This window comes from Bubalus bubalis, chromosome 18 (genome assembly GCF_019923935.1).
Source record: "Bubalus bubalis isolate 160015118507 breed Murrah chromosome 18, NDDB_SH_1, whole genome shotgun sequence".
Taxonomy (NCBI): Eukaryota; Metazoa; Chordata; class Mammalia; order Artiodactyla; family Bovidae; genus Bubalus; species Bubalus bubalis.
The window spans coordinates 53,779,003-53,886,154 of record NC_059174.1 but is presented as its reverse complement, the minus strand read 5'-3'; the positions used below and the strand labels follow the sequence as shown (position 1 = coordinate 53,886,154).

The 107,152-nt window shown below is 50.3% G+C and overlaps 4 protein-coding genes and 1 non-coding gene across 14 annotated transcripts; 1 reads left to right on the top strand and 4 right to left on the bottom strand.

Moving 5' to 3' along the window:
* The first annotated feature begins 9,604 nt into the window (after positions 1-9,604).
* Positions 9,605-21,330, top strand: MEIS3 (Meis homeobox 3). Of its 4 annotated transcripts, none has more exons than XM_044930789.2 (13): positions 9,605-10,421; positions 12,094-12,269; positions 12,476-12,635; positions 12,739-12,789; positions 13,997-14,047; positions 14,183-14,377; positions 17,219-17,330; positions 17,518-17,666; positions 18,601-18,677; positions 18,907-18,965; positions 19,061-19,144; positions 19,714-19,783; positions 20,796-21,330. In XM_044930789.2, the coding sequence occupies exons 1-12, from the start codon at positions 10,410-10,412 to the stop codon at positions 19,761-19,763; spliced, it is 1,176 nt and encodes a 391-aa protein (XP_044786724.1). In that variant the 5' UTR covers positions 9,605-10,409; the 3' UTR covers positions 19,764-19,783; positions 20,796-21,330. The 4 variants fall into 4 exon arrangements, with proteins under 4 accessions (XP_044786724.1, XP_044786723.1, XP_006067509.1 ...); XM_044930788.2 differs by having other exon boundaries at positions 9,610-10,421; positions 20,876-21,330; XM_006067447.4 differs by having other exon boundaries at positions 9,615-10,421; positions 14,279-14,377; positions 20,876-21,330.
* A 14,707-nt stretch (positions 21,331-36,037) lies between these two features.
* Positions 36,038-68,754, bottom strand: DHX34 (DExH-box helicase 34). Of its 3 annotated transcripts, none has more exons than XM_044930787.1 (17): positions 68,659-68,754; positions 60,153-61,145; positions 57,667-57,978; positions 55,781-56,035; positions 53,268-53,370; positions 51,548-51,765; positions 47,704-47,878; positions 46,193-46,386; positions 45,432-45,533; positions 42,760-43,002; positions 42,392-42,565; positions 41,935-42,052; positions 39,698-39,804; positions 38,608-38,892; positions 37,359-37,535; positions 37,007-37,145; positions 36,038-36,309 (listed from the first exon to the last, which is right to left on the bottom strand). In XM_044930787.1, the coding sequence occupies exons 2-17, from the start codon at positions 60,855-60,857 to the stop codon at positions 36,176-36,178; spliced, it is 3,441 nt and encodes a 1,146-aa protein (XP_044786722.1). In that variant the 5' UTR covers positions 60,858-61,145; positions 68,659-68,754; the 3' UTR covers positions 36,038-36,175. The 3 variants fall into 3 exon arrangements, with proteins under 3 accessions (XP_044786722.1, XP_006067511.2, XP_025125179.2); XM_006067449.3 differs by lacking the exon at positions 68,659-68,754 and adding an exon at positions 64,131-64,436; XM_025269394.2 differs by lacking the exons at positions 37,007-37,145; positions 37,359-37,535; positions 68,659-68,754 and adding an exon at positions 64,131-64,459.
* On the bottom strand, positions 66,260-95,104 carry C5AR2 (complement C5a receptor 2). 5 transcript variants are annotated; one of them, XM_006067452.4, is made up of 3 exons: positions 94,979-95,043; positions 72,645-72,842; positions 66,260-68,874 (listed from the first exon to the last, which is right to left on the bottom strand). In XM_006067452.4, exon 3 carries the CDS (start codon positions 68,857-68,859, stop codon positions 67,846-67,848), a length of 1,014 nt encoding a protein of 337 aa, XP_006067514.1. In that variant the 5' UTR covers positions 68,860-68,874; positions 72,645-72,842; positions 94,979-95,043; the 3' UTR covers positions 66,260-67,845. The 5 variants fall into 5 exon arrangements, with proteins under 5 accessions (XP_006067514.1, XP_025125181.1, XP_006067516.1 ...); XM_025269396.3 differs by lacking the exon at positions 72,645-72,842 and having other exon boundaries at positions 94,979-95,104; XM_006067454.4 differs by lacking the exons at positions 72,645-72,842; positions 94,979-95,043 and adding an exon at positions 71,611-72,065.
* Positions 80,201-95,112, bottom strand: C5AR1 (complement C5a receptor 1). Its single transcript, XM_006067450.4, has 2 exons — positions 94,979-95,112; positions 80,201-82,837 (listed from the first exon to the last, which is right to left on the bottom strand). Exons 1-2 carry the CDS (start codon positions 94,979-94,981, stop codon positions 81,782-81,784), a joined length of 1,059 nt encoding a protein of 352 aa, XP_006067512.1. The 5' UTR covers positions 94,982-95,112; the 3' UTR covers positions 80,201-81,781.
* Positions 95,113-101,117: 6,005 nt separating this feature from the next.
* On the bottom strand, positions 101,118-101,190 carry TRNAE-UUC. The gene has a single exon. It is a non-coding gene; the product is annotated as a tRNA-Glu (tRNA).
* Positions 101,191-107,152: the final 5,962 nt, after the last annotated feature.

The window sequence follows — 107,152 nt, the reverse complement described above, 5'->3', positions numbered from 1 at the left end:
GGTTAGGCATTGTAAATCTAGCCATGTGTACATGTCCATCCCAAACTCTCTACCTATCCCTTCCCCTGATCCTTCCCCCCAACTGGCACCCATCGGTTTGTTGTCTAAGTCTGTGCATCACCTGCTCTGAGATTAAGGTCTTCATCTGGATCCAGTCCTGATCCTCTAACGTTCCCAGACTCTGAAATGCGCATTTCCTCTGCTTCATCTGTCTTAACAGTTCCCCGAGTCCTTAATCTATTTCATCCAAATAAATCTTCAGCCTAAAACCTCCCCCTAATCCTTCAATTTCTTCACCCACCTTTCTGTGACACTCCAAGCATCTCATTCTGGGTACGTGTGGTTACCTAACAACCACCCCAAACTTAGCGACTTAAAAATGACAAGTTATTATCTCTTGTGGTTGGCCCCAGTTCACTTAGGCTCTCCGGGTGGACTTGGGGTCTCTCACGATAGTGATCAGCTGTCAGATGAGACTGCAGTTATCTGAAGGCAAGTCACTAACTCCTAAGATAACTTCTTCACGTGGCTGACAGTTGATGCTGACTGTCAGCTGAAAGCTGAGCTGGGGCTGTTGACAGGAGCCCGTGTCTTTCTTGACAATTTCTGTTTCCCTTTCTTCTGTATCTTGCCTGTACACTGCTGTCTCCCTCCCCACCACCCTGTCCGTCTCTTTCCAGAGGTCTCTGTCTCTCTTTGATGCTGTCTCCTCCATTTCCTTCATTTCCCCGCTTTGCTTTCTCAATTGTGTCTTCATGCCTTCCCTCTTTCTCTCTCTCTTTCCAAGTGTCAGCCTCCCGCCGCCCCCCACCTCCCCTGTGTCTGTGTCTCTCTGTGTGTAACAGTTATCTATGACTGAGCAACAAACCACCCTGAAACTTGGTGGCTTAAAGCAACAATCCTCACAATTCTGTGTGTTGCTGGTGGTGGTGGCTGAGGTCACCATGTGGCTGCGTCCATCTTGGAGCTTGGCTGGGGTTGCAAGGTGCCTTCATCTGTGGCTGGCAGTGGGTGCTGTCTGTGGGCTGGGCCACTTCAGCTCTCCCTGGAGCCCCCTTGGCTAAGTGAACTCTTTATGGCATGGTGTCTGGATTCCAAGAGAGCTGCTTTGAAAGCTGTAAGCCCATGTCTACCATATCCCCTGGTCAAAGCAAGTCACAGGATTCAAGGGGCAGGGTAATAGACACCACCTCTCAGTGGGTGGAGAGGGTGCCTGGAAGAAGGGGAGGAGTTGTTGGAGACCATCCATGGTAGGCTGAATGATAGACCCCCAGCCCAGAAGATAGCCACATCCTAATTTCTGGAGACTGTGAATGTGTTCACTCATGTGACAAAACAGGATTTTGCAGGTGTGATTACGTTAAGGATCTTGAGATGGGAAGATGATCCGGGATCAGCCTGGATCAGCGTGGATCCTCAGAAGGGGGGAGGCAAACAGGAGATAATGCCACACGCAGAGGAGGAGGCCGTGTGAAGATGGGGCAGAGATTTGAAGATGCTGGTCTTGAAGACTGGAGCAATGCGGCCACAAGCCAGGGAATGCCGCAGCCCCCAGAAGCCGGAACAGGCAGGGAAATGATTGTCCCCTAGAACCTCCAGAGGGGTTGCAGCCCTGCTTGATTTTGGCCATGGGGACTGATTTTGGACTTTCATCTTCTGGAACTGTGAGAGAATAAAGTTGTGCTGTTCTAAGCCATTGATGCTGGGCTGGTTTGTTACAGCAGCTACTACACGTGTCTGGAGTGAATTCACCACTCGCTTGTCGTGAGTCTCTATAGATCTCTATGTCTTGAACTCTTTTTTAAAGTTATGATAAAATACACCTCACACGCTTATAATTGAGGCTTCCCTGGTGGCTCAGGTGGTAAAGAATCTGCCAGCAATGCAGGAGACCTGGGTTGGGAAGATCCCCTGGAGAAGGAAATGGCAACCCACTCCAGTATTCTTGCCTGGAAAATCCCATCAACAGAGGAGCCTGGTGGGCTCTCGTCCATGGGTTTACAAAGAGTTGGATACAACTCGGTGACTAAATGACAACAAGAACACTTCACATAAAATGTACTGTTTTAGCCGTTTTCCAGGGCACGTTGTGGAGCAGCCATGACTGTCTAGTTCCAGGCCCGTCTCATCACACCCAGCCACTCCCCATTCACCCCTCCACCCCTGCCCCAGGCAGCCACTAATCTTCTTCCTATCTCCATGGATTTGCCTATTCTGGATATTTCATGTAAATGGCATCCTGCTATATGTGGGGTTTTGTTTTAATGTTTGAATTTTATTCATGTATGTATTTTTGCCTGTGCTGGGTCTTCGTTGCTGCAAGCGGTGGCTACCCTCTGGTTGGGGTGCACAGTCTTCTCCTGGCGGTGACTTCTCCTGCTGCAGAGCACAGGCTTCAGTAGTTGTCTTAGCTGCTCCAACGCACATAGGATCTTCCCGCACTGGGGATCGAACCTACGTTCCCTGCATTAGCAGGCAGACTCCCAACCACTGAACCACCAGGGAAGTCCAATACGTGGTCTTTTGTGACTGACTTCTTTCACTCAGCATGAGTAACGTTTTCAAGGTCCATCCACGTGGTAGCATGAGAAACTGAACCAATAGGATGCATGGATAAATAGATAATGAAAGATTTATTTTAAATAATTGGCTTATGTGATTGTAGAGGCTGAAAAGTCCCAAATCAGTGGAACTCAGGGAGGCACCGAGGTTGCAGCTCAAATCTGAAGACAGTCTGGAAGCAGAATTCCCCTTTGCTTGGGGAACCTCAGTCTGTTTTTCTTTAAGGCATTCAGCGGATTGGGTGAGGCCCACCCACATTATGGAGGGTAATCTCCTTAACTCTGGGCACGATAGCTTAGTCGAATGAACATATACAATTAACCATCATAGCCGAGGGGGTAGGATTCCCTTCTCCTTTTACCCCACTTTCTGCTCATCCACCATGTCCCTGGCTGGCCACTGTCCCAGGCTTGTTTGTAAGGTGATTCCAGGAAATACTGGAGGAGAGACAGGGGAAGAAAGCATTAAGGGGTGTGTTGATGAACAGGTCACCCACTTCCTATGGGCAGTGAGGTCCACTGAGGACTCTAGAACCCTCTTTGGGAGCCCAACCTGGAGTGAAGAAGTTGGGGTCTTTATTAACTCCCGGCTGATTAAAGGGGGGGCTGCTTCATTCAGTGTGGAGTTACAGGTGCCAGCGTTGGCGGCTGCTGTTGGGTCAGAGGGGTGTGAATGGGACTTCCCTCTTCCCCAAGGAAAATGCATATTAGTTACTCAGTTGTGTCCAACTCTGCAATCCTATGGACTGTTGCCTGCCAGGTTCCTCTATCCATGGGAATCTCCAGGCAGGAAAACTGGAGTGGGTTGCCATTCCCTTCTCCAGGGGATCTTCCCAACCCAGGGATGGAACCCGTGTTTCCCGCGCTGCAGGCAGATATTTTACCATCTGAGCCACCAGGGAAGTTCCTTAGGCACCAAGGAATGAGGGGGTGCAATTGTGCCCAGGTCTCCCGCCCACCCCCCCCACCCCCGGCCCCACACCCCCAGCTCCCTTCTCAGCACTCAGCTTCCGCAATCCCAGCAACAGGGATGGGCTTGCTCCCAGCATCTCCTCTGTGTCCTCCCATCCCCCTGAGAACTAAAGTCAGACTCTCAGGAGGACTTTCAGACAAGACTGGGGAGGGGGGCGGGGGAGAGAAGGCCTCCAGGGTCTCCCAGGGCGCCTGCCCACTAGCTCCTCCCCCCTTGCCCTCTCCTTGCAATTTTCTCTCCCTAAGGTGGAGGGAAGGAAATGTCAAGGATGATGGATTGAAAGGGGGCAGCTGGGGTCAGAAGAGGAGGGACCACAGGGTGGAGGGGAAGGAGAACACACAAGAGGCAGGGGGGAGGGTGCAGGGGAGGGAGGGGGCCCAGAACAAAACATCATCGGGTGTGGGGAGGGCAACAGAGAAAGACGGGAGGAGACAGAGAAGGAGGAGAGGGAAACCAGAGCCCTAACACGCAGCGCTGAGGAAGGTGGGGGAGAGGCTGAGGGATTCCGGCAGAGACAGCCCCAGGTTGAAAGTAATCCTCCGGCCTCTCACCCAGCGCACAAAGCCAAAGAGAGACCGCCAGTTGGAGATGCACAGGAGAAAACCAGAGACTGAGAGGTGGAGAGACAGGACCTGAGCAGGGCAAGGCGGGGAAAGGGAGAAATGGAGAGATACAGACAGAGGGAGATAGAAACGGAGGCAAAGAGTTACAGAGAGACCCAGGGGCAGAGACAGACAGAGACAAACAGTCCCCGGGGACCCAGGGTTGGGGCATAGAGGTGGAGACACGGAGAGAGAAAAAGAGATGGAGAGACAGAGGTCCCCAGAGACAGAGACGGGGCTGGGGGTGGGGGTGGGGAGACAGAAAAAGAAGAGATGGAAAGTGAGAGTGAGAATGTGTGAGAGAGATGGAGACAGAGACACAGGCACAGAGAAAAAGAGGCAGAGACAGATGGACAGACGGACAGACAGACACACAGCCAAGGACACAGTGAAAGAGGAAGGGGAGAGGAGGGGGGCGAGGCAAAAGGAGTGAAGCGGGAGACTCAGAAAGGAGACAGGAGGCAGATTCAGAGCACAAGGCCAGAGAGACGGGAAGGGGGCTGGGGCGGGGGGAGTCGCGGCCCTGCCCCTCCCCCGCCCGGGTCAGGCCCGGTCCGCCCCGTGGCCTCTGCCGAGCCATGGCTAATGGTATGATTGCTTGGCGGGGCGGCAGGCAGCGGGTGACAAATGAGCCGCCGGAGTCACCAGCTCTGGTGATGGATGGCCTGGCGGCGAGCAGGAGGGAACGGCGTGGGCTGGGGTTGGGGAGGCGCCCACCAAGATAAATGTTTCCTTCTCCTGGAGCCAGGCCAGGCACAGGGGGAGGAACTGGCGAGGAGTTTAGGAGAAGCCTGGGCAGCGAGGTGCAGGAAGGCAGAAACTCGGGAACAGGGGTGGGGGCTCAGAGAGGTGCAGAGACAAAGGCCAGAGACACGGGTCCCCAGAGACGACAGAGTTGGGGTGGCAGCGGGAGAGAAAGAGAAAAGGAGAGATTGGGAGCAGGAGAGAGAGATGGAGACAGAGACACGGAGAGATTGTCCAGAGAAAGAGAGACAGAGATAGAAAGAAAAGTAGAGGGAGAGACATGTGAGGCAGGCAGCTGGAAAGACAGACAGACACCCAAGACAGAAACACAGCCACAGGGGGCCCCTGACTCAGGACCCTATCTTCCCCTACCTCTGAGATACAGACCCTGGGAGAGAGACCAGGAGTTGGGGAGGGGGGCAAGGGGGACATAGCTAATGACAAAGCAGGGAAACTGAGGCAGGGAGCTGGCAGGCTCTAGAGAGAAGATGTGGGAGTGTTGAGTGGCTCCTGGCAGGGTTCCTCCCCACCACCCACTGACAGCTTGGATGCCAAGTGTTGCCCTGGGAGGTCCCCCAGATCCACAGGGGTGCTCTAAGGCCTGGGATGGGGTTAGGGGTTGAGATCCCTCCTAAGGCTGGTGTTCACGTGGGAGTCTGTGCCTCTGCTGAGATGCGCTCACACGCACACACAGACATCCAGACACACATATCCAGAGAGTGTGTTAGTCGCTTAGTCGTGTCCGACTCTTTGCGACCCCATGGACTGTAGCCCGCCAGCCTCCTCTGTCCATGGGGATTCTCCAGGCAAGAATACTAGAGTGGGTTGCCATGCCCTCCTCCAGGGGTTCTTCCCCACCCAGGGATTGAACCCAGGTCTCCCTCACTGCAGGCAGATTCTTTTACCGTTTGAGCCACGAGGGAAGCCCAAATACACATCCAGAAAGGCATGAGAGCAGGTAAGAGGCTTCCAGATACCTGCACACCCCGGGCCCACACAGCACCTCACAGATGCAGACAACCAGCAAACACCGGGACCCTACCCTGCCTGGGACAAAGGGTCCAAGGGTCCCGCCAGGAACCACTAAAGGGAGACAGCTCTGCAGAGAGTTGGGCTGGTGTGTGTGCGCATGTGTGTGCGTGCGTGTGCGTGTGTGTGTGTGTGTGTGTGTGTGTGTCTGGGTGAGACAGACTGGGGCAGAGGGAGTGAGAAAGCCAGCCTCCCCCCTCGTGCCCCCTCCAGCCTCTGGCCTTTCCCATCAGTTTCTCTCCCAGACATTCCTATTTTCTCCTGCTCTTCTCTTTAATTAAAAAGATTTATGCTCAAGAGTCCAAGCCCCTCCTCCTCGTCTGGGGGCTGAGTTCAGAGCGATGAGAGGAATAACTCTGGTCTCTGTCTCTCTTTGTCTCTCTCTCCCTTCCTCTCTCTCCTCAGTCTCTCCCCGCTCCGCTCTCCTCTCTCCGCATCGCTCTGGGACTCGGTCTGACCCCCTTTCCTTCTTTCTCTCTTTCCGCTGCTCTGTTTTCACCTCTCCTCGAGCCATTCAGCCCCCCAAACTGGCCTCACCCAGACCCCCACCCAGTTAAGACACAACTGCTTCCTTCCTTCCATCCACTCCCTCCACCCCCGACCCCCATCACAGTCAGATGGGCCATCCTTCTTGTCTTCAGGACCAGCTTGGGCCTGGGGACCTCAGCACGCCCCTCCAGACCCAAAGCAAAGCTGGGGGCCTAGATCCCAGACTCCTACACCCTAAGCTTCGACTGAGGGCTGTAGGGGGAGGGGAGAGGGGGGCGCACCCAGAAGAGCTTTGCATCTTTAATTAAAAAGTGATTTAAATTAATTTTCTGCTCCAAAACCCCTATCTGGGGGGCGGGGTGCGTGTGGCAGTGATTAAAGGCTCTTCTCTACCCCTCTGCCTTCCTTAAAGGGCCAGTGTCACCCGAGGAACAGTGCCTGGGAGAGTTTCAGGGGGAGCATCCATTGGGATGAGGACCCCAGACTCAGCCAAGGCGGCCAGAGTCTGGGTGTCCTGGCACCTTCCAGTTTAACCATTTCGCCATCACTCACTCCCCGCCCCCTCGGGCTCCTGTCTCATTCAGCTGACAGGGAAATTGAGGCTTAGAAAGGAAAGAGCTGATCTGAGGTGGGTCTGGACCCCACATCCTTGGAGATGGCCAGGGAGGAAAGCTGATGGTGTGCCGAGGGGGGGTGTCAAAGGACAAGAGTCAGGGACACAGAGAAAGACAGGACAGTCCTCCTGGATGAGACAGAGGCAAGGCGGTGGGTCGTGTGGATGTGAAGCTGAGCCTTGGGTGGATGAGAGGGGCCTTCCTGGGAGGCTGGGGGGACCGGGCCATCACCTTCGGCCCCCCCTCTGGGACAGCTGCTGCTGTCCTAACCTCAGTCCTTCTTGCTGTAACTCCAGTGGTCTGACCCCCTTCCCCGGGGCCTGGGTGGTTTTGTTTAATTTCCACAAGACAGGAGGAGGAGGGAGCAGCAGGGTGTGGCAGAGATGGAGCTGTTTATGAGGGTCATAAAAATATCCTTAGAGAGCCCAGCAGGGGTGGGGGTATGGTCTCCGCCAGCCCTCTCAGCCCCCTTCTCTCTCTCTGAGACTCCGTCTGCCCACCTCTGCCCCTCCTTTCCCTGGGTCTTCGTCTCCTCCAACTTCTGCCCCCTTCTCTCTGGATCTCTGCCTCATTTCTTTTTTAGAGTTCTTCCTCTGGGGTGATGGTTTCTAGCTGTTGGGGGTCAAGCATCCTTTTTGGTCATAGGATGAAAAGTATGGGCCATCTCCCTGTAAAATCACGTAGGCACCAGGTCCGTACTTTGCCAGGAAGACTTGAGGGAGTTCACAGGCCTCCTGATACCCACTTACACATCCCCTTGAGAATCTGAGGTCACCAAAGGATAAAGACCCTCCTGCAGGGCTTCCCTAGTGGTCCAGGGGTTAAGAATCCACCTTGCAATGCAGGGGATGCTGGTTCAATTCCTGGTCCGGGAAGATCCCATATGCCAAGGAGCAACTAAGTCCATACACCACAACTTTCAAGCCTGTGCTCTAGAGCCCGTACTCCACAACTAGAGAAGCCACTGCCGTCAGAAGCCCATGCACCGCAACTGGAGACTCAGCCCTGCTCGGCACAACCGGAGAAAGCCTGCGTGCAGCAATGAAGATGCAGCACAGCTGAAAATAAAATGAATAAAAATAATTAAGAAAAAACACATGGAAGGACTTCCCCAGTGGTCTAGAATCTGCCTACCAGTGCAGTTCAATCCCTGGTCCAGGAAGACTCCACATGTTGCGGAGCAACTAAGCCCATGAGCCACAACTACTGAGCCGGCGTACTCTAAGTACTGGGCCCGCATTCCACAAGAGAAGCCCGCACACCGCAGTGAAGACCCAGCACAGGTGAAAATAAATACATTTTAAAAATTAACAAACAAAATACATGCCATCTTCCCCCCCCCCCCAAAAGACCCTACTGTAGAAAACGCCAGTGAGAGAATGAATCCCAGGGGTCTTGCTCTCCCTCCTGCCCTCGCTGGCCTGGAAAACATTCTTGCCCCAGGCCCTTTGCACCTGCCATCCCTCTGCCTGGCATGATAGGCAGACACCTGCAGAGCTCCCTCCATCCCCTTCTTCAGGTTTCTGCTCAGATGACACCTCCCCTGAGAACTTGCCTGTCCAGCTTTTGTCATCTCCCTGTCTTTATTCTGCTTCATCTCAGAGCACTTATCACCTCCAGATGTGACTTTATACTTACACATTTATTTACCTGACTCTTCTCTCTCCCCCACACCATCCCCAGGAGCATGTGAGGGCCAGGAGGCCAGGAAAGGTTGTCTTTTGCTCCCTGTGATGTCTCCAGAACATCACCCAGCACACAGTAGGTGCTCAATAAACTTCTGTTGCAGATACCTTCTTTATTTCACTAGAACACCAGTTTCAAAGGCTGCCTGGGCCCCAGGCTCCTCTGGGGAATCCTTTGATCTCCAGCAGATGTGTAACCAGCCACATCTTAACCTTCAGTTTCAGAGATTCCATCACAAACTCCTGAGAACCACTGAGGGGGATACAGGCTAAGAAACTTGCCAAAGGCAGAGGTCAAAAGTGGGCAGAGGGACAGAGTGAGGTTTCTAGGCACACACACTTAAACACCCCAAACTCACCATATTCATACACAGAAACAACACCCATAACAGGCATGAACCAACAATCAGACACAGCCAAGACAGACAGACACAGCCAAGGACACACACACACACACACACACACACACACACACACACACACACGGATGGCTTCAGGGAAGCACATAAGTGTCCCTGTCTCCCAGAGGTGGGAAGTTGGGGGGTGGGGAGGGGTAGTCTAGAGCAAGAAGAGAAAGTAGAAAAAGGGGTTTGGTGACTTCCAGCCTCTGGTTCTCCTCTGATCTGTCTCACAGTCAGACAGACAGACAGGGAGAAAGAGAGAGCAAGGAAAGGGTGAGGCGGGAAGGGGGCCTCTGGGAGTCTGGGGGGTCGGGAGAGAGGCATAGATGTATGGCCAGGGGGCAGAGATGGGAGAGAGAAAAGGAGAGACACAGCGAGAGACAGAGACACAAAGAGAAAGACAGGAAGCAGAGAGACTTGAAGATCTAGAGGAAAAGAGTGAAGCAGGGAGATGGGGAGAGACGGGGAAGGGTGGAAAAGGGGATAGAGAGAGACAGACAGACAAGGACCCGGGGCGGCCGGGAGGGGGAGAAGGCGGAGAAGACCGGAGCGCGGTCGGGGGCGAGGGGGCGCCGCGGAGAGAGGGAGGCCGGAGGGGTGGGGACCCGGGCGGACCAGACGCACGGAGGCTCCCATACAAAAAGCCGCCCCCGAAAGCGGCCGCAGCCCCGGGGAGCGCGGAGGGGGAGGGAAGGGGAGGGGAGAGGGCCCCGGACGCCCCCGCCCCACCCCGCCCGGCCCGCGGCCGAGCCGCCGGCGGACAGCGGGTTAAGCATCTCCGCTGTGGAACTTCCGGATGTGACCACAGAGAGAGGGAGAGACCGGGAGAGGGGGAGAGAGCGAGACGGAGCCGCCAGCATCCCTCCGGCCCGCCAACGCCGGGACCCCGCACCGCGCTGGGAGCCGCCGCAAGCCCCTCGCCGCCCCCCGCCGCCCGGGCCCGGCCCCCCGGCGCCCCTCTGTCCCCCGCCTCGCGGTCCCCGGGTCTCGGGCTGGTTCCCTCCTCCCAGGACCCGGGGGAGGGGCTGGGGGCCCCGGGGAGGGGGCCTCGGGCGGCCCTCCCTCGCCTGCTCGCCCCTTCCCTGGCCGTGACCCCCGCGGGGGCAGGAGGCTGGGGGTCCATGCTCGGAGCCTCCGCACTGCCGGGCGCCTGCCGCTGACAGCGGTGGGGGTGGGGGGGCCGGGCACCCAGCCTCCTGCCCCACCCCCTGGCGTCGGCACCGCGGGCCATCTGGGGCCGCTGCCCCCGGCTGCGCCCTCCCCGCCGGCCAGGCCCTGGAGGGACCCGGGAGCTGCCGCCGGCATCAGCCCATGGCCCGGAGGGTAGGTGTGAGGGCGGGCGATCTTGCGCCCGGGTCGGTCGTCGCACCCCCACCCCCCTTCCCATCCTTCCATCGCCTCCCTGGGGAGCTGTGGCCCCCTTCAGCCCAGAGCGCTCCCTCCGCCGTCTCGTCCCCTCTCCCTGCCCCTCAGTCTCCCCTTCTCTGCCCCGGTCTCCCCCTCCATCCCAGGCCCTTTATCCCACCCCCTTTCTCTTTCTGCCCTCCCCCATCCTTCTCCCACGTCTACTTTTGTTCCAAGTCCTCCCGGAGGGTTAGGGGTGGGGACAGGGCTGGGGAGGTGGGTCTGGCCAGGCAGGGCCAAGGGATTCTCTCTCTCCTGGTCTTGGGGGATGAGAGGTCAGCGAAGAGGTGAGCATGCACCTTTGAAAGTGGAGGTGGGGAGGGGGGGCGGGGCAGGAACACCACAGGATTCCCAGACGTCCTAAGATGTGCCGCGATGAGCGGTGGGGGGCAGTTGTATTCAACTTCAGGACTCAGGAGAAGTTAGGAGAAGAGGGCAGAGACACACACTCAGAGCCCTCCGTGCCGGCAGGACCGCTGGAACTCCCCTCTCTTCAGTCTCTCTGCCTCTTCGAACCTCAGTTTCTCCCTCAAAGGAAAGGGTGGGACCTGGGTGCCTTCAGGTTTCCCTGGCTTCCCCTGGTGCGCTTGCTTCTGTGATGATAGGAGAGAGAAATCTCAAGCTTGGCTTCTCTTTGGGGCGGTCGGCACAAGTGGGTTTGTGTGGTTGTGCTGGGTTATACTTGGTTTCAACAAGTGTGTATTGAATGTGTACCAGGCACGGTGCTAAATGTCTGATGCCTTCATTCATTCATTCATTCATTCGTTCCTGAGCCTGGCTTTTGGCTCTGTGTGTGTGTGTGTGTGTGTGTGTGTGTGGTGGGCTCACATGGGGAGTGGAGTGTGACAAGTTGTTAAGATGCACTCAGACATGCATACTGGTCTGTGAAATGAAATGGAAGTCGGGGAGACTGCGTACATTTGTGTACAAACGATGCACCGCTTTGATAGGCAGTGTCCATGAGCAAAAATCAATCTCTCCCTCCTGCTCCTCTCTCTCCCCTCCCCTCTCTCCCCTCCTCTGCCTCTCGGTCCCCATCTCCCTTTGCCTGTTTATCCTGTATCTTCTCTCTGTATCTCTCTCCCTCTCTACTCTTTCCTCTGTCTCTGCATCTCTCCTTATCTCTTGTCTCTTTCTCTCTTTGCCTTTTTTGTTACCCTCTCCCAACATTTCTCTCTCTGTCTCTCTCCCTCCCTCTAAGCTTTCTCTCTCTCTCTCTCATTTCCCTCCCAGTCTCTCTCTTCTCTCCCCTTCTCTCTGAATCTCTCTCCCCTCCTCACTCTGGGAGAAGCTGACAGTTACCAACCAGCCAATCCCTGACGCCCTGACCCTCAGATCTGAGACCTGGGTCAGTCTCTCTCCCTTGGACCCTCCTGCCCATACATCGGGAATCTCTGATGGGACATTTCTCACAGTCCATGGGTCCAAGTGAAAACTTGAGGATGGGGCCTTCGGTCCCACCCAGACAGCTCTATGCAGACAGGAGGGCAGGTGGCTGGGCAGGGCGGGGGCATCTCCTGGGTGAGAAGGTAGGGAGGTTTCTTGTTGTGTCGACACCTCCCTGGGGCTTCCCCTCTCACCTCCCCCCCAGTACGATGAGCTGCCCCACTACCCCGGCATCGTGGACAGCACCGCAGCCCTGGCTGGCTTCTCGGAGGCAGTGTCCTCGGCACCGAGAGCCCCCGGGCCCTATGGCCCCCACCGGCCTCCCCAGCCCCCGGGCTTGGACAGTGACGGCCTGAGAAGGGAGAAAGATGAGATCTATGGGTGAGTGGGACAAGGCTGAGGGCTCTCGGGATGCGCCCCCCAACCCTGTTTCTTTGTCTCTCTGGATATGTTTCTCTCCTTCTGCGTCTGTCTCTCCACCTCTTTCCTCTGGGTTTCCTGTCCACCTCCTGGTTGCACCATACCTCCCAGCCCCACCCCACCCCCGCCCACCCCTCATGAACCGTCTCTCCTCCTGCTTCCCCCAGCCACCCGCTCTTCCCGCTGCTAGCCCTGGTCTTTGAGAAATGTGAATTGGCCACATGTTCTCCCCGTGATGGGGCTGGGACTGGGCTGGGCACACCCCCGGGCGGTGACGTCTGCTCCTCCGATTCCTTCAACGAAGACATTGCAGCCTTTGCCAAGCAGGTGGGCACCCACCATCCGCGGTGTCCCAGGAGAGCCAGTGAAGTGGCGGGGGGCATGGGCAGGAGATGGGATGTGCCCTCCTCTGCCTCTCTCTTTCTCTCAGGTCCGCTCCGAGAGGCCCCTCTTCTCCTCCAACCCAGAGCTGGACAATCTGGTGAGACCTGGGCCCTCCCCAACACCCCCTCCTCCAAGGGGGTCTCCTGTTCCACCCTCCATAGCCCTGGGGTTGATTGTGGGAGCAGAGAGGAGACCACCTGACCCACATCCTCAAATAGTGATAATTTTTGCCATTTGCAGTGCAGTGTAGTGTAGCTTAGAGTTTGTGAACAGGGATTCGATGGCCTGAGTTCAAATCCCAACTACACTTACTAGTTCTTAGATCCAGGGCAAGCAGGTCTACCTCCTTGGGCCCTTTTTCCTCATCTGCAAAGTGTAGCTAGTAATACTTTCTATCATGTAAGGCTATTGTGAGTATGTGCCTGCTAAGTCGCTTAAGTTGTGTCTAACTCTTTGCGACCCTATGGACTGGAGTCTGCCAGGCTCCTCTCTGTCCATGGGACTCTCCAGGCAAGAATACTGGAGTGGGTAGGATTTCCTCCTCCAGGGGATCTTCCTGACCCAGAGATCAAACCCACGTCTCTTACATCTCCTGCATTGGCAGGAGGGTTCTTTACCACTAGCACCACCTGGGAAGCCCCATTGTGGGTATATACTGAGTCAATGCTTGGCACAGACTGAGGACTCATTAAGTTAGCTAGTTCTATCAGTCAGCAGAACAGAGTCCACACCTAAATAAATGAAACCACTTGGCTGCAAGGGAGAGAGGAGAGGAGAGAGAAGGGAGAGAAAGAGAAGAGAGGAGAGGAGAGGCAGAGAGAGGCATAAGTACCCCAGCTTGTCCCTTCCTTTCCTGGTCCAGCTCCCAGCAGGGCTTCCTATTGGCTGAACCCTTTGGCAAAGGGCTCTGGGAAATGTAGTTTTCAGGTGAAGGGTGAGACCTAGAGCAGAGGCCACGCAGGCAAAGGATACGGTGTTTTTATTAGAGCTGACCTTAGCTCACCCCTCTTGCGATGAGTCCTCTTCTGTCTCTTGCGCCTCTTGCTTCTCTTTTTTTATGTCTGATCTCAATCTCACACTGCCTTTTCCTTAATCCTGGGTCTCCGTCTCTGTTGCCAATTTCTCTCTGCCTCTGTCGACTGGTTTTTGCTCTCTTTGTCATCCCATGCACTTTTTCTGTTTCTCTGCCTCTGTTCTTCCTCCTCCTCCTCCTTGCCTTCTTTTTTTCACCTCCTCCTCTTCCTCCTTCTCTCTGTCTCCCTCCCTTCTTCCCTCCCTCTCCCCCCTCCTCTGTCTGTTTCCAGATGATACAGGCCATTCAAGTGCTCCGCTTCCACCTATTGGAGCTGGAGAAGGTAAGTGCTTCTTACTTCCCCGCACGGCCTCCCTTGCCCCCCATCCCTCCCCTTCTTGCCCCCTCCACCCCTCCTTCAGGCTCTCTCCCTACCAGAGTTGGAGCAGAAGGCCACCCCCACCCCTGTGCACCCCAGGCCTGGCCCCCGGGTGGCCCCCCCAGTACCCCGGTGCCCCCTCAGGTCCACGACCTGTGCGACAACTTCTGTCACCGCTACATCACCTGCCTCAAGGGGAAGATGCCCATCGACCTGGTCATCGAGGATCGGGACAGCAGCTGCAGAGAAGACCTCGACGACTACCCGGCCTCCTGCCCCAGCCTCCCAGACCAGGTGGGCTCGGCATGGGGCAGCAGGCACCGCCCTGCCACCAAAGGCATGCCCAGAGAGCTGGGGGTGGGTCATACACACTATGACAGAGCCTCAGGCAGGCACAGCCAGTCACAGCCTGACCATGGAACACGCACCGACTATGCCACAGCTGTACAGACTGCGGTACAGCTGGACGGAAGCACGCACATACACCCCAACAGCTGCAGATACCTGCTGTGAACTGGGCTACACCCACACAGGTTCACACACAGCCACACAAACCAGTACACTCACAGCCAGGTGATAACATGCACTGCACTCTTAAACACACACAGCCCAGCGGCATAACAGGGTCATAGATCTCACAGCCTGACCGAGACACTGCCGTTCTAGAGTATGTGTGTGTGCGTGCGCATGGTGCACAGACCCCAGGCACAAAATAGCCACCCAAATGGCCTCAGCTCCTGTCATACAAACTCAGCTGCAGTCACACTTAGACCCAGAGCAACGACAGTGCCTGCGCACATGCACACACGTGTTACCCCAATCCCCTAACAATCAGACTTCAGCTGGCGTGGACACACACCTTGCCAGTCAATGACCACGTGGCTCCAGATCCATTCAGTCTCAGATGCTATCAGATGACAGTTTCATAGACTTGAGCACCCAGGTAATAATCATACAACAGCCATGCAGATCCCGAGGAGGCCCACACCCACAAGGCAGTCACGCTATCGACACACTCAACAATTATACAACACGACACCCGCCCCCAGATACAGGCGCACAGCCGCACCACAATTGCATAGACTTGAGCATGTGCAGACAGAAGTCACAGGTGAGCCTCTGCCCATGAGTGTGTGTTCTAAGTCGCTTCAGTTGTGTCTGACTCTTTGTGATCCTGTGGACTGTAGCCCACCAGGCTCCTCTGTCCATGGGATTCTCCAGGCAAGAGTACAGGAGTGTGTAGCCTTTCCCTTCTCCAGGGGCTCTTCTCAACCCAGGGATCAAGCCCACGTCTCTTACGTCTCCTGCATTGCAGGTAGATTCTTTACCAGCTGAGCCACAAGGGAAGCTCAACAACCCATAATACACATCTTCTCAGTGGCACACCCTGTGCGTATGCTGATCCGTTGCCACTCCCTCGGAGGCACAGTCATATTCCATATCATCACTCAGCCACCAACACACTCCCATGGCCATGACACCTCCCTCCACACACAGAGAATCATGGAGTCGCCTGGCAGCTCATGCAGGAATCAGGATAACCACACACACTACTGGCCCTTCGAACTAAAGCCACAAGCTTAGAAAACTAAACGTAGCCTTGCCCTTGTCAGATACAGCCACTTGGCCAGTTCCGAGAGTGACACAACCATGCTCAAACACCTCTACATGTCTCAGCTCCACCCAGGTGACAACCACATCACAGACCCCCTCCTCTCCAGGGACGCCCTTGCCATGATGGGCAGGGACATAATCACGTTCACACTTACATGCCGCACGGCAGACTCAGGACAGCATCAGGTCCACTACCCGCCTGCCCATGCAGGAGATATAAGAGACACGGGTTCGATTCCTAGGTCGGGCATGGCAACCCACACCAGTGTTCTTGCCTGGAGAATCCCATAGACAAGGTGAGCCTAGTGGACTGCAGTCCATAAGGGTCACAAGTAGTCGGACATGACTGAAGCGACTTAACACGCATGTACCCACAGCATCTGAATGGATCCAGCACCAGAAGGGGAGGGTGACAGTTTCAACAATGTTCAAAAGCCTTCAGACCTGATGATCCTACAGCCTGCACACAACCCATCCCCAAGGCCCACACACTCTCAATTCTGCACAGATGTTCTGAGCCCAGAGGAAACTTCTCTACGCTACCAAGTGTTTCAGACTGAGCCCTGGCAGAACACAGATGATACATCCACTCTGGGTTATTTGCAGGGCTGGGGGACTGATTACAAAGCAGTGAGCAGGGTCTAGGACATTCAGCAGGGGAAGGGATCACCCTGGGGCTCAACAACCGCCTGTGGCTGTTTCCACCCCCATTTTCACCCAAGCTGCCTCCCAACAATTGAACGACAAAGTCTCAGTGCTTCTTGATGTATCTATATGGGTTGGTAGGCCTCCTGGGACACAAAGCTGGGACAGAGGTGAATTCAATGCATCGTCAAATTCCTCAGAACGTGTAGGAGTTTGGATAAAGAAAATATGGCCCTGGACTCTCTGATTTGTAATTTGGAGCCCCCCAAATCTCTGAAAACTGAATGTTGGTGGGTTGTTTTTTCCCCATTTAAGTTTGGTGCAAACTCATTTGGCAGCAAAATCTGACCTGAACTAATGAGAGGCTATTTATAGCCTTTATTTATTCCACTTAGTTAAATATTCATCCATTTTGCTGCAGAAATGTTAATGAGTTTGATGACGAGGTTACGCCCCATACCCTGCTGTGGGTGTTAGGAAATACACAGCAATGTGCACTGGTTTTACTGCTGAAAGATGTGAAAAGTTTTGAATTTTGCAACAGTGCTAGTTTCCAAGGATTTCAGATAAGGTTTGGGAGATCTGTACAGGCTCATCTTTACTGAACGGTTGCTATGTGCCTTTACGTAAATTAACTCATTGAATCCTTACCATACTCTGGGAGGGGGTGGGCTGGACGGTTATTGCTTTCCGTTTTTCCAGTTGAGGCACAGAGAGGTGAAGTGACTTGCCCAAGGTCAGCAAAGAGACAGCAAAGAGACAGTCAGAGAGAGAGGCTTCACACTCAGGAGTCCTAGCTCCAGAGCCCATGGTCTTCGTCGCTGTTGCATATTGCATCCCAAGGTTTGACACTGACTTCCAACTCCTATTTTCCAGAATACTGCATGGATTAGAGACCATGAAGACAGCGGGTCTGTACATTTGGGGACCCCAGGTCCATCCAGCGGGGGCCTGGCCTCCCAGAGTGGGGACAACTCCAGTGACCAAGGTGAGAAACTTGAGAAGCAGAAGGGAAAGGTGGGAGTCAGGCTGAGGATTGAAGTTAGACAGCAGGCAGGACTTCCAGAGGGGCAAGGATCACTGGGGTATGGTGTGGTGCCTCAGAGGAGGGTTCTGGGTCCCTCTGGCGCCCCAACTTCCCTGTCCACAAGTACAGCATCCCTCTCCCCACTCAGGAGATGGACTGGACACTAGCGTGGCCTCTCCCAGCTCTGGGGGAGAGGACGAGGAGCTGGACCAGGAGCGGCGGCGGAATAAGAAGAGAGGGATCTTCCCCAAGGTGGCCACCAACATCATGAGAGCCTGGTTGTTCCAGCACCTCTCGGTGAGAGTGCTGGGGCCCTGGGCATGGGGTGGGCAGAGAGAGAGATGGTGCAGGATGGTACTGCATAGAGACTGAGACCTGGAGATGGGAGGCTGAGGCAGGGGGGAAATTGAGAGAGACTCTCAAGCAGATGGGAATTGACAAGAGCAAACATCTGTGGATGCCACCTGTGTGCCGGGTGCCACTAAGGACTCCTGACTCTTTCAGTCCTCCCCTCCAACCCACCCTCCCATTCACCCACCTGTCAATCATCCACCATCCAGCCAAACATATCCTTCTGAGGGCAGGGATGTTATTAGCTCCATTTTGCAGATGAGGAGATCGAGGTCTCACAGCCCAAAGTGGGTTTAAATGCCGGCAGTTCAGCCTTAATCGCTGCACCCCTCTGCCTCTCGGAGAGGGATGGTAAAATACAGACAGGAAGATAGGCAAGGGGAGGCTGAAATGAGGATAGGGATGGGAAGATTTAGGGAGCACTGAATCAGCAAGAGAGACACAAGGAGAGATTGAGTCACAGAGAGGGAGAGCCAGTCAGCCAGCCAGACATAGGGAAGGATAGAGACTGGGACAGGGAGAGACATACACAAGGACCTAATGGACCCAGCAAGGGCTGGTGCTGGGCTTTGCCTCCTTTCCCCGGAGTGGTGGAGTCTCACCCCCACCCCAGCTCCACCTCCCTAATGAGAGTTGGCCGATTAGCCTCTAATTGCTGGAAGAGGTTGGTGGGGAGGAGGTGATGCAAGGGTAATTGCCCAAAGCTTGGCTCTGCCTCCCTCCTTTGGGCTCCGGGGAGCATAGAAGCTTAGACATGATGGCTCTCCCAGCCCTGCCCCCCCCCTGGGCTCGCCAATCCCCATGGGGAACCTGGGCAGGCCAGGCCTTGGGGATCAAAGGGCAGCCAGGCAAGCCGGGTAACTCTCGCTGGTGGCTACAGCACCCGTACCCCTCAGAGGAGCAGAAGAAACAGCTGGCGCAGGACACGGGGCTCACCATCCTGCAAGTCAATAACTGGTGAGTGACACAGGAGGCTTGGGCGGTCCGTGGGCCTGCCCGGGGTGGGAGGCCGGGCGCTGTCCGCGGTGCTGAAGGAGGCCCCGCAGCCCCTCAGAGCCTCTCTTCTTCCGGCGGCCCCTGTTATCTGTCCTCTCCAGCCCACTCGCTCTCTGTCTCTCTGTGTTCATTTCGGCCTCTCTTCTACTCATTCTTTGCACCCTCCTCCGTTTCCATGACCCCCTCCCAGGTTCATTAACGCCCGGCGTCGCATCGTGCAACCAATGATCGATCAATCCAACCGCACAGGTACAGAGAGAAGGTGGGGACAGAGGGCCTCATGTTTCTAGGGGAGTGCCGAAGCCTGGCAGGCATCCTGGGGCTCAGCCTGCATCCCTCAACAGGGCAGGGTGCAGCCTTCAGCCCAGAGGGCCAGTCCATGGCTGGCTACACCGAAACCCAGTCACACGTGACCGTCAGGCCTCCAGGTAAGGCCCCGCCCCCTTAACTAAGCCACACCCAGGGCACCAGGCCCCGCCCCTAAACAAGATGATGCCCCTCCTTCTTGGATTACGGTGCTGAAATGCTTCATTTGCATAAGAGGGGAGTTGGAGATGCAAACACAGGTTTCCTGCTCCGTGTTTTCCTCCCAGAGTTTGCTTCTTCCAGACTTCACCCATCCAATGGAAAGTTCCATTTTTGCTTAAAGGACCAGCACCCTCTTAAACAGGTTTCCCTGGTCGCTCAGCAGTAAAGAATCCACCTGCCAAAGCAGAAGACACGGGTTGGATCCCTGTGTCGGGAAAATCCCCTGGAGAAGGAAATGGCAACCACTCCAGTATTCTTGCCTGGGAAATCCCACAGACAGAGAAGCTTGGCAGGCTACAGTCCACGGGGTCACAAGAGTCAGATGCGCCTTAGCAACTAAACCACCACCACCCTCTTAAATGATGACTCAGTTTGTCCTGATAGAGGATTCCCTTCAGGAAAGAAGGGGGAGGGGAGCATATGGAGGTGTCTGGGGAACACCCACTAATACCCCACTTTTGTCTTCCAGGATCAATGGGGATGAGTTTGAACTTAGAAGGAGAGTGGCATTATCTATAGAGGCTGAAGTCAGAAGAAATGTGAGTGTCCTAGGTCTAGGGACATTGGGTTGGGGGTTATGCTACTCCCAACCCTTTGTAAGACCTTCAGACTCCCATAGTGAGCCCACCCAGAGCAGGGTGCCCAGCCCTGTGCTGGGTGGTGCTGGGGACACAGCAGTGACTATGCCACCTCAGCCCTGCCCATGTGCAATGCACAGTCCAGACAGGCCTGTCCCTAGATGGTAATGACCTACAGTAAGCAGGGCTGGAAGGAGGGAACCCAGGAACTGGAAGAGCCCAGAGGAGGCATTGGACCCAGGCTGGGAGGTTCAGGGAGGACTTACTGAAGGAGGGGACTTTGGAGCTGAGACCAGGAGAGTAAGAGGAGTGATACAGGAAAGGAAGGAACAGTATATGCAAAGGCTATGAGACAGTCCTTTGGGCCACACCCCTCTTCCCCGACAACCCCACATAACAAAGGACTGGGCTGGCCTGAGGTTGGTAAGTCAATGGGTAAGTAATGAACTCAGGACCCGTAGAAAGGCTGGGAGATGAGAGTGGAGACCCGCTAGGGCTGACATATGGAGGACTCTGGAAGCTTGAGCCTGAGAGGAGAAATGGACAGGTCTGTTCAGGGCCTGGCGGGTCCATGGGCATCACAGCTCTGCCCTGACCAACCATGGACAGGCGGGCCCTGGTCCCAGGGGACTTCTGGGACAGCAGTGATGGAGGGAGCATCTCCCCCTGCTGCCCCAGGAAGCTGCCTTTTCTCCTCCGACTTCTCTCTCCACTCTTCTCTCTCCCCCCAACCCTTGCCTTTTCCTTTCTCTTTCTGTTTCTCTCACTCTTTCTCTTTCCACATCTCCATCTCTGATTATCTTTATGTCTCTTCTCTGTCCTGCTCTGTCCGTCCCTCTCGCCTGTCTCTATCACTTTCTTTATCTTGACTGCCTCCCTGTCTTTTTATTTCTTCCTCTCTGTCTCTCTCCCTCTTCCATGTCTGACCCGATTCTCTGCCTCTGTCTCTCTCTCTGTGTCCCTCTCCCTCTAGGGTTGATGGCACAGAAGGCCTGATCGAGGTCCAGACCCCTCCCTGCCTCCTGACTTGGCTTCTCCTTCTCCTCCTCACAGACCCCACCCTCTGGACTGTGACCGCTTCAGGCTCTTACCTGCTTCCGGTTACCACCTGGCCCACCTCCTACGCCCCCCCCCCCCCCAACTCAACGCCTACCTCCCTGGGACCCTGCTGTGACATGAGGGGCCTGAGCGCCCACTCGAGGGTCTCTCACGGACAAAGACAAGGCCTCCCGGCCCTGCACCCCACTGTGCCGTCACCTCTGCCCAAAACCCAAGCTGAGATCTCAGGCCTGGGTCTGCAGAAGATACTGGCTGGGGACCCCCAGGACAGAGAAGGGATTGGGGGTGGGCTGGGGCCATCAGGGAAGGAAGGTCACCTGGATTTGACATTTGGGGAGGTTCCCTTCATCCTCCCAGCCCACCACCCTCTTTCCCCTCTCCCCCTACCTCCCTCTTCTGTTGTCTTCTCTCTCTTTTTTTTTAATGATAAAGTCTTAAAAAGCCACCAATCTGAGTTCGTGGGTCTCTTCCAGGATTCAAATTCTCATAGTGTGAAGCTCATGAGCTACTAATTATAACAATAATTGATAGTCTGTCCCCTGCTCTCTCCCCAGGCCCTCCGCGTGTATCAGTCAGCTCTCACCATATAACAGACCCCACCAAAGCTTCATGATTCAAAAGGCCAATTAATTCTTAGCTCATTTTTCTATGGGTTAGTGTACTAGGCTCCGCTGGGCAGTTCTGGTGGCTTCAACAGGGCTCTCTTGTGTATCTGTGCCCAGTCACGGGTCAGCAAGGAGGCTCTGCTGGTGGGCAGTGGGGACAACAGGGGTGACTGGGCTGCGTGGTGACATAGACCAGCAGGCTCTTTGGTTTGTTCAGTTAGAATACAGGCTTGGTTGGACCCTAAGAGAGAACAGAGGGGCCCGTGGTCTCTTGAGGCCCTGGCTCAGATCTGGTCCATCTTTATCTCACTATCTTCTCTTGACCCCCAGAAATATGAAGAGCCAGCCCAGATTCAAAGGAAGAAAAATACAGTCCACCCCTTACAGGGGGTGTGTGGGGAGCTGCAAACTCAAATAGAAAGAGATGTGGATCGAGGGAGGGATGAAGGACTCTTGCATCCACCTGGTGGCTCACAGGTGACTTTGTCCATCTGCCCCTTGGGAGATGAACAGCCTGGGAGGTGAAGAGCCTTGCCCATTGAGAGCAGTGCTGACCAATGTGGGTTCAGATCCTGCCTTTGCAACACAGTGGCTGTGGTGCATAGAGCAAGCGGCATCACCTTGCTGGGCCTCAGTGTCCATACCCGGAGGGGGAGTGCAGTTATCTGCCTGACGGGATGGCTGTGCTGGTTCATGGAGGTTTCCCGAGGGACGTGCTCAGAAGGGCACCTGGCAGGTCGTCCGTGCTCACCAAAGGCAGAGGCTGTTATTTGTCACTGAAGAGACTCAGTCTGCTGACCGGCAGACTGAGCCAGCTGGTGCTCTCGGCTTACTAGAGCTGCCTCCCCAGAGAAGACAGACGAGGCGGGCGCCACGCTAGCTCTGTTCCTCCCACTCTGTTTTGCTCTCTCTCCATCTTTTTCAGTTTCTGTCTCCCCACCCCAAGCCCCTGCTCTGAGCCCTCTGCCTCCTTTCTGTGTTTCGATGACCTGTCTCCCTAGGAGGAGGGGCATCTGCCTGCTCACCCACCCCCTTGGGGGTCGAGTACATTCAGAAACATGCAGAGAGATGTGGAAACACACACACATGTGTGCTGGGGGAACTCAAGGAACAGCCACAGATCAGCCACCTACATGTGGGTTTTTACACACACACTCACACCACAAAGCTCCCACTCACACACACACAAGTTCGTTCACATTTGTGCTCACACACACCAGTGTTCGCACTCTCCCAGACTCCCAGCATGTCACACCCGTGTGCAGGGTGCCCACAGGACTGCGACAGAGGCTGACACATACACAGTCAAGCAGGGGGCTTCACTGGTGACCCAAAGTTCCAGAAACAGATTTGCCCAGAACTCTCCTCGGAAACAGCCAGACAGCAGGGAGGTCATGAATCCAGACTCCAGCCCACCATTTCTGGGTTCAAATCCCCACTCTGATACTTACCAGCCATGCAACACACACTCGGACATCTCAGACAGGCTTGGAGACACGTCGAGACCCTCACAGCCTCCTTCAAGCGCCACCCCCCCCACCACCCACCCACACATCTCCTAAGAAGCTGCCCTGTGCAAACAAGGAAACTGAGGCTTGGGGCCCTGGGTCTTCTCTGTCCAAGGCTGCGTTAGGCCTGAGATGACTGGTGTGAAGGGGCCTGGCAGAGTTCCTGGGCCTGGTTTCATGACCCAGGAGACCCAAATCCTAAGACTGTAAAAGGAGACTTTGTTCATTCATTCATTCATTCGCTCAGCAGATGTCTTCTGCCCACTCGCTGCCCAGCTCCAGGGAGAGCCACTCGGCCCCAGATGAGGTGGTCATGGGTCAAACGTGCCTCATCCAAACGTGCTTCAGTCGTGTCCAACTCTTTTGCAATGCTATAGACTGTAGCCCTCCAGGCTCCCTGTCCGTGGAATTCTCCAGGCAAGAATACTGGAGTGGGTTGCCATGCGCTGCTCCAGGGGATCTTCCTGACCCAGGGATCAAACCTGCATCTCTTATACCTCCTGCATTGGCAGGCGGGTTCTTCCACTAGCGCCACCTGGGAGCCCACTTCATCTGAACATCAGTTGCTATTGACTCTGGGGTCAGATGGTCCTGCATTTGTTCCCAAGACACCAGTGTGGGTTCTAAGATGCTTAGGTCTGGACCTTGTTTGTGGTGAATGACCAACTCTGTCCCCCTTTGGGACATCTGTCCTGGCTCTTCCCTGTGCCTGGGACACCCTCCTGGCTCACAGGTCACCTCTGTGAAGACACAGGAACAGCCAAAGCAAAGGATCCCCTTCCATTCACCACTCTCTCTCACCACCTCCTTCCCTGACCACTGTCAGCCCCTCCCTGGAACTTTCTCCATCACCTATTTGCCCATCTCCTTGGGGGCTTCCCTGGTGGCTCAGATGGTAAAGAATCTGCTTGCAATGCAGGAGACCTGGGTTCAATCCCTGGGTCAGGAAGACCCCCTGGAGAAGGGAATGGCAACCCACCCCAGTATTCTTGCCTGGAGAATCCCATGGACAGAAGAACCTGGCCAGCTACAGCCTATGGGGTCGTAAAGAGTCATTGACGACTGCGTGACTAACACTTATTGGCTGGAATCTCAGCCCTTCCAGAAGGCAGGAACTTGTTTTTCTCCGTCACTGCAGTGACCTGGAGCATCAGATAGCACCTTACACCCAGCAGGTGCCTGGGGAAACAGGTGGAGAGCAGAGAAAGCAATTCTGTAGTTCTGAGACTCAGCTGCTTTTCCTCATCATTCATTCCTCCTGGCCACAGGCATATCCTGGGCACTCACCCTCTGCTCATCAGTGAACAAAGCAGAGACCCTGCCCTGGGGCGGAGGTCGACATCCTAGTGAGGAAGACCCATGATGAACACATCATTTAGTCTGTTAGAAGCTGAGGGTATCTTAAGAAGCAGAGCAGGGTAGGGATGTGGAGTGCCAACACTTCTTTCATTCATTTATTTACCTGAAATTGCTTGCAATGTAGGAGACGCAGATTTGATCCCTGGGTTGGAAAGATCCCTTGGAGAAGGAAATGGCAACTCACTCCAGTATTCTTGCCTGGGAAATCCCATGGACAGAGGAGCGTGGAGGGCTACAGTCCATGTGGTCACAAAGAATTGGACATGTCAGTTCAGTTCAGTTCAGTCGCTCAGTCGTGTCCGACTCTTTGCGACCCCATGAATCGCAGCACGCCAGGACTCCCTGTCCATCACCAACTCCCGGAGTTCACTCAGACTCATGTCCATCGAGTCAGTGATGCCATCCAGCCATCTCATCCTCTGTCGTCCCCTTCTCCTCTTGCCCCCAATCCCTCCCAGCATCAGGCCAAAGTACTGGAGTTTCAGCTTTAGCATCATTCCTTCCAAAGAACATGACTGAGCTACTAAAACAACCAAAGACTGTTCTAGGAGCTTTTTATCTACCAACTCAGTAAACTCTTACACTAAACCCCAGGAGGAGGTGTGATCACTGACCCCATTTCCCAGATGAAGAAACTGAGGCCCAGAGAGGTGAAATCGTTCACCCGGAGTCACAGAGCTGGAGAGTGGAGGTTGCCATTCTAACCAGCATAGTCTGGCAGCTCAGAAGCCTGTGCATTAACCACTTGCTTCACTGCCTCTCATTAAAAAAAATAATACTAATTCTAAGAATCCATGATTTTTAAAGGGCCTACCACAAACTGCTTTCTGAGTCAGATATTGTTCCAGTGACTGTGATTAGAGTTTGTCTCTCCCCAAACTTTCAGGGACTGAAATGGGATGGATGCGAGCTAGACAGCAAGAAGGACTTCCAGTGGCTTCCCTGGTGGCTCAGATGGTAAAGACTCTGCCTGCAATGCAGGAGACTTGGGTTTGATCCCTGTGTTGGGAAGACCCCCTGGAGAAGGAAATGGCTACACACTCCAGTAGTATTGGCTGAAGAATCCCATGGACAGAGGAGCCTGGCCCATAGGATCGCCAAGAGTCTGAGAAGTCCTGTCTGAACACACACGCACACACACACACACACACACACACATACACAGGAGGATTAGAGGGAGGGGACAGGGCTGGGCCAAGCTGAGAGCAACCCCGAGGGGAAGCTCTCACACTGGTGTGACCTGGCCTGGCTGGCGAGGGGGCAGCTTGGGGGGTTGGCAAGTGGGGGAAGGGACGCTCCTCTCTCCCCCTCCCCCACCTTCTCCAGCACCGACTGGAAATACCTTTCATTTAATCCTCTCTAATTAAACCAATTGAATGTGCCATGAGGAAGAAGAGAAATTGGACGGAAGGTTAATTGTAACTAAAAATACCTCCCCCACTGCCTGGGGAGAGGAACCAGCTGAACTGCTTTCTGGGGCAGGCTGTGCAGTGGGTGGGTGTTGCTGAGTGGGCGGGCCCAGGGAGGTGGGGACTCTAACGGGTCTACGGCGTGGCCTGCATGCCGGGTGGTAGTAGGTCGGGTGGTGGTGTGTGTGTGTGTGTGTGTGTGTGCGCGGCTGCTGGTGTAATGGCTCTGCCACCAGGACTGCGTCCGCCGCCGAGCCTGTTCCTGAAAGGGATGTATGTCATTGACGAAGGGCTGCGTGATGGCTGTGGCTGTCACGCTGTCCCTCGATATAGGTTGTATGCCTCCGTGTGAGCGTGTGTCCATGACTACGAGCCTCTGGGTGGACTGTGGGGCACGGTGGGTCTTTGTAACTGGGGACCACCTTGCGTGTGTCCATAGCCTTGGCTGTGTCCCCACCGCAGCTCTTCTCTGCAGACCAGACCTCATGGTGGCCGCCTCTGAACTGGGCAACTTAAATGCAGTGGGGAATCATCGGATCCGGGAGGCTGGGACCAAGACCTGGCACCGAGCAGCCGAAGGCCGGGTGGGCGTGACCACCGCGTGTGGGCGTGGCCACCACGAGGGACAGCCCCGCAAACAGCGATCAGAAGAGGCCCTGGTAGTTGATTTTGACACTCTTAAGGGGAAAATAGATACCCTGTCCACTAAGTTCTTACTTGGTCTGTATGCGTGGAAGAGTTCTGGGTCTAGTGAAACAAAGTCAAACCTGAATCCTAAAACCGGATAATCACAGCTCCTCCATCAATCCCCAGGTCACAGATACAGGACTCCTTGAATGAGGAGAGACCAGGACCCCTCAAGGAAGGACCCCAGTACTCTGACCCAAATTCATACTGGTAATCTTTTTACCAGTTTTCCCAAAAGGGACTTACAGCCTTTGACCAGGGTCACTGTGCATTGGGGGAAAAGAAATAATCAGACCTTCAGGGACTTTCAGACACTGGTATCTGAGCTAACGCTGATTTCTGAAGACCTCAAATGTCACCAGGGCCATCAGTTAGAGGGGCCTCGTGGATTTCAGGTGATCAGTTTTTATTCTGCTCAGATGTGTCTCACCATGGCCCAGGGCATCCCCGAACCCATCGTGTGAAAACTTGCCTGATTCTGGAATGCACAATTGAGATACACATTCTCAACAGCTGGCAGAATGCCCACCTTGGTGTCTGACTGGGATGGTGGACGAGGTCACGGGGCTACCTGGTATGGTCCATAGCTGTGTCGGGGATGTGTCTGGGTGGGATCCTGTGGCCAAGCGAGTCTTTATAACTGGGGACCTCCTTGTACACAGCAATCTCTCTCTGTGCGTGGCTTTGTAGCCTCTTGTGAGTTTCGTGTCCACAGCAGTGTGGGGTCGTCCTGCGCGAACGCACTAGAATGTAGGACCAGGCAATGAGCCCGGGCTTCCTCCAGAGGGCGCTGGGGAGCCAGAAAGATAGCCGACTTGTGCCTGCTAAGTCGCTTCAATCGTGTCCGACTCTTTGCGACCCTACGAACTGTAGCCCACCAGGCTCCTCTGTCCATAGGATTCTCCAGGCAAGAATACCAGAGTGGATTGCCATGCCCTTTTCCAGGGGATCTTTCCGACCCAGGGCTCGAACCCACGTTTGTTATGTCTCCTGCATTGGCAGGCGGGTTCTTTACCACTAGCGCCACCTGGGTGGCTTTATTGAGATATAATTCACATGCTATAAAATTCACCGATTGAAAGTGTATAGTTCAGTGCCTTTGGTGTCTTCACAGAGTTGTGCTTCCCTCACCACAGTCGATTCTAGAACATTTTCATCACTCCCTAAATGAACTCTCAACCACTTAGCACTCACTTTCGATTCCCCATCCCAACGCCCAGTCCCAGTCAACCAACGATCCCTTCTCTGACTCGATGGATTTGCCTGTTCTGGACATTTCTTACTAAGCAAAACATAATAAATGTGAATCTTTTGATTATACATGAAATTATACTACATGAAGGCTTTTGAGTCTCCCTTCTTTCACTCAGCATAGTATTTTCAAGGTTCCTCCGGCTCGTGGCTGATAAGACGCCATTGTCTTGGAAGAATGTAGAGCAGACGAAGGACAGAATTGGGTTTGCGCTTTGCCCCTCAGGCGGCCACGTGGCAAGTGGACTGGGGGGTGTTATGAGTGGAATTCTGTCCCCCAAAGAGATACACTGAAATCCTCACCTGTGAACGTGACCTCATTTAGAAAGAGAGTCTTAGCAGATGGTCAAGTTCAGATGAGGTCATGGGGGGTGGGCCTTAATCCAACATGACTGCTATTATGATCCTTATAAAAATGTTGCTTATTAAAAGGGAACATTTGGACACGGACAGACACTCCAGAAGGAAAAGACAGTCACGTGAAGACGGAGGACCGCAGTGGTGTAGATACAAGCCAAGGAATGCCAAAGATTGCCAGCAAATCAGCAGAAGCTGGGTGAGACAAGGAATGCTTCTCCTGTGGGTTTTGGGGGTGATAGGCCAGGGCAGGGACGTGGGGAAAGGATCTGGGGAAATAGGGCCAATCTTTTTTTGTGATGCACAGCCTTCTCTAATTGCAGCATGTGCGATCTAGCTCCCCAATCAGGGATTGAGCCCAGGTCCCCTGTGTTGGGAGTGTGGAGTGTTCAGTACTGTACCACCAGGGAAGTCCCAGGGCCAGACTTTTTAGAAGTGAGAGCACCACCCAATTTCTACATGGCATCGGAAGATAAAGTGCTGAACCCTTGACTTGTGGCAGGTGGGGAAATGGCAGAACTCACTTGCTCCTAGAGAAGGTGGTTGCTTTGGCATTGGGGGTGGGAAAAAGAGGTTGCTGCTACTGCTGCTGCCAAGTCGCTTCAGTTGTGTCCGACTCTGTGTGACCCCATAGACGGCAGCCCACCAGGCTCCCCCATCCCTGGGATTCTCCAGGCAAGAACACTGGAGTGGGTTGCCATTTCCTTCTCCAATGCATGAAAGTGAAAAGTGAAAATGAAGTCACTCAGTCGTGTCCAACTCTTAGCGACCCCATGGACTGCAGCCTACCAGGCTCCTCCTCCATGGATTTTCCAGGCAAGAGTACTGGAGTGGGGTGCCATTGCCTTCTCCGAAAAGGAGGTTAGTCCTGGGAAAAAAGGAGTGAGCCATTGGCTGCTGATTATTATTAAGATGAGGACGACCTAGATGAAGACCAAAGACTAACCACTGAGGTCACCACTGACCTTGACCAAAGCAGTTGTGAGAGTGTGTGTGTGTGTGTGTGTGTAGGGGGGACCCTGGGAGAAGAGGACATGTTGTGAGTCTTCTATGTGAGCCCAAAGGTTTTACTGGGTGTCATCGTGTGTCCTCTTCATTTAATTCTTCTCTGTAGCTAATCATGAGTATTTCTCCAGGTCATTCTAAATTCTTTCTAAATTAAATTTGCTGGAAGCTGTGAAATATCACTTTGTTTGGTGTGCCATTCTAATGATTGTTAAAAAGCCTATTTCCTATTCCACTTCTGGGCTGTTTCTGGTCTTTTTTTCTTCCAATAGCATAATAGCAAACATCTTTGCATATTCTTTTTTTGCGGAAATTCTTTTTTTTAAGTTTTCTCCATTATATAAAATTTAGAAAAGCTGGAAAAAGTGATAAGAAGGGGAAAAAAGTCCTCTGGAATGCCACACCCAAGAGGCTTTGAGCATGAGGTTAGTTCGATGAGTCCCATCGTGAATGGAGGCAGAGCCTATATGCTTTCTGCACAAAGCATCCAAACACAGACACTCTCCAGTTACTACAGGTGCGTCTGACCCCTGGGTTAGTGGACACAGAGGCCTCCCTCCCCCACGACCATGACCATGATTCCCTCTGTCCTATACAGTTCTCTGATGGACCTGCCTTGCACTTGCCTCTTCCTTATGCTTTTCCCCAAACTCCTGGCCATTTCCTTAGGGTACATTCCCAAGAGTACAAGCACTGGGTCAAAAGTTAAGAGCATTTGTCAGAAGTCTTGAGCACCGATTGCAGAATGTCCTCTCCTTTGAACCATCTGTGCCCAAGCATGCATGCTAAGTCGTTTCAGTCATGTCCAAATCTTTGTGACCCCATGGACTGTAGCCCACCAGGCTCCTCTGTCCATTGATTCTCCAGGCAAGAACACTGGAGTGGGTGGCCATGCCCTCCTCCAGAGATCTTCCCAACCCAGGGATCAAATCATTGTTTCTTACGTCTCCTGCATTGGCAGGTGGGCTCTTTACCACTAGGGACACCTGGGAAGCTCTTTGAACCATCTGTTTTTCTCTCCAATTTCCAGGTGAAGTTGCATGCACTTTGGTGTGATTGCAAACACCCAAATAATGCTTACTATGTGCCAGGCCCTGTTCTAAGCATTTTATATAACATATATGGATTCACTTAATCTTTTCGGATGCACTTAATCTTTGAAACAATCCAGCAAGAAAGATTTTCTCATTACCTTCCATTTTGCAGATGGAGCAGCTGATGCCCAGAGAGGTTGGGTAACCTGTCCAAGGTTGCACAGCAAGTATGTAGCAAGGCTAGGATTTGACTCTAGATCATCTGGCTCCTGAGTCCATTTTCTTTTTTCTAATACTTATTTTTATTTCTTTACTTTGGCTAGTATTAGTGCCACCGAGTATTAGTTGTGGCACGTGGGATCTTTAGTTGTGGTATGCAAACTCATAGTTGTTTGTGGCAAGTGGGACCTAGTTCCCTGACCAGGGATCGAACCCAGGGCCCCTACATTGGGAGCTCTGAGTCTTAGCCACTGGACCACCAGGTGAGTCCCCTTAGTCCATGCTGAGTCCATGATTCTACCCTGAGTGAAGACTTTGCTTTTTCTACAACCAAGGAGAACTCCAGGGTGAAATTTACTCAGCCATCACTCAACTGATGAGAGTCTTTGTGGCTTTGAATTTTCTGTCATAATGAGGTAGATCCAGGTTTTATGGGGCCTGAGGTTCATACGATTTGGGGCGCCCTATTTTGGAAAAATATAGAACTACCAAAGCATAAGGTGCAGGATCTTGCAAAAGATCTGAACAAGTAAGGGTCCTGAGGCCTCGGATGGTACTAGCATCACAGTAAATTCCCCTCTAGAGAAATAGCCGAAGCAGGCAGCACAGAATCGCGTCACGCAGTCTGCGCATGCGTGCAAGTGTTGGCGGCGGAAAGCTTCCTAAGAGCCGAGTTTAGACTTCCCGTTCAGATTCCTAGAGCAGTTGCTGCTGCTGCTCCTGCTAAGTCGCTTCAGTCGTGTCCGACTCTGTGCGACCCCATAGACAGCCGCCTACCAAGCTCCTCCATCCCTGGGATTCTCCAGGCAAGAATACTGGAGTGGGTTGCCATTTCTTTCTCCAGCCCGGGACATAATACGTGCTCAGTAAATAGTTGTGGGATATCTTTAACAGGACACAGAAACACTAATCGTACAGGAAGATTGGACAAACTGAAGTATGTTAAGATGAATAACTTCTGCTCTTCAACAGACATCGTTAAAATAGAAAGGCAAACCACAAATAAAAAGACATTGGTAAGTACAGACATTCAACACACATTTGTATCCAGACTACCTAAAGAACCTCTGCAAACGAGGGGGGAAAAAAGACAACCCAACAGAAAATAGACCTAACACATAAATGGGTGCTCCACAAAAGAGATGATCCAAATATCCAACATGAAAAGATGCCCCACGTCATCATTTGTCATCAGGGAACAGAGAAATGCAAATTAAAAACCACAATGTGGATCTACTGGAACACTCATACTGTGAGAGAGAAGGTAAATGGATGAACCACTTTGAAAACTGTTTAGTGGTTTCTTTTAAACATAAACATACACTCACCTTAAGTGTAGCAATTACTTAAGGCAGCAATTCCGGTCATTAAGTGTTTACCTAAGAGAAATGAAATCAGGTCCACATGAAACCTTACATATGAACATTCATAGCAACTTTATTTCATAAATAGTACCTCCCCACTGGACATAACCCAAACATTTAGAGAATGAAGAGGCTGTGGCATATTCCGACAATGGAATACCACAGAAAGGACATGCTGTATGACTCCATTTATGTGAAATTCTAGAAAAGAGAAATCTAATAAATGGTGACAGAGAAAAGATCAGCCTGGGGCTGAGGCTGGCATGAGACACTGACCATAAGAGGCAGGAACCATGGAACTTTCTGGAGTGTTGAAAATGTCCTGTCTTGATTGGGATGGTGGTTACACAGGTGTGTTTGCCAAAATGAACTGACATTTTATTGTATGTAAACTGGACCTCAATACATAGAAAACCTCTCTTTCCTGCCTCCCCTCCCCTCCTCTCCCTCCCTCCCCTTTGCAGAGATGACCATTAGTTAAGTTTGCTGTGAATCTGTTACAGCTGGTGTGTAATGCTATTCAGTTACGTGAGCAAATGCAAACAAAGGGCTTCCGCGTTTGCAAAGGGCTTCCCGGGTGGGTGGGTGGCTCGGGGTAAAGAATCCGCCTACCAATGTAGGAGACATAATAGATGTGGGTTTGATGCCTGGGTTGAGAAGATCCCCTGGAGGAAGAAATGGCAACTGCTCCAGTATTCTTGTTTGGAGAATCCAATGAACAGCAGAGCCTGGCAGGCCATGGGGTCGCCAACAGTTGGACAGGACCAAGCCAGCACGCACACAAAATGTTTCCACTTTTCAAAAAATGGGATCATCTGACACATGGTTCTGTAACTTGCTCGCTTTCACTTAGTATAACTTGGAGATATTTTTTGTGTCAGTACAAAGCCTGCTTTTGTTTGGCATGTCTGCATAGTGGTCCATTACATTGGGTGGGTTTTATTAATATTTAAGCAGTTTCATATGGAGAGACATTTAAGCTGTTTCCCATCTTTTGCTCCTATAAATAAAGCTGGCATGAATATCCTTGACCATATGTCATTTCCAGACATATGTGTATCTATAGGATAACTTCCTGGAGGTGGAATCACTAGTCCAAGGGAAGAGGCATTTTTACAGGTCATTTGATAGATTCTCTCGAATGTCCTTCCAAACAGGCTGTACTGAATTAATCATTCTTATTTTCCCTAATTGAGAGTGAATCTTAGCATCTTTGTACACTGTTCTGGGCCATTTCTATTTCCTCTTCTGTGTGGACTCAAATCTTTTGACTCTGTCCTTCCTAGGCTCTTTGTCATTTTCTTATTGGTTTGTAGCAGCTCTTTATATATTCTAGACCTTAAGCTTCAATTCATCATAGATGTTACAAACACCTCTCCCAGTCTGCTGCTTGTCTTTTGGCTTTATGATGACTTTACCCCCTCAAAACATTTCCTTTATTGTCTCTATCCCTTTTCTGTTATGGCCCCTGAAAATGACTTCCCAACTCAAGGTATTGAAACTAGAGAAATAGGGATTTCCCTGGTGGCGCAGTGGATAAGAATCTGCCTGCCAATGCAGGGGATGTGTGTTGATCCCTGGTCTGGGAAGATTCCACATGCCACGGAGAAACTAAACCTGTGGGTCACAAGTACTGAGCCTGAGCTCTGGAGTCCGTTCTCTGCAATAAGAGAAGCCGTGGCAATGAGAAGCAGGCATAATGCAATGAAGAGTAGCCCCCATGCAAGCAAGGAAGACCCGGTCCAACCAAAAATTAAAATAAAATACATTCTACCAGATTTTAAAATATGTGAAAGAAGGGAGGAAACTCTAAACGCCCAGAGATGGCCGTAAGAGCGTCTATCAGAATGGGGTCACAGGTCCTCAACGGTGAATTCTATGGCCCTTCCTTAACAGTTCCAGAGGCTCTTACTATCCATTAGTTCCCCAGGGAAACATGTCTATTCTGATAGGTGACCCAGACTGAGCTGGATTAAGTGCTGGCGAGGCTGTTAGGGAAATGGGTGCTTTCATCTTCTTTGAGGGGAATTTGTACAACTTCAGTGTAGCAGGATCTTTCAAAATGCAAAGTTGACAGGCATTCATTCACCAACCTTTAAAAATTTGCTCTTGAAGCATGATATACGGAAACGTGCATGCATCTTTGGTTGGTGAATTTTCCCAGAAAATGAAGCCTACCTGTGCCACCAGCACCCAGACCAAGAAATAAACCTTGAGCGCCCCCTCCAGCAGCCTGGTTGCTGCTGCCCCGCCCCGTCCCCAACCCCCATTAGGTTGCATGGAGCTGTGGTTTAGGCCCTTCTGTTCTAAGAATTGATCACGATTTACTTAACTCTTCTTTTCTCCATAGGCATTTGGCGGGGTTCCAGTTACAAATAACGCTATTGCCAATACACAACACACTTGTGCGCTTCTGCGGAGTGTGTGTTTTACAAGTGGAACTGCCAGGTCATAGAGGACGTGCCCAGGTTCAATTTTAGGAGATTCTTGATTTTTTTTCCCCGTCGTTTTACCAATTAACGCTCCCACCAGCAACATGTGGGAACTCTGCTTGTGCCACATGCAGACTTAGCACTGGGTTTTTCATGTTAGCCATTCTAATGAGCGTTATTGTGATATTTATTGTGGTTTTAATCACATTTCCCTGACAGCTAATGATGGCAAGTCTTTTTTCATGGGCTTATTAACCATGTTTTTCTATTTTTGGGGTTTATATTCAGTATTTGCCACTTATAAAGCAGTTGTCTTATTGAATTTTTTGTATAACATAGTTTCTATATGTATGTAATATGTACAGTTAATTATATGACATATTTGTCATATATTTCTCCAAGTCTACACTTGCCTTTGTATTTTTTGTTATTTGTCTTAGTATCTTTTGTAGGGCAGTTTTCTAATTTTGATTTAGTTCAATTACCATTTTATTACTTGCACTTTAATTTTTATTATATTATTAATGATTTAATTATTAATTTTATTTTTATATTTATTTATTAAACTTAAGTCCAGGACTTCTGTATCAAAATGAACCTGTGAGAAAAATAGTTTAGCTGCATTCATTTGTCAGAGAAAAAGAACGCTGGAGCAGAGAAGTTAGGGAGCTTTATCCAAGGCCTTAAGTGTTGAAATCTGTCAAATGCCTTTTCTGTTTTTAATGGGGTGAATCACATTAACTGACTTTCAAATGTTAAATCAACTTTGTTTCGCTAGAGTAAATGCCCCCTGGCCACGATGTAGTACTGTTTTTTTTATCTGTGGCTGACTGAATTGCCAAAGCTCGAAGAAGGGGTTCTGAGTCTGGTTCTGTGGCCCAGAGGCGTCTTCCTCCACACTGTGAACGAGCCACTATTGAGTGTCATGCCTTTAGTCCCTGTCTGCTGGAGGTCACCAGTGAACCCATCCAAGTCTGTCCTCTGCATCTCTAACTACGAATTAAATTGCCTTAGTATTAAGTTGGCCAAAAAGTTTGAGTTTTTCCGTAGGCTGCTATGAAAAACCCAAATGATTTTTTTTGCCAACCCAACAGATACACAGCATTGTGCCGTTTATCTATTTCTTCTTGAGCTCAGGTAGTTTGTCTCTGTTTCTTTCTTGCTGGGTCTCTTGTTCTTTCCTCTACCCCACGATGATCTCTGTCTTGACCACATCCATCCTGCCTTGCCCAGATTTCAAACTTGAGTTGCAGAATTTAATTGCACCGTTCGTTGTTCACAGCATTCCCTCTCCTTTTCACGTCCGTGGGGGAGACGTGGTTGGGGAGCCCGAGGGGGACGACCGAGAACTGCCCACAGACAGCACAGCAGAATGGCCCCCGTGACCAGGCAGCCCGTGGGCCCACAGAACACTGACCCCACCTTACCCAGCTCCCAAAGCCGCACACGTGAATGGGCCAGGCCGGGATCTCTGAGTTTGACGGAAAGCAGAGGCTGTGAGGACAGACTCAGAGAGAGCAGTCGCCAGGGGCGATCAGACCCTGGACCTGGAATCTGAGGTCCCTGCTCATCCTCAACTTCCGGGATCTACCCCAGGACACATCAGGTGGCCGCTGCAACAGGAGGGATAAGAGTCAGGCCACAGGGAGGACCAGCAGAGACGGTTGCTGATTTCTGGATATGTGTGCACACGTGCTCAGTCACGTCTATGTGACCCCATGGACTATAGCCTGCCAGGCTCCTCTGTCCATGGGGATTCTCCAGGCATATATACTGGAGTGGGTTGCCATTTCCTTCTCCAGGGGATCTTCCCGACCCAGGGATCCAACCCGCCTCTCCTGCGTGTCTTGCATTGGCAGGCGGGTTCTTTACCACTGCGCCACCTGGGAAGCGCACTTTATGGATGGGCAGGCTTACAGACCCGAGTCCATCAGTGAGAGTTTATTCATGTATTTATGCTCCCTCCACCTCGGGGCTGGGCCCAGACCACAGTTCCGAGCCTAGGCTGGGGGCGAGGGCGGCAGTCCTGGCCTTGGCCCTGGTCCAGGCCCAGCTGGGCTGGGTTCACACGTGCTGCCTCCGGTGCCGCAGGATTTCCGTGGGCGTGAACAGAAAGTCCTTCTGGCAGGCCTCGCAGTGATAGGGCTTCTGCAGGGCAGATGTCTTCTGGAGGGGCTCGGGGGCAGCTTCCTCAGCCCCTAGGGGAGAGGAGAAGGGGGTTGGGGGTAGTGCTCCACTGCGTGCTCTCATTCCCACCCAAATACCGGGAACCTCTGTGGCTCAGGCTCTCTCCTGGCCTCTGCAGAACTCCAGCTCTGCCTCCTCCAGGAAGCCTTCCTTGATTAACACACACACACAGAGGCAAGTCTTTACTCTGTGTCCCCATGGGGTGAGAGAGACAGAGAAAAACACAAGTGGAGACACAGAGACTGGAAGAGACAAAGAGAGCCCTGAGGTGGGACCACATGGCCCCGCAGCCATCTCCTGTGAGCGCCAATGTGTGGCGTGGGATGTACCACAGCAGACTCTGCCCAGGTCTGCCCACTGTGGCGTTCTCTGGGTTACAACAGGATGGATGTGGCTGAGGCAGAAACAGCTCGGGGACAACAGAGAAAAAGAGAAACAGAGAGACAGAAAAGCAGAGGCGGGTCAAAGAGGCGGCGGCAGAGACCAGAGACAGACAGAGACACGCGAATGAGGTGGCTCCAGGCCCTCCATGTCCCAGGCTCTGGGTCTCAGTGACAAAGCCCATCGTGGCACCAGCCACTAGCCAGGCAGAGGGTTGAGGTCGTGGATCCCCGGAGTGTGGCGCAAACGCCCAGATGCACGGAAAGAACCCCAGGCCGGACGGACAGCTGGGCAGACACAGGCATCCGGGCCCTGCCTCAGCCTCACCTGGGGGGCCGCACTGTGGGGCCTCGGGGCAGGTGTTCTCATGGGCGATGCGCTCCAGGGGCGTCAGGGGCATGTGCAGGCCGCAGTGTGGGCAGGTCCAGAAAGTGCGGAGACAGTCGCTGTACAGGTCCGCGTCGCTCTGTGACAGCGGGTTGTGTCAGGACTTGGCTCCCTGCCCCGCTCCCCACCGCCAGCCTGGGACCTTCCCAGAAGCCCTCGGGGCTGGCAGGCCCTTTCTGAAACTGCATCTCTGGACTAAGCTGGAATGTGGTTGGGGGTGCTGGGGGGAATCTCTAAAATCCCACTCTCAGGGGCAGGAGGACGAGGGGCCAAGGTGCGCGTCTGTGCTCACCGTGAGGCAGTTGTAGGTAAGGAAGTCAGTGACTGCGTAGCCCCCTTTGGTGGGGTGGGGGGACGGGGTAGAGTTGCCAAAGAGGCCAGGGAGACTGGGGGCAGCTGTGATGGTCTGGGGTCCCACATAGAGGTTCTGGGCTTCCAGCCCTGTGAGCCGCCGGAGGCTGTAGGAAACCTGAGCAAAGAGAGACAGAAGATAGAGCAGACAGACTCTATCAGCAGACAGGAGATAGGTAAACATAATGGGAGCAGCTGGATCCAGCTGTGCCTGAAGTCCACCCCTGGACTTTGCAGTTAAGGGGGCCAATTGCTTAAGCCACTCACACCCTGGTTTAAGATACTCATGACCAAAGGCTTGTCTAGAATGCTCCCTTACCTGCTCTCCCCAGGCCCTTTCCCTCCTCATCCCTTGTGGGAACACATTCAGACCTCAAGTCTGACCCTCAAGTGTGGCCACCTTGCCCCTTTTCTGGCATGTCAGCCCATTCCCCTTTCTCCGGTCCTCTGGGTCCCACCACATCCATGTGTAGTAGAATCAGAAGCAATTCTCAACCCACACACCACATAAAGAAGTGGGGGTTCGGTTCCAAGCATGCTCTCTGTCCAATTCTTCCCATCTGTCTTCAGTGAACATCTGTCTTCCATGTACCTCATAGCTTCTCTCTCATATCTCGCACGCCCTTAACTGCTACCAAGGGGTAACCTGCACCCCAGATGCAGAGAAGGCAATGGCAATCCACTCCAGTACTCTTGCCTGGAAAATCCCATGGACGGAGGAGCCTGGTGGGCTGCAGTCCATGGGGTCTCAAAAGAGTCAGACATGACTGAGCGACTTCACTTTCACTTTTCACTTTCATGCATTGGAGAAGGAAATGGCAACCCACTCCAGTGTTCTTGCCTGGAGAATCCCAGGGATGGGGGAGCCTGGTGGGCTGCCGTCTATGGGGTCGCACAGAGTCGGACACGACTGAAGTGACTTAGCAGCAGCAGCAGCACCCCGATGCAGCAGGTATTAATACACATCTGTTGAATGAGGGCTGCAGAGGTTAAGGGGGTGGCTCCTGGGGTCAAATCTTGGGTTCACCCTTACCAGCTATGTGACCTTGAGCTTGTCATCAACCTCTCTGGTTTGAAAAACCCCAAATGTGGGCGTCTTGATGAGCTGGAAGCCAGGGCCCTCTAGAGCCTTCATCCCTGTGGCTGACGGCCCCTCCAGCCAAGGGGGCAGGTGCCCAGGAGGCGGGTACCTTGGATGTCGTGAACTGCAGCAGCTCCCTGCTCAGGGCCGCCACCTCCTGGTGGTTGACGGGGGCTTCCTCCTCCTCCTCCTCTTCGTCCTCCAGCCGCCGCCGGGCCTGGTGGGCCAGCTGCCGGTCTAGGGCGCTTTCCCAGTGGGCCCGGAGCCGCAGGGAAGCCGCCAGGAGCCGGACAGCACTCTCAGTGTCTGCAAGCTGGAGCTCCAGCCAGCCATCAGCCACCAGGCGGGAGCAGTCACCGTTGGTGTCCAGGGACCGGCTGAACAGCAGGAGGGACTGGAAGAGAGGGGGCAGCAGACAGGAAGCAGTGGACAAGCATCTTAGAGTGGCGCCCACCTGCCTGGGCTCCTGCCCACCCCCCATTCACCCAGCCCATCCTCGGTCCCCACCACCATCCGCTCCTGTCCTGTGATTGCAGTCAGCTCCTCGCTGGGCTCGCGGACTCTGCCCCGTGTCAGTCCCTGATCCAGCTCTGCTCAGAACCCTCTGGTGGTAGGGAGGAGGGAAATCTGGTCTCACCTGCCTCCCTGACCTCACCTCAGCCTCTCTCCCCTACCCTGACTCTGCTCCAGCTGTTCCCTGTTCACACCCTGCACGTGGTGCCCCAGGGCCTTTGCACTTGCTCTTCCCTCTGCCATGGTCGCTCTTCCCCCAGAGAGCCCTACAGCCCTCCCACCTTCAGGCCTTTGCTGACTGCACCTTCTCAATGAGGCCCACCCAGATGGCCTAATTCCATGCTAGAACCTCTCCCCTCCCCAGTCCTTTTACCCTGTTCTTTTCGCGCTCTGCTCTATCATTCAGTGCTGCACTGCGTTTATTGCTACTGCCCGCCCTTCCCAGCTAGATGTGAGCTCTGGGGGCGCAGGGACCGGGTCCCGCCTCGTGTGTCTTCCCCAAGCGCTGGCACCAGGCAGGCGCTCGGCCAGTAATGAATGGATACCAGGAGGAGGAGACAGCAGCCAGCCTGGGGGAAGACGCTCCTCCAGGCCCACCCCCACGCCCGGGGGCCCCCTGCCCCGAGGAACACAGCCATGGCACCCGGCAGTTGGAAGGGAGGCGGGGAGGCTGGGGCGGGACCCACCTGTAGAGCAGGGATGCGGACACAGTTTACCAGGTATGGTTTGTTGGTCTCCAGGAGGGAGACGAAGGTGACAAGCTGGTGCTTGCTGCTCATCTTGTCCCTGTCGTCTGAGAGGGTCAAGGGGACAGCTCAGCATCCTCTCCCCACCCCACCCCCACACACACACCCGTCAATCCCCCCAGGGGCGGTCTGTCCCCCTCCCACTATTCAAGTGAAGTGAAGTGTTAGTCACTACAGTTGTGTCTGACTTTTTGCGACCCCATGGACTGCTGCCCGCCAGGCTCCTCTGCCTGTGGGATTTCCCAGGCAAGAATACTGGAGTGGGTAGCCATGCCCTTCTCCAGGGGATCTTCCCGACCCAGGGATCAAACCCGGGTCTCCTGCACTGCAGGCAGATTCTTTACCATCTGAGCCACCAGGGAAGCCCCATTCAAACAGCCACACAAAGAACATGCCTAAGGATAAAATGTGTGTGGCATGTTCTTAAACACTCCGCCAAGCTGAATGTGATTTCGGCTATTCAGTGATATTAAGAATTGTTGCTAATTTTGTTAGGGCTGATGGATGACAGCACTGTGGTGATACAAAATAACAGCCCTTATGAATAGGATTTTTATTATCATTACTAACTGGTAAGATGTCCGGGACCTGCTTTAACATGCTCCAGCAAAGACAGGGGAAAAAAGTCAAGGAGACAGGATAAACAAGGATGGAAAATCCTGACAGCTGCAGCTGGGTAAGGTCACAGAGGGTTCATCACAGTCTCTCTACTTAAAAGATACCTGGAACTTTCCAAATGTTTTCAAAAAGGAGAAAAACGGGATTTTCTGGTGGCTCAGGGGTAAACAATCCACTTGCCAAGGCAGGAGACATGGGTTTGCTCTCTGATCCAGTAAGATCCCACATGTCTCCAGAGCTACTAAGCCCATGTACCACAACTACTGAGCCTGTGCTCTAGAGGCTGGGAGCCGCAACGAGAAGCCTGCGCACCACAACTAGAGAAAAGCCCGTGCAGCAACAAAGACCCAGCACAGCCAAAAATAAAATAAATAAAAAGGAGAAAAACAATGTACAGTAAGTCCCCTACATATAAACCTCCACGTTGCAAACTTTCAAAGATGTGAACATATTATAAACCTATTACAGTACCACATAACTGATTGTGTTAAATGGGTCCTAGCTGTGTTAAGACCTATAAACAAATAGGACTTAAGAACATGTTCTTGGAACGGAACTTGTTCATATGCAGGGAACTTACTATAATAGGAAGAGGATAAATTGACTAGGAATTTACACAACTTAAAGATTAGAGGGACTTCCCTCATGGTCCAATGGCTAAAGGTCTGAGCTCCCAATGCAGGGGGCCCAGGTTCGATCCCTGGTCAGGGAAATGGATCCCACATGGCCCAACTAAGAGTGCGAATGCCTCAACTAAGACCCAGTGCAGTCAAACAAATAAATAAACATTAAAAAAAAAAATGTCGTGTCGATGTATGGCAGAAACTAACACGATACTATAAAGCAATTCTCCTTCATAAAGAATAAATACATTTTTTTTACAAAGAAAAAGATTAGCGAGAAAATTTCAAATTCTATCTTTGGTGTTTAAAATCATACACTTTATCTTGTGGGGTTAGTATTTGCCATTTTAACGCAGTGTGTTACTCTCTTTACAAACAAGAGAAGGATGAGTTGTGTTTCAGGGCTCAAAGCACACAACGCTGAAGGCGTGAAGCCCCCACCCGACTGCATGGCCTGCACCCAGGGAAGGGCGCCCCCTGCAGACTGGCCTGGCCTGAGTGCAGCCTCAGCAGAGGCCACCTTTTGGCCTGGATCCCACTGGAAGGTAGACCGAATGCAGCTGCCTGGACACTGGGGCTGGGGGACCACCCGCCCTGAGAAGGACCAAGCCCCGAGGTTCACGGAGCTCCCTTGACTTCTCTCCTGGCAGGCGCTGCTCTAATGGCGCAAACCTCAGGCCTTGGGACGGGCTCCGGGCAGCCAGCACCGCATGGGGAGGGCGAGGCTCAGCAGGGAGAGGGGTGGGCCCCCAAGGCCACCCAGCCAGGGGTGGTGGCTCTTGGGACCTGCAAGCCTCAGGTCAGCAGTCCCAGGGAAGGCGGAGTGTGGGAGGTGAGAGGGGGTAATCCCTGACGGCAAGCAGCACCCCAAGATCACTGTGCCCCCCACACCCCCAGCGGCAGGCCTCTCCCCAGCCCCGCCTGGGCTCCCAGTACCTCGGCTCCCATCGCTGCCCCTGGCCGCCTGCTCCTGCGCGTGCAGCACCTCGGGGCTGTTGGCGAAGACGCAGGTGGGGTGCAGCACAACGCCCTGCTTGGTCTGGGTGTGGAAGATCTGGAGGAGTGGAAGGCGGATGCCAGGGGACGGAGGCTCAGACCTGCTCTTCCCACTGCCAGGTTCCCTCCTCCTCATCTCAACTCAAAACTCCCTCCTCCAGGAAGCCCGCCCTGATTCCCTCCCATGCTGATCAGGTCCCCCTGTTCCCTCAGCCCCTGGGTCCCCATCCCACTCTGGGTCACTGTCTGGGCACGAGTCTCTCCCCTGCCCCCATCATTAGACTGCACCCCACGAGGACGGGGCCAGGGCTGCCTCGGTCACTGCTGTAACCCCGGCACAGAGCAGGCGCTGGGAAGGGACGACAGATGACAAGACACAGATGGGAAAGAGACACACCTGGTCCGAGTCCTTGCGGCCGCTGTTGAACGGGTCGGGGACGGCGAGCTGCGGGTAGAGGCCCCGGCCCAGCACCAGCTTGAGCAGGGCCATCTGGTCCCGAGTCAGGGCCTGGGCCGAGCTGGCGGCTGCGTGCAACTGCTCCAGATTGTGCCGGAGCTTAAACTTCACGTCCTGGGGGAAACACAGGGGAAGGTGGGTTCCTGAGGCCCTCCCCATTGCCCAAGGGGTTGGTACTGGAGTCTGGGGATCCCAGGGGTCCGGTAGACACCTGTCCACAGAAACCTACCTCCTGAGATGAGGAGTCCCCGCTCTGATAAATGCCATCCCCACTGCCCCAGGCCCCAGACTGCCCCATGGCGCCCTACCTGGATGTCCACGCTGTCGCCGGCCCCCTGGGAGGCTGAGCCACCCCGGTCCTCATCGCTGGACCAGCCGTCCTGGTCGTCCTGGACTCGCAGCACTTTGCGCTTGCGCCCCGTGCCCTCCTCGTGCCGGCGCTTCAGCTGGTAGAGCGCCTGGCGCTCCCGCCGCTGCTGCAGCCGACTATAGCTGTCTCCCGGCTGCGGGGCCCGGGCCCCGGCCAGCAGCCCGTGGTCCTCCAACAGCTCCTGGGGGTGGATGGAGCCCGAGTGAGGGACACAGTCAGGTGCACTCTGGGCCCAGATGCACCTTCCTGTTGGGGGCCTGCAGCTGGCTGGCACGTGACCTCACTCTTACAGCCACCATTGTCCTCAAATGACAAACGGGGACCCTCCTGGGAACTCCCAGCTGGGGCTGAAAGGGGCTATATGAGAACCACTCTCTGGGAATTCCTTGGTGGTCCAGTGGTTAGGACTTGGCACTTTCACTGCCAGGGCCCAAGTTTGGTCCCTGGTCAGGGAACTAAAGACAACAACTCTTTACATGGTGCTGGGCATGTAACTGTTCTAGAAAAGAGAACTGTCTTCATTGCTGGCCAACGGAACACCCAGGCCAGGGGACAGGAGGGAGGAGACCAGGCTGGGCGACCATTACCATTCAGGGTCCTCCCTGGGGGCTCAGGTCACACGCCCTCTCTACCTAGCTGTCCCTGGGCTCTGGTTACAGGCCCACCTGCCCCTCCAGGCCTGCACCAGCCCCATGAGGTTCCTACACTAAAATGCTTCTCGGAGTGTGGTGCCTTGGCCAGTAGCAGCAGCAGCATCTGGGATCATCTGGAAAGTTGTCACAAATACTGGGGCTTCCCTGGTGGCTCAGTGGCAAAGAACCCGGCTGCCAAAACAGGAGACTCAGGTTCGATCCCTGGTCCGGGAAGGTCCCACATGCCTCGGAGCAACTAAGCCTCTGCACCACCACTACTGAGCCTGTGCTCTAGAGCCCGAGAGCCTCAGTTACTGAGCCCATACATCCTAGAGCCCGCGCTCTGCAGCAGGAGAAGCCACTGCAATGAGAAGTCTGCACGCCGCGACTAGAGAGCAGCCCCCACTCGCCGCAACTAGAGAAAAGCCCATGCAGCAATGAAGACCCTGCACAGTCAAAAATAAATAAATAAATTACTTATAAAAAGAAATGCCAAGACCTGCGCCCCACCCAGAATAACTGAATCGGAATCTCCGAGGAGTGGGTGGGAGGCAGTGGGGTGTGGAATCTAGAAATCATGGACCCTCCCTGTGATTCCAACGCCCCTGAGAGACCTCCTGCCCACGCCTCCAGAAACAGCCTCCCAGGGACCCTACTGGATTGACCCTCTGTTTCCCACTGAGCCCCAACCAATGAGAAGAGGCAAGATATCTGATGGGACACACAGAGAGAGAGAAGGAAAAGCACCCCCACTTTTCTGTTCCTCAGCATCTGGGGCCCAACAAACGTTGCACCACCACTCTTTAGAAAGTCAGAGACGTTGAGAGATGATGTCAAGTACGAAGGGGATGTCTGAACGTGGGGACCCAGTAACGCACGGGAGGCCTTGGTGATGACTGCATACTCCAAGGTCTGCAGCCAAGGGGAACGGCTACCTCAGAGGCTGTTTTATTTTCATTCCGTGGCATGCCACACAACAGGGGGCTAGAATTCGCCAGCACCAGAGCTTTTTTGTGCTTGAAGGGAAAGATGCCCATGGAATATTAAGGACACAAACCACCTGCAGAACCACATCTTAATAATAACAATAAAAATCGCAGGGCTTCCCTGGTGGTCCAGTGGTTACAAATCCACCGTGCGATGCAGGGGACATCAGCTCGCTCCCTGGTCCGGGAAGATCCCACACGCTGCAGAGTAACTAAGTCCAGCGCCACAGCTCCTGAAGCTCCCCCACCCGAGAGCCTGTGCTCCACAAGTGAAGCCCCGGCAGTGAGGCCCGAGCACCGCAACTAGAGAGCAGCCCCGCTCGCAGCAACTAGAGAAAGCCTGCACTCAGCAAGGAAGACCCAGCACAGCCCAAATAAATGAATGAAGTAGACAAAGAAAAACCGCAACGTATTAACTCATTTAGTCCTCACAGGAATGCTGGAGGCAGGGCTGTTTTTCGCTTCCCCATTTTCTGAGGGAGAAGCTGAGACCCTGAAAGGCCCAGTAACTTGCCCGCGGTTGAACTGCTAGCAAGCGGCAGAGCTCAGACTCAGTGCTGAGGTGTCCCACTCCTGATGGTGCCTCCAAACACCACTAGGGAAGCCCATCCACCCGGAAGCCCACCCACCCTAGAGCCCGTGCTCCACACCTCCCAGCACGTGGCCTGCATGGCCACCTCAGCACCCCAGCTCGAGAACGAGGCTCTTCATGAGGATGTGACTCGTGACGGCAGACCTTGTCCACCCCTCCAGGAAGCCCTCCTGGATTTTCACCCCTTTGCCCTGGCCCTACCCCACACCTAGCCATGCGATGGTGGGGGAGGTGGGTGTGGGGAGGGGATCTGACGATGTTGTCAGAGAAGAAGAGATGCCACGCTGTGGAGAGTGTTCATGCATACTCTCCCTCTACCTCCTCCCATACCCATGCCCCAAGTCTGTTCCTGGCTGCCTTCCCCGGGGGACTGGCCCCCACCCCTTCTCCCAGGCCTCACCTTGAACTGGCGCCGCAGGTTGGCCATCTCGTATAGCCGGTGCTCCTCGATGCCCCGGTGGCGGCACCACTTGCGTGAGTTTCTGCCCCGTTCAGATTTCACCTGAGTGGAGGTCCAGACCCCAGGAGGTCAGGGCCTGACCAGCTGAGGAAAGGGGTGGGGGGTGCTGACCCACCACCCAGACGAGCCGCAACACCAGCCGCTGGGAAGATGTGAGGCTGGCGGGAGCCCTCCCTCAGCAACACCTGCTCTCCTTCTTCCAGGTCTCAGCCCAATGCCTCCTCCTACAGGAAGTCCTCCCAGACTACACCAGATCAGACAGCCCTCTGGGGCTCTCAGAGCCCCCTGGACTCCCCACTGTAGCCCATTCTGAGTAGTCACTGACCAGGGACAATCTGCCTCTTTGTGCTGGACTGGGAGTCGCAGGAGGGCAGGGCCAGGTAAGTTTAGTCACCACCGGGTCCCTAGCACAGCTCAGTACAGGACCAGGCCTGGTCAGGGAACATGTGTTCAACACACAGATACCCCCTAAGGCATCTGAAAAGCCAGACAGTGCTGGCTTTAGTCAGTGCTTAGAGATCCCAGGCTCCCCTCAGCACGTGCTCGTCCCATGAAAAGTGGATTCGAGATTCTCCCCAGACAGGCCCCGTCTGCGGCGGCCTCAGGGGTCCTCCCTGGGGTGGAGGTGGGGCGCAAAGCCCAGACTCTGTGAGAACGACAGCCAGGCGGCTGGGGCAGAGGAAGGGTGCTGCCAAGCTCACCTGCACCCAGGTGTTAAAGACGTTGAAGAGTGTGAAGGGGTCACCCTGGTCACTCTCCAGGGGCCGCCGCGCCGCCGCGCACTCAGGGTTGCTCTGGGCGCTGCGGGTGAAGGGCGTCTGGACGCTGAGGGCGGCGGCGATGGTGAGCACAGGCTCAGCCAGGTGGAACATGGAGCCCAGGATCAGCATCTTTCCTGGGGGTAGACCAGCGCTGAGCCTCCTGGGCGCCCGACAGCATTCCCCACTCCTCGGGGACCCCTGACCCACCCTCCACCTCACTCCCAGAGGGCCTCGGGAGCCAGAATCACACCCAGAATTAGCTCCCAGTGTGATGAAAGAGTGTTTCCACGTTCCAAGAGCTCAGTGACCTGACTCATCCTCACTGTTCCCCTGCCCACTTTTCCAGAAAGTTCCTGTTACACAGCCAGCCTCGTAAGAGAAAGATGGGCAGAAGAACAAGGCTGTCCCAGAACTCTTAGCTCTGTCACCTCGGGCAAGTCCCTCCACCTCTCGGTGCCTCTGTTTCTCCATCTGTGAAATGGGCTAACAGCAGTGTCTACGTGCTATGAGCATGAACTATTTCACCTGTGAAGCACTGAGCACTTACTGGCACGGAGGAAGACCAGTGATGAGCCACCTGGGCCCAGCACCGCGTCATCTGTGCCTCCTGCCCTGCAGGGCCTGGGAACCGACGGTGCCAGCCTGGCTGGGGCGTGCCTCCCTGGCGAGCTAGTGACGCGCTTTCTCTGAGCCTTGTTTGCCTCATCTGTACAACAGGACGCCTGGAGGTCCTACCCTCACCAGATGAGGATGAAATAAGGGCCAGAGAGTCTTCCACACTGGCATACAGTAAAGGCTCACAGAACGTTCTTTCTCAGAGGCGATTCTCTCTGCACTAGCCCTGTCCTCTTCTAACACAAACAGAAATAACCATTTTCATGGCTGTGGGTGGCCCTCAGGGTGGGCAGTACCCAGCCTGCTGCTCATAGCTGCTCTAGCATGTCACAATGATGGGGACTTTAACGTTGACAAGGACAGCAAGCTCCCTTGAGCACCACGCTTGGGAAATGATGCCCCAGGTGGCAAAGCTCAGCTGGGACTATTCTCTGGGCCGTGGATAGTTAATTGGTAGGTACAGAATGTCCTGAATCAGGAGAATTGGGCAAGATAAAGATGAATATGCCTCGGTTAGCAAGCTCCTTGGGAGGGGCTGGGATGACTCAGGGATGAGTAAGAGGAAGAGGCTGGAAGTTTTGACATCCTTATAACCACAGGAAAGCGGGTGCCAGGGTGACGCTGGGGCTGGGCTGGGCGCAGGAAAGGAGCATCTGTTTTGTTTACTGCTGTAACCCTGGTGCTTGAACTGTGTGTGGCACCGAGGACTTGTGAATGAGTGGACGGGGCCCAGAGACAGAACACCCTTGCCTCCAGGTCACTCAGAGAGTGAGCATCGTCCCACACCCATTTTCAGGATCCTCAGTGATCGCCCCCAGGGAGGCGGTGGTCCTCACCAATCACGACGTCTACTGGCAGCTGCGCCAGCAGGGACCCGATGGGGGTGAGGGCCTCTGAGCTGTCCAGCGCCCCTTGGTCCCGGAGGTAGAGGATGGCTGTCTCCAAGCTGGTTGGTGGTGGGGGCTCGATGAACGGGAAGGTTCGGGGGTCCCCCACACTCATGCTCTTCATCTGGAATGACAGTCAAACCCCTTTCAGGAATGGGGAACACAGGAGCCACTGGGGAACACTGGGGGACTCGGGGATCACAAACCTGTGACACCTTAAAACGCCCAGAGGGAGGGGACATACATATACCTAGGGCTGATTCATGTTGGCATATGGCAGAAACCAACACAATATTGTGAAGCAATTGTCCTCCAATTAAAAAGAAATAAATAAATTGTAAAAATACATCCAATGTCGACGCTCACTGTACAGAAGTGGACAAGGCGGGCCATTATCTGTGTGTCCACCAAGCAGCTCTTCTCCCAGACCCTGGCCACTGAACAAGCACACGATCTAAGCCAGACCACTTGAGGTTTCTCAGCCCCTGGTCACAGCAACTGACAAAGGGCTGAGCACGTGACCTGAGCTGGGCCAATCAGAATCCTTCCCTGGGACTTTGCAACCTGGAGCTGAGAGAGAAAGGAGCTCCTGCACCCACTCTGGTTCTGAGGGGCCAGGGTGGAAGCCCAGAGCAGCTGAGGTTATTTTTCCCACTGCCTGGATATCAGCCAATCCACAGCAGATGGAGAAACCCTTTATTTTTCCTAAGCCCCACCTCCCCCAACATGGACTCACAAATCCATAAAATCCCCTTTTTTGAATACAACAGCTTGAGTCGGGTTTCTTTCGCTTTCGACAAGAGCATCCTGATTAGTTCAGTGGCGCAGAGGGGCTCGTGGGTAGGAAGAGGTGAAATGTGTACCCATCACCAGACCTGGCGCGGCTCAGGGGAAACAGCACCCCTCTGGTGAGGGGATGAAGGTAAGGCTGGCATGGTGGCTCACATGACTCTGAGAAAGGACAAAGCTCAGAGAGCCAGGGGCTCAGCCAAAGTCTCTGGGTGAAGTGACTTCTCCCCTGGCCCTGATCTGGAGGCCACCAGAAGTTGTAGGCCATCCAGCCCTCAACCAGCCATCCCACCGTCCTCCCTGGTTACCGAGCCCTGGTGCTGTCTGGCAGACCACTGACACTTGTTAAAAGACCTTCAAATTAGGAGCTCTGGGTGGGGGGATAAAGCACGGATGATTTTGACTTTGTAGGCACTCCAGTGATTCCAACATGTAACTGGGACTGCAAATCATTGCTCTGATCCAGTCAGGCAATGCCCTCCCTTCCTCCTGGACAATTACAGATCAATTACAGGTCACAGAGTGGACACGTGACCCAGTTCCACCAACAAGGCAGGATGGGAGACCAGCCAGGGCGTCTGGAAAAGTTCCCATGGCCTTAAAAAAACAAGGCCCACAGGGGCCTCCCTGGTGGCTCAGTGGTAAAGAACCTGCCTGCCAATGCAGGAGACACTGGCTCGATCCCTGGTCTGGGAAGATCCCACCTGCCCCAGAGCAACTAAGCCATGACGACTGAGCCTGCGCTCTAGAGCCCAGGAGCCGCAACTACTGACGCCGAGAGTCCTACAGCCCTTGCTCTGCAACAAGAGAAGCCACCGCAAGAAGCCCCAGCGCCACAACAAGAGAAAAGCCCATGCCGCAACAAAGACCCAGTGCAGCCAAAAATAAAAATAAAATTACTTTAAAAAAAATGAGACCCACAAAGAAGGGCAGTTCATTGCTTCTGCTGCCAAATGGGTAAAGGAGGAGGAGGTGCTGCCTGTGGTACCAAAGTGAAGGTGCATTCATGAGGCACGCTCTGGGGCCTGCGAGCCTCAGATGAGTCCAGGCTCTGCCCCTGCCAGCAGTGCCACACGGGTCAGGCATCTTACCTCTCTGTGCACCCTTTTTCTCAGCCATAAATTGGAAGAAGCTTGCTTACTACACAGAGGTTGTGTGACGATCAAGACAGTCATATATATAACTGAGAACAGAGCCCAGCACATGAGAAATATGAGGTGAAATTATTTTCTATCATCGTCACCATCATCATCACTGTTATTAGGAGAGCTGCTGCTAAGCTGAGGTTGGAAAGCTAGAAAAAACCCTAGCGGTCCAGTGGTTAAGACTCTGAGCTTCCACTGCAGGGGCTGTGCTGTGCTTAGTCGCTCAGCCGTGTCCGACTTTTTGCGAACCCATGGACTGTAGCCCGCCAGGCTCCTCTGTCCATGAGGATTCTCCAGGCAAGAATACTGGAGTGGGTTGCCATGCCCTCCTCCAGGGGACCTTCAAAACCCAGGGATTAAATTCAGGTGTCCTGCATTGCAGATGGATTCTTTACTGTTTCAGCCACCAGGGAAGCCAAAAAATACTGGAATGAGTAGGCTAGCCCTTCTCCAGGGGATCTTCCTGGCCCAGGAATTGAACCAGGGTCTCCTGCATTGCAGGTGGATTCTTTACCAACTGAGCCACCAGGGAAGCCTCCATTGCAGGGGGTACAAGTCCACTCCCTGGTCGGGGAGCTAAGATTCCACATGCCACGAGGCACAGCCCAAAAATAAAAATTATAAATACATAAATTAAAAAAATAAAACCTGGTCCTGTATGACATCACCAATCTATTTAAACAACCAAGGCTGTAACCTCCTTATCTCAAGGCTTCTCAATATGTGAAATTTTGTTCAAGCCAATATTTTTCAAACAGCAGGTTATATGAGTCAGGAACTCCAAGAAGTGGGTCAGAACTGGCACTTTTTCCAAAGGAAATCAAACAAATACAGACCATCAGTGTGAATCACCCTTAGGAAGGGGACTGGTTCAAGTCACTCCCCGGCCTGGGCACGTGTGAGCCCGTGGCACATGCCGCCCACTGTCCTTCTCTGCTTCTTCCTGAGCACAGGACTACACTTCCCAGCCTCCCCTGCAGTGAGACAGGGCCGTGAGCTCTCACCGGGGTAAGTGGAAGGGAGGCACATGACTTGTGGATCCACCCTCACCCTCCCAAACCCAAGTCCCACGTTCTGTCCCCCTCACAGGCTGATACAAATGATGAAGGCCCTGGAGGGATGATGGAGCCACAAGAGGGAAAAGGCCTGGGTTTCTGAATAAGGGTTTCCCCAGTGGCTCAGCTGTAAAAAATCCACCTGCCAGTGTAGGAGACATGGGTTCAATCCCTGGGTCGGGAAGATCCCCTGGAGAAGGAAATGGGAACCCTCTCCAGTATTCTTGCCTCAGAAATCCCATGGACAGAGGAGCCTGGCGGGCTACAGTCCATAGGGTAGCAAAGAGTCAGACATGACTTAGTGACTAAACACCTCTGAATAAAGGAAACTGCTTTATTTAATAATAATATTTAATAATATTCCTTTATTAATAGGAATAAAGGAAACCAAACCAAGGACTGACATTCTGCTGTGTTGGCGGTTATGTAAGTGGGTCTATTCATCACAGCAGTCTAGTCTAAGCAAAACTAACTACTGAGATACAAGCCATGACATAAAGCATATTGACAAACCCCAGTTTTAAAAGCCACTTCCTAAAAAAAAGTAAAAAGCCACTTCCTCATGGATTTTCTGTTACAGCTGAAAACATTCTGCTTGAGTCACCAGTTTCTTCCCATGATCCTGTGGACTGAGGGGAACAGTTCCCACCCCAACGTGGGATCTGACATTTGGAAGGAATGAGTTCTCCTCTGTGGCGTGGCCCACCCTCCCTTTCCTGACCCTGAAACCCTGTCTAAATAGCTCCTGGATTCCTCTCTGGCACCAGCACTCAGGACTCAGCCTCCTGTCCGCCCCTGCATTACCTGAAGCACCAATGCATCCAGGGCGACCCTCCGAATCTCCGGGACCGGGTAGGGGGCGAAGGCATCATAGTCCGATTCAGCATAGAGGCGGAAGCAGACGCCGGGGCCCGTGCGGCCCGCCCGGCCCTTACGCTGCTCGGCACTGGCCTGACTGATCCAGAACTCCTGCAGCCGCTGCAGTTTGGCCTGCGGGTCGTAGCTCATCTCCTTCACCTTCCCTGGGCGGGCAGAAGGGGAGCAGGAAGGGAAGGGAAGGTGTGTGCAGGACCCATGTGGGCCCTCCATGTGCCTGGCCCTCGACTGACACCTCACTTAGGACTCTGTTCCAACAACACTATCCCAGGGCTTAGTGTGTGCCCCACTCTACCATTCTGTTAATGTATTCTTCAGTTTCTTCATTCACGCATCTTTTCATTTACTTCTGAGATATAAGCTGAGGGTAGCAATCCATGCCTTTCTTTATTCAGAGATTCAGTCGTCCAACAAATTTTATTAATACCTACTAGGTGCCAGGCTTCCCTGATGGCTTAGATGGTAAAGAATCCACCTGCAATGCTGGAGACCTGGGTTGGGAAGATCCCCTGGAGGAGGGCATGGCAACCCACTCCAATATTCTTGCCTGGAGAATCCCCATGAACAGAGGAGCCTGGAGGGCTACAGTCCATGGGGTTGCAAAGAGTCAGACACGACTGAGCGACTAAGCGCACACGCACAGGTGCCAGGCACTGGACTATGAAGTAGGGTCACAGCTGTGAACAAAACAAAGTCCCTTCGTTCACGGGGCTGAACAGAACACCAGATTTCATCAATTCAAGACCACGCTTTTTTCACACTTTTTTGTCTCTCAAAATGGAATGCACCTTAAAATTAGTGACATGTCATTGATTAACAGACAGCATTTTCTAACAGTACATAAAATTATGTGTGTGTTAGTCGCTCACTCAAGCCCAATTCTTTGCAACCCCATGGACTGAAACCCACCAGGGTTTCTATGGGATTTTCCAGGCAAGGATACTAGAGTGGTTTGCCATTTCCTTTTCTCATCAATGGTACCAGATTCAATACAGTAAGGTAACTGCTAACATTTACTGAGCATTTGTTCACCCTGTGCCAGGTACTGGCCTCAGCCCCCAAGCGTATTAAGTCTTCTAATCCTCACAACCTGAAGGAGGTGCTATTATTACTTTATTATTTATTATTATTATTTACAAGTGAACAAAATGACCCACTGAGATTGTCAGACCTTGGTCACACAGCCAGCAAGGTACCTGGCCAGGCTGGTTCCAGTGTCTCCTCACCACTAAGCTATGCTGACTTTTCAGAAAAGAGTCTAGCTGGGATATAAAATATAATGTCCCACACTATGAAGAAAAATAAAGCCTCAAGAGGGAGGTGACAGTGAAAGGAGATCACTTAGATAACGTGGACAAGGTGGGCTTCTCTACTGGGCAGACATTTGCACAGGTCCTGAAATGAAGTGAGGGAGTGAGCCGTGTGGATATCTGGGGGAAAGACAGCTCTCAGCAGAGACAACAGTAAGTGCAAAGGCCCTGAGGCAGGGGCAAGCTTGGACGGCCTGAACGAGACTAAGATGCCGCCACTCTCCACAGCCCTAAACACTACCACCTCCCTGCCTGTGTGTGGAGCTCCCTCACTACACGCGCACATCTCCAACCCCACACCTCGCCAGGTCCTGGGGGAAGCCAGGGGGCGCCCTTACCAGAATCCACCACGAAGCGGATCCCGTCAATGGTGACCGAGGTCTCAGCGATGTTGGTGGAGAGGATGCATTTCCGGACTCCAGGGGGGGCCACGTCGAATACCTGGGGGGCGGTAAAGAGGTGGCCTTGGGGCCTTGTCTTTGTCCTACCCCACCCAGGCTCTTTGCACAACTAACATGGCACTCACTGACCCCTGTGTCTGGGGGCCTCGTGGATCTCCCATGGGACCTCAGTCATACGTCTCAAACAGCCTAAGCACCTTCTACCAAACCCTTTACTCCTTGTTCCCCCATCTCCTCATCTACTGCATCACTGGGGCCAGAACCTGGGCCATTTTGGGTGTTCATCTCTCCCCACCCATCCAGCCACAGCCGATCCCCTTGAATATCCCCAAAGCCACAGCCCCTGCTCCGGTCCATGCCTATCCTTTCCCACCCAGATCCTGCTCCAGCTTCCTCCCTGGTCTCTGGTCTCACCCCTCCCATCCAGTCTTCACATGCAACAGAGGGATCTGCTAAAGCAAACAGAACTGCCCGCCACCTTGCTCAGAACCCTCCCAAGATCCCCCCGGGCCCTCAGGACAAAGTTCAGGCCTGCAGTGGGTCTTGCAGGCCCCTGGTGGTCTACCCTGTCCACCTCCCTGGTCCCATGACTCCCCCCTTCACAATCTGGACCCAGCCACTCTGCGTGTAGTTTCCCAGCTGCCCTGTCTTTCTCTCACCCCAGGCCCTTTGCACAAGCCCTTCTCATGGACCCAAAAGACAGTCAGGCACAGTGGTTAAGAGTAGTTAAGAGTCAGCAACTACAGCCTGTGCGCCAAATCCACTCTGTGACCTGTTTTTGTGAATCAAATTTAATGGAGCACAGCCTCACCTGGTGAGTCTACAGCTGCTTTGCAGCTGTAACAGCAGGGTAGTCGTGACAAATACCATATGCCCATAAAACCTGAAGATTCCACCCTCTTCACAGAATGTCTGCCAACAGATGGTTCGGAGCATGGGCTCTGATACCAAATTACCAAGTTCTACAGCCTGGCTCTGCCAGTCACGTGACTCTGCTTGAGTGCCTATGCCTCAGTTTCTGCAGCTGTCAAATGGGGACACAGACAGGGTGGCTCAGACACTGCCTAGCACAAAACAAGTGCTCCACACAGTTTAGCTGGCACACGCGTTTTCCCGCCCCCCGTCCCAGAATGGGGCTTTCTCAGGTCTCCATTTGCAAAGTCCCTTCCCCCAAGGAGCCTTTCCTAAATCCACCAAGACTCTGCTCTCAGAGTATCCGAGGCTTTCCTCTACTACTTGTAGAATCGTTGATTACATGCCCATCCGGCCCCCAGCAGACCAGCAGCTTGAGGGGAAGCCCCCACCGTGTCCCAAAGGGGCCCCCTGGTGCAAGAGAAGCACTAGAAAGTGCTCAAATGTTATTTCTTCCTTTTCTTTCTTCTTCTTTTTTTTTTTAACCTTTTGGCTGTGTTTTGGTTTTGTTTTTTATCTTTACGGCTGCACCCCGCAGCATGTGGGCTCTTAGTTCCCCAACCAGGGGTGGAACCTGTGTCCCCTGCAGTGGAAGCATGGAGCCTTAACCTTGGGACCCAACCACCAGGGAGGTCCCTCAAAGGTTATTTCTCTAATCACTAAACAACCACATGTGACCTGAAGGGACTCTCCTGGAGGTGATTATGGCAGGCAGCCTCCAGGATGGCCGGGGCAGTCTTACCTCGTGGGATTCACAGCCTCACCTGGTACTGTTCCTTTGAACAGGGCAGAGGTGATGGTTTGTGATTTCCACAGCTACCTCATAAAAGATGCTATGGCTTCTACTTTGGTCTTTTGGGAAGAGCTGGCCATCACATTGTGAGAACTCCCAAGTAGCCCCCTAGAAAGGCCCCCCAACCAACAGCCAGCCATGTGAGTGAGTGCTCCATCTCAGAAGAGAAGCCTCCAGCCCCAGTCGAGCCTTCAGATGACAGCAGCCCCAGCTGACACCTGACCACGACTCATGAGAGACCCTGAGCCAGGACCATCCAGCTAAGCTCCTCCCAGATTCCTGACCGACAGACACCATGTAAGACATGTAAGACAATGAATGTAACAGTGACCATGCTCTAGCTCTTGGGGTGATTTGTTAGACTGACAGTGACCCAGAGACCTGTCCCCCAGTACCCTTCCATTCCAAGCAGGCAGTCTCTTCACCTTTCCCCACACCTGACTCCCAGATTCCTACGTCCAGGCCTTTGCTCAAGCTAGTTCCCCCAACCTGGACTGCCTTCCTTCCTCTTCCTTTACTCAAAATTCTCCTGTCTGCCAAAGCCCAGCCCCCGTGCCCCCCACCTCATCAGGAAGCTCGCCCGGCCGCATCCTCCCCCAGCTGAAAGATGTGAGTGGCCCCTCTCTGCAGCCCACAGCCCGGGGTCGTGGGGTGGCCTCAGTCCTGTGTCAGCTGCCCCAGCCCCTCCTCCTGGGCTACGCAGCAAGACGCCCCCTGCCCTGCTCCGCCCGGCTACACTCCGCACCTTGTCCTGGTCGGCCACAGAGAGGGCGCTGTGCAGCGGCAGCACCACCCAGCGCTGGGTGTGGCTGGCGTAGGCCTGGGCGGGCTCGAGCACCGCGCTGATCTCCGCCATGCCGCTGAGGAACACCAGGAGGTCGCCCCGCTCCTCGGGGGGGTACTTATTGTCGATGGCCTCCAGCACCCTGAGGAAGGGCCTCGGGTCCAGCTTCTCTGACTTGGACGTGGTCGGCTCAGCCTCCTGCGGCTGGTATACGACCTGTGAGGAGACGGCCCCAGGCAGGGGCAGACCTGGTCACTCAAGGTGACCACGGGGCGGGGAGGCCACAGGCTGATGGAGAGGACAGACCAGCCAGGCAGCAGACAGAGGACAAACTGTCTCAAATATTCAGCTTGAAGAGGATGTGAGAAAAGGACAAAGTAGCAAGGTAACTGGGAGGTTTCCGGGGTGCTGGTAATGTTTCATGCCTTTTAACCTAGATACTGGCTCCATTCAAGTATTTTTTAAAATTTTTTCTTGTGATAAAAACTAAAAAAATTTTTTTATTTATTTGGCTGTGCCAGGTCTTAGTTGCGGCATGTGGGATCTAGTTCCCTGACCAGGGATCGAACATGGCTCCCCAGCATTGGGAGCTCGGAGTCTTAGCCACTGGACCACCAGGGAAGTCCCCGTTGAGATATTTAATTCGTGAAAATTAATTGAGCTATACACTTGTGATACACATAAATCTTTTGTAGTTAGAGTATAACTCCAACAATGACAGAATTTTAAGGGGTGGAGTTGGAATTGAAACCCTCAAAATCACTTCTCTGAAAGCACCCTCTCTGTTTTTAATGACTACTTAGAAGACAGATCGATGGGCACGGGGATCCAGAAACCACAAGGAACGCTGCATTTCCTGCCGCGAGGAGCCTCAGAGCTGTTATCAAGCCTTGGCCCCAAAGAACAAGAGGAAGGAGCGGTTATCAAACCATAAAGGAGAGGACTGTGCAGAGAGGCGTCCTGGAAGGAGCTGCAAGGCTTAGCCCACTGCAGACCTCGAGGGAGGGGGTGGCCTCTCCTTTCCCACTGGCCAAGGAGAAGCCGGGTGGAGGGGGGTCCGTTAGTGCCTGCCGGGGCAGACAGGAAGGTAGGGAAGGGCACAGGAGATCTGGAAGGGCAAACAGAAGCTACCCGGCCTGGTGCCACATCTATCTGTGAGCAGGATTTAAGTCCTGGCCCTGCCACTTCTGAGGGATGCTGATAAACACCCTGAAGAGCACAACCAAGAATTATCCAGCCCAAAATATCAACTGGGCTGAGTCTGAGAAACCCTGCCCTGTGAGATGGTAAAGCGATGAGAAAGGAGGAGCCTGGGTCCCTGAATGACCACGTGCAACAGAATTGCTCATCAACCTGGACCAGCCTGGACAAGTTGGTTCTATTCTGTTAGATAAGAAAAATTTCTGTGTTATTTGAGCCTTTAAATTTTGGGCTCTCCTCTAACAAGCACTTAGCACTCTCACTAGGACACTGCAAATGCCCAGAAAATAGCAGCTTCCCTGGTGGTACAGTGGATAAGAATCTGCCTGTCCGTGCAGGGGACATGGGTTCAGTCCCTGGTCTGGGGTGATCCCACGTGCCACGGAGCCACTAAGTCCATGCGCCTCAGCTACTGAGTCCGAGCTGTAGAGCCTGTGCTCCGCAACAGGAGAAGCCTCGCAATGAGAAGCTCATGCAATGCTGCAACAGTGCAGCAGCCACAAAATAAATACAGAAAAACTTCAAAAAGAGAGAGGTCATTAATTAAAGAGATGGGGAACAGAGAAGGAGAGAAGCGAAGCGACATGTCCAGGTTGGCCAGGAACCGGGTCGGGAGTCTGGCAGCGGGAGGCGTGGGCAGCACTGACCGTGATGGGGAAGAGCCGCCCCGGCACCTGCACCACCGGGGCATTGCCGAAGTAGCTGGAGAAGAGCGAGATGTTGATGGTGGCCGACATGAGGACGACCTTGAGGTCGGGCCGCTGGGGCAGCAGGCGCCGGAGGACCCCCAGGAGGAAGTCGTTGTGGAGGTGCCGTTCGTGCACCTCGTCCACGATCAGCACCTGGTACTGGGGCAGGCTGGGCTCCCGCTGCATCTGCCGGAGGAGCAGCCCCACCGTCAGGAACACGATCTTCGTGGCCGCCGAGCGCGTGCTCTCGAAACGGATCTGGTAGCCGACCTGGGGGTGGGGGGTGGGAGGGGGTGGTCAGAGAGGACACTGGGCCTGTCCTGTAGCCTCTGACCCTCCCCATATCGAAAACCTGAGCAAGTGTCCCACATTAGAGCCCGGAGGCCAACAGGCTTGGGTTCGAATGTCACCTCTGCCACTTAGTGCTGCCGACTTTGGGCAATTCCATCCCGGAGACATATTTTTTCCTTCTAGATGCCCTGAGAATTACATGCGCTAATGCACATGAAGTATTTGGCACGGAGCCTGATGTATGATACTAATTACAATAGTAATGATTAACCTTTCTCTGAGTCCCTTGTATGTACCAGGAACTACTTTAAATCTTTATGTATATCAACTCATTTCATCCTCACAACTACCACACAATGTAAGCACTATTATTACCTGCCGGGAGCCGGCATATTGCATATTGAGTGCATATTGCATATTGCATATTGAGTGCAGCACTTTCCACAGCATCATCTTTCAGGATCTGGAATAGCTCAACTGGAATTCTATCACTGCCGGGAGCCAGCGTGAGGAGCTCCACCCATGACAAAGGTCATGAGGAAGGAGGCTCGGCATATGCATAGGCGGGATCGAGCCTCAGGAGTCCCCCTGGAAATTCTCGAGCATCTACCCCCAAAACCAGAGTCTGCCTACTTTCTGCTTTGTGCTTTCACCTACACCTCTGACTTTACGGGGGGCTGTCCCCCACTACCTCTCTCTGAAAAAAGAGTTAACTTACAGCTCCAGTTAATAAAGTTCCTGGGTGTGATAGTGTTTCAACCTACAAATTCCTTTGGAAGTCCTCTAGCCTGCCTGAATAGGTTTTTCCGGCCACATGTGATTGCTCAGAGCCTCCCAGCTGTGAGAGGCATGAGATGTTCTAAACTGTCTAAATACAGATTCCTTTGAGCAGTTAAAAGATTGATTAGAAATTGTATTGGTGAAGGGATTTTCACTTGTTGGGCCAATGTTTGCTGCTAAGTTTCCATATCCCTTACCTGCTGTGTCCCTGGCAGTGTATTGATTAATATAATTGGTGTAAGTAGTAGCTTTAATGTTTGTAACCTGGGACCCTTGAGTTAATTCTTTTTCTTGTTATAGCGTACCACACCTTTGCTCTGTAGGAATGCAACTTTATCTAATGCTTTTGGAGGGTGGCTCCTGACCAATCACCTTTAGAGAAAAATAAGTTTTCTGAAGAAGGGGTCTTAAAATGTTAACAGGCCTCTGGGCCAGAAGATGATGCAAATCACCTAAGCTTTTGCATATGATAAGTTTGCAGGAAGAAAGCCTGGCTTGCTGCATGACTCTACCCCTTCCCCCATTATCCTCTATGCATAACTTAAGGTATAAAAACTACTTTGGAAAATAAAGTGCGGGCCTTGTTCACCAAAACTTGGTCTCCCCATGTCGTTCTTTCTCTCACCTTCTGGCTGAATTATTCAGCCTCTCTTCTCCACTGAATTTCCTCACTGAGCTATCCTTATTCTATTACTCTTTATATCCTTAATTAACGTTTAATTAAGCAGTTGTTTCCTGATCCTCGCCAACGCCGTCCCCACTTCGAATTCCCTGGATCCACCGGGGCTGGACCCCGGCAATTACCCTCATCTCACAGATGGAGAAACTGAAGCCAGTCATCCAAAGTAAACAGGCTAAAAAATGTTATTGAAAGGAAACATATCTTAACCCCTACCTCACATCGTACACACCTCAATTTCAGATGTGTTTCTCTAGTCAGGGCACTTAGGCTTAGTTGCCCCATAGCATGAGGGATCTTAGTTCCCCGACCAGGGATAGAACCCAAGTCCCCTGTGTTGGAAGGTGGATTCTGAACCACTGGACTGCCAGGGAAGTCTCAATAACAATTTTTAAGTGGTCGAGCCAGAATTAGAACCCTAGATATCATTAGTAAGAAACATCCTCATTCTTTTTTTTTCTGACTGCCTAGAGAAAGACTGATAAACATTTAGGCATTTCCAATTTTTTTTACAGTACTAAACTGGCTACCGTTAGCGCCTTTGTCATTTGGACCATATCCAGGCCAATCTATAAAAAAATTTCTAGGAGAAGCATTGCCAGGTAAAAGGGTAGTGTTTTCGTAACTTCATTGATATTAATTTATCCTGCGAGGTTACGTGAGAAAACCTGGAAGCCTGTTCTGCCCCACTCACCTGTGAGCCGTACTGACTGAGGCTCTCGAAGCCAACACGCTTGGCCAGTGAGATGCAGGCAATTCGCCGGGGCTGGGTGCAGGCCACGTGACTGCAGCCAGCGGCCAGCAAGTACTGGGGCACCTGGGTGGACTTGCCGCAGCCTGTGTCGCCCGCCACCACCACCACCTGATGCTCCTTCAGCGTCTGCAGGATGCGGTGCCCGTATTGGGCAATGGGCAGTGCCGCCCGCTCCCGCTGCAGTTTGGCCAGTCGCCCAAACGCCTGCTTCTGGCAGAAGTCCAGGTAGTGCAACAGGGCTCGGCGGAACTCGGACACTCTCTCCGGGGGCAGGCGCCCGCCCGGCCCCCAAGAGTCCCGAGCGTCCGGGCCGAGAATGGAGAGGTTGATGCGGTAGCGAGGGTCGTAGGCACGAGGCAAGTCGGCCAGTGCTGGGTGGCTGTGCTTGGGCTGCCTGGCATCTTTCTCCTCCTTCCTGGTGGTCTTGAGATTATGGAACCTCTGCAAGCGTTCAAAGAACGTCCAAAACTTCTGACACTCCTCAGAACCCTGCCGGATATAATCCTCATCGCCAAAGAAGGCATCCTCAAAGAGGCGCCGTGTCTCGGGACAATTCCAGTTCCATTTCTCTGGGGCCGCTTCAGGACTGGGAGCCCGGGGTCGGTCCCGGGGACCCCTGCCCTCCCTTGTTCTGGGAGGCGACATGCTGTGGCCAGTCCCAGGGCTGTCACAAAACTGGCCTCAGTTCTGAGCCCCTAGACCAAATATTCTGGGACATTTCCCACTTGCTGCAGTGAGAGGCCAGTGCCGGCAAGAAGGCAGCACTTTCTCCTCCAAGAGCTAATCTCCTCTTCAGCGGTGCTACAGGATCGACACAGGAGTTGGCAGAGCAAATGGCCTGCGGCCTGGGTCAGGCTAGTGACGCACAGGGCACCTCACGACTCCTGTGGTGACCTCTGGGATGGACACAAGTTCATCCTGGGGCTGCAGGCCCTGGATGTTTGCGGGAAAAAACAGAAGACAGTCATTTATTAGACACATTGACTGACAGCCTGCTGTTTTGCAAGCACTGGACTAGGGGAAGGGACAGCAGTGGGTAAGACCACACTGAGTGCCCACAGGGGGGTCCTGCCACCAGATGCTTGACAATCCAGAGATGGGGGCAGCAAGAAAGGAAGCCCAGGGGCTGCAGGAGCCTTCCTTGACCATGCCTGGGAGTCAGGGAAGGATCCCCAAGAAGGGGATTTTAGACCTGAAGGAATGTAGGTCACATGGCCAGCCAACAGCAGAACTTGGTCATGAGACACAATAACATGAGAGGCGTGGTCTACTGAGTTTCAGGATCCCCGGAAACCCTTTGGAATTCAGTGCCTGATTTTGCAAGTGTTGCATGGTTTGTTTTTGCCTGCCTGGCACTTCCCGCTTTTTTTTTTTTTTTCCTGAAAAACAAATGCACTCTCCTTGGGAGAGTAGCCCTTCTTGAAATCTACATGGTTTCCACTGCCTATAAGTCCAAGAACTTCTATTGATTGGGCAAGTGACAAAGGCCTGGCCAATCATGGTATCCCACTCCCCCTTTAACCAGTGACTGGTCTGAGGAGTAGACACGTGACCGAAGGACAGGCAGTCAGGGCCCTTCCCGGGAATTTACACTAGGCTGCTAGGACAGAAAAGCTTATGTACTGTTGGCTAAGCAAGGATGATATAAGCAGGGAGCTGTTTGTAGCAGGTCTTAGTCTTTTCCTAGAAATCTTTTCTACAGAAAAGACTGCATGTGGGCAGAAGGAGGCACACACAAGGATGGTCACCAAGCAACCACAAAAAGAGAAGTGGAAGAGGGACAGGGGAGAAGCCTGGCAACACCATTCAGTGCTCGAGTTCCTTCCAAAAGTCTATTTCACCGCTACACAAGAAAATGTCTTTTTGCTTAAGGTCTGGTTTCTCTTAGCTGCGTAAACTCCTAACCAATGAAGCACATCCCCTTGTATATGCTATTTTCTGGAGCAAAGCCCATCACTCAGATTCTTAAAGGAGTTTACGATCTTCAAAGGGTCCTAAGGGACTTCCCCAGCAGTCAAGTGGTTGAGCCTCCATGCTTCCAATGCAGGGAGCGCAGGTTCGACTCCTGACCCGGGAACTAAAAATCCCACATGCCATGTAGCATGGCCAAAACAAAACAAAAAAATTTAATGAAAAAAAATTGACAAAAGGGTCCTGAGCCTTCCATGGTAAAGACTTCACAGTCAGGTAGATCTGAATTTCAACCTCAGCTTTATCATTTACCAGATAGGTGTCCATGTGCAAATTAACTCCTTTGAGGTTTTCTTCATCTGAAAAATGGGAACAATCCCCATCTCAAAACATTGCAACTTTTATTACCTAGCCTGACACCGAGAAGCTAAACAGTAACTGACATACAAGCCCAGTGCTTTCTCTCCATGATGACTGACAGAGAAAACAGTGAGAGGAACCGGAGGCATACAACCTGGAAAGAATTTTACACTCAGAAGGCCACAGTTCCCCTTGGTTTATTAGCAATGCTTTCTCCTCTTCAGCCTTCAGTCTCTAAGGGCCATCACGGAACAGAGTTCAGAGGTTCTATCTCTAGTCTCAGAGGGACCCAGACCAACCCTGGGAGTTATCAGATAACTCTGGGAGTTATCAGAGCCAGGTAAGGGTTTATCAGAGCCAGGCAAGAGCCAGTTGAAGAACCTGTGGACTGGCAGAGCTGTACCCATAAAAGAGTAGCCTTGTGGGGAGTGCCCACCACTTCGATAAGCACGTGGGCTGGGTGATGCCATAGCACCTTCAGAGGGAATTTCTGTTCTAGGAGGGAACAAAAAGGAAAAGGCCTTGAAAGTCTGCTGCCATGCTGGGCCAGTGAGTCTCAGAAAAAGACAGGGACAATGAAATGGAGGGGAGCATTCCTCCCAGGCTGCTAACTGCCTTACGTATGTATGTGGGCCGGAATGAGGGCATACTTATGGCTCTCAAGGTGTCTAGTCTTAGGCTATCTTTTGGACTTCTTGGCTTGACTAGTTTCTCTCTTTCTGTGCCTCTGACCATCTCTTGGCCTGTATTTCCTAGGCTCAAGGCTTTTAGAGATTTTTCTCTACTTCCCTATCTCTCCTCTCTGGCTCTCCATCTTCAGGTCTCTTGTCTTTTTTATGGTCCATCTTGCTCACCACCCTTACCTCTCTTCCCTCTCCTTGACTGGTCCCAACTCTTTTCATTTCTCTGATTCTCTCCCACCCTGATTCTGTTTTTCCCTCTGATTTTCTCTCCAACTGTCTTTCTCCATTTGACTCCACTCCTCCTCTTCAGTTTTTCATCTCTCATTTTGTTTGAATTTTGTGTGTGTGTGTGACTCTCAGTTTTCTTCTCTCTCCATCACTGACTCTCCATTTCTCCATCTAAAATTCTGGCACCTAGTTTGAAGCTCTAATAATAGCCAACATTTACTTAGGGCTGACACACATCAGGCACTACTCTACATCACTCATATATAGTTATATGCATACATATACATCATACACACACATATATACGCTTTTCTCAAATCCCTAGTTTCCACTCTCATCGTTCTACTTTTCTTTCCATCTCCCAAGTTCACGGTGCGATCACACTTCTCTCGTGGACCCTGTGAGCCTCTCTCCGTCGGATCCATTAGTCTCTCGCCCTCGATCTCTCCAGTTTTCAGCTTCTCTCCTCTCTCAACCTCCCCGTCTCTCAGTCCCTCAGTTTCTCGAAACTCCTTTTTGTGCCTCCATTTCTTTCAACCTCTCTGACCCTCAGTTCTCTTAGCAACGCTCAGGCTCCATCTCCATCTGCTTCTCCCAGCTGCTCGGCTTCCTCCAACACCTTGCCTCATCTCGGGGTCTGCCCGTTCCCCTCAGCCCGCTCCCAAGCTGTTCCCGATCCCGATTGGGCTCCAGTCGCCGCCACCACCGCCCCACGCAGCCGCCCCGCCCCCCTCACCTCGCTAACCGCCGAGATCGCCTCAACTTCCGGTCCCCAGGACAGCTCACGCGCCCGAAGCCGGTCCTGCGCCTGCGCACGCCATTTTCACGGCCCAGCCCAGCCCCCGCGGCGGGCAGAGGAACCAATGAGCAGCTGCGAGAGCCCAAGGCTCACTGTGCGCCTGCGTACAGATGATCAGGCCCCGCCTCGCTTTGGGCGGAACTTCGGGTGACGCTGCGCCCTCTGGGGGCCAGTGGAGGCGTGAAGGTGGAGAATTGGTCTATCTTGCCTCTGAATAGTACTCTTGCCTGGAAAATCCCAGGGACGGAGGAGCCTGGTAGGCTGCAGTCCATGGGGTGGCTAAGAGTCAGACACGACTGAGCGACTTCACTCTCACTTTTCACTTTCCTGCACTGGAGAAGGAAATGGCAACCCACTCCAGTGTTCTTGCCTGGAGAATCCCAGGGACGGGGGAGCCTGGTGGGCTGCCATCTATGGGGTCGCACAGAGTCGGACACGACTGAAGCGACTTAGCAGCAGCAGCAGCCTCTGAACAACTAATTGTATCTGTGGGTCGCCCGGACTCCGGGGTTTAGCCAAAACAGGACGCTGGCCTGAGCCCAGACACTATCAAAACACCGCCCCCCCCCCCCCGTGATTTAGTTATTATAATTCATATTATTAATGTATTAATTATTAATACATTGATGTGTTCAGTTCCGTTCAGTTGCTCAGTCGTTGTCCTACTCTTTGCGACCCCATGGACTGCAGCACGCCAGTCTTCCCTGTCCATCACCAACTCCCGGAGCTTGCTCAAACTCATGTCCATCGAGTCAGTGATGCCAGCCAGCCATCTCGTTCTCTGTCGTCCCCTTCTCCTCCTGCCTTCAATCTTTCCCAGCATCAGGGTCTTTACATTGATGTATAATAATTCACAATCATTAATGTAATCTATTCATGTATAATTCACCCTATCAACTCATTAATAAATAATACAATTCAACTTCCAAGCTTTCTGTCTTGAAGGTCCTAGATTCTCCAGAGACAAACACAGGGATTAGATAGTCGGTGAATGTTGAATGAGTGACTATTTGAAGGAGAAAAGTGACTCCTCTTTAGTCCTAGATGGGTCAGTCATTGCGGCACTGAGCCTCAGTGTACCTATTTATAAAAAGAGGATATGCCTACTTTTCAAGATTGTTGGGAAAAACAAATGCAAAAGTATGCATACATAAGGTAGCTAAACTTTTTTTCACTATTATACATATAGGCACTTGATAAATGTTAAATCTTTCATTTTTTATATCCTTCCCATCATTCTCCTTTTTCCTTTGGATAGCATCATGGTTAAGAAGGTACAGCTTTCATTTCTAGAATCAGTTCTAGGTACTGAGGGTACAGAAATGAACAAAACAAAGGAGTTTATATTTTGGTGAGGGAGACAGACACGTAGATTAAAATAAATATATAGAATGTCAAGCAGAACTGCATTTTCTATGGAGTAAAACAAAGCAGGGAAGGGACAAGGTGTGATGCTATTTGGTCCAGTGACAGTCAGAGAAGACATCACCCAGAAAGTAACATTTAGGCAAAGAGCTGAAAACAGTGTTGCAAGCCATGGGGATCCCTTGGCCAGAGCATTCAAGGTAGAGAGAGGAAGCAACAGAGGCAAAGACTGAGATGACCACATAACTTGGAGGGTTCAAGGGTCAGCAAGCAGGCTTGTGTAGTTGGAAGGTTGGAAAACAATAGGGAATTAGGTGGGAAGAGAGGAGGAAGATAGAAGTGTGGACTTTGGCTTCCAATCTGAGTGAGGTGGAGTCCATGGGCAGAGTTCCATGTGACTTAGATTTTAACAGAGTCCTCTGGCTCCCATGTGGGGAACAGCCTACAGGGATTCAAGATAAGAAGAGGGGACCAAGGGGGAGGCTGCCACAATAGATGGCTGGACCAGGATGATGGTGGAGAAAATTGATATTTTAAAATAGAATCTGCAGGGATTGGCTGATAAACTGGTCATGAACTGTGAATATGAGAGAAACAGGTGGCCCGAGGTTCTTGGCCTGAGCGCCTGGAAATAGAGTTGCCATCAATTGGGATGGAAAAGAAGCAGGAGGATGGCTGAAAGAGAAAATCCAAACTTCCGCTTTGAGCATATTAAGTTATTTATTCTACAATGAGTTGGGATGTCAAGTGGTAAGTTGTATGTAACTATTGAATCCTTAGGAAGCAATTAGAACATCGAGAGGCCAATTCTTGTGTCATGATCAAAACAAGAAGGGGAAGAAATTGACTAACATCTGCTTAAAACGTACAAAAGAGAACTACAATTTTTTTAAAAAATGAAAATGGGAGAAAGCAAGCAACAAATATGAAGTTAGGAAGAAAATAACAAATTACCAATGCTAAGGATTGAGTAGAAAACTTGAAACTAGTTCTTGGGAAATCTTCTAATTGGAAACCTAAAGAACTTGATACATTGATGCTAAAAATAAACAAAAACCAAAGAACAAACTTAAGAACAAAAGGAGGAAGTTGCAACAAACCAAAAACAGGGTTATTTTTCATGATCAAAGGACTTCTATGAAAAATTGCTCAGAAAGACTCTAAAAGCTTTCATGAAATTAATTCTTTTTTAACTAGAAGTAACACTGATGCAATAAGAAAGGGAAACAAATTTCAAAAAATACAAAAGACTATTTACAAATGTACAGGAACTCTCATACAGGGCACCTGGCCCCAATGGATTAACAGCAAGATTTCTTCCAACTTTTCATGAAGTTATATAAATTGTCCCAGGACAGGATTCATTTGATAAGGCAATTTTGGATCATGCATGAGAATTCTGGTGGTTTAGTCCAACTCTTGTGACCCCATGAACTGTAGCCTGCCAGGCTCCTCTGTCCTCTGTCCATGGGATTTCCCAGGTAAGAATACTGGAGTGGGTTGCCATTCCCTTCTCCATGAGAATGCTGAATAAAATATCAAAAAATAAAATATGTGTTGTTGACCTAAGACGTGTCCCTGTATCAGTTGTTTTTTTTTTTTTTTTTAACAAAAAGATCCCCATCATTAGGTAGCTCACAATCTAGTTGGAAGAAAACAGTGTACACAAACATAGTTTGGCTCTTTTTAAAGTTTGGGAAGGGTGGAGGCGAGACAGAAATTAAACTAGCCCAGATGTTGTCCCTGGAAAACTTACAGGTTAGCTGGGAAGTTTTGTTCCAGAACTTGGAGAACAGAATGTTCTGTTCCCCAGGGAGGAGAGTGAATCAGGGAGACCTCCCTGGAGGAAGTACTATTTGAAGAAGGCATTGAAAGAAATTATCAATGATCAAGAGCATGGATACTAGAGTCAGGTAAACATGGGATCCAATCTCAGCTCTATAATTTCCTTGTTGTGCGATCTTGGGAAAACGACCTCTGGGTTGTTGAAAGAATTACCTTAAAGGAGAAACTGTGTGTAAAGTGCTGTCCTGGAGTTAAGAGGGTATCACTACTATGTGATTTCAAAGATCTGAACAGGTGATATTCTAGAGCAACCTTGTCCAATAGAACTTCCTACAATGATGGAAATATTTTATATCTGCACTGCACATGGCAGGGGCATAACAAATGTTTGTTGAATGAATAAAAGAATAAATGACAATATCATTAAGCTCCTGGATCCAGCTATGCCTGAAGCCCATCTTGCAAAATGGGATAGGAGGATAGAAACCGATTTCCCCCTAGCCTACACTTCCATCTCTGAGACCAGGTCGTGGCTAGTCGATTTCTTGCTGACCATACTTTCATCCTCGCTCTGTGGCTCCTTCAGGGCCCAGCGACATGCGGCTGGCAGAGACTGGCGGAGTTGAGCCTGCCCAAAATAGAGGAAAAGCATGGGATTGAGGCAGCTGTGAGCAAGGGCCATGCCCACCACCAAGGGTTCAGCCCGCAGGGCCTGGGCCAGGAGGGTGGAGTGTGGGGCCGCCACGGTGAGTATCAGTCCCAGCGCATGGTAAGGGGCCCAGCAGACAAAAAACCCCACCACGACGGCCAGGCCCAGTGGCCAGCGGCGTCGGGTAGCACGACACAGGAGGGCACTGTGGCAGACGACCACAACCACCAGCGGCCCCAGGAAGCCAAAAATAAACCGGGTGGCCGTCACTGAGTTCTCGGCCATGGTCGAGCCACCGTAGTCCACCACACACTCCAGCCGGTGTGGGAAATGCTCCTGATGCAGCCGGCGGTAGATGGCTGAGGGCACGGTGAGCAGCAGGGCCAGCCCCCAGCATGCCCCACAGGCTGCCCGCACCCTGCACGCCCGCCTGGCCACCCCCCACAAGATGGGCCTGAGGGCCAGCAGGCAGAGGTCCGTGCTGAGAGTGGCCAGGAGGAGGACGCTGGCATACATGGAGAGCAGGATGACAGACGGCAGGGTCCGGCAGCCCACTGCCCCGTACAGCCAATGGCCCTTGTGGGCGACCGACACTGCCAGGATGGGGAGAGACAGACAGCAGAGCAGGTCCGCTACGGCCAGTTGGAGGAACCAGATGGCACTGACCCTCTGGCGGGCCTCTTTCCAGGTCACCCAGGCCATCATGGCGTTGCCCGGCACCCCCACCAGGAAGACGGCAGCATACAGCAGGAGCGGGGTCGCGTGGAGGAGGTCGATGGACATGCAGGAGCCATCAGCGCAGTCCACCGGGAGATCCGGAAGGTCGCTGTAATCCCCATACTCATTGCCGAGAGAAGTGTTCTCCATTCAGGCTGCAGACACCTGGGAAGGCGAGCAACGGTGTGAAAACTCAGAGATGAAAACTGTCAGGCCCTCAGAATCCTAGTGGATAGGAACACCAGCCCCTTAGCATCTCGGAAACCAGGACAGGACAACGTTAGAACTCCAGTGCAGGGCTTCCCTGGTGGCTCAGTGGTAACGAATCCACCTGCCAATGCAGGAGACGCGGGTTTGATCCCTGGTCCGGGAAGATGTCACATGCCGCGGAGCAACAAATCCCGTGCTCCACAACTATTGAGCCTGTCTGTGCTCTAAAGCCCAGAAGCCACAATTACTGAGCCCGTGATCCGCAACAAGAGAAGCCACTGCAACGAGAAGCCGGGGCCCCCAAACTGAAAAGTAGCCCCTAGAGAAAAACCTGCATAGCAACAAAGACTGAACACAATCAAAATAAATAAATAAAGCTATAAGAAAAAAAGAACTCCAGCACATTAGAATCTTGGAATTCTAAAATGTTAGTGTTAGAGCCCCAGCTTATTACCAGAATATTACCATGTTAGAATTCTAACATGCTAAAAATCTTAGAATTCCAAAATACTAAATTCTTAGAATTTAGTAGCTAGCTAGCCATTTATTGCTTGGCATTCTAGACCAGCCCTGTCCAATCGAACTTTCAATGTTGATGGAAATAGTCCATATCTGTGGTCCAATACAGTAACTGCCAGCCACATGTGGCTACCGAGTATTTGAAATGGGAGCCAGGGTGACTGAGAAACTAAACTTTCTATCTTATTTCATTTTCATTGATTTAAATAGCTACACGTGATTAGTGAAGCTCTAGAGCATTGACCACTAGCCAGTTAGCAGACTAGAACTCTAGAATCTAAACTATTGGAACTTGAATATTCATCAAGATGAAAGTGAATGTGTAAGTGTTCATCATTCAGTCGTGTCCGACTCAGTGCGACCCCATAGATGGCATGTAGCCCTCCAGGCTCCTCTGTCCTTGGAATTCTCCAGGCAAGAATACTGGAGTGGGCTGCCCTTCCCTTCTCCAGGGGATCTTCTCAACCCAAGGATCGAACCCAGGTCTCCTGCATTACAAGGAATTTTTAATTCCTTATAGTCGAACTTTAAATGAGGAGTCAAGGAAGGCCTCTCTGAAAAGGTGACATTTGAGCAAAACCATAAAGGAGGGGGTGGAGGGCAGGAGGAGAAGGTGGGGGGTGGGGGAAGAGGACGAGATGGTTGGATGACATCACTGACTCAATGGACAGGAGTTTGAACAGACTCTGGGAGATAGTGAAGGACAAGAAAGCCTGGTGAGCTGCAGTCCATGGGGTCGAAAAGAGTTCCGACACGGACTGAACAACGGGAACAAGAAAGGAGGTAGGGAGGGAGCTGTGTGGTGATCTGGGAGAAGTGAATCCCAGGCAGAGGAAAGAGCCAATGCCAATGCCCTAAGGCGGGAACATGACGGTACATGTTAGAACTCCATCTCCTGTGGAATAGATGGGAGGTAAAAACAGAGGTATCAGTGCCTACGTAGGTACTATAAGCTCTTCATCTTTTATTCTGCATGAGACGGGAGCCATGGGAAGGTGCTGAGCAGAGAAATGACATTGTCTACCATAGAATGTGAATCGTAACTGCTACTACAACCCAGGTCTCCCGTGTTGCAGGCAGACTCTTTACCATCTGAACCATCAGGAAATCCCCTTTCATTATTATTACTATTAAGCACCATCTAGCGAGTACTTTGTGTTCTGCGCCAGGCATCGCTCCAAGCCCCTTTACATACTATGTCATTTAGTCCTTATAACAACCCTCTGATTTTCACACCATTGTTAGACCCATTCTGCAGACAAGAAAACTGAGGCCATAGAGAAATTAAGGAACTTACCGAAGGTGGCTCAGCTAAGCAAGTAACAGAGCTGAATTTCAAACTGTGTTAGTTAGTCCCACTCTGAAACTCCAGGCCCTAGAACATCACCATCCAAAAGTCTTAGGTTTGGGAGAGTTGGAAGGCCGGACAGCCAGTGACCCTGAGCAGACCCGGCCTCTGTGACTCTTGAGTGCACAGTTTCGGCCAGCTCTCTCTCTGGGTTTCCTCATCTGAGAAGCTAGTCACAGAGATGAGCCTACCTCACCAGTTTGGGGAGGCTTTGACGAGTCGATATGTGTAAAGCTTGTGGCACAGATTAAGGGCTCAGGTAGAAAATAGACTCGTCCGCATGATGTCATAATAACCTGACACTGCACCTCTCTGCTGACTCTTTTGAGCTGGCTGGCCCTCTGCAGGGCATCAGCTGGAGTTGACACAACAGGAAGGGCAGAAGGGAAGTTGGGGCACTCCCTTTCCCCCTCCCCTTCCCCCTCCTCCATGCCAAGTAGCTACTAAAAGGCCAAGCCATTGTGTGTGAAGTTTAGCACTTCATTTTCATATTATTTTCATCTCTAACATGAAACCATGTGCAGGCTTTAAAAATTCAAACCTCAGGACTTCCTCTGGTTCCCAGGTTAAGACTCTGCATTTCTTCAGCAGGGGTCAAGAGTTCAATCTCTGGTTGGGGAACTAAGATCCCACACACGCTGTACAGCCATGGCCAAAAAAAAAAAAGAAGTGTAGAATCTCAGGCCCATCCCCAGACCTACCAAATCGGAATCTGCATTTCAACAGAATGAAAATTCAAGCCCTCACCAGCTGTGTGGCTTTGGGCAAACCACCAAACCTCTCTGTCTCAGCTTCCTCATCTGCAAAAATGAGAATAGACTCACCTTACAGAACTCACCTAATAGAATTCATCAACTTAATAGGCATGAAGAGCTGAGCTTGTCCACCATGAGCGTTAGACATGTGTTGGCCGCTTAGTCCCAGATCCACATGTACCCTCTCCCGCCACCCCGAGACTCCACCCTTCCCAGGTCTTCCTGGTTCAAATCTGAGTTTTCCCTGTGTAAGCAACTCAGTCAATGGTATTTCCCTTTTAACATATTAAACAGAAATCCAAACACTCCCTGTGCCATTGCTTAATCTTTTCCATTTAATGTGTCTCAGATCTACTTTCCCTATCTGGACACAAATCAACTCCTTTCTTCACAATAAGGTCAATATCAATCCACAGGCTGGGCGTGTCATGCTTATTAACCAGCCACAGACTAAAGGACATTGAAGGAGCATCATGGGTAGCATTATTATCTTCTGATTTTATACACCAAATAAATTATGTTTCTATATTTATACTTATATGTGTGCTTGTGTGCTTAGTCACTCAGTCATGTCGGATTCTTTGCGACCCCATGGACTGCAGCTGCCAGGCTCCTCTGTCCATGGCGATTCTCCAGACAAGAATACTGGAGTGGGTTGCCAAGCCCTCCTCCAAGGGATCTTCCCAATTCAGGGATCGAACCCAGGTCTCCTGCATGGCAGGCAGATTCTTTTCCCACTGAGCCACTAGGGAAGCCCAAGAACACTGGAGTGGGTAGCCTAACTCTTCTCCTAACTGATCTTCCCAGCCCAGAAATCAAACTGGAGTCTCCTGCATTGCAGGAGGATTTTTTTAGCAAATGAGTTACCAAGGAAGCCCACCTGAGTGTGATAATATTAATATATGGGATTCCCTCAACAGAAGCTTTCTGTTGACCTGCCCGAGTAAATTCCAAGAGTCTGGGATTCTGATGAGGATTCCATTGCGATGGTATTAAGCCTCCACTCCTGAAATTCATCTGATTCCCAGATGCTGAAAATAGTGAGTCTATATAACCAGGATTGGGAAAATGCCGCCCCCCTCCCTTCTTCCCTCCATCCTTACCGTCTCTTGAGGAACAGTCCCCAGTTGGGCCAGATGCCACGGCGGCAGGGGGCAAGATCCAGGCTGACAGCCAAGACCCGGGTGTTCTGAAGTCTCTCCCCCCCACGCCTGTGAGCTAGTGAATTCCTGCAAGCCAGTTCCCGGAGCTCCTAGGGGACTCCGCCGGGCACGGTCGCCTCACAGGTCCCAGCCGACACTCTTAAGCAGGGAAAAACAGGATTGGCCTTTTCCTATTGCCGCTAGCGTCTGTCCTGGATTCTTCCCATGACTCACACATCCCAAAATTACTGGGCAGTGGGCAAAGGTGGGTGGGAGCTGACCCAGTGTCCCCAGCACCAATCTCCATGTCACCAGCTTCCTGGAAACCAGATCTACATGTGGCTTGACCTTTGGGGTCTGGGGGTCTTGGCCTAGACTGGCTGTCCCAGCAGGGCCCTCTGAGGTCTTCCCCACCAAGTCCCCACAGTCCACTACCCCCACCCACTCCCGGACTCCAGCTCAGCCCCTCCCCTCCCTTCTGCCCTCTGCAGAGCCTTGAAGACCAGTATGCCTCCCGCCTCCCACGTTCTGAGGGAGCCAGCTCAAGGTCACAGCCTCCAGTAAAAGGCCAAGGGTGCCCAGCACAGGGCCCGAGACCTCAGAGGCAGACAAAACACAACAAGTCCTATCCGCTCTGTGGGCCTCTGTCTTCCCTCTTTAAAATGGGAAGATTTGGGGGATGTCCCTGGTGGTTCAACAGTTAGAATACTGCGCTTTCACTTCTGAGGTTCGAGGTTCGATCCTGGGTCAGGAGTCTAAGATCCTGCAAGCTGCACAACTTGGCTGAAAGCTTAACAAACAATAATAATAAATAAAATGGGACGATTTTGAGCATAGTGGTTCCTAACCTCCCTCCCAGCGTAGCATAGAGTCTGAGAACATGGATTTGAGAGCCAGAGCAATAGCATACATATTCTAGCTTCCCCATTGACGAGCTTCTCGGGCCTAAACCCTTCTGAGCCTCAACTTCCTCATCTGTGAAATGGACATTTTAGCTATGAACGTTAAATGGATGAAGAGATTTAAAATACACACACACTATGGGGAGGGAGGAGGGAGAAGGGTTCAGGATGGGGAACATGTGTATACCTGTGGCGGATTCATGTTGATATATGGCAAAACCGATACAATATTGTAAAATTAAAAAATAAAATAAATAAAATAAAATACACACGTACAATAGCGCCTGGCACACAGGAGATGCTGTGTCCACATTTGTTAAATAAGGAACAATAAAAAGCATATGCTATCAATTCTTAAAAGCTACATTTTAGGGAGAAAGGCTTAGCAAGAGGAAGTGACCCTTATTCCAGCCTCAGAATCCTTTATTCAGTGGTTTTGGTGTTTGCGCCACTGTGTGCGTGCTTCAGACGTTGAGGGGATATATTTATACATTTCTTTTGTTGTTGTTTGGAGAAGAAACTCCCGTTGGTAGCGGAAGCTGTTTTGGGGTCAAGAGACAGTAACTCTCAGTGTGAGCGGGGGTGTCTCTGGGCGACCCAGTCTTGGCTGAGTCTGACCCAGACCACCCCCTCCCACCACCTTCGTCCCCCACATCCCGCCAGCCCTAAACCCCCCGTGGGAACCCGCCCTGGTCAGAAAGAGAAAGTAACATGGGAGCAGTCCCAGGGGGTGAGGGCAGGTATTGGAGGGGACACCGTCCTTTATGAACTCAAACCTCCTCTGATCTTGAGGTTACAAAATGTATTTCTCAGATCACTTAAACTGCTTGGTCACCGAGTCCCAGCCAACTCTTTCTCGGATTCTAGGAAGCTAAGGTTTGCTGCTGTCTCTGGAGCTGGAGGTTCTTATCTGGGGAGCTGGGGGATGCTGTGAATGGAGACAGGGACACAGATGTTATGAAAAGTTGGGGGGTCATTTAGGGAGTGGGGTTCCTTTTATAGACGCCCTATGAGATGCTGAGTATCGGCCTCTCAACACTGAGGACATCTTAGAAGTCCGATTATTTGGGGCCCCATGGACTGTAGCTTGCCAGGCTCGTCTGCCCGTGGAATTTTCCAGGCACGAATACTGCAGTGGGTTGCCATGCCCTCCTCCAGGGGATCTTCCTGACCTAGGGTTGGAGCCCTCATCTCTTAAGTCTCCTGCATTGGGTGGCAGATTCTTTACCATTAGCACCACCTAGGAAGCCCTTTAGAAGTTTGTTTGGTTCACCCATATCAAATTTGTCATTTTTTGTGAGTCATAATAGGTTGAAGTCTGGCAAATCTGTGGCAATGGAAAGCAGATTAGTGATGGCCAGAACCTGAGGGGAAGGGGGGGATATGAATGGAAAGTTACTGCTTAATGGGTTCTTCCTTTTGGGGTGATAAAAATGTTCTAGACGGGCTTCCCTGGTGGTCCAGGGATTTAGACTCCATGCTCCCCATGCAGGGGTCACAAGTTCAATCCCCGGTTGGGGAACAAGATCCTGCATGCTGCACAGTATGGCCAATATATATATATATATATATATATAATTAATTTTTAAAATAAAATGTGTGTTTCTTTTAAAAAAAAGAAAGTGTTCTGGAACTAGCTACAGATAGTAGTCTGTTATAAGTAGTACTAGTTAGAAATAGTAGTCAGAGTTGCACAACATTGTGGATGTACTAAATGTTACTAATGGTGAGTTTTACATTATGCATATCATACAATTTTTTTAAATAATAAGCTCTTATACCCCCTCACCCCAAAATAGGATGAAGTCTGGTAATTTCATAAAGTTCACCCTAATGGGACTTCTTTAGTGGTTCAGTCAGTAAAGAATACACCTGCAAAATGCAGGAGACCAGGGTTCAACCCCCAGGTCCGTTAGATCCCCTGGAGAAGGAAATGGCAACCCACTCCAGTATTCTTGCCTGGAGAATCCCATGGACAGAAGAGCCTGGTGGGCTACAGTCCATAGCGTCACAAGAATCAGACATGACTTAGCGACTAAACCACCACACCAGGGGCTAATAGAATTCCAGAAGCCCAAAAGGGTGAGTGGCCCACACGGGCAAACCAGTCTCTTTTGAACAATATATATTACTACAAGATATCTGATGCATGAAAAAGAGTGTCTGTAATGTGTGAGGTAAAGAGTACAACAAAATAAGCAGCTGTAAAAATCACCATCCAGCTTAGAATCTGAATTTCTCGCTCAAGAGTAAGTTTTTGGTGAGGGAACTGAGAGTAAGTATGTTAGTTTTTGTTGGTCAAGAGGCCATTCATACTCTCTGGTAGAATGAAAGTGGCCACAGACTGAACGGCATGGCTGTGTTCCAATAAAACTTTATTCACAAAAACAAGCAATGGGCAGGATTTGGTCCACAGGCTGGAGTTTGCTGATGGCTGAGCTGGGTCAAAGACTCTGAAGCCTAAATTGTTGAAATCACAGACTCTCAGAACGTTGGAATCACAGGCTACTTGACCCAAGGGATCCTACAACATTAGCCACACATTATTTGAATCACAGGATTCTAGAATGTCACACCAGAATCTTCGCATGTTAGAAGTACAAACTCCAGCAGTTAGATATTAAAATTTTGTAAATTATCTGAACATTAATCAAGGAAGTATATAGCCCTGAGCTGTCCAATATGGTAGCCACTGGCTGCATGAGATTGCTGAGCATTTAAAATGAGGTGGATCTGAAATGAGAGCTACTGTGAGTGAAAGCTACATACCAGATTTTAAAGACTTGGTGTGAAGAAAAAACAAGAATGTGAACTCTCTCAATAACTTTTTGTACTGATCATATTTTGAAATGATAGTACTTGAAATATATTCGGTTCAATAAAATATAGCATTCAATTATTTTACCCGATTTGTTTTGTTTCTCTTTGCTTGTCTCTTGCTTGGCTACTGAAAAAATCTAAAATTATGTGCGTGGTTCACGTCATATTCCTTTCAGACAATACGAATCTGAAGTCATACCATCCTGGAGGTTGGAGATGGGGTACTTGAGGTCAGGTGGCCCAGATGCAGGGGGTTTGGGAGCTCTGCCCTCCCAACTCGGCCAAACCCATCATCCACTTCCTTTCCCCACCACTTCCTCTTTGGTACTTGTAGACCCAGCAGATTCCTTGGGCTCCCGATTTCGCAATTGCCTAGCCCATCAACCCACTTCCCTCCTGGGCAGCACTGATCAACACCAGGCCTTAGAAAAGCCACTTGGATCCCACATGTTGGTATCCAAGTGTTTCTAGAAGATCACTGTGAGGCCCAGCTTCTGGGAAGCAACTCCTTTCCAAATCAGGGTGAAAGAAAAGACCCCACTGCCTACAGCCTATTCCCCCAACCTAGGAAAGCCTGAAGATGGCCAGGAACATGGATGGAGCACAGGGATGGGGAGATGGGAGGAAGAAGTCAGGGAGGGCTTCCTGGAGGGGGCTGCACCCTGAAGGAAGGTAGAACAGCAACAGGGGTGGTCTTTTAAAAACAGACCAGGCAGCCAAGAGACCAGGCAGGAGAAAAGGCAAGGACCCAAGTGGGAGAGGATGGAGGGCTTGAACCAGGAAAGATGTGGAATGGGAAGAGGGTAGCTTCCAGAGTGGGTCCCAACTAAGGCTTGGGTGACTATATGGACCGTGGGGGCAAGCCCTTGAGTAGGGGATGAAAAGGGAAGGGGAAGTTTGGAGAAGATGCTGAGATCATTTTGAGTGAAGTAGATGTAGAGGCCAGACCCTGAAGAGAGCGAGAGAGCTGGGAAGGTACTGGATGACATCACAAAAGTAAGACACATGTTCGAGAGAACTCTAGAAAGCCAACATTTAAGGGAAGAAGAAGAAAGTCTGTAGAAGAGGCGGAGAAAGATCATGCTGAAAGTGAGAGGTTAAGCCAGGGAGGGGCCCAAGTGGCTGGGAGGAAGGCGGAAGGAGGCAAGTGGGCTGTCCAGGTAGAAGGGACCTCTAAGGTCACAAGCATCTTTATGGGGGTACCAGAGCAGAAGGTAGCTGGGGCTCAGTTCTTCCCCCAATGACCTTGCTGCCAGAGGGTCTGTATGGGTACCAACATTTACTATCAAAACCCACACACAACCTTTTCTGGAAGTCCTGCCAAGCACCTGGCACTCTAGGTGCTCACACAGCATCTTCTAATAAAATCATCCCCAGGACAGACATGACAACATGGAAATAGCAGGATTCAGCTACAGCTCCCATCAGAATCAGACAACATCCTGTCCAGTGCCCCGTGCTGAGGCTGTTCCCTAGACTCAGCCAGATTTTGCAAAGAGAAAGAAGGAGCTGCTATCTACGTGACTGCCTTATTCAGGGGTCACCACCTCTGTGTGGCTCCCTGGGCACTTGAAATATGCCAGTCTGAATGGAGATGTACTGTGAGTATAACTCACACCCAGGATTTTGAAGACTTAGTACCCACCCCACCCCACCCCCAAAAAAAGTAAACTGGTATAGCCACTATAAAGAACAGCATGGAGGTTCCTTAAAAAAAAAAGAAACCTGAAATCAGAATTTCCATATGACCCAGCGATCCCGCTTCTAGGCATATGTCCGGAGAAATCTCTAATTTGAAAAGACACACGCACCCTAATGTTCATAACGGAAGTGTTCACAAAAGTCAAGACATGGAAGTTACCTAAAGGCCCATTGACAGATGAATGGATAAAGAATATGTGGTATATAAATACATACATTGGGACATTACTCAATCATAAAAAAGAATGAAATAAAGCCATTTGCAGCAACGTGGATGGACCTAGAGATGATCCTACTAAGTGAAGTCAATCAGAGAGAGAAATACAAGTATCATTTGACAGCACTTACATGCGGAACCAACAAAAGTCATACAAACGAACTTATTTACAAAACAAAAGTAGACTCACAGGCATAGAAAACAAATTTATGGTTACCAAAAAGGATAGCAGGGCACAGAGGAGAGAGATAAAGTAGGAGTTTGGGATTAACATATACACATGAGTGCATACGTAGTCGTGTCCAACTCTTTGCCACCCCACGGACTATAGCTCACCAGGCTCTTCCGTCCATGGAGTTTTCCAGGCAAGAATACTGAAGCAAGTTGCCATTTTCCTGCTCCGAGGGATCTTCCCAACCCAGGGATCAAACCCACATCTGTGTCTCCTGAATTGGCAGGTAGATTCTTTACCACTGCGCCATGTGGGAAGCTCTGAACATATGCACACTGCTGCTGCTGGCTGCTGCTGCTGCCGCTTCAGTCGTGTCCGACTCTGTGCGACCCCATAGACGGCAGCCCACCAGGCTCCCCCGTCCCTGGGATTCTCCAGGAAAGAACACTGGAGTGGGTTGCCATTTCCTTCTCCAATGCATGAAAGTGAAAAGTGAAAGTGAAGTCGCTCAGTCGTGTCCGACTCTTAGCGATCCCATGGACTGCAGCCCACCAGGCTCCTTCGCCCATGGGAGTTTCCAGGCAAGAGTACTATATATAAAACAGGTAAACAACGAGGGCCTACTGTATAGCACAGGGAATGCTCATCACCGTGTAACAACCTATAATGGAAAAGAACCTGAAAAGAATGTATACATATGTATGTATAACTGAATCACTTTGCTGTTCACTTTAAACTAACATAACATTGTGAATTAGCTATACTTCAGCGTAAAAAAGAATGTAAAATGTAAAAGATCTTAGTAATAATTTTTCACACTGATTATATGCTGAAATAAAAATATTGAGTTAAGCAAAATATATTATTGACTATATTATTATTATATATATTATATATAGCAACATAAATTATTAATAGCATTGTTACTATAATATATTGTTACTGTATTATTATTATTGTTAATATAATATATTCATACATATATACATTAATATAGTATTATGTGGTTTATGTTATATAATTATATATCACGTAGTTGTAAACATTATTGTATAATACGTTTACACAATATGTTTATATTCATATATCATGTGATACATAATAAATTATTATAATATAATTAATATAGCATTCATATCCGTGTTGTTAGTTTAACATATAATTGCATTACATTATTGGAGAGCAAGGAGATCAAGCCAGTCAATCCTAAAGGAAATCAACTCTGAATAGTCATTGGAACGACAGATGCTGAAGTTGAAGCTCCAGTACTTTGGCCACCTGATGCAAAGAGCCAGCTCATCGGAATAGACCCTGATACTGGGAAAGATTGAGGGCAGGAGAAGGGGGAGACAGAGGATGAGATGGTTGGATGGCATCACTGACTCAATGGACATGAGTTTGAGTAACCTCCGGGAGTTGGTGATGGACAGGGAGGCCTGGTGTTCTGCAGTTCATGTGGTTGCAAAGAGTCAGACACGACTTAGCTACTGAACAACAACATTAAATATATTGCTATTATTTTTTATTTTTATTTATTTTACTATTTTTAAATGTCTTCATGTATCTACTGGAAAATTTTACACTTCTGTGGCTCATATCACATTTCTGTTGGACAGTGCTGTCTGTATACTATTTCCAGCCGATGCAGATGCACACACACACGCAACCAAGTAGGAATATTTCCAGGTCGATTATAAACAACACATTTCTACACTTATTCTTTATTTTCATTTTTCAGCTGGTGCATACCAGCTATTTAAAAGTCCACAGGTTACATGCTATATGAGTCCATCAATACAATATTCTTGAAAGTGTCAAATGACAGAGATAGAGAGAGGATCCGTGGTTGCCAGGGCTTGGGGACTAAGCTGGGGAGGGTAGTGGGCAGTGGAGGTGCTAGAAAAGAATGTCACGAGGGACTTGGCAGCTACAAAAATGTCCAGCACCTTGGCCATATCCATGTCAACATCTCGGTTGTGATATTGTAATGCCATTTTGAAAGATGTTCCTGTTACAGGAGACAGGTCAAAGATGCACAGGATCACTTTCGTATTATCACTTACAACCCAACCTCATGAGACGCTAAACGAGGTCAAGATGAAACAGTTAGTTTTCTTTTTCAGGGCAAACAAAACATCAATTGACAACCCAAAAGAGCAAATTCCCCTGGGACTCCACCCGCTGGAGGGACCCAACCCGTGTTTCCCAACCCTGGGTACCTTCTGCGTTCGTTGCTTTTCTCCATAACCACATCACATCTTTTTACTTAACACTCTTTTTTTTTTTAACCTAGTGAAATAATGTACCAACTTACTGCTTTTCTCTTTTTTTTTTTTTTTGCCACATCACACAGCATGTCTGATGTTAGTTCCCTGACCCCAAATGGAACCCACACCCCCTGCAGTGGAAACATGGAGTCTTAACCACAAGACCATCAGGGAAGGCCCTTACTGTTTCTCTTTAAACCAACTCACTCTCCAAAGCTGAGATTGGTACACGAATTAAAAAATTTTTTTTTTATTTCTTTAGTTTGTTATTTATGGCTGTGCTGGGTCTTCCTTGCTGCGTGGACTTTCTCCAGGTGCGGCGAGCAGGGGCTACTCTCTTGTTCTGGTGCAGAGGCTTCTCTTGTGGAGCACAGGCTCTAGGCGCTCCAGCTCAATAGTTGTGGCACGTGGGCTTAGATGTCCCAAGGCTCATGGGATCTCCCCACCCCCGACCAGGAATCGAACTCCTGTCCCCTGCATTGGCAGGCAGATTCTTTACCACTGAGCCACCAGTGAAGCTCAGTCCATGGATTTTTGCTTTGTCCTAAACAACAATAACTTTTGAGATTCCAGTTTTATATAGAGAGATTTTTTTTTTGGTCAACTCTCCATAAAATAAATACAGAATTCTTTTTTTTTGTTGTTCAAAGTTTGAGTGTTTCTGTTTGTTCTGGTATCTGATATCTTCACACGCTTTGCACAGGAACGTCTTATTTTGTGGGAGGGTTTCACGTATGTTGGTTGCTGTTTGTTTTCCAGAGTCCTTGGATGGAAAGGTTGTGGTGGGGGGTGGGGGGGGGCAGTCCTAGAAGAACTTATCAACCTTGGAAAATGAAGAACGATAAAATTGGGTTCGCCTAGAAGAAGCAGGACGAGTCCAAGAAAGATGGAAGGAAAAGGTGGCAAATTCATTCAACCACCACCGCCCACCTTGTCCTGGGCTGAGTTTCAAAAAGCAAAGTGAATGGACCAGAAGTTTGGCGGAGCCCTGGAAAGCTGGTGCTCAGAAAGGCCTCCCTTTACACCGCCTGGCTCTTCAGGGCCGGGGTATCCACCGTGGAGAGCGTCTGGGACTTGCTCTCCCTGCGCACCGACTCTTCAGTCAACACGCCCCGGACCCTGGCGGGAAGGGTCTTCAGGAACCGGGCGTGAAAGCCCTGGGCGGCGAACACGTAAATGATGGGGTTAATGCAGCAGTTGATATAAGCTAGGGAGACGCACAGGGCATCTAGACTGGACACAAGTTTGAAGCTGTCCCCGTGCGCATCGAAAAAGGCCAGCATCATCCCCGTCACCTGGTAGGGCAGCCAGAAGACAAAGAAGCTGGTCACCACGGCCACCACCACCTTGAGTGTCTTGGCGGAGCGCGTGGCAGTGCGGCTCCACGCCCGAAGCAGGAGGAAGGTGTAACAGATTGCAAGCGTGACCAGCGGCCCCAGGAAGCCAACGGTCAGCCGGACGATGGCCACGGCCTTCTCCGCATATTTATGGTCCCTACTGTATGCAACAACACACGTCGTCTTGGGTGGGAAGTGCTCTACGTGGACCTGACGGAACATAAAGGACGGTATGGTCAGCAGCAGAGCCAAGCCCCAGGCCACGGCACAGGCCACCCAGGCCACGCGGGCCCCTCGGTAGTTCTGGCACCAGACGGGATTGAACACCAGCAGGAAGCGGTCGGCGCTGATGGTGGCCAGGAGTAAGATGCTGGCATACATGTTGAGAAGGATGAGAGAGGGCAGGATTCGACATGCAGCGTCACCAAAGGACCAGTGGCTGTGCTGGATGATGGATGTAAACAAGATGGGCAGTGCCAGGCAGGAGAGGAAGTCAGCCACCGCTAGGTTGAGAAACCAGATGGCGTTGACGGTCCTCTTGACCTCAGACCCTGTCACCCAGACCACCATGGCATTGCCGGGCACCCCGATCAGGAAGACAGCCGCGAAGATCACCAGGGCGATCACATCTGGGACACGCAGTCTGTGGGTGGGGGAAGAGGCATCCACCAAGACATCGGGGTTCAAGGTCCATTTGTCATAATCAGAGTAGTCCGGGGTGCTGAGAGCCATGGAGTCCTGGGTGGAATCAGAGAGGCGGGGAGAGTGTGAGTGGCAGGTAGCAAGGAGCTTGCCCGTCACGCACGTCACTCAAAGCCCATCACGCCATTTCTTTAAGCCTCAGGTTTCTCCTGGGGAAACAAGGATGCTGAAGGCTGATAGCCAGCTGGGTGTCACACCCCTGATTCAAATGTTGAAAACCGGACTTCCCTGGTGGTCCCATGGTTAAGAATCCGCCTGCCAATGCAGAGGACATGGGTTCGATCCCTGGTCCAGGAAGATCTCACATGCCATGGAGCAACTAAGCCCGAGAGCCACAGCTACTGAAGCCTGTGTGCTCTAGAGCCCCCACTCAGCAGTAAGAGAAGCCATGCAATGAGAAGCTCCCCCACCGCAATTAAGAGAGTAGCCCCTGCTCGCCCCAATTAGAGAAAACCCATAGGCAGCAATGAAGACCCAGCACCGCCAAAAATAAATAAATAATTTTAAAAATACTTTGAGGAGAATGAACTAATAATCACATGCACGTAATTCCAAAATTGATAGCCCAAGTCTTGAACTGTTACTTAAATTTTTTTTTTTAATTTTTACTGGAGTATAGTTGATTTACCATGTGTTAATTTCAGGTGTACAGAAGTGAAGATACATAATATCTTAAGGCAATATTTTAAAGAATCAAAATTAATGCCTCTCCAAAAAAATTCCACAGTGGAAAAAAATTGGAATTTTAAATAAAGGCAATCTGCTGCAGTCGTTTGTTATGAACCTGCCTTGTTACAAAAGAGGGATCTTCAGATGAGCCCACAGTTTTCATTCCCAGCTGGGGGTGGTTTGCAGGTTGACGCTGTCATGCAAACATATCAAGCAATGCAGGATTTTAAGCATAGTCAAGAGTTGGACCATAGAAAAGGCTGAACGCCGAAGAATTGATGCTTTCAAACTGTGGTGCTGGAGAAGACTCTTGAGAGTCCTTGGGCAGCAAGGAGATCAAACCAGTCAAGCCTAAAGGAAATCAACCCTGAATGTTCATTGAAAGAACTGATGCTAAAGCTCTAATACTTTGGCCACCTGATGGGAAGAGCCGACTCATTGGAAAAGATCCTAATGTTGGGAAAGATGGAGGGCAGAAGGAGAAGGGGGCAACAGAGGATGAGATGATTGGATGGCATCACTGACTCGATGGACATGAGTTTGAGCAACTCCAGGAGATAGTGAAGGAGAGGGAAGCCTGGCACGCTGCAGTCCATGGGGTCAGACAGGACTTAGCAACTGAACAACAGCAAGTCAGAAGAACTGGGGCTCCTTGGAGAAAAGTTGGTTCCTATCCTGGGACAGAAAATATCCAAGATGAGGCCAGAACATCTCACACTAGAAAGTAAGAAACTTTTTAAGTAATAATAGGGACATATCAAAATGTCCCTGATGGTCCAGTGGTTGAGATTCTACCTTCCAATGCAGCTGGTGCAGGTTCGATCCCTGGTCAGGGAATTAAGATCCCACATGTCACATGGTGTGGCAAAAAGAGAGAGAGAGAGAGCCTGAAAGAGCCCACACTAGTCAGAAAGTGAAAGTGAAAGTCACTCAGTCGTGTCCGACTCTTTGTGACCCCATAGATGGCAGCCCACTAGGCTCCTCTGTCCCTGGGATTCTCCAGGCAAGAATACTGGAGTGGATAGCCTTTCCCTTCTCCATGGGATAGCCATGGAGAAGGGCTGCCCAAATGGGAAGGGATCCCAGGTCTCCTGCATTGCAGGCAGATTCTTTACCAGCTGAGCCACAAGGGAAGCCCAAGATCATTGGCATGGGTAGCCTATCCCTTCTCCAGTGGATCTTCCCAACCCAGGAATCCAACTGGGGTCTCCTGCATTGCAGGCAGATTCTTTACCAACTGAGCTATGAAGGACACTAGCTGGAAGATGGAACAATTTGAGTATTTAATAATAATAATAACTGATGGAATAAAATATATATTAATAATAAAGATCTCTGAGTTCATAATGATAATAAAATCAAGTAAGTCATTGGTCACATTTTTATTCTGAAAAGGGAATGAATCAAGCTCTTATCCTGCCGTTTCTGTACAGAGTATTATTTCAGAGAAATAAAGAGTCAATGTGGGAGGTCCTTCTTTAGAGAAGACTCTAAAAATAATTCCTGCAGAAGGAATGAAATAAACTTAAGGAAATATGGATCTGGATGATGAACAACAACATCTAATAAAACCATCATGTAAAAAACAGACAGGAACCTTACAATAAATCGGTGCTGGCATGGCAAACCCTCCCATCAACCTCAGCACTCGGACAAGAGAGACGAGTAGATATCTGTTCTGATGTGATGCGGAAAAACGACGATACAAGCACCAGGGCTTCCCTCATAGTTCACTCAGTAAAGAATCTGCCTGCAGTATGGTAGACTCGGGTTTGATTCCTGGGGCAGGAAGATCCCCTGGAGAAGGAAATGGCAACCCACTCCAGTACTCTTGCCTGGGAAATCCCATGGACGGAGGAGCCTGTGGGCTACAGCCCGTGGTGTCAGAAGAGTCAGACACGACTTAGCAAGTAAACCACCACGGAGTTTTTTTTGCCAAAAAAAAAAGTAGTAGTTTTTGCCAAAAAAAAAAAAAAGAAAGAATGTGAATCTAATCAAGGTCTTAGATCTAAAACTACCAGTTTACAGGAAAAGCAGTTGAGAGAGGAACATGATAAATAACACCACAAGGACAAAACCAGACCAATCAGAGCTTAGGAAACTCTACAGGACAAATGGTATTGTTTCTCTCACAAATAAATGGCATTTTTAAAATAGGAAGAGGAAAAAAAATGGAGCAGAAAGTGTCATGGATTAGAAGAGATTTATAGATAAAAAGTTATGACCAACCTAGATAGCATATTGAAAAGCAGAGACATTACTTTGCCAACAAAGGTCCGTCTAGTCAAGGCTATGGTTTTTCCAGTGGTCATGTATGGATGCGAGAGTTGGACTGTGAAGAAAGCTGAGTGCCAAAGAACTGATGCTTTTCAACTGTGGTGTTGGAGAAGACTCTTGAGAGTCCCTTGGACTGCAAGGAGATCCAACCAGTCCAATCTAAAGGAGATCAGCCCTGGGTTTCTTTGGAAGGAATGATGCTGAAGCTGAAACTCCAGTACTTTGGCCACCTCATGCAAAGAGTTGACTCATTGGAAAAGACTCTGATGCTGGGAGGGGTTGGGGGCAGGAGGAGAAGAGGACGACAGAGGATGAGATGGCTGGATGGCATCACTGGCTCGAAGGACGTGAGTTTGAGTGAACTCCGGGAGATGGAGCTGGACAGGGAGGCCTGGCGTGCTGCGATTCATGGGGTCGCAAAGAGTCAGACACGACTGAGCGACTGAACTGAACTGAACTGAATAAGGACCTACTGTAGAGCACAGGGAATGCATCTCAATATTCTGTAATGACCTATTTGGGAAAAGAATCTAAGAAAAGAGTGAAATATATGTGTATATAACTGATATATTTTGCCATACTGCAGAAACTAACACAGCATTGTAAATCAACTGTTTATTGTTGTTTGGTCACTTAGTCGTGTCGGACTCCTTTGCAACCCCATGGACTGTAGCCCGCCAGGTTCCTCTGTCCCTGGGGTTCTCCAGGCAAGATTACTGGAGTGGTAAGGTGATAATTCCAACTGGTGACAAAGCCGACGTGAGGGTTAAAAGTGTCTCATTTAGTAACGACATGAGCACCTCTTTGTGAAATTGCAGCCTGTGTAATGTACATGTTAAAAGGGTGCATTATTGTAGAGGGTCCTGAAAAGTCATCCAGACTTGCTATGAACACTAATTGCCATTTGAAGCCACTGGTAGACAGTGGCTCCGCTCTAAACCCCTTTTTAGCAATTGTATTTTTTTCCTGATTATATTTTTAGCGTAGTTCGCTGTTGATGTGGACGAGTATTTTATGCACTTTTGGTGATGTTTCAGTTTTACGTACTCTTCTGACATCAGAAAAGTACCACTGGTTGTTCGCAGCCCCATTGTATAATCAGCCGACCACAGGCTTCCATATATAACAAAGTAATTAATATTGTGCAAGTGTCAAACGCTTCTGTTGTGAAAGCAGTGTTGGGAAAACGAGAAATGATTTTAAATGGTTACGAAATACTAGTCGGTTTCATAATCCCCACGTTCCGCCCTTGAAGGTCTGCTTTACCAGAGAAAGGGTCACTTATTTGTCATTGCAAGAATTTTAGAAAATGTGTTTAATCCCTCTTAAATACAATCAGTCCTAAAGAGTCTGTATTATTTCGGTCTGTTGGGTACAGAGTACAAGCTGCAATCAAAGGAGGGAGAGGACGTTTCCCACTGTCTCTCTTAAGCTGTACAATTTTTTTTCTCCAGTGTTTTGTTTTATATAGGTTTTGAATTCCTGTATCTATTATTGTGTGTACTGAATACTGCCTATGTACTATTCCGATTGTTTGCTCTAGTTTACTAGCAGTAAAAGACCTGTTAATCACATACAACAAAAAAGAATACTGGAGTGGGTTGCCATTTTCTCCTTCTGGGGATCTTCTCGACCCAGCGATCGAACCCACATCTCTTGTGTCTGTCTTGTGGCACGTGGATTCTTTACCACTGAGCCACCCGGGAAGCCCACTATACTGTAGTAAAAATTTTAAAAGGAGAGAGAGAGAGATTAAAGAAGTAGATACCAAAGATAATACGGAGACCAAGGCTGGATCCTGATTGGAATAGTCGTATGGAAAATAAGATATTTTGGAGACATCTGGGAGATTTTAAAATAGACTGGATATCCAACAACAGTAAGAAACCATTGCTTATTCTATTGAGGGTGATAGGATATTGTATTTATGTTTTCAAAAAGTGGTAGAAGACAGTTTCTGATAGAGGTTTCACATGCTGCCACTGCTGCTAAGTCACTTCAGTCGCGTCCAACTCTGTGCGACCCCTGAGACGGCAGCCCTCCAGGCTCCCCTGTCCCCGGGACTCTCCAGGCAAGAACACTGGAGTGGGTTGCCATTTCCTTCTCCAATGCCTGAAAGCGAAAAGTGAAAGTGAAGTCACTCAGTCATGTTCGACTCTTCGCGACCCCATGGACTGCAGCCTACCAGGCTACTCCATCCATGGGATTTTCCAGGCAAGAGTACTGGAGTGGGGTGCCATTGCCTTCTCCGAGAGGTTTCACATAGCAGGTGAAATAGGATGTTTGGGGGTTTGCTTTAAAATTTTCAGGAAAAAAAAAAAAAAAAAGGAAGAGAGGAGGGAAGGAGAGAGGACCAAGGATGATTAAGAATGGGAAAGTGTTGATAACTGTGGGTGCTGGGTCATGAGTACGTTGGCCATTCACAACTTCATTCTCTCTGCTTTTGTGTGTTTAATATTTTCCATAATAAAATAAAGAACAGAGTCTTGAGTACTTTCTTGCCAGGAAGTGTCATATCCCCCTCCAAAGAGAGAAAAGAGCAGCAGCTGAATGAGAAACAGCCTTGGACGCAAAACAATAACCCGGAGGCACCAAACACAGGCAGAAGAAAAATCCCCATGCAGGACGGGGAGTGATCACGCTAAGGCAGCCAGTGTTTATCGAGCGTCTACTATGTTTAAGTACAGCATTAGCTCTTTCAGTCCCGACCATGACCCTACAAGGAGGTCCTATGAATATGCCCATTTTATTGACAAGGAAACAGAGGCACCAGAAGATGAAGTAGCCTGTTCCAGTCATGTAGACGGGAATTCAACTTTCTTTAGATTGGTATGCAAACCCAGAGAGGCTGCCCTTGGGCAGTTCCAGAAGTTGGAAGGGGGCCTCCAAGGACACCCAAGGGGCAAACTCCGTGGTCCCTGGAGCCCATCCCTGAAGGTGATTTTGTCACCAGTCCAGGGAAAGGAGGCAGAGAAAAACACAGATCACTGTTACAGAAATATTCAGAGCTGGATTTTTAAGGTACTTGAATTTGCAGGCTGAGGTTTTGACCCGCTAAACACCCAGCTCATAGATTAAATAAGATGAAAAATGTTCAAGAACCTGGCAAGGTGCTTGGTACACAGTAGGGAGATAAGAAATGGCAATGTTCTTATTTCCCATTGATCTTACAATTATTGGAGAGCTCAGCTCTTTCTCTGAACCATTCTTTTTAATTTCTAGTTCCTTTATGTTTCCTTAAGGTCAACCAAATCAGCCAGGCTGATGGTCCAGCATATTTGCTGGTACGGCCATAGCGGAGATCAAATTATTCAAAGGGGAAAGGTTGGTGTCAACTGATGAGTGGATGAACTGGGTATGGTATATCTATGTAGTGGAATATTATTCAGCCATAAGAAGGGATGAAGTATTGACACACGCTACAATGTGGATGAAGCTTGTAAACATGCTGAGTGAAAGAAGTCAGAATCATACTATATGGTTCCATTTGTATAACATGTCTAAAACAGGCAAATCCCTAGGGATGGGAGATGTGCTTGTACCAGCCAGGAGCTAGGAGAGCAGGAGCAGGGAGAGAGTGCTTAGTGGGTGCAGGGTTTCTTTGGAGGGTGATGAATAGTTTCTGGAAATCGATAAAGGTGGTGTTGGGGACAGGGCTTCCCCAGTGGCTCCATGATAAAGAATCTGCCTGCAAGGCAGGAGACTTGAGTTCGATCCCTGGGTCAGGAAGATCTCCTAGAGGAGGGCATGGCAACCCACTCCAGTATTCCTGCCTGGAGAATCCTATGGCCAGAGGAGCCTGGTGGGCTATGGTCCACAGGGTCACAAAGAGTCGGACACGACTGAAGCAACTTAGCCGCACGCAGTGATGGGGCAGCACTGAATGTGCTCAGTGCCACCGAATGGTGCACTTCAAAACGGTGAAGTATAAGTTTTGTGGCATTTTGGTCGATTAAAATGAAAATACCAGTGTCCTAAAGACAAGGAAGGGCCAAGGGACTGTTCCAGACGAGTGGGGACTAAAAGACCAGGACACCCAGATGTGATGTGACATCCTGTGCCACAGACTGGAGCAGGAAAGACAAATTCACTCTGAAGGGCATTATTCGGACCACGGAGCAAGTTTTAACTTGATCTATGGACTAGATCACAGTATCGCATCAAATGTTAAACTCCCTGACATTGATCACTGTACTCATGTAAATGAATGTCTTTGTTTTTGAGAAGGAGACCCTGAGATATTTAGGAGCAAAGGATGCCTGCGACTTCCTCTTAATTGGTTCAGGAAAAAAAAAAAAGTGGTAGATGATAGATTAATCAATAGAAGGGACAGATAGATAGAGCAAACCTGGAGAATCTAGGTCAAGAGAGTATGGAAGTTCCCTGTATTATTCTTGTAATTTTTTCTGTAAGTGTGAAGATGTTTCCAAAAAGTTAAAATGGTTGCTTTATTTCCACTGATAAAGAGACTCTGCCCTGAGTCACCCACCTGACCATCCTCACCTCCAGCACCCTGACCTCCCTTTTTCTACTCTGGGACCCCCCAAGCTCAGATCACTAAAGGGTCAATGCTGGGCATGGCAAGAGGCCCCAGATCCTGCCCAGGGGGACCCTGCCCTGTAGCGGGTGGTTAAATGTTTTAAGTGTCCACCGTGGACATGATAACACAAAACTAACTTCGATCTCTGCTCGTTTCACAAGCTCTAGACTATGCTGCAGAATAATCCAGACCCCAGAAGGGGACACCTCCCCACTCCCTGCTCCCACGCTCACCATTACCCCTCACATCAGCTGACAAGATCCTCACCTGGGATGAGCTCACACAGCCCTTCCCTCTCACTGACTTCACGAGGGCAGGAAAAAAGATGCTGATTCTAACGCTCTGCAGTTTTTAGGATCCTCCTGCTGTAAATGGCTTGCAAAGTTTAGCCATGTCAGTATCTCTATAAAGAAGGGAAACAGCTGAAGCATCCACGCAAGAGGCAACTGGCTCAATAACGGTGGCACATCCAGGCAAAACAATTCTATGCAACCAGCAGAAGAATGCGGAAGTCTACCTGCGGGTGGGTGTGGAAAGAACTCCAAGATCTAGGGTGAAACAGGACAAGCGAGAACAGTGTGTGAAGCAACACTACCTACCAAAGAGGAGTCATTCTTCCTCTCTGTTTTTCTCTCTCTCCCAACCCCCTCTCCCTTCCTCACCACTTCCCCTCTGTCTCTATCTCTGTCGATTTATCTCTCCTGAGTGTCTGTACAGACTAGCTCCAGAAGCAGGCAAAAGAAATCTGGAACAGTGGTTGCCCCAGGGGAAGGGAAGCAGGAGGTTGGTATACTTTCTGGGGGGCAGGGGGCAGGGTTGGCCCCCACTAAGAGGCATGTGGGATCCTAGTTACCCGACCAGGCATCGAACCTGTATCCACTGCATTGGAAGCACAGAATCTTAGCCACTGGATTGCCAGGGAAGTCCCTCATCATATATGCTTTTGTTCTTCTGGTATGTAGAGCCATATCAGTGAATATACCACCCATTCCCTTCTCCCCAGAAATGGATATTATATAGCCTCTACAAAAGAATTTGTGGTTCTACCATTCTAGAAGGGGCTTTCCCAGTGGCTCAGCAGTAAAGAATCCACCTGCCAAGCTGGAGATGCACGTTTGCTCCATGGGTCAGAAAGATCCCCTGGAGAAGGAAATGGTAACCCACTCCAGTATTCTTGCCTGGGGAATCCCACGAACAGAGGAGCCTGGCAGGGTACAGTCCATGGAGTCTCAAAGAGTGGGACACGACTTGGCACCTGGGCACACACCCAAGTGCCATTCTAGGAGTCTAGGAAAGAGTCTAAGCATATTTCTTCATCTCATAAATGTTAACATCCTAGAGATTGGGGCTCCTGACATACCTGGCACCTGTCCTTGGAGAGGTTATGGTCTCCTGCGAGAGGGAAATTAATCACCAGGGATGGGAACTGAGCGTGTTCTACAGAGAATCCAGCCTGGTTGGGGTATCAGGAGAAGGGTGTTGGAAAAATCAAGCCACAACCCCACACGACCCACTCCAGTATCCTTGCCTGGGAAATCCTATGGATGGAGGAGCCTGGAGGGCTACAGTCCATGAAGTCGCAAAAAAAGTCAGACACGACTTAGCCACTAAGCAACAACAAAGAACTAAGTAGAAATTAAAAAAAGAAAAACAACAAAACAACACTGCAACATGGTCCAAACGAAATTTCTGCGCTGATGGGAATGTCCCAGAGGTGTGCCATCCAGGATGGTAGCCGCCAGTCACCTGCAGCCAGGGAGTTTGTGACACGCGGCAGATGTGTCTGGGAACTGAACTTAAACTTTGCTGTCATTTTAATTAAGTTTCACCAGCCACATGTGGCTGGTGGCTGTGTCTCAGACACCAGTGGTCTGGGGCTCCTAAACGATTCCTAAGTGCTTCCTAGGTGTTAGTTCGTTAATTCTCTAACCACAGTGTTTATGCTACAACAAGCCCAAAGGCGGGGTTCTCTTTTTTCCCTAAGATCACAGGCTCATGTTAAGAGCCCTTGCCTACTGTGTGGAGAAAGGGCCAGATCAGAAGCTGAGAAGGAGAGGCGATTGGGATTGTCCAGCTGTGGTGCGGGATGATGGTGGTTTGCTCTAGGGTGGTGAGTGTGAGGACTCATGAATGGATCAGAGGAGAACAGGGCTAAGGAGAAGATGCTTAGGAGAAAAGCAATCAGAATCACCAAGTTCTAAGTCCTTTTCATGTATCAGCTCTTCTTTTTTTGCCATTGCAAAACCCATTTTGCAGATGAGAAAACTGAGGCTACAGACAGCTTAAGAGACCTTTCCAGGTGCTCGCTGTTAGCAAGTGGCAGAGGTAGGAGAGACCTTCAGACAGTCCAACCGTAGAACCTTCTCTGAGAGGTTACCAGGTCTCAGGCGTGGTGGGAGTGAGGGGCGTGCCTTCAAGGCGAAGGGTGACAAGGTAGCCGGGAGGATGTCACACACCAGAAGGTGAAAGAACATCAGCGTGGCTGGCAGGTAGCCAGGACGAGGTTGGAGGAGCCACGGATATCATGTTAAAGGCGATGTATTTTATCCTGGGGTAATGGGGAGCCACAGATGGTCTTTGAGTCACAGAGGGACTAGATGAGAGTTCTTGTTTAGAAAGGCTCCTCTGGCTGCTGTGGGGAGGTGAGATAGAGGCAAGAGGACCAGAGAGGAGGCTGGGGCAGGGACTCAGGCCAGCAAAGATGGGAGTGATGCCCATAGGAGGAAGAAAAGTAGGAGACTTAAGCGGGGCAACACACCCCTTCCCTCCCTCGTGGGGCTTCCATCTTGCCATCTTCAGGGCAGGGAACGTCCTGCCAACTGTCCCCTTCTTTACGGTGGAAATAATAGACTCAGGAATGCTGTCAGGGCTAGGAAATACACAGAAGGCATGGTCTGCTTTTTTTTCCGGAACATCCCTCTCCCCATTTCTACATGGACACAATGTCTTTAAACAATCCACCCACAGAACCACATAAAACCACTAAAGCATCCTCAGAAACTGGGATACGAGGGTGGGGGTGAGCATCTCGACTCATCTTCTTGAATCTGCCCAGTCTTTGAGACTCAACAACCCTGAGCACGAAGAAACACAGGCATTTGCATTTTAAAAACCATGTGAAAAAGACAGACCTCCGGATCCTTTCAGGATACGATGAACTACCTTTCAGGTTGGCAAAAACAAAAATAGTTCCATCTAAACCTGCAGATGGGTGTCTAGACAAGTAAATACTCTCCTGCTCTGAAAATGAGGAATATAAATTGGTACAGGTTTGGGCAATATCTGTTAAAATAAAAATTGTCTGTATCTTAGATTCAGCGTTTGCAATTCTGAAAACCCAGACATGAATCCAAAGATATAATTCTGGTGTTTTAGAGTTTGCTTATTTTTTTGGCTGCCCAGCCTGTGGGATCTTATCTCCCTGACTGGGGATCGAACTCAGACCCGTGACAACGAAAGTACTGAATCTTAGTTCCTGGACCACCAGGGAATTTTCTAATTACAAACAGCCTAAATTTCCACTGATAAGCAATGGGAACTCTCACTGGCATATCACACAGCTGATAAAAAGGGAATTTCCCTGAAACACACCAGGATAGAACAGTATCTTTCTCAGAGATTAAGCTGAAGTTTGTAAATGTCAAGTGCCTAGCCTGACATGCAGGTGAAGGTTGTCAATAATATTATAAGTTATTCACGTAAGAAAAAAAAGCGAGATGTAGGATATCGTGTAAAAAAGACTTCTCTTTGTAAGGTAGAAAGGATAAACACATTACCGGCATTGAGCACCAGCTGTATGCCAGGCACTGCTGAGAGAGTTTCCCGGGTATTATCTCAGTGAACTCTCTCCATGACCCTAGAATACAAATTTCTCTCTGTAGGGTGACTATCCCCATCTTAGTGACAAGGAGAAGGAGGCTCAGACAGACGAGACTCTTCAGCTCTTACACAAGACAGGCAGGATTTGAACCTAGTTCCAGTATGATCTCCATGTCAAAATACTCCTTACTCCCTACACTGTCATGGACTGTTTCCAGAAGTGTTAGCCACAAACTGCTGCCCTAATCCCACCCCACCATGTTTCTGGTTACAAGGAACCAGAGCTACAAGGAATCTGAGTCTCTGGGCAGGGACAGTCCTTTCACTGAATACCCTTTAAGGATTTGGGACTTTAAAAAAAAAAAATTAGTAGTATTCACAAAGAAAAAGCTCTAGTCCATCTTTTAATTAAAAAAATATTTCTGACATTACAGAACTAAACTGAAATGTATTAATATTCCACTCCTACATTTCCATGACAAAAAAAAAATCTCATGAGCCAAAAAAACACAGGAATTAGCTTATAAAACTAAATATGGATCTCAGCATCAGCTGAGCAGAGAAAGGAATGAAAACATTTTAATTTTAAAAAATCATGAGTGAATAATAAAATGTGTAGAAACAAAATTTTCAAACTATTTGGGATTGTTTAACAGAAAGGAAAAGTCAAAGCTAATCACCAGCCTTACAACCCCTTGACAGTCTTACTCCTTAGCTGCTTCCCAGCCCCGGAGGGGGAGAGGAAGGTGAGGCAAGAAGGGGAGAGGTCAGAGACTGGGAGGAGGAGGAAGGAAAAAGGGAGCAGATGGCACCAAGAAGGGAGACCACACACATAGCGGGTGTCTGCCCCCCACTCCCCCCGCCAGACTCACCATCTTCAGGTCTCTCCCAGATCCTCCTCTGATCAAAGGCTCCCAAGGGCTGTGGTTTGCAAGCCCCAAGGAAGGGCGCAGATAACCAGAGAGGAAATGACCCGTCTTACCCCTCTGGGGTTCTCATTGGTCTGGGGCTCAGGGTTTCTTCCGCAAGGCACACACCCAGTGAACCCTGAACACCTCCTCCAGCCGCTCCATGGAAGGGGCCAGGAGGAAGTTCCAGGTCCCAGGAGGAAGGAAGCCAGACATTAGAGATTCCCACCTTGTCTAGACCTGGCCCCTCTCCCGGCCTTGAGTTCCCCCATTTGAGAGGCTCTCTCTGTCCTTCTATGGCCCCAGGTAGCCCTGAAAAAGCTCAGGGGTTCAATTGGCTTAAACCTGGGAATTGGGGATTGATTGTGAGCCCCAGACTCCCAACTGGGTTCCATTGAGACCCAGAGAGGAAAAGAATGTCTGTGAAGATGGCCCAGTACTTGAGGACTATTCAGTCTTCTTGTCTAGCCATCACCATCTTTCCCAGTCCCTTTCTGGGTTCTTGCTGAAACATGCTGGACTCTGGGGTGGGGAAGAAACTATGTTATTAGTTTCTTATTGCTGCTGTAATAAATCGCCATAAACTGAGTAACTTAAAACAATAGAAATGTATCCTCTTACAGTTCTAGAGGCCAGAATGTATCAGGGCTACATTCCCTCTGTAGGTTCCAGAGGAGAGTGTTCCTGCCTATTCCTTTTCCACTGACTGGCAGGACTCCTTGGTTTGTGGCCACATCATTCCAATACCTGCCTCTAAGGCCAGAGACATCGCCTTCCCTCCAACTGCGGATCACAAGTCTCCCTCTGCCTCCCTGGTATAAGCACCCTTGTGATTACATTTAAGAACCCTCTAGGGTACTTCCTTGGAGGTGCAGTGGATAAGAATCTGCCTGTCGATGCAGGGGACATGGGTTTGATCCCCAGCCCGGGAAGATTTCACATGCTGTGGAGTGACTAAGTCTGAGAGCCACAACTACGAAACCTGCATGGTACAATGACTGAAGTCTAGGCGCCTAGAGCCCATGCTCCGCAACAAGAGAAGCCACCACGGTGAGAAAGCTGAGCCCCACAACAAAGAGTAGCCTCCCCTTACTGCAACTAGAGAAAGCCCACACAAAGCAACGAAGACCCGCATGTGTAGGCTCAGTCACTCAGCTGTGTCCCACTCTATGACTCCACGGACTGTAGCCTGCCAGGCTCCTCTGTCCATGAGATTCACCAAGCAAGAATACTGGAGTAGGTTGCCATTTCCTCCTCCAGAGGATCTTCCCGACCCAGGGATCAAACTTGAGTCTCCTGCGTCTCCTGCATTGGCAGGTGGATTCTTTACCACTGAGCCACCTACAAAAACCCCGTGCAGGCCCCCCAAAAGAACCCTCTAAATAATCCAGGATAATCTTCCATTTCAAGATCATTAGTTTATCTGCCACGTCCCTTTTTCTACCTAAAGTCACCCTGCAGGTTTCAGTCATTAGGAGGCAAACATCCCTGGGAACGACTTTTCAGTCTATAGCAATGGAGCATGATTATTACCTTGAGTGTAGAAACAGCTTCATTTTTCCCACGCTCATCTGCAACGCTCCAATAGATCACCCACATCCTTCCTGCCCAAAAAGTATTCTTCCACAGCAAGCTTCAATTTGTGCAGATCTAGCTTTCTTTTCATAGCAGAGATGATCCATGTAAACATTTGAACAATCCAGAAATGTACTCCCCTCCATACTCCCCACCAATAAAGCACTGAAAAATCCCCTGACCTTCACCCTTCTGAAATTAACATTTTAGAATATACTCTCCTAGACTTTTACAAATGTGGTGCTTGTGTTTGGGAATGGACATGTGAGTGCACGATGTCTGGCAAAGTTTGGTTCCACTAGATGAAGCCATGTGCGGTGGACTTGACTCAGCGAGGATTTTAAAGGTCTTTGCCTAGGGGATTCTTGGCTGATAGGAATGCATGGTTGTTGTACCAACTCTGACCTTAAGAGGGCGCGTGAGCTGGAGGAAAGTCAGAAGGCCAGGCCATACCCTCGTGATTATTAAGATTTTTGGACCACAGTTGGGCATGGCTAAAGGAAATCAGTCCTGAATATTGAATATTCATTGGAAGAACTGATGCTGAAGCTGAAGTTCCAGTACTTTGGCCACCTGCGGCGAAGAACTGACTCATTGGAAAAGACCCTGATGCTGGGAAAGATTGAAGGCAGGAGGAGAAGGGGACGACAGAGGATGAGATGGTTGGATGGCATCACTGACTCAAGGGACATGAGTTTGAGCAAGCTCTGGGAGCTGGTGATAGACAGGGAAGCCTGGCGTGCTGCAATTCATAGGGTCGCAAAGAGTCTGCCACGACTGAGGAAATGAACTGAACTGAACTGGGCATTGCCTTAAAATCACAGGTTCTTAACATTTTCTATGTCCTGGACCCTTGGAGAAGTTATTAACCGCTTCTCAGAATAATTCTTACAACTTTTTGAGAGTGAAAGTATTAGTCACTCAGTCGTGGCAGACTCTTTGTGACCAGCCAGGCTCCTCCATCCATGGAATTCTCCAAGCAAGAAGACTGGAGTGGGTTGCCACTCCATTCTCCAGCGGCTCTTCCCAACCCAGGGATCGAATCCAGGCACACTGCAGGCAGATTCTTTACCATCTGAGCCACCACCTTATGGTGGTGTGAATTCAAATGTAACAAGAAGTGGCCAGGACAGTATAAAAGCAATAAGGAAATGTGTAACAGGTCACCTTATGTAAGCTGCCGTCCTCATTCCCAATTCATCAATTGTTCCGATGATGTGCTTCGATCACTTTTTTCAGAACGATGTTTTTGTAAGTTCACTGAAGCATCTCATGTTGTTTTAATAGCGCCCTAAGTCCATTGTTAGTTTGAAGCTTCCCTGTTGGAACTTCAGGTGATTTCCAATATTTTTGTCCATGTCACAGGAAGCACCCTAGCACATGCATCCTGGTGCCTGTGTATGAGGATTTATTGCAGACAACTCTCTAACAATGGAATTGCAGGGCAGGGTGGGTGTTGTCAGCATGTGCAACCTTGATGCTGGTGTCCCCTCATTCTGCTCCTCAAGACCCAGACCCAGGCTGTTCAACACAGCAGCCACTAGCCATATTCAACTACTGAGTTATAGAAACGTGGTGAGTCCAAATTGAGATGTGGTCTGAGTATAAAACACACCAGATTGCCAAGACTTATTGAAAAAAAAATGATTGTAGAACATCTCAACAATTTTTTATGTATTATATGTTCAAATAATAATCATGGAAAAATTGGAAAAATCGTGTTAAGTGAAATGCACTATTCTTTATTTATTTCTTTGGCTGCTCCAGGTCTTAGTTGCAGCATGTGGGATCTTTTTGTTACAGCATACGGGATCTAGTTCCCCAACCAGGAATCGAACCCAGGCCCCCCGCTGCCTTGGGAGTACAGAATCTTACTCCATACCACCAGGGAAGTCCTGCAAAGTGTATTGTTAATTACAGTTGATGCCTGAACAAAGCAGGGGTGAGGGGCACTGGCCTGACTGAAAATCCTAGTACTGCTCCCTCTGCCTCAGAAACAAAGGAATTGATGAATGACTCACTCAAGGGCAGGAAGCAGAAACAGTTTGGATAGAATCAGGACTCAAACCTTAGTTCTTTGGATTCTATAGACTGTGATCTCTAATTGAGCACAAACTTTTCCCCACACTTAATTTAAAAATCTGTAAAATGAAAATATAGGTACTATATTGAAAAAAAAAAACTATATTTCAGGAAAAAAAATTTTTAAGTAGGTGCTGTGTGCTTAGTCGCTCAGTCGTCTCCGATTCTTTATGATCCCATGGACTGTAGCCCGCCAGGCTCCTCTGGCCATGGGGATTCTCTAGGCAATAATACTGGAGTGGGTTGCCATGCCCTCCTCCAGGGGATCTTCCCAACCCAGGGTTCAAACCCAGGTCTCCTGCATTGCAGGTGGATTCTTTACCATCTCAACTACAAACTGGCACTTGCCAAGAGCATTTGCCATCTGCCTCTGCACAGACTGAACCCCATGCTCCTGAGCTGTTGACCTTCCACACGCCCTGAGGGGAATTCAGGGTGGAGAGTGAGACACTCTGCCCTCCAGGGAAACTGGTGGAACAGGTCCTTAGATAGTTAGATATTTTCAGGGAACTGATTGCGTGATCCCAATCCCTGCATCTCCTCATCTCTAGAGAAGCACTAAATCCCTTCAGCATGACATCAGCTCCTCCTACTTGCAGAAAACCTCTTGTAGAGTAAGTGCTTGATTGCACTGAACTCTCCCTTCACCGAAACCTTATATATTGACCTTTCCTCACTGCCTCTTTGGAGCAGTCTCTCAGAGCTATCTGAGGTGCTGTCTCGCAGGCTGCAGCCCTCATGCATGCATGCTAAGTCACTTCAGTCATGTCTGACTCTTTTTGACCTCATGGACTTTAGCCCACCAGGGTCCTCTATCCATGTAAATTCTCCAGGCAAGAATACTGGACTGGGTTGCCATGCCCTCCTCTAGGAGATCTTTATGACCCAGGGATCGAACTCATATCTCTTATGTCGTCTGCATTGGCAGGCAGATTCTTTACCACTAGCACCACCTGGGAAGCCCTCATTTTGCCCCCAAATAAAATTTAACTCGCAACTCTCACATTGTGTGTCGAGAGGATTAAAATCTACCCGGTGGAAAGGCAAAGAGCAGAAAAAAGGTTATGACCAAGTGGCATACAGACTCATAGGGTTTTATGACCCCAAGTCTCTAGGGCCGTGCAGAGCTGACCCCATCTGGAGGGGCAGGGCTGAGCAGATGGCCAAAGCCACCACACCCCAAGGGCAGCCGTGGCCAGCCACCAGCCTGCCAGCGGCCACAGGAAGCCCAGAGCCAGTCAAATGTCAGCCATCTACGCAGAGGCTCTCAACTGTGGGCACCGTGGCTTCCAAGGCAGGATGTGGCGGACCTATTCCTGCAGCCATGTGTTCCAGGAAACAAGCTCACTCAGAAGGACAATGCAAATAATGGAGTGCAGTTTATTACACTGGCAGGCCCAAGGCAGAGTCTCCTCTTTGCCAAGGACTCCAACCAGTTTTTGTGAAAACCCTAAGTGTACATGCTCAAACCCACCTCCCCAAATTCCTTGAAACTAGTCTGGACAAGGTAAAAGCGAGATCTGACCAAACTTAACCCATGATTCATGTGTCATAAGCCTAGGTAGTTAAACAGTGGACATTTATCAATAGGCCTGTGGTCATACCCCATAAACATAATGGAATGTCTTTAGAGATAATTAGCGTATTCTTTTAGGTGTCGGAGAGTCCAGGTACAAGTCCTGAGTCTCTTTTATCCAGGAGGTCTGGTTTTCCATTGGTATGCCTTTTCTATAGACACCAGGTACAAAGGTCGAAGTCCATTGGGAGGGTGACCCTGCGTGTAGCCTAATGTTCGCAGCCTGGCCTACAGTGGAGTCCAGCTCTGTCTGTTTCCTCCTTCACTGTAGGCAGCAATGCTTGGGTCCATACAGTCTTCTGACCCTGGCCAGACTGGTTCACCAGAACTTTCAACACTGTGGAAACTGAGACCCATGAGGTGGCAATAAACACCAGGGGGGGCCTGGGAGGAGAACTCCGGAGGATGCCTTAAAGAGAGGGGCTCTCAAAGGCTGGCGGAAAACACCACCACCAGCAATAATAATAATAATAGCCAAAGCTCCCTAAGCCATTGCCTGGTGACCATGCTGTTCCTAGCATCTCACAATAACAGAAACAGGTAAAGAAGTGCTGAGACTTCCCTATGGCCCAGTGGTTAAGATTCCACAGTTCCACTGCAGGGGCATGGGTTCGATTCCTGGTCAGGGGAATTAATCCCACCTGCGGCAAGGGATGGCCAAAATAAATAAATACAATTTATAAAACAACAAAAAAAGATAAGAAGTGCTAACCCTGATGGAATTCAGAATGGGAGCTATTATTATTACTACTCTGAAAATTCTAGAAGTTTCTAATTCTAAAATTGTTTAAGTGTATGAAGAGCAGAAGCATCTCTGACTTTAAAACTTACCAGTTCTTTTCTTTTTTTTCCTTTTTTTTTGAATCTCAGTTCCCTGACCAGGAATTGAACCCAGGCCCACAGCAGTGAAAGTGCTGAGTCTTAACCACTAGACTGCCAGGGAATTCCCATAAAATGTCAGTTCTAAGATTCTGTTATTTTGAGCTCCAAAATCACTGCAGATGGTTATTGCAGCCATGAAATTAAAAGACGCTTACTCCTTTGAGGAAAGTTATGATCAACCTAGATAGCATATTTGGAGAAGGTGATGGCACCCCACTCCAGTACTCTTGCCTGGAAAATCCCATGGATGGAGGAGCCTGGTAGGCCACAGTTCATGGGGTTGCGAAGAGTCGGACACGACTGAGCAACTTCACTTTCACTTTTCACTTTCCTGCATTGGAAAAGGAAATGGCAACCCACCCCAGTGTTCTTGCCTGGAGAATCCCAGGGACTGGGGAGCCTGGTGGTCTGCCGTCTATGGGGTCGCAACAAGTTGGGCATGACTGAAGCGGCTTAGCAGCAGCAGCAGACAGCATATTAAAAAGCAGAGACATTACTTTGTCAACAAAGGTCTGTCTAGTCAAGGCTTTGGTTTTTCCAGTGGTCATGTATGGATGCGAGAGGTGAACTATATAAAAAGCTGAGTACCGAAGAATTGATGCTTTTAAACTGTGGTGTTGGAGAAGACTCTTGAGAGTCCCTTGGACTGCAAGAAGATCCAACCAGTCCATCCTAAAGGAGATCAGTCCTGAGTGTTCATTGAAAAGACTGATGTTGAAGCTAAAACTCCAATACTTTGGCCACCTGATGCGAAGAGCTGACTCATTTATAAGACCCTGATGATGGGAAAGATTGAGGGCAGGAGGAGAAGGGGACAACAGAGGATAAGATGGTTGGATGGCATCACTGACTCAATGGACATGGGTTTGGGTGGACTCCAGGAACTGGTGATGGACAGGGAAGCCTGGCGTGCTGCAGTTCATGGGGTAGCAAAGAGTCGGACACGACTGAGCAACTGAAATGACTGAACTGAAAGATTCTGTCATTTTTAAAATTTCTATTAATTTATTTTTAACTTACAGACAAATGAACTCCTCTCATTTGGAGGAGCAGGTCTATGGATTTTTTTTTTTTTTTTGCTCCAGTTACATAACTTGTGGGATCTCAATTTGGAGACCAGGGATTGAACCTGAGCCCTCATCAGTGAAAGCACAGAATCCTAAGCACTGGACCGCCAGGAAATTCCCAGTCTATGAGTCTTAACAAAGGCATTGAGTCATGTAGCCATTACCACAAACAAGACACATTGCCTTCCAAAATTCCCTTGGGGCTTCCTCTCTGTCAACACCACTGCCACCTGTAACCCCTGGCAACCACTGATCTATTCTCCATCACCAAAGTTCTGTCTTATCCAGAATGTCCTATAAAATGGAACCGAACAGTATCCAGGCTTCTGAATGTCAGTTCTTTCCTGTAGCATAAGATGTTTAAAATTCATGCATGTCATGGCATGGACCACAAGTTCCTTTTAATAGCTGAGGAGTTTTTTATTGTCTGGGTGTTTCACAGTCTGTGTATCCATTTACCAGTGGAAGGATGAGTTGTTTCCCATTGGGAACAATTACTTTAAAAGCTTCTGCAAATATTCTCCACAGGGTGTTCTGTGATCCTGTGTTGTTTTTGGTTTTGGTCACTAAGTTGTGTCCGACTCTTTGTGACCCCAGGGACTGAACCCCACCAGGCTCCTCTCTCCACGGGATTTTCCAGTCAAGAAAACTGGAGTCGGTTTCTATTTCCTTTTCCAGGGATCATCCCGACCCAGGGATCGAATCCACATGTCTTGCATCTCCTGCATTGGCAGGTGGATTCTTTACCACTGAGCCACCTGAGATTCCCATTTTGCAGACAGGCTAATGGAGGCCCAGAGAAGCTTCAGGGTAGGTCCCTAAGGAGTGGGATTTCTGGGTCATATGGTGAGTGCATGTTTAATTTCATAAGAAATTGACCATATGAGGGAATTCCCTGACAGTCCAGTGGTTAAGACTCCATGCTTCCAGTGCAAGGGAATCGGGTTCAATCCCTTTTAAAATATTCAACTTTTTAAAAAAGAGCTGGGTTCAGGGGAAGCCTGATAAAATGGGTCAGGTGGGGTGACATGGTACCTCCTTCGTTATCCATCTTTAAGTCCATCTTTAAGCCCCTCACTGGTCAAGGGGCAACCACAAACCCCAGCATCAGCATCTCCTGGTTTTGTAAGAAATGTGAATCTCAGACCCCACCCCTGCACTTCTAAATGACAAGCTGCATTTTAAGAAGAGACCCAGGTGGTTCCTGGGCACCTTAAGGGCTAAGAGGTGCTGGACCAGAGCATGCCTGGGAGAAACTGATCAAGGTGCCGTCCGCCCTCACTGTACAAATGCTGCCCTCCTGTGGAGATGCTCTCAGCCTTCTCCCTTTCATCCTGAGTATGTGTTCCTGCTCAGTCGTGTCTGATTCTCTAGGACCCAGTGGACTGCAGTCCACCAGGTTTCTCTGTCCATGAAATATTCCAGGCAAGAATACTGGAGTGAGGTGCCACTTCCTACTCCAGGGGATCTTCCTGACCCAGGGATTGAATCCATGTCTCTTACGTCTTCTGCTTTGGCAGGCAGGTTCTTTACCAACTGCATGACCTGGGAAGCCCTCTCCTTTTCAGAGTCTATCTGTATTGGGCTGTGGGTGCATATGTTTGCAATCTGCTGGAACTCTGAAATGAAGGCAGAGATGTGTTCTTGGAAATGAGTAATATATATATTACTCTCTAATTTTTAACTGTTTAATAGGCTCCCCCAAGAAGACGACAAAGTCTGTGAAAACACACACAGATACACACACAAGAAGAATAAAAATAGACAAGATATAGAGAGAAGTGGAGTTTCTCTTGAGTTTCCCCAAGAGTAGACTCCAAGAATACAACTTGGGAGACAAGACCTTTTAGAACTAACACCCAAAAAAGATGTCCTTTTCATTATAGGATACTGGAATGCAAAAGTAAGAAGTCAGGAAACACCTGGAGTAACAGGAAAATTTGGCCTTGGAATACGGAATGAAGCAGTCTAATAGAGTTTTGTCAAGAGAACACACTGTCATAGCAAACACCCTCTTCCAACAACACAAGAGAAGACTCTAGATGGTCAACACCGAAATCAGATTGATTATATTCTTTGCAGCCAAAGATGGAGAAGCTCTATACAGTCAGCAAAAACAAGACCAGGAGCTGACTGTGGCTCAGATCATGAACTCCTTATTGCGAAATTCAGACTTAAATTGAAGAAAGTAGGGAAAACCACTAGACCATTCAGGTATGACCTAAATCAAATCCCTTATGATTATACAGTGGAAGTGAGAAATAGATTTAAGGGACTAGATCTGATAGACAGAGTGCCTGATGAACTATGGATGGAGGTTCGTGACATTGTACAGGAGACAGGGATCAAGACCATCCCCAAGAAAAACAAACGCAAAAAAGCAAAATGACTGTCTGAGGAGGACTTACAAATAGCTGTGAAAAGAAGAGAAGCAAAAAGCAGAGGAGAAAAGGAAAGATATTCCCATTTGAATGCAGAGTTCCAAAGAATAGCAAGAAGAGATAAGAAAGCCTTCTTCAGCGATCAATGCAAAGAAATAGAGGAAAACAACAGAATGGGAAAGACTAGAGATCTCTTCAAGAAAATTAGAGATACCAAGGAAAAATTTCATGCAAAGATGGGCTCAATAAAGCACAGAAATGGTATGGACCTAACAGAAGCAGAAGATATTAAGAAGAGGTGGCAAGAATACACAGAAGAACTGTACAAAAAAGATCTTCACAACCCAGATAATCACAATGGTGTGATCACTGACCTAGAGTCAGACATCCTGGAGTGTGAAGTCAAGTGGGCCTTAGAAAGCATCACTACGAACAAAGCTAGTGGAGGTGATGGAATTCCAGTTGAGCTATTCCAAATCCTGAAAGATGATGCTATGAAAGTGCTGCACTCAATATGCCAGCAAATTTGGGAAACTTGGCAGTGGCCACAGGATGGGAAAAGGTCAGTTTTCATTCCAATCCCAAGAGAGGCAATGCCAAAGAATGCTCAAACTACAGCACAATTGCACTCATCTCACACGCTAGTAAAGTAATGCTCAAAATTCTCCAAGCCAGGCTTTAGCAATACATGAACCATGAACTTCCTGATGTTCAAGCTGGTTTTAGAAAAGGCAGAGGAACCAGAGATCAAATTGCCAACATCCGCTGGATCATGGAAAAAGCAAGAGAGTTCCAGAAAAACATCTATTTCTGCTTTATTGACTATACCAAAGCCTTTGACTGTGTGGATCACAATCAACTGTGGAAAATTCTGAAAGAGATGGGAATACCAGACCACCTGATCTGCCTCTTGAGAAACCTGTATGCAGGTCAGGAAGCAACAGTTAGAACTGGACATGGAACAACAGACTGGTTCCAAATAGGAAAAGGAGTACGTCAAGGCTGTATATTGTCACCCTGCTTATTTACCTTATATGCAGAGTACATCATGAGAAACGCTGGACTGGAAGAAGCACAAGCTGGAATCAAGATTGCCGGGAGAAATATCAATAACCTCAGATATGCAGATGACACCACCCTTATGGCAGAAAGTGAAGAGGAATTCAAAAGCCTCTTGATGAAAGTGAAAGAGGAGAGTGAAAAAGTTAACTTAAAGCTCAACATTCAGAAAACGAAGATCATGGCATCCGGTCCCATCACTTCATGGGAAATAGATGGGAAAACAGACTTTATTTTCTGGGGCTCCAAAATCACTGCAGATGGTGATTGCAGCCATGAAATTAAAAGACACTTACTCCTTAGAAGGAAAGTTATGACCAACCTAGATAGCATATTCAAAAGCAGAGACATTACTTTGCCAACAAAGGTCCGTCTAGTCAAGGCTATGGTTTTTCAGTGGTCATGTATGGATGTGAGAGTTGGACTGTAAAGAAAGCTGACCACCAAAGAATTGATGCTTTTGAACTGTGGTGTTGGAAAAGACTCTTGAGAGTCCCTTGGACTGCAAGAAGATCCAACCAGTCCATCCTAAAGGAGATCAGTCCTCGGTATTCATTGAAAGGACTGATGTTGAAGCTGAAAATCCAATACTTTGGCCACCTGATGTGAAGAGTTGACTCATTGGAAAAGACCCTGATGCTGGGAAGGATTGGGGGCAGGAGGAGAAGGGGACGACAGAGGATGAGATGGTTGGATGGCATCACCGACTCGAAGGACATGAGTTTGGGTAGGCTCCGGTAGTTGGTGATAGACAGGGAGGCCTGGCGTGCTGCGATTCATGGGGTCACAAAGAGTTGGACATGACTGAGTGACTGAACTGAACTGAACTATTTAGGAGGTGACCTTGGGAGTGGAGGTCCCAAGGAGTGGAGTGGAGGCCTGGAGACATAGAGCACTGAGTCAGAGAAGGGAGAAGAGTCAATCAAGGGTGAGCTAGGACTTCCCTGGTGGAGCAGTGGATGGGAATCCGCCTGCTAATGCAGGGGACATGGGTTCGATCCCTGGTCTGGGAAGGTTCCACATGCCATGGAGGAACTAAGCCCATGTGCCTAGAGCCTGTGTTCCACAACAGTGAAAAAAAGGAAAAAGCCACCACAATGAGAAGCCTGCGTACTGCAAGGAAGAGTAGCCCCGGCTTGCCACAACTAGAGAAAATCTGGGCTCAGCAAGAAAGACTCAGCATAGCCAAAAAATAAAAATAAAGGAGTAAGCTAATCTGTGGGGTGCAGCCGTGGGCAATTGGGCTCAACCCTGTTGGGACTCTGAGGAACCAGGCAGAACGTGCCTCGGGATGTTGCTACTGAAGGATGGAGAGGCGAGGGCATTAATGCGATCACTCTCGTTGCCTTTGGGTACAGGTCGCCCCAGGAGACATTAAATTCTTCCTCCTGTAACTTAACAAGAAAACTGAGTGAAGCCAGAGAAAAAGTCGCTCGGAACGACGTGGGTGCTGAGTGACGCGGGTGCTGAGTGACGCGGGTGCTGTCCGTGTGCTGGGAGCTGTCCGCTCCAGCTG

Bases quoted from the DNA above. Each gene is read 5' to 3' on its own strand.
- MEIS3 (XM_044930789.2), top strand. The intron at 17,667-18,600 runs GTGAGAGTGCTG...TGGTGGCTACAG, and splicing joins GGTTGTTCCAGCACCTCTCG to CACCCGTACCCCTCAGAGGA. The intron at 19,145-19,713 runs GTAAGGCCCCGC...TTTGTCTTCCAG, and splicing joins CGTGACCGTCAGGCCTCCAG to GATCAATGGGGATGAGTTTG.
- DHX34 (XM_044930787.1), bottom strand. From the start codon at position 60,857: ATGTCGCCTCCCAGAACAAGGGAGGGCAGGGGTCCCCGGGACCGACCC. The intron at 57,979-60,152 runs GTGAGTGGGGCA...CCCCACCCCCAG, and splicing joins TCAGTCAGTACGGCTCACAG to GTCGGCTACCAGATCCGTTT. The intron at 42,566-42,759 runs GTAGGGCGCCAT...TGTTTCCCCCAG, and splicing joins GCGACAGCGTGGACATCCAG to GACGTGAAGTTTAAGCTCCG.
- C5AR2 (XM_025269396.3), bottom strand. From the start codon at position 68,859: ATGGAGAACACTTCTCTCGGCAATGAGTATGGGGATTACAGCGACCTT.